Source organism: Schistocerca gregaria, chromosome 4 (genome assembly GCF_023897955.1).
Source record: "Schistocerca gregaria isolate iqSchGreg1 chromosome 4, iqSchGreg1.2, whole genome shotgun sequence".
Classification (NCBI taxonomy): Eukaryota; Metazoa; Arthropoda; class Insecta; order Orthoptera; family Acrididae; genus Schistocerca; species Schistocerca gregaria.
Window position 1 is genome coordinate 461,029,454 of NC_064923.1, and position 144,179 is coordinate 461,173,632.

The 144,179-nt window shown below is 42.1% G+C and overlaps 1 protein-coding gene across 1 annotated transcript; it reads left to right on the forward strand.

Moving 5' to 3' along the window:
- Positions 1-4,819: 4,819 nt before the first annotated feature.
- Positions 4,820-82,450, forward strand: LOC126267200 (facilitated trehalose transporter Tret1-like). Its single transcript, XM_049972169.1, has 5 exons — positions 4,820-4,870; positions 40,793-41,109; positions 50,136-50,537; positions 63,832-64,158; positions 81,901-82,450. The coding sequence occupies exons 1-5, from the start codon at positions 4,825-4,827 to the stop codon at positions 82,225-82,227; spliced, it is 1,419 nt and encodes a 472-aa protein (XP_049828126.1). The 5' UTR covers positions 4,820-4,824; the 3' UTR covers positions 82,228-82,450.
- Positions 82,451-144,179: the final 61,729 nt, after the last annotated feature.

Sequence of the window (144,179 nt, forward strand, 5' to 3'; positions counted from 1 at the left end):
CCCTGTGGTTGCCTCGGTTGCTGCCCACAGTGGGGCTGTGCCCTCGCCTGTGGTTGATTGGAAGGTCGTTCCAAGGCGTGGCAGGAAGCGAAAGACGTCCCCGGAGGATGATCAGAAAGCCTCCCCGGTGCGTCTGGCAAACAGGTATCAGGTACTGTCTTTGGTTGAGCCAGATGCAGCTGCCTGCCCTGTTTCAGAGGATCATTCTCAGCCTTCAAGGTCCGGACAGTCGCAGAGGGTGGGCTTACTGGTAGTTGGGAGCTCCAATGTTAGGCGCGTAATGGGGCCCCTTAGGGATACGGCGGCTAAGGAGGGGAAGAAATCCAGTGTGCACTGCATATGCATTCCGGCTGGAGTCATTCCTGATGTGGAAAGGGTCCTTCCGGATGCCATGAAGAGCACAGGGTGCAGCCAGCTGCAGGTGATGGCACACGTCGGCACTAATGACGTGTGTCCCTTTAGATCTGAGGAAATTCACTCTGGATTCCCGAGGCTATCTGATTTGGTGAAGGCTGGTTACGAGGTGAAGGCAGAGCTCACCATCTGCAGCATCTTTGACAGAACCGGCTGCGGACCTTTGGTGCAGAGCCGGGTGGGGCGGGGGGGGGGGGGGGGGGGTTGCGACAGTGTTCCGTGTTGGCTGCAGATTCATTGACTTGCGCCATAGGGTGGTGGGGTTTCGGGTTCCGCTGAATAGGTCAGGAGTTTACTAAACTCAGCTGGCGGCTACACGGGTAGCGGAGGCTGTGAGGCGTGGACTAGGCGGTTTTTTACGTTAGAAGGCCTCGGGAAAGTATGGGGTGGGTTGCAATCTCAAAGGGTGCACGCCAAATACATGACGTGCTTGGATCAAGGAACAGTCGGAATTGTAGTTGTAAATTGTTGTAATTGTGCTGGGAAAGTCCCAGACCTTCAAGCGCTAATAGAAAGTACAGAAGCTGAAATCGTTATAGATACAGAAAGCTGGCTAAAGCCTGAAATAAGTTCCTCATAATTTTTTACGAAGTGTCAGACGGTGTTCAGGAAAGATAGATTAGGCAGAATTGGTGGTGGAGTGTTTGTGTCTGTCAGTAGTGGTTTATCTTATAGTGAAGTCGAAGTAGATACTGCGTGCGAATTGGTATGGGTGGAGGTTATACTTAATAGCCGAACTAAGTTAATAATTGGCTCCTTCTACCAACCCCCAGACTCCGATGATATAGTTGCTGAACAGTTCAGAGAAAATTTGAGTCTCGTAACAAATAAATACCCCACTCATACGGTTAATGTTGGTGGGGACTTCAACCTTCCCTCGATATGTTGGCAAAAGTACTTGTTCAAAACCAGTGGTAGGCAGAAAACGTCCTCCGAGATTGTCCTAAATGTCATCTCTGAACATTATTTCGAGCAGTTACTCCACGAACCCACGTGAATTGTAAATGGTTGCAAAATCACACTTGACCTCTTAGCCACAAACAATCCAGAGCTAATAGAGAGCATCATGACTGATACAGGGATTAGTGATCACAAGGTCGTTGTAGGTAGGCTCCATACCGTTTCTTCCAAATCCACCAGAAACAAACGAAAAATAATTGTATTTAAAAAAGCGGATAAAGTGTCACTAGAAGCCTTCCTAAGTGACAATCTCCATTCCTTCCGAACTCACTATGCAAATGTAAGCAGATTGGAAAATTGAGCAGGTCGCACCAGTTTTTAAGAAGGGTAGTAGGAGTAATCCATCGAACTAAAGACCTATATCATTGAGGCCGGTTTGCAGTAGGGTTTTGGAGCATATACTGTATTCAAACATTATGAATCACCTCGAAGGGAACAATCTATTGATACGTAATCAGCATGGTTTCAGAAAACATCGTTCTTGTGCAACGCAGCTAGCTCTTTATTTGCACGAAGTAATGGCCGCTATCGACAGGGGATCTCAAGTTGATTCCGTATTTCTAGATTTCCAGAAAGCTTTTGACACCGTTCCTCACAAGCGACTTCTAATCAAGCTGCGGGCCTATGGGGTATCGTCTCAGTTGTGCGACTGGATTCGTGATTTCCTGTCTGGAAGGTCGCAGTTCGTAGTAATAGACGGCAAATCATCGAGTAAAACTGAAGTGATATCATGTGTTCCCCAGCGAAGCGTCCTGGGACCTCTGCTGTTCCTGATATATATATATATATATATATATATATATATATATATATATATATATATATATATATATATATAAAAAGGACATGGGTGACAATCTGAGCAGATCTCTTAGATTGCTGGCAAATGATGCTGTAATTTACCGTCTAGTAAGGTCATCCGAAGACCAGTATCAGCTGCAAAGCGATTTAGAAAAGATTGCTGTATGGTGTGTCAGGTGGCAGTTGGCGCTAAATAACGAAAAATGTGAGATGATCCACAAGAGTTCCAAAAGAAATCCGTTGGAATTCGATTACTCGATAAATAGTACAATTCTCGAGGCTGTCAATTCAACTAAGTACCTGGGTGTAAAAATTACGAACAACTTCAGTTGTAAAGACAACATAGATAATATTGTGGGGAAGGTGAGCCAAAGGTTGCGTTTCATTGACAGGACACTTAGAAGATGCAACAAGTCCACTAAAGAGACAGCTTACAGTACACTCGTTCGTCCTCTGTTAGAATACTGCTGCGCGGTGTGGGGTCCTTACCAGGTGGGATTGACGGAGGACATCGAAAGGGTTTGGATGGAAGTCATTAGAGCAAAGACGTTTTTCGTCGCGGTGACATCTGTTTACGAAACTTTCTATTTCGAATGCGAAAATATTTTGTTGAGCGCAACCTACATAGATATGAATGATCATCAAAATAAAATAGGAGAAATCAGAGCTCGAACAGAAAGGTTTAGGTGTTCGTTTTTCCCGAGCGCTGTTCGGGAGTGGAATGGTAGAGAGATAGTATGATTGTGGTTCGATGAACCCTCTGCCAAGCACTTAAATGTGAATTGTAGAGTAATCATGTTGATGTAGATGTAGATGTGAACAGCGATTTCATCAACCACCTGTGTTGCAAGCGGTCGTCGTCCTCTTCCCAGAGCGATGCCCAGTTTTCCAGTGAATTTGAACTTCTTGATCATACTCTGCACAGCAGGTCGGTGGAGAAAGAGGACCCTTCCGTAATCCTTTCAGCCTGCGATATTTCCGTAGCTGCAGCATTACTGTTGTTTTGATAGTGGAGCTTCACGAATAATGCCCAAATCTTTTTTCCAACCTTATGTTGACACGTCAACAAATGCACAGCGACTGGGCAGGTGTGTGAGGTTATCAGTCACGATGACTGATCACGGCACCTGGTGGCCATAGTTGGAACTGGACAGTGGTGGTGAGATTCACGGACAAAATGCACCCCACACCCTTGACATTAATGCTACCAAGTATGGTACTCGTAAGTTAATTTGTTTCCATGTTATCACGTGTTAAATATGAAACGTTTATTTATAATCACCCGGTACAACAGTGACATTTTCGAACTCTCCTAGTTATGGATCTTAAAATACCTTTCGCCGTTTTCAGTCTTTTGCATGAAAGTGATGTATTTCCTCGAGGTTGCATTTCATTTAAATAATCGAATTTTTTATCAGCATCAATATCCGTTCGATGCATAAAACTTGTTACCACTGACATGTGATATGTACGACGCCTTCACATCGGGGACAATGCAATACACCTTCAGTTAAGCCAGTTAACTACTTATCAGTATTGATCTGATCCTAAAATAGCAGTTATTGACAATGTCATGGCCACGTTAAGCTGAATCATCTACCAGAGACTAGTAAGTGCAAGTTGACAGAAAAGTCGTAAGTTGTGATAGAAGCAAGGAGTTTCTGATGATGAGAACTGAGACATTTGTTATATCCCCACGCATTGCGCTGCTCAAAGTAACCGTAGGTATTTTCGTTATTTCTTAGTTCACTGATAAAAGCGTACAGTATATTGTTCGAATAATTAACAGAAGTGATGATTTGGTGGAAAAGGATCAATCCAGTAATTTATGTAGTACAAATTACACACCACACACCTGTTTCCACGTCATACAAAAAACGTGTAAGATTTCAGTTTGACTTTGTGCATGGTTCTCTAGACAGATGCTAGTTACAAACCAGTCTGACGTGCTAAATGGCTCAAAGATTTTCTCGTGCTTTCTTTCAAGGCCGCTCTTAATTCTCCTAGTTCGGCTACAACCAATACACCAGCTGCAGTAGTCCATGGAACGGCCGGAGTGCATGCGGCGATCGGAGGCTGCCACTCCTTTGTTTTTTTCCTTCACATTTCTCTGAATAACGGTAAGGTTTAACTCTATGATGAATATTACAGTGTCTTAAATACTAGACGTTGTGTGGCAGTTTAATTTTAGGCAAGGAAGCGTAATTAATTTGTATTTAACTGGACAACAATTCTTGAGTACCGTGTTGAGAAGCACGCACATTTTATTGAAAGATTCCTGTTCTTGTCTGAGTTAACAGGAGTGTATATTCCAGATCTTTAGACCGTCACAACTTTCATTTCACAGCTTCTAGTACTCAGGAAAAATTCCTAGACGCAGAAAGTTTCTTCTATTACGTCAAGTTCGTAGGTCCGAATCTATCTAACGAGCCTCTACCAAGGTAAGTACAGCGCTCTCATTCCATGCGAGGTACAAACAAAAATGAGAAAACATTTGTGATGCAGGGTAAGACTTGTGATCCTCGCACAACAGGCAGATAAAAGTTTTGTGTTTCATTCTTATCGCGTTAGGTAAACAAAGCACTGCTTGCTAACTGCACACAGGGTGAAGTCGGCGCAACAGCGAATCGGATACGTGAATAGTCCGAGATGCTACGTCGCCGTCTACCTTTGCAGCTGCCCGCGGCGCTAGCAGGTAGGAACAGATGTCCTGTCATATAGTCCCTCCTTTTTGCCAGTGTTTTCCATATATTACTTTCTTCGTCGATTCTACGGGGAACCTCTTCATTCCTCACCTGACCAGACCACCTAACTTTCATCATTATTCGGTAACACCACATCTCAAATGCTTATATACTTTTCTGTTACGGGTTTCCCACAGTTCATGTCTCACTGCCGTATAATACTGTGCTTCAAACGTACCTTCTCAGAAATTTATACCTCAAAATAAGAAGTACGTTTGATACAAGAAGGCTTCTCTTAACCAGGAGTGCTCTTTTTGACAGTCCTAGTCTGTTTTTATGTCGTCCTTACTCGGCCCGTGATGGTTTATATTCCTACCTAGGTAGCAGATTTCCTTAATTTCATCTGCTTCGTGATCACCAATTATGATGTTCAGTTTATTGATAATTTAATTTCTGCTACTTTCATTACTTTCGCCTTGACTCTTAATACAAATTCTGTACTAATTACACTGTTCATTCACTTCAGCAGGTCCTGACAATAGCAATGTCATCAGTGAATCTTACAATTCACCTTGAACTTTAATGCCACCCTTGAACCTATCTTTTATTTCTATCATTGCTTCTTGGGCGTATAGGTAGGACAGCAGAGGCGAAAGTCTAAATCCTTGTCTTACTCTCTTCTTAATCCGTGCACTTCGTTCTTGGCCTTCCACGCTCATAGTTCCGTTTTGGTTCTTCTACACACTGTATATCATTCGTTTTTCATTATAGCTTGCCCCTATTTTTCTCTGGATTTCGAAAATCTTGCACAGTTTTATAATGCTGAACTCTTTTTCCAGGTTGACAAATCCTATGAATGTGTCTTGATTTTGCTTCAACCACAACGCCAGAATTACCTTTACTAAAGCCAAACTGATCTTCATCTAATATATTCTCAATTATCTTTTCCATCCTGCCATATAAGCGATTTATATACGTCTGCTGGCGTCCCTTGGCGTTTTCACTGAAGGTGAAATCCTCTCGGAGGATCAGACCGCTTCATTCTCGTCTCCAAACTCCTCCTTCAACTGTCAAACTTTGGTCGCATCTGCTGGGATCTCCTCTCTGCTTAACATTACCAAATTCCAGTGTAACGTCCCAATATGGAAGGACGTTTTTCCTCGCTTTTTCCGACGAAGTGAAGTCACTGGATAAAAAAAAAGCAATTCAGCCTGTTATATCTTCATTGCAGAGATCGATACCGTATATAGAAGGGGAATATTTGCAGCAATATTATTGTCGTGTCGTTGAGAAGGCTTCCTTATAGTTATTTGTACTCCTCTCGCACCGTGGCTTGGTACTTAACTTTCTCGATGAAGGAAGATGGAAGCCTATATGCGTTATCTCTGCAGAAATTATTTTCATTCTAACGTATCTACAATGACACGACATCCTTTTGTTAGTGGTAACTGATTTTGTATCTCCAACAACCCAACATCCTTTTATAAGTGAAGTGGTAACTAATTTTCGTGAGTGTAAAGCCAACAGGAGACATCAGAACAGTCCTGAAGAAGATCTCATCAGTTGGACGAAATGTCGAATGTATTCGTAGGAGGGAGAGTTCGAAGTGGAAAATAACTCAGCCTTATCACCTACAAAATGTTATCTTCACCGCTATAACCTACCACTTGTATTTAGGCTGCATTCTATACTGTCAGCTAAAAATATGGACTTCATCCCAGCTTAAATTTACTGCTGCCGTCTCGTCAGAGTATAAAAGACAGTTAAAGTTGCATGTGTTGAGATGAGTACCTCATAAGCCCTAACAGACTCACAGGCGCTAAACGGTGGGTATGAAGAATCTTCTACGTGAAGTAAAATGCTATGGGTCAGAGAACAATGATCTATTTGGAGACCTGTCAAAGTCACGTCACCCCGTCTCTGTAACTGAAAGGAGGAACCCAGTGCCCGGACAGTTGATTCACAAACTGCAGGTGATCACCTGCGACTCCTGGCACCGCTATTCCCATTAGCTTAGGAGTTCGTGGTCAACACCTAAGAAAGGCTTCACAAAGTCTCAACACGTTTTTCTGTAGTGTTTTCCTCAGAGGCTTCCATGAAGGCTACGACAGCTTCCTTACACTCCGGCTTCTCGACCTGCCGTGGCGTGAAATACTCCTCCATTTTTCGTTACTAATTGAAGAAGGAAGTTAGGTACATGTGTGGAATGGTTCAGAGAACACTGCGGGGAATAGAAGTAGATGAGAGAATGTTTTCCCTTATCGCACCTTCTCTGCTTCAAAGCCTTCAGGGTCGTACGCATTTCTGTACCGTGAACTGTGAATTCGTCTGGGAGATGAATCCTAAACACACGTTCAGGAGAAACGACTGAGCAACCATTCAGTCATTACTCTTCCACCGCTTGGACCCGAGAGTGCGTTGTTTGAGTAGAATATTGCTGAAACGATTTGAAAACAGGATTAGTGGTGCTCTTTTTCTTTTTTCTTAAAAAAATCTAGTCTAAAATAGCTCTATGTACTTAATAAGCCAGTGAGGTAATTTCCTTAAACCTTGCCGTAAGACATTAATATTTGCTGCATAAGTTTTTAAAGATAACGGTTTCAACACTTCCAAAGAACCACGATTCTCATTGATGATTATTGAAAGTTGCGCCACGAGTGGACGAGCAACAGCAGGGTTGGAAAGGTGATTGTGGTAGGGGATACCTCTTACACGCTTGTTATGCCATGAGGCTTTACAGAAGCTGGTTCAAGCTGTGTCTCCTTCACGGAATACTACTAGAGTTAGTCCAATGAATACCTTAAATTTGTAATAATAAATCGAAATTTCGAGCCGTTATCCTGTACGTTAGTAAGCGTGCTACAAACAGCGTGCAAAATGGCCTGTAGGTGGCAGCATAGTGCAGATGCAGACATATCATCGCAGTATCAGTAGGCCGCGGCCTTGCAATTTGTGCCAGGGTTCTGTTATTCCGTTTTTGTGTAGTGAAGGTGTGAAACCTACTGAAATTCATCGACGAATGAAGGTTCAGTACGCTGATGCATGTTTGTCACAGCAGGAAGTTCGCAAATGATGTGACTTCAGTGGAAGATGCTCTTCGTCCAGCTCAGGCACAACGAGTTGTGACTCCACGGAAAATTGCAGCAGTTGAGGCCATAGTGAAGGAAAACCGCCGATTCACACTGAATGACATTGCAGAATGCTTACAGATTAGCCATGGGTCAGCACACCACATTGTGCATGATGTGCTCCAGTTTCACAAAGTGTCTGCAAGATGGGTGCTACGGCAGCTGACTCCTGAAATGAGACAACGACGTGTTGATGCTTGTGAACAATTTCTTCAGCGCTTTGAACGAGAAGGTGATGGCTTCCTTGCAAGAATCGTTACCGGGCACGAAACCTGGGTTCACTTCCACCAACCGGAAACGAAGAAAGCGAGCAAGGAATGGCGACATTCCTCATCAGCAAAACGTTCAAAACGTTCAAACGTGTGTGAAATCTTGTGGAACTTAACTGCTAAGGTCACCAGTCCCTAAGCTTACACACTACTTAACCTAAATTATCCTAAGGACAAACGCACACACCCATGCCCGAGAGAGGACTCGAACGTCCACTCGGATCAGCCGGGCAGTCCATGACAGCAGCGCCTTAGACCATCACCAAAACTAAAGAAGTTTTGAACAGAACCATAAGCAGGGAAGGTTATGTTGACTCTCTTTTGGGACGAAAATAGAGTCATTTTGGAGTATTACATGCCTAGAGGGACCACTTTCACCAGTCCATTGTACACATATCTCCTAAAAATCATCTGCAGCCTGCAATCAAATCAAAGAGACGTGGATTGCTGTCAGCAGGCGTGCTTTTGTAACATGACAATACAAGGCACCATACTGCCCGTACAACGTTTGCAACAATAACAGACCTGCATTTTGGGTGTCTTCCTCATCCACCATACTCACGAGACCTTGCCCCAAGTGATTTCCATATGTTTGGACCACTCAAAGACGCAATGGGAGGAAATGAGTTCCGTTCTGATGAAGAAGTACGCCGCGCGGTGCATGAGTGGTTACGCGGACTACCAAAAGAATTTTTTTCTAAAGGGATTTACGCACTTTGTAAGCGCTGGAGGACTTGCATTCAGCGTGGGGGAGATTATGTTGAAAAAGTGGTACAGTTTTGTACCACTTCTGCACAATAAATAATATTCAAAAATATTTAAAGTTTTCATTTGACTCACCCTCGTAGATCGGAAATTTTCAGATAAACGGATCTAGTAGATCCCTACACTGAACAATGATAAGTGAACTAGTATCGAACAAAAACTAGGTAAAATCTGAGCACACATGTTTTGTCCACACACATGCTTTTAGATACATCCTAATTTTGAGCCCTTAAAACTAACTGCATCCTTAAAAATTGACACCATTTGCCTTATTTTAATGTCTGAATGTTTATAACACGAGAACAGTTAAAAAGGGTACTCACAAACATTTTTGCAGAAAATTTGAAAACGATGTGTGCCATTCATTTCTAATAGCAGATTCAGAAGGATGTAGGTTGCAGTGGGTACTGGGAGATGAAGCAGCTTGCACAGGATAGAGTAGCATGGAGAGCTGCATCAAACCAGTCTCAGGACTGAAGACAACAACAACAACAACTAGACAGGTGTCTGCAACTGCCACGTGATTAGTTGGAGGGTGCAACATGATCCGACAGTTGTAAAGTCGTCTACGAAAATAAAGCGCTAACCACGATTGTATGGTATTCTACTCATGACTACCAAAAGAAAAAAAGAGGGTCACATTTATCCTAAACGACAGAATTCTCATATATATTACATAGTCCTTACCGACTCCATATGTACGATGACATTCGGTTAGGAAAGGCAAAACCAAAACTGGAAGACAGGCACATTCGTACAAATGTTCGAGGATGTCACGTCACCAAGTTGTATCACAGGCTTCCTTGAGATCGAAGAATTATATATTTCCTAGTGGCTGAGAAAGAAGCCTTTTATATAGCCGCATCTAGCAGTGTCAGATTGTCAATGATAGAGTGATCTCTCCTGAATATTCACTTCAGTTCTAAGATCCAGATAAGGCAGTGGTTGATGATGAGTTGCAACATCTTTATCGTACAGGTGGTGAGTAGATCACCATGATAATTACTCGAGGTTGTACAGTGTTTCCTGAGTATGAGGAAAATAATTAAAATACTTTCTTTTCCCAATTGTCAGTTTTGTCAGTCTCATACACGAAATTAAACAGATCGTGAATGACTATTTTCGCTTTTACATTGCCCTCTGTAACATGCTATAATGAATGTTGTCGTGGGCGTGTGACTTAACAGATCTACACCTATATCCACAGGACTATTCTGAAAATCACTGTGAAGTGCATGGCAGAGTCTATTATGAGACGGAGTCCCCTTCCATTCACGTATGGAGCGCGGGAACTGTGATGGTTTAAAAGCCTCTTGTGTGCTGTAATTAGTTTGATCTTGTCCGCGCGATCCCTACGAGAGCTATACGTAGCGGGTTGTAGTGTAGTCTCTATTCTAGGCAATATTATTGCCTATTCCGTACAAAGAAATCCTCCGTCTTCTCACAAATATTACCATCGATGTTTTTGGAACCTCCCCTATAATGATCTCTGGAAGTTGTTGTAAATCTTGATCCTTTGGGTGAGAAATGCTCCGCCATAATCTGGAAAAGTCTCTTTTGTTTTCCTGGGATCTACTAACGTCCTCTGTAATAACAACAAAACATCTTGTACATTTGTTAACACTCGTACATACAAGGAAATGATGTCAGGAATTCCAGTCACTGTCTCTTCTTCATCTAGTTAATAATATGGTGTTTGCCTTCGATATCCCAAAGTTTGTTTAGAAATCAGGACATCTGTGGTACATTGAGGGAAGTTTTGATGGTGAAAACTATGGAGGGAGACAGGGACTGGAACACATCCAACAAATACCGTGAAAGTGCTTGTCTGGGATGAATAAATTAGAAGCAACCATTCGTAGCAGGTGGCATCAAACTGGTCAGAAGATTGACGATTAAATAAATAATCCAGAAGTGTACACAGTTCCCTGCTGATGATGTGGAACTTCACAGAGCCACATACTTGCGACAGATTATTGAGCAGCGTATCTCTGTTCTACGTTATCAAGACTTTGGTATGGATGCTTCAGCAGCTTGATGAGTAGTGATGATACGTCATCCACTAATTCTTTCAAGAACTGCACTGTCTATCTGATGAGTTCATATCGCTAAATAGTCAGTGCCAGTAAAACACTACCATCTGAGCAATACTTACGAAGGAGGGAGAACTTATAGAACAGTCGAGCGGAAAACGAAGCAGTACTGAAGTGTGGACTTTGACCCATTTTTAGAAGATACAGATTTTCTTCCAGCAAAAAGATTTCAAGAGCTCTATCTCAGGGGGAAGGTGATGAGAGTCTGATGGCACATGGGGTGTATTAAATTGCACCCAGAGGAGAAAAAGGCGGAGGAATTGCATGGTAAGGTTAGTGAGAGCCTCTCGCTCACTTGGTTCATGGGAAGGAAAGATGAGAAACATGTAATGACGCGTACACAGTAATAACCTCGACTTGTAGGTTGATACTGACAGGGAAAAAGGAGCAGTTGTGCGCATCTTCTCCGATGGTTACCTGACCTCCTCCAGCTGACTTCTCACTGAGATAGTCTTTTCTGTGAATAGTACTACTCCTCAACCCAAGGAGTGTCAAACGACTTAAAATATGGTTTCTTTAAACACCAGTACAAAGTAAACTTCTATGCCAGCAGACATTTCCTCCACATTTACCGTGACACCTTTTACATTCTCTTATAAATGTTTGTGACTGTATTAAAATATTACAGTGTTCACGCGAAGATTTCTGTCACAGAGAAAGTTTGTGACAGAAAGGAGCTGTAGAAGTCGTTGTCCGGTTCCTTCAGACCAGCCTGAACTGTCACAGTGTTTGTGCTTACTTCTTGAAGGGATTCGAGGCACAAGATTAATGCAGCATATTCTGATGGTTTTATAGCATTTCTATTTATTATCGATGATATCACCACCTCATGTGGGAATGATGATGATCTGGTCATTGTAAACGCTCTGTTTAACTCTTCTACAGAACGAGGCAGCCACGACGGGTCACGCAAAATACATAAGGGTCGAGTAAATATATAGAGGAATGTTTTCCTCTAAGCTATAGTGGAGAGTGTGTTGAAATTTTGACTAGTGTAAGTAATTCTTAAGGGCTATAGCTGCCTTATCATAGGAATAACATTGTTTATTTTTACGGAACTATATGTATTTTCCTGTGGCACTGAAATGGGCCTTCGAAGATGACTGCAACAGCGTAGCAAGGATGGAACTTAGTCAAACAGTAACAAAACCAGTAAACTACCGATTCTTTAAAGAATCGAACTAGCGTGTATAAAACAGCTGTAGACGTCCGATTACTTTACAAATGAATTAATGTGTTAACTGTATGGCGTCAATCATTTAACCTTTGTGGTTGATGATGCAAAAGATGTAAAATTATGTGTAATGTAAATCTGGATAGCTCCCGCCACGAGCAATACAAAGTTTTCTTCGTTTTACTCAGACATGTTTCGATCAAGCTTTTAATGAACTGCTACTCATAAAGAAAAATTAATTAATTAACTTGCTTTACCATTTACTTTGACACAGATAATACTTGTACTGCATTTAAACTCTCTCTTCATTTTTTTTGCCTAGATCCTTATATTCTAAAATTTTTTACCTGTAAAAATATGTGAAAAAATTGACTGTAGGTGATTATGTTACCTTCGTAGCTGCTGTAGGTACAGGACCAGTTGGCGGTCGGAGGTTTCCATTTCTCTGGTTCTCAGAGAACGCCAGGCAAAGTCGGATAAAGCTGCTGGAGCTCGTGATGAAGACTCCGTCTCTCTTGGCAGCTAAAGTATTACAGTCGCCGTACGATTTTCTGGAAACACTCTCAGGATAAGGAAGTTGAACAACAGTGGCAGTATGATATCTTCTGACTAAAAAACTGGTCGCCTAGGGAACGTCTTCACCACACAGACTGACGGCGAAACATTGCGCGTCGTTCGGACCGTGATAGCAGCAGATTCGACAAGTATTGTTAATTCACGAAGAAACAAACTAATAGTTTTTATGAAGATCCGGAGATTAAACATCGAAAAAAGTTATTACACGATATTTACCTTCTTTTTCGTAAGAGAAAGTTTTTTTTATTCTTGATAATTACAGTTACAAGTTGACCTCTGCACTTCAAATTACGTCTATATACAAACTTATCTGACCTAAAAAAAAAAAGCCACGTCCAACCGGCATTCCTTATTTCAACAACTGCAAAACTCATAAATGTTCATTTTTCAGTGCAAAGAGCATTGTCGTCACAGCAAAGAGCGTTGTCGTCTCAATTACGGTAGCTCACCATCACTAATACTCGCAGTAATATTACAATATTACTTTATTTAAGGACATTACAAACTACTGCAGTATGAGAGTATTAGAGATAGGCAAACTGGAACACGTAACTGCTTCGAAACAAATGAAGCAGTACAATGTAATGTTACAAACAGTTTGTGTTTTGTAAGGTAATATCCCTACACATTTTATCATCTTGAATGTCTACTGTATAAGTATGTCCATATAAACACAAATGAAGTGCGAGAGCGCTAATCATATCGCAGAAAGTATGAAACTATCACTTAGGTGTCTTGGCAGTTTCGTATTTCCTGCAGCAAATGCGCTGCTTTCGTGTCGTCGGACTTTCATACTTTTCATTTGGCTGAGGACAGCCGTAGCCGAAGATAGAAGAACCACCACGAACGGAACTGGAGGTGGGAGCAAACTGCAGAAACAACGGATATACTACCGAGATTCCCACATTCCGTTAGTATGGGTAATATACCCATACTGCTAATTTCCATGCACACAAAGGGAATCATTGTGGATAATAGGCACAGTGCCTATAGACTCACAAATAACGCCAAATAATTCGAATAAATAATAAAACATAACAGAAAAAAATTTTGTGTTTCAAAGTGTTTCGAACTGTTACTATAAATTCACCATGCTTCCCAGCCCTTCCTGTTCACCATTACACTATCAGTGATATGTCAAACAGATTGCTTGCAATTATACCTACATCAAATTTATGTATATGTCTAATAACTGTCACTCTACCCCTTTTTTTGTTCAAAATATTGTAGGCTTTCTTGCGTTTCTTAATATGATTATTGCAGATGAACAGACGAGCGTATGTTATAAAAAAAGTGTAATTTAACTAAATGATTTTCACATATTTATTATTTTGAATGTGAATAGTATGCGTTGTTTTATTGTTTTGTTAGTGTTTATAAAGCAAATGTTACGCCATTTCGGAATACGACAGTCAGTTAGAAACGAAACTTTATTTTCGGATATCTTAAGCTTCATGCTATTTTTTGTCAAAAAGATTTCATGAAGTGGTATGTTGTGTTTCAGTACCTGTACCGAGCCCGAATCGCATCCGACACAGAGCGGAATGAAACATCCCTGTTTCTATACAATTAGTCCGTTCCGAGCACAGGTGGACTGAAACAGCCTTATTTTGAAACAACGATCCAGTTTATGTGTCTGGCTCGAAATCGAATCTGGTCCGGTTATCCGAGACAGGGGCAGAATGAAACACCACTGTTTCGAAACAGTGAACCACAGCCGTCCGAAACACTGAAACAGTTCCACGTATCGATACACTGTGTCGAAACATAGAAACAGTGGCCAAGTCTAGAGAATATTAGTTTCTTCCAGTTTTAGTAGGGTAGTTTGTGCTGGGATAACTCGTAACAAAAAGTTCCGTGCGTTGCGTTGTTTCCGAGTTAAGTAACACTCAAGTTAGCCAATGAGACCGCTGCGCGCGTAGAATCAAACAGCCCAACAGATATTATTTTTATTACTTGTTGTTGTGTAGATGATAGCGCAACAAAGTGCTCAGCCTTTGTCTCGGGTTCGATGCTTAGTAGCATCTCATGTCCAGCTTGTGTAACGCTCCTTGTTCGATTTTAGGGAACCAAATGATGTACACGTTTGTTAACAAAGTCTCGGCAGCCGCTTGAATCTCCGCTCGCTCGGAAACGGCACAAGGTATTGAATTTTTTTAACAATTATTTCTCCGCACAACCTACCCTACAACTCCCTTACAATGTTTTCAAACTGTTTCCGACTACTCTGTGTATATCTTGTTACCGATATCACTTGCTATGATTTTTGTGGTTTTCTGTCATACCTGTTATTCTTCCACATTTTTCCATGTTCAACCATACAGAACTTACTGTAGAAACTTATTTATATCGAAAATTCGTGACTGGGAATGTTACGATGAATATTATTTTATTCCATGTGGAAGATTGGGTGCCTCTGTGTGTTCGTGTATGTGTTCATGTATGCAGTGTGTTTACTTTTTCTTTTTCCCGTTATTTTCACAGAGAAAACTCCACTTTTAATCTTACACTGTGTCCCTGTTTACCAGATGCGAAGGTACACACCTTGTGCCAAATGCATCTGGAAACCTACCAGGGGCTGGCCCAATCCAGGCACCCAGACACTACGTTCCATATTTCGATAAATCCGCTACTAACCAGTTGGCATTAAATGTTTGTCTCGTCAGTATTTTTTTAACTCCCAAACACGGTATCTCCTTGCAAATTTTATGTGATGAATTCCTTTATCAATAAATGTCTGATAATGTCGACCATACAGCACCGTTGACTTTGGAGTTGACAGAGACCAGTAGAGACGGGAAATATTTTTCACTTTACATCTCAGCTCAACCACATGTCACAGAAGGTGAACACCAACTGCCTAGCGAGGTTCTAGATTCAGGGCACGAACACGTGAGACAAATCATTGTGTTTGGTGCGTATGTTACCGTTTTCAGCCGATCGATACTACCTGTTACATACAGGCAACGACGGATAATCAGCATAAACGTCGCTAGCTAGTTCATTTCATGTTTTTTACTTCTATCACGATAAAGTGTTAGCGCTCTTCAAGATTCTCACACCTGTTGTTGTTGTTGTTGTTGTCTTCAGTCCTGAGACTGGTTTGATGCAGCTCCCAGTACCTACTGCAACCTACATCCTTCTGAATCTGCTTAGTGTATTCATCTCTTGGTCTCCCTCTACGATTTTTACCCTCCACGCTGCCCTCCAGTGCTAAATTTGCGATCCCCTGATGCCTCAAACCATGTCCTACCAACCGATCCCTTCTTCTAGTCAAGTTGTGCCACAAACTTCTCTTCTCCCCAATCCTATTCAATACCTCCTCATTAGTTACGTGATGTATCCACCTCATCTTCAGCATTCTTCTGTAGCACCACATTTCGAAAGCTTATATTCTCTTCTTGTCCAAACTAGTTATCGTCCATGTTCCACTTCCATACATGGCTACACTCCATACAAATACTTTCAGAAACGACTTCCTGATACATAAATCTATATTCGATATTAACAAATTTCTCTTCTTCAGAAACGCTTTCCTTGCCATTGCCAGTCTACATTTTATATCCTCTCTACTTCGACCATCATCAGTTATTTTACTTCCTAAATAGCAAAACTCTTTTACTCCTTTAAGTTCTCACACCTATAACCATTTAATTAAAGAATTAAATGGTTATAGGTTCTCACACCTGTGTGTCTGAAAAGCAAGGGCTACTCCCACAGGAGATAAGTAAGCCTTAATAGTTCAATGATATGTAGAATAGTAATGTCTCATGCCCGAAGGAACAATGTTAATAACGGTGTCCTATTTGAATATACGTGGAAAATAGTCACACATAAATGCAAAGACTGTGCCTCCATATAGAAATATCGTATGATACTATTGCAAGAATAAATATTTTCATGAAAGCAATAGAATACTTTCAACATGTGTGATATATTTCCGCATGTAGCGTGCAACAGTGCTGTGTGGCAAACTATCCTGTTGTATAGACGTAGATTCCGAATGTAAAATTAGTTAACCAGCTAAAGGCTCATTTAATAAACGGCTGTTTCCATCCAGACCGATTGTCGTAATAGATCAGCTCCAGAATTCTACCTAGCATGCGCACAGCTTCTACTGATTATTGTTTATAATTCTCAATGCCTACACTGGAGTTGTGTGGTCATTTATTAAGGTGATAGTGAAAGGTATATTTGAGTTTCGTAGTAAAACAAGGTTGTTGTTCACTAGCGTGGCACATCTGAATAAACTAAGTATGCTGGGGAATATATTTCTGGTAATTAAACTCGAAACTTGTGGTTTCAGTGGTTTTTATATTGACCTTTAAGGACAACTAACACAGTTTACAGTCTCATGGTGATCATCCGACAAACAATTCTCCTTACAAACCAAGACGACCTTATCGAAAATGTTTCGCAGAATCATCAGTATCAAAAATAACCGTAGGCTTCATGAGTATTTAACATCGAAGAATTTAAAATAGCACAGGAATAAATGAGGCTCAAAATGCTACAGTACCCAGTGACCAAGCAATTACTAAGTCACAAACTCGTCGGCCTATTGCACTGCGCGAAAACTAGCGTCGGAATGCTACCATGCGATCAGTGCCCTCAAAGTCAACGAAACTCAGATGGAAAACTATAGTTCAGCACTCGTTATAAGTTTGATTACTCTTGCCAGGTATATTTTGAGTTGTGGCTCACCATCGAACAAAGCTGATCTCTAAAGTAGCTTTCCAAGTCACTACTGAAACCAGACTAGTCGTATCGCTACCAATTACAATAATGGCGAAGTCCTTCCAACCAATGAAACCACATGGCTTACAAATCTTCAATTTCCAACCGACTCACCAAAAACTTATACTGACGCAAAGAGTTTGAGAAAATGTTTGTGTCGATATCTTTTGGAAATGATTAGTATAAAATCTCATAGATAGTAATAAAGTAAACATTATAATTCACGAAACGTAGAATACTCTCTGATGAAATGACATGGTCAACTATCACACACCTTTCAACGTTACGTCTCTGTTTATTTATTTGTCCATATACATCTCATTTTCGGTACATACATCGCATACAAGATATTTGATAGAAAACCTATTTAGCTGTGGGTTTTACAACCATCAAACATATATATTTTAAGTTTTTATAACAAATACGATCCATGCAGTTAACAGTTAGGAATATCATTAAGTACTCTATATTTATAACTTATTTCCACAATTAAATGTATGAATTGTATTATTCTGCATAAGATACTATGAGACTAAACAACAGCAGTTTTGCTGTAGGTAGGCTGTCATAAACTATTTAAAGTTTTGTAGTTCGGGAAGATATTTTATATGTCTTGGAAATCTGTTGTATATTTTTGTTCCTCCTCGATATACACCTTTTTATCCTAATGTGGAGCGTCTGGAGTGGCTGAGGGCTCATTGTAAAGGGGCCATCAAAAAGATTGGTACGCCACACTAACCGTTTACGTATTTGTTGATGCTCGTACAGGGCGATTAGTAACAGTGTGAGAAATTTGTAAGAGTGTTTCAGGGTAGGCTCTGCTGAGAAATAATTGTTAAGAAAAAAATCGATATCTTGCGCGGTTTCCGAGTTATTTAGCGCTGACGTTACCCAATGAGGCCGTAGCGGGCAAAAGATGAAGCTGCCCACCAGACATGGTGTCGCCAAAGGTGTCCTTCGCGTGGTTTTCTACAACGGAACAAGAGAGCTATACAAAATGTTAATCAACTCGGAAACGACGCATCGTGTCGAATTTTTTTTTAACAATCATTTCTCAGCACGACATACCCTGCAAAATCCCTTCGAGCTTTTCAGACTGTTTCTGACTACCGTTTACACCCGCATCGGGATCAAGTTCGGTTGTATACGAATATAAGCTGCATCAACGTCTCAAACGGAAAGTTTATGATCGTCCATTATAAATCTACATCTACACCCGCACTCCGCAAGCCACATTATCATGTATGGCAGAGGGCATTTCTGGCATCTCTATCATAAATTTTCTTCCTAGCCAGTTCAATTCGCAAGTCGCCCGTGGACATAACGGCTGTCGGTATGCCTCCACATGGGGTCTAAACTCTCTGATTGTGTCGTCGTGGTCACTTTACAAGGAGTACGGGGAAGAAAGTAATATGTCTGTCACCTTTTACGAGAACGCACCCTCTTGGAACTACAACTGTAAACTTGTCCATGATGTATAACGCCCCTTTTGTAGCATGTACCATAGACGTTTGTTGAGTATCGACTCTTCCCTATCTATTGTACTAACACAACGTATTAAGGACTCAAGACTCACAGTAAATACTGAGTAATTGATCGAAACAGCGTTTAGAAAGGCACTTGTTTCATCGATTAATTAACTTTTCTTAAGATTCATCCAGTCACTCTTAGCCTCGTATCTTCTTTTCTAACATATACTTTTAAGTTGTCATTCCACTTCAGAGCTCTTCGGATGATTACTTCTTGGTATTTTACATTGTTGCTGTTTCCGCTGATTTATCGCACACAATATAATCTAACAGTGATAGATCTCTTCGCCTATTTATGCGGAATGCGTTACAGTTATTCACTTTCACGGTCAGTTCTAAGGCTATAGTCGACCCTCCGCAAGTGTGCCTTTGTTTTGCTACCGTCTTCTCTCGTCGCAAACTTCATACTGATAACTGTATCGTCTTTTAATATATCACGGAGCTTTCGACGTTACTGTCTAGATAATTTGCATTTTTATGAGCAGTAACGACGTCCTAAATCTCCTTTGGAGTTTTCTCAAAATTATTTGAACATCTGTCGATTGAGTTCTCCAAAGAATGGCGTTATGAGTTCTAGCTGATTTGAAGTCGGGAATCCTATCTGATTTGAAGTTCCAAATCCAATCACGAATCTGGTCCGATACACGTTAAGTTTGTGTTTTGTTCACAACACGACACCGCTTAGACCTTTCCAGACGACCAGGACTTACGGTATTAATTTCGGAGCCGCTGTCCGTGAGAAACTCAGTGTCACGGGATCTCTGTTTGAGAAATATATTTTGATTTCTGTAAATAAGATCCTCTTCCTGCCAATTGGCCATACTGTGTGAGCATAAAGTGTTTTTCATAATTCTAAAACAGAGCGGCGATATCTATATAGGCCTTATCGATGTCAGTCTGTCTAACGACCCTTTTTCAAACTGTAATGAGCTCCGTACTTTTGAATTACTGGGTATCTGTTGCTCCAGGGACATACAATTAACTGCTGCTAGAAGCGCAGTAAACTCTTTATCTTATTTCGCGTACACCATTAGACATATCAAATCCAGAAGTCTTTCAGATGTTGAGTACTCTTAGTTGATTGTCCATTCCGCGATCACCGAACTCAATGTATGCCATTTCGGGGTTCTCGCCACGATTGAAAGGAGGAACCGTTTTATGACATTTTACTTTTATTTCGATCTTGTATATATTTCGATTACTGTATATTACCTGAGCAACTGGATTACTGGCCTTTAGTCTCTGAGAAACTGAGTAACTGGTGTTGTTCTGTTTGTTGACTACATATAAGACGAAAGACTATTAAGATTTTTGGTCAAACCGCTTGGAAAACTTTTACTTTCTCCGTAAGCTGGTTTTGACGCTGGTTTTGACTTTGCTCAACCTTTGTTTGTCAACTTCGTTTACATCTGTTACGAAGTTCTCTTTGCGTCCATAGCAAATGTCTCTTGATCCGTGGTGAATCTTCCCCAACCTTCACAACCTTCGTAGGTTCATTATCCATGTCAGTGAAATATTAGACAGTATTCTTGAATTTTATTCAACACAATCGCCCCCTTAACTGCTTATTTTAGTTGACTGCTCAGATACTCTGTAATTTAATGCCTGTCAGTTTTCTTAAGGAAGTATATTTTCCTGTCTTTGTTGACGTTTCTTTTAAAACATGTTGTAACTAGCGATGTAACGGTCTTACGTCCCTGGTTCCTCCGTCTACGTTATGCCACTGGTGCGTTCATCTGTATCCACTAAGTTAAGGAGAAGTCACATTGCTACATTCCAGAATACCAACTACAGACTGATCCGAGATGGCTATCGTTAGTGATTTCCTCTATCTCATGATGATTATCTGTGAGGCATTGTCGCTCAACTGCTGCAGTAGTCGCGGAGGCTGTTGTAGAGTCTATCATGTCCCGAAATCTCTCTGTTCACGTGATTATCGGAGGGCATCATGAACTGGCGCCAGCACCAGTGATATCTATCATTACTGATACAAACATTATCGGCGGATTTTTATCTACTTCATGCATCGCTTGCCCACCAGTGTTATCATTTTATTTGCCTCGACTGATGTAAAACTGTAACAGATAAGCCCGTAAAGCCGTCAGCGCAACGGAAGGTGGTTGATCAGATGTTCATGCGATTCAGTCAGCGTATAGATTAGCCAAATAGACTCACATACCTTAACATCCACGTGACATTGCCTAGAGACTTTCTGGCAATCTGGAAGCTATACAAATCTCAGAGCGTAATTTAATACTTCACTCCCGTATGGCAGATGTCACAGTACAACAAATTAAATAGACAGGATGTAGCGTAGGATATGGTGTGGGGCAAAGGGATGGCTTGTGAGACTTTGAGTTACTTTGACAAATAATATTCATTAACTATCTGTCACTACACTAAACAACAGCTGCTTAACAAACTGGCCTATTTATAGTTCCTGAAGCAATGGACATTAGAATGAACACAATAAATGAATCATAATTTCTTCAGAAAAATGATAAAGTAATTTGAAATTAACACCACCCCAGTAACACTAAAATTGCGGCCAATAACAAAAACACGAACATTTCTCAAAGTTCTGGCTACTGGCCAGAAGAAACAATAAGCACACAATGAAACGTAGCCATCGGTCTGAAGGCATTTAATGCGAACAATAAAATTTACAACGAAACACTACTGCCGACGACTAGAATACTACCGATGGAAAATCAGCAATTACGGTTCTCTGTACACATGTATATAAATCTCGGCTAAACTCATAGATTAGTGATTCCACCCGGGGTTTACAGAGCTCTTGTTTCGAGAAAACAAACGCACGGCAAGCGGACAGACAATCAAATTAAACGACAACACACCACATTGTCCACATGGTCGTTCTGTGTGGAACACGACTGGCAAAACCGTTACACTCAGTACACATGCATTCACTCTTCACTGTGTACTGTACACAGCTCTGAATCAAGTTACTCGACCAAATTCCAAAGGTTGGTCACGTACGCACACTGTTAAAGCTCTTCTAGTAATAGAGAAGTTCCTCTCGAAGTATCTACTAGATTCTCCCTTCTATTGTCCGAGAAGGATCCCAATAGTCCTCTTGGCTTGATGTGCGTACACTCTGCGGCCGTTCCCCTCGGCGACAATTAGTGAATTCAAAGCCCGGTTCTGGACATTAACTCTACAGTGGAGATTATACCTTTCTCCTCGGCGGTCCACCACCCGACTCTCGTTCCGTCCCTGCAGCTCCCACTGCGGGCAACCGAGACGCCTCCGGCCCGCTTTGCCGTTTCAGATGAGTCGGGCCAATGGCCTAATTCAGGCCCGGCGCCACCCCTCTACTCGTCAGTCAACTGCGTCCGGAACCGCGCGACTGCTACGGTCGCAGGTTCGAATCCTGCCTCGGGCATGGATGTGTGTGATGTCCTTAGGTTAGTTAGGTTTAAGTAGTTCTAAGTTCTAGGGGACTAATGACCACAGCAGTTGAGTCCCATAGTGCTCAGAGCCATTTGAACCAGTCAACTGCCCCACGGCTAACGGGGGGGCTTTCCTTGACGTCACGGCATCTCCTGCTTCTCTGTCGTCACCTTGAAACGCAGCTCGTTACCTCAGCCTCGGCCTCCGACACTCAGCAGTCATGCCCTGGGGTGACAGCTGCTGACGCGCCGCAGGCTTCCCGATCGGTCCCTGAGGTCACAGCAATGGCTTCCGAGAGACGTTGCCTCATTGGGAGCGGAGCAGGTCGCTGACCTGCAATATTTTGCGCCGAGCCAGCTCACCTCGGCACATCGACAGATGCTGCCGAGGCTTCCCCCTGACCATAGACATGCGTCACTGCGATGGCCTAGGCCACTGAATTCAAATTCAAGGCACACAAGAAATTTTCTTTTCCTTTTTTCTTTAGCTTGGATTCTTACGCATACGGGTACACAACTGAAATTGCAGAGAAATTCAGTTTTAATTATACCATAGCAAAAACTAAACTCCGAGCGAACAGATCTGAGAAGACCGAACGGTACTGGTCTACCTCCGTGGCATCATCAACCTATAGGCGTCACTGGATGCTGGTAAGGAGAGAGGTGAGGTCAGCACACCGCTCTTCCAGCCGTTGGCAGTCTTTGTGACCGGAGTCTCTACTTTTTAGTCAAGTAGTTCCTCAATTTACCTCACAAGGGCTGAGTGAGCCCCACTTGTCAACAGCGCTCAGCAGACCGGACGGTCACCCCTCCAGTTGCTAGCCCAGCCCGACACCGCTTAACTTAGGTGATCTGAGGGGAAGCGGTGTTACCACTATGGCAAGTCCGTTGCCTCAGTTGCACCAGAATGTGTGTAAAATATCAAACAAAACAGGACGTCTCCTTCAGAGAGGAGTCCATACACCACAGGTTTTCAGTTGCTTTGGACATAAATGAGAACTGCGATTTCTCGAAGGGAATTGAACTACAGGCACTGAAGCGTGAAACGTACTACCTCATAATGTGTGACCAATGTGTCTGAATTAACAGGCACAGAGCAACAATGGAAAGAGCAGCTTGTCGTAGTCTGGCAGAATGGCACGTAATGAAGAACTTAAGAGGACAGTGGATGGGATATCGATGACGTGACGCCTACGCAGGTTTTGCTCCGCCAGTCGTGTGATTTTTCTTTCTCACGACTGGAAAGCACAAGCACCTAATACATGTTTGCTGTTTGTTCCCATTCATTTAATCGTCATCTAGCCGCAGAATGTACAATACCATTTGGGTTCTCAGACACAGAAACTACTGGTGCACACAGATATTGTTTTGGTTGTGGTCTTCTGTCCAAAGATTGGTTTGATGTACTCTCCTTTCCAATCTGTCCACCGGAACCTGCTCACTATATTGAAGCCTTGCTCTCGCACTTCAACTTCCCCTCCCCTCCTGCCCCCTACTTTCTGACATTAACAAATTAACAATTCCTTGATGACTCACTGTGTGTCCTATAAACTGATCCCTTCCTTTAGCCAAGTTGTGCTACATGTTTCTTCTTTTCCTAATCCGATTCAGGAATTCCTCGTTGTTGTTGTTGTTGTTTCTGTTTTTGTTCTGCTCTTCAGTCCGAAGACTGGTTTAATGTAGCTCTCCACGCTCTTGTATCTTGTGCACGCCTCTTCCTTTCTGTTCTACCCACCTAGTGTTCAGCTTCCGTTCATTGCACCACGTTTCGACAGTATCTGTCCTCTTCTTGTCTCAATTTTCGATCGTCCACTTCTCATTTCTGTAGAAACCCGCCCGACTTACACAGGATGGGGAAAAATTGTGTCACGAAATTTTAAATCTGGATAGCTAATGTCAATAGCAACCAAAATTACTGATGTTGGGTAGGTCGACACGCACAATTTTTAAACTACGAAAACTTCGCGCTACGCTCCGATTCGCCGCGGGATTGCCCTGATGCCGTTCGTCGGTTGACGGGCAGCGCTATTCTTGTCGGTTCACACATAAAGAAAGGGACGTCAACCGACGAACGGCAACAGCGCAATCCCACAGCCAATAGGAGCATGTGGCCCCAAGTTTCCGTAGTTCAAAAATGGTATGTGTCGACCTACAGAACATTAATAATTTTAATTGCTACTCGCATCAGCTATCCGGACTTAAAGTTTCGTGACACAATTTTTCTCCACACTGTATATTCCTACAGAAAATACATACTAACAATTTATATGATAAGTTAGATAATTCCACTTTCAGAATCTCTTTTCTTATTGTTGCCGTTGTTACTTCAGCCATCATAAGTTATTTTGCTGCCCAAGTAGTAAAACTCATCTGTTGTTTATAGCGTCTCATTTTTAATCTCATTCTCTCGGCACTACATGATGTAATTCGACCCATTTCGTTACCGTTGTTTTGGTATTGTTGCTATGCATCTTATAATCTCTTTTTAGGCACTGCCTATTTCGTTCAACTACTCTTTGAATTCTTTTGCAACAAAGTTTTTATTTCTTCTCCCCTAACTCTAATTTCATTTCCAACTTTCTTATATGTTTCTTTCAAAGCTTGCTCAACGTGCAGATTGAATAACATCGTATTTCACTTCATTCTCAATTATGTCTTCCCTGTCACATCCTTCGACACTTAAACAAGTTGTAAATAACATTTCAGTCCCTGCATTGTATCCCTGCAACCTAAAAAATATCAAAGAATGTAGTCCAGCCACACTGTCAAAAGCTTTCTTTAAATTTATAAATGCTATAAACGTTTATTTGCCCTTCTTCAGATTATCTATCATGGTAAGTCACTGGGTCAGTGTTGCCTGGAGCAGTTAAAAACTTACGCAACGATGATCACAATCACACAACGCATTTCGAGAGCAGGCTGTCATCTTAAGGTAAAATACACAAAAAGTTTTTTAAGAAAGGCTAACACTTTTACATTGAAAGAGCATTAAAGCAGACGAATGAAACAGTCTCTGTTTTACTTTACATTTAGTCCTTTTCACATTATGCACTAACCGTTGACCTAACACACTTGTTTCCTTTCGTACAGCAACTGGTGCTGTCGCCCTGGAGTCACGTGGCTTATCCGCGTGGCCAGCACGTGCCTGGCTGTGTGAATGAGTGCGCGAATACGCTTCACGAACATTGACGGAAGTTGCCGAAGACTGGCGACGCTAATGACAGCGCAGGTATACTGGCCACGCGGCTGACAAAGCCGCATGATGGCTTGTCCACAGCCATGTGGATTTCACGCGCCCGTACTCACTTGCATACGGGTTGCATATTTCCATTGTGCACCTGTGCGATACGTTTCACTTAGCGCTAGACTTAGGCGAAATTTATGCGAATTATAAATAACGAATACAGATATAAATTGTTATTTGTTATGCATAAACAACAAATATTATTTGAAACATTATTCACTTACACGATTAAAAACACTTACTCGTCATCTCTGAAAAAAAAGTGTTAAGAGTAATAGCTAAATTTCAGAACTAATTGAATTTATTGAACCAGTCCCTTGTCATTTATTCAACGAATCTACCTTTTGTTTCTTTTAAATTAGGTTTCAGAACAACCCTTGTTTTAAGCGACTCGTCGGAAACTTCATTTGTTTTACGGAGATTGACCGTTGTGACATTAAAGAAAACACGATCTATACAAGCAGTGCACTCCTGAATTCGTGTATATCGTAGCTTCGATGGATGACTTTAGACTTCTTAAGTAAAACTTGAGCAATCATCCATTCTGCTGTAGATTTTGGCAAATAGTTCATAGTAATTCCACTATAACTTTTCAAATCACGTTCCAAACAAAATCCTCTTTTCACACTATACTGTCATTCTAAAGTCATTACCACTGACAAGCCTTTGGCTATTATATGTCTGACGTTCGTTGATGTCTCTCTTGATCAAGGACAGAAATAGAAGTGAACTACTTGCTTTTAACTTGTGCGTAAGACTTTGCTGTAATACATGCAGCTGGTATGTTACTATCATCTCCTGACGCTTTCACAATACACAAGTTGCAAATATACTGCAATATTACATATTCCTTTATGTACTCAAACCTAGTGTCTCTTGTAAAATTTTTCTATGTCAAAGATATATGTAGTTGTAGAGACGGATGTTGAATCAGAAAACGATTCCATTTTTAAAGGCAAGTTTACTCAGAGTTAATCTTAAAACAGTTTGGATGACTTTTGATATGCAGGGACATTCTATAAACGTTTTAGGAGACCTTAGATTAAAATTCTGGTGATTTTGGTCGTTAGAAACCACTAAGCTCTTGCTTGGTCCACTCATTTTGTAGCTCTACAACGACGAATTGTAAAATTACATCAAGGAAACTTGCACATTCAATAGTGTTACTAATCTAAGAGAGATGTTGAAAACTGAGAGTTTCTGACGGCTGTGTTCTCGTCGCTGGTTGCATACGTGGAGTTACTGAGCCATATTAGCACTGGGAGCGCTAGACGTACTGGCACGCGCAGAGACAGTTGAAGTGGGCCGAGTTTCTAGTGTAAGGCTGTATGAGACTAGACTGGCTGTCCGGGGCAGCCAACTAGAAAATGACGTGCATTGTAGACTGCGCTGTGATTCCGTGGCTCCGCGGTGCCAGCCGTGTGCAGACTGTCCCGCGGAGAACTCGTGTGGCTGCCTTCAGTATCCGTGCACTTGTCGAAGCCCCCAGACCTTTCTTACATCCTGAACCAATTTCATGATGTCTTTTGACAACTCGCAATACCTGAGTGAATTTCAAATTCTGGAGAGACGTATTACGTCCTCAAATTGTAGCCATCTCTTAGTGGCACATAGTTTTGTAAAATATTGCTTGCATTTATTAAGGCAATTGCAGATCTTCTTCAGCGTCCATTAGGCGATAAAAATTGGTTCCTTCTCCCTTTATTTGCCAGAATGCCGGAAGTGCATTCTATAAACAGCCTAGTCCCAGACAAAAGCTTTAAAAGTTCCTCGCTCGATAAGGACGCATTAAATTTTCAGATACACCAGATGCTTCTTCTCCGCCAGTGACACACAGAATTGGCCCTCCCTTGTTTGATATGCGACTATTCTCCGACATTCGTAAATTTTTACTACGAGATTCGGGTGTAAAATTGACTGCATAGAAATAGATGAGTCACTATACTTTCTGTATGCTACCTCATCTATGTAAGTGAACTTATAATCCACAACGCATACAACAAGCAAAACGACATTAAAATATTTTTATAACTATACTAAAGTATATTTGTTATGATAAAGATGCATAGCATATTCCACGTCCGCCGGCCAGGATGGTCGAGCGGTTCTAGGCGCTATAGTCTGGAACCGCGCGACCGCTACAGTCGCAGGTTCGAATCCTGCCTCGGGCATGGATGTGTGTGATGTCCTTAGATTAGTTAGGTTTAAGTAGTTCTAAGTTCTAGGGGACTGATGACCTCAGAAGTAAGGTCCCATAGTGCTCAGAGCCATTTGAACCATATTCCGTCCATCTCGCTCAACTGATTGGCCATGACCAATCATCAGCTTCCTGTCTAAATTGGCTGCTTCACATTGTCGCCTTGGGCGTTACAACCCAAACTGCTGAGGTCGTCCGCCTATGAGCATTTTTATGTTTCACTTGTTACACTGTAAATCAAGTAAATCTTTGCTCAACTTGAAGGATGGTTTCGGCACCACAGTGCCATACTAGCCCTGGTGGTGTGCCCTTGACTTCCTCCCAGCTATGTACAGAGTTATGTTGTCAATTAGAGGGGGATCTACATTTCAAAAGGTAGTCCAAAGTACGGACCAACTAGACATTATTTTCATTATTATAGGCGAAAGACGTTGTAAGAACAATGAATGTCGTAGGGCCAACCAGGATCGAACCCTAAGCCTACGTTTTCTAATCTGGAACTTAAAGCTTCGAGTCAGAAAGGCACATTTCGGGATAAACCATCAGAATGTTATTTATCAAAGAGAAACTGCACTGAGCCACGGGAACAAATAATAATTCTGTTTTAGAATTAAACAAAGAAAATTGTTTGTTCTATATGTTACTCGTTATTTAATTTATATAATTTTAATTTATATAATAATTATAATTTATATTTATTTACTTCCCACGAAAGCTTACGTTGTAGCTGGACTGAATTTTTTTTAAAATTATATACGAGGTTGACAATTACAGTTGTCATAAATCTTTTTATTTTGGTCTGTTCACAATACGTCTACATGTCGGTGCAATTTTAGTAACTGACTGAAACCAAGCATTAATTTTTCAGCTATTATTTCACGGAAATACACAGTTCAACATGTGAAACAATGACCCTCAATAATGTTCAACATTCGGTTATCACTTTAATTTTCGTTATACCGTGCTAATAGTAAAATCGATCATTTTAGAAACAACATAACTTCACATTATATGAAAAATGAGTTATCTATGTCCAGGGCTTCTTTAAGGGTAGCCGCATCGTACTGTATAGAAACGAAATAATTTCCATTTACCTGTTTATGTTTTTTGTGTGCGGTATGTTTGTGTTAGATTTAGAAAAAGCTTAGCTTCTAGAGTTCTGTTGTTTCTAATCTTAAAGTGATTCTGTTGTCAGTGCTGTGTTATCTGTTTATTCTAGTCATTGTCGAAGTACTCTACAGATTTTTCTTTCAGATAGCAGAACGTTCTTGGTCTTGGTTATCTTATTTGATTACACCGTGCAGGCTGATAGCAGTTTTATCTTAAAATTGTGCGATAGTGAAAAACTACACAAAACTACACAGGTGGGTGAAGAATGAAGCTGAGTACAAGGGCGAGGTGATTAAAACAGCATGTGTTGAAGGAAGTGAAAACATAAAATATGCAGCGTAAACAATTTCGCAAAGAAAAACAGCTGGGAAATACAGTTCCAAGAAATCATGTTTTGATAATGTTGATACGTTTCGTCGGACATCTTTGTAGACACATTTAATAATTTCAAGAGCAAAGAATATCAGGGTATATACTTACAAGATCTCATCGCCTGTTACACCGTGAAAAGACCTCCTCTGCGACATCCATTAGGTGTAGTCACAGTTTTAGTACTTCGTCATACTCAACGATGAAAGAAAGAGGAATTCCGAAAAGCATTTTTAGCTTTCCGTGATCATAAGAATGGCAGTAGACTCCGTTGTCTAAGAAAATTGTTGATAACTGGTAAGGCTCCATTTGCTTTAAGAGGAATAATCCCTCACACTAAATTCAAAACTGCTCGAAATTAAGATGCTCGTTCATCAACATATTCAGCCTTTTCCAAGAAAACAGACTCATTTTTTCCTCTTAGGTTAAAAATTACCTTATGCGAAGTTATATGTGAAAATCGTGTTACAGATGTTTAAGAAAAAGCATACTGTCATGACATTGCAAAATCCAGCATTGAGCTGTTGTCAAAGCATTATGGAATTTATCTTCCAAAAGAAGGCTGTGAAAGAATAGTAAAGTCCCAGGGAAGCTCACGGTTACTATGGCAGACGTTGATACGTAAGAAGATAATAAATTCACTAGAGAACGAACGTCTTCCAAGAGACAAGCATCCATCACTGTCAAACACTATGTATTGAGTCGTCACTTTCACTGTTTCACTGGTTCTTTTTATTTTATTTATTTTTTAATTTTTTTTTCATCAGTCTTCTGACTGGTATGATGCGGCCCTCCACGAATTCCTTTCCTGTGCTAACCTCTTCATCTCAGAGTAGCACTTGCAACCTACGTCCTCAATTACTTGCTTGACGTATTCCAATCTCTGTCTTCCTCTACAGTTTTTGCCCTCTACAGCTCCCTCTAGTACCATGGAAGTCATTCCCTCATGTCTTAGCAGATGTCCTATCATCCTGTCCCTTCACCTTATCAGATCCGAATGGGGGACTATTCCGGAATCTTTTGCCAATGGAGAGATCATCATGACACTTCTTCAACTACAGGCCACATGTCCTGTGGATACACGTTACGTGTCTTTAATGCAGTGGTTTCCATTGCCTTCTGCATCCTCATGTCGTTGATCATTGCTGATTCTTCCGCCTTTAGGGGCAATTTCCCACCCCTAGGACAAGAAAGTGACCTGAACCTCTATCTGCTCCTCCGCCCTCCTTGAAAAGGCCGTTGGCAGATTGAGGCTGACTTCTTACGACGGAAGTCTTCGGCCGCCAATGCTGATTATTTATCAAAATTTAGACAGTTGTGGAGATTGAACCCGGGACCGACGACGTTTTGATTATGAATCAAAGACGGTACCCCTAGCCCACGGGTACAACACAAGCATACTGCATTCAAAATATGAACATTAATGTATTTCAAATACTCACCTTGACTTTCAGGGGCTGTAGTTGCATCACCGTTCATCAACACAGCAGTGGAACATAATTCATCCTGCGGCGTACTGGGAAGTGAAATGTGTGTTTACCGCAATCAAGAGCGGCTGTCAAACACTGGAGCTAACACATGCTCACAAGAAGAACATCTTGCAGTAAAATATCAGAAATTTTACTTGAAAATTTTGCACAATCATTGATAATTTGATTTATTTGTTTTTAATTTTGCATTTGTATTGCCGTTTGTAACATCATAAGATTATTTTTGTTGCGTAATTTGAAAAAAAGTTAGATGCCTCAAATTAGTGTTAATTTTAAGGTCAATATGTTACTTAAGTCATACATTTGTGTAAGTTTGTAATATCAATCAGTTCTTACATCTTTCATAGCTGTTGAAAGTAAAATTATTATAAAATTGTGTACAATAGCACGTTGCAGTGGTAAATTTTCGCATATATTCTTGTTAATTTTAGAAAAAACGTAGGCCTCATCACTTTTATCACTGTTGTAGATGGATCTACTGCGGGTTGGTGATAATACTATATGTTGAATTACTCACCTAAGTATACTTTTTAAAATATAATAATCAAATTTTGACATGTGTTAAACTTTTTATAAAACTAGTTTATCATATTTCCTGAAAATATGCGTTTATGGAGTTATGCTCTTTCTAAAATGACTGATTTACATAGTGAATCTCAAGTATAAGCATGGCAGACGTCTTCTGCATACAGCGAAACAGAAATTCGAATTCAAAATGCGTTTGAACGCTTGCCAGGAACATTATTGGCGCTACGTTGTGTCGAAGCTGCATAGACTGATAAGAGAGTACGTTATGACCGCCGCCCTACTACCAGTATAAACTCAATGGCAGCGTCATCTGCCGAAGAATGACTGCTAGTCAAACACAGGCATGAGGCATGAAGTACTATTGAGCGAGCTGTCCGTGTGCAGAATGCGGAAGGAATGTGATCTGTCTGACTGATGGCCCGGAGACGCAGCACGAGCATTACGGAAACTGCACGATTTGTCAGGTGATCGAGGAGTGCTGTGGTGGGCGTCTTGGAAACGTGCGAAACCGAGGTGAAATTATACCCAGGTGTCATTACATATGTCGAACGTCGTAGGTGGGGGGGGGGGGGGGAGGGGGGGCAGACTGGTAAAACGGGACAAGCAGTGAACTGTGGCAAATCTGACATCAGACTTCAACGCTGGGAAGACTACAAGTGTGTCTGACTGAACACGGCATAGGCAACTGCGACTGGAATGGGCTCGCGACCATCGGAACTGAACGCTGGCGCAATTTCAGAGCGTTGCATGGTCTGATGAAGCACGTGGGAGTTCCTGAGTCCAGATGAGTTTGTGCAAGGTACCATGACGGCCAAGGAGTATCATACACTGGTTGCAGACCACGTACACCCTTTCATGACTATCATAATTCCAGATGACAACGTTTTTCAGCAAGATAATGCACCATGTCACAAAATCAGGAGAGTGATTGAATGGTTTGAGGAACACATTGGGTATTTCAGTTCATGTGCTGGCCCCTAACCTCACCAGATCTGAACCTAATCGCAAACAACCTAGCGCACTGATCACTCGTGTCACTGCTCACCCAGAACACTGGTCAGCGTTTTCCAGTAGATACGCAGCAGAATACGCGTCACTCTAGACAGCCGTTAAAAATACATGTTTTGCTTACATTACATCAAACACGGTCTTGCTCGCTTTCATAATCTCTTGTGCTTGATTATTTTTCACACGAATGCCACAACTACTCGTTCCAAAACCGTTAGCGACTCTCCTTCTTTAACTTAGCTTCCATGTTCTGGCACAGTCTGTAAGAGTACCATATGGTGTGTGTATAAAAGACTCGTATTTTTTAGTAGTGTCATTCCAGTGAGGAGCGTGTACAAGGCCAAATGAGGCCCACAAATGGTCTGAGAAAAGCCAAGAACGAGGCGTGGCAGAAATCTGGAGAAGACAAAGAAAGGAAGATGGAGATTGCCTGTGCAAACGACATTGTGAACATAAAATACAGACAATACATAAATTAGTGAGGTAAACACAGAAGAATAAACGACGTATTATCACAGGCTGTTTACAGAAGACTAAGCCCATTCCTTACAGTCGAGACTGTATAAAGACGAGAGAGAATTCCAGATTAAGTACGTGCAAACATAAAATATATAACGAATGGCGTTGGCCTTGCTCCAGGTAACTTAATTATCTGACCTGCAAAGAGAGCATCAAAGGTACTTCGAAAATTTGAGTAAGCTTTCCGTCTTAAATACTTTCTCTGTGGGCTTCTCTGTATAAATGTTGTGACTAACCTATACTGTACTTGCCAACCGTCTCTTCTAATTATAATCGACACGGAGACGGTGCTTTAGAATATGAGACATCAGATGACCTTCCTCTGTGATAAATACCGTCAGCTTTCTCGACGCTCCGAACAGCGATAGAGTGCTTAAAACTATGAATATGAAGTAACGTAAAGTGAATAAGACAACTCTCCCTAACATTAGAAAAGAAACAATGTAAAATAAAATGTAATTTAAGTCTTGTAGCAATATTTTCTTCCTCGAATTATAGTTTAAAAGGTTATAAACACAAATTTTTAATAAAAAATGGAAAATAAACCCCTGCTGTGTAAAGTTCGTTTGTGGAAGTTACAGTACTGTAATTAGCCTACATCGTTTATCCGGTTCTACCTTTTTGATTTATGATGGACATTCTTACAAAACGTATGTAATTTCATAAATTAATATCGAGAGATTCCATACAGGTACGACAAAGTTTGATACAATAAATAGTTACTAAGATTTTTAGAGTACTTTATCGCAAATACAAGGTCTATATTAGCTTCTAGGTACGAAATGTATGAATTTATTTATCGAAATAATACTAATGATATTATGAAATTGTAGCTGTTGAATTATTAATAACTGTGAAAATATGAACATCCTTTCTCTTCGTTACACTGTTGTGGAAACGATTCTCTCTACTCACAGGGTGATACATAACCTTTGACTCTCAATGTTACCGTCGGCACACGACACACCTATTGTTCATCGTCACTGCAGCAATCCTTTAACCCCCTGTCTACGGGTTCCTTCTCAAGTCCGTGGTGGAGGTGGTGGTTAGTGTTTAACGTCCCGTCGACAACGACGTCATTACAGACGTAGCGCAAGCTCGGTGTAGGGAAGGACTGGGAAGGAAATCGACTGTGCTCTTTCAAAGGAACCATCCCGGCATTTGCCTGAAACGATTTAGGGAAATCACGGAAAACCTAAATCAGGATGGCCGGAGACGGGATTGAACCGTCGTCCTCCCGAATGCGAGTCCAGTGTGCTAACCACTGCGCCACCTCGCTCGGTCTTAAGTCCGTCTGTCGCTCCGTGAACAGTACTCTTGCAGTGCCTGGTAAACGGCGGCCTCTAGTAGCGCCTCCAACCCGTTTTCCCATTCTACGCTTTGCCTCATCCACAACTCAGTAGGCTCATTACATCTTACTACGGGGATATGGGTGTTTCATTCAGCTTTCAGTGGCACCTGCGCAATAACTCCCGCGGCTAGACGGCAAGTAGGTTGATAACAGCAGGCACTAGTGAGGTCCCACGTCTAGATTAGATGTCGCACCTGGCAGTCGCAGATACAGCCGAGCACGCAAGCCCTGCCAGCTGGACCGTCCATTGATCTCCCATTGCTGCATCCACGTCAGTGCATATGGCTTTTACCAGCAGGGAAGTTCCGGGTGTGTGAGGGAGCCACTTTATTTTGTATCCCCCTAACAATACAATGGATTAATCTTGCACTCGACACAAACAAAATTACTTATTAATATAGAAAATATTGGTGTAATTTTAGACTAAAATATTGCACGATACAGCTTCTTTCATTACGACTTTTCGAGTCATCCGACCGAAGCCTAGTATTCGTACAACCAAGTTCGTTGTTACTCGCATAAAACCTTTGACAAAACGGTATGTTAAACACCAGTAATCCGTCTGTTAATAGTACTAGCCTGACGATCGTAGTAAAAGAAAAAAACAATGGTTGACCGAAAGACCTGCCCAGGAAAACATAGTTTTGAAATCTGGAACGAGGTAAGATATTGATGAAAACTTGAGATATCTTAAAACTCATTTCTCATTATGGAAACAATATGTTTATAATCATTTCAGAATTGTTGAATTGTGAGTTATTTGCCTTCTTCATGCACTTCTGTCGTACTGTTATTCACTGACGAAAAAAAAAATCGGGACACCGAAAACGAGTTGTACTACATAAACGAAAGTTTGTCGGCGTGTTTCTACATCTGAAACATGATGTATATCGGGATTTCAGTCCAGTCGCATAAGAGGGCTCTAGAAGCACCACTAAGGGAATACAAATGAGGTTAGCATTAAATACAGACCGTGACGGATCGTGAGTGGTAGTTACCTTTGAGATTGGACTTGGTGAGTAATTTTAGTCAGAAAGGCCTTTAAGCCAACAAAGACGCCATTAGCAGCACCTAAATCGGTTTCAGCAAGGTCGTGGAATAGGGCTACGAGAAGCTGGATGTTTCTTCTGCGGTGTTGTAGACAGACTTGGTAGGAAGGTAGCCACTGCACATGGTTGCTGCCAGCGGTGATTAAGAGAATGTACGGTGGCGAGAAGACCAGGCTCCTGACGGCCACGTGGCACTACCAAGAGGGAAGACCATCAAGAGGGAAGACCACAGTGACATAACGAAGTCTTACACTACTGGCCATTAAAATTGCTACACCACGAACATGACGTACTACAGACGCAAATTTTATTGACAGGAAGAAGATGCTGTGATATGCAAATCATTAGCTTTTCAGAGCATTCACACTAACTAGGTTGGCGCCGGTGGTGACACCTACAACGTGCTGACGTGAGAAATGTTTCCAACCGATTTCTCAAACACAAACAGCAGTTGACCGTCGTTGCCTGGTGAAACGTTATTGTGATGCCTCGTGTAAGGGAGACAAATGCGTACCATCACGTTTCCGACTTTGAGAAGGGTCGGATTGTAGCCTACCGTGAATGCGGTTTATCGTATCATGACATTGTTTCTCGCGTTGGTTGAGATCCAATGACGGTTAGCAGAAAATGGAATTGCTGGGTTCACGAGGGTAATACGGCACGCCGTGCTGGATCCCAACGGCCTCGTATCACTAGGAAACGAGATGACAGCCATCTTATCCGCATGGCTGTAACGAATCGTGCAGTCACGTCGCGATCCCTGTGTCAACAGATGGGGACGTTTGCAAGACAACAACTATCTGCACAAACAGTTAAACGACGTTTTGCAGCAGCATGGACTATCAGCTCGGAGACCAGGGCTGCAGTTACCCTTGACGCTGCATCACAGACAGGAGCGCCTGCGATGGTGTACTCAACGACGAACCTGGGTGCACGAATGGCAAAAATTAATTTTTTTCGGATGAATCCATGTTCTCTTTACAGCATCATAATGGTAGCATCTGTGTTTGGCGACATCGCGGTGAACGCACATTGGAAGCGTGTATTCGTCATCGCCATACTGGCATATCACCCAGCATGGTGGTATGGGGTGCCATTGGTTACACATCTCGATCACCTCTTGTTCGCATTGACGGCAGTTCGAACAGTGGACGACTCATTTCAGATGTATTACGACCCGTGGTTCTACCCTTCATTCGATCCCTGCAAAACCCTACGTTTCAGCAGGATAATGCACGGCCGCATGTTGCACGTCCTGTACGGACCTTTCTGGATACAGAAAATGTTCGACTGCTGCCCTGGCCAGCACATTCTCCAGATCTCTCACCAATTGAAAACGTCTGGTCAATGGTGGCCGAGCAATTGGCTCGTCACAATGCGCCAGTCACTACTCGTGATGAACTGTGGTATCGTGTTGAAGATGCATGGGCAGCTGTACCTGTACACGCTATCCAAGCTCTGTTTGACTCAATGCCCAGGCGTATCAAGGCCATTATTACGGCCAGAGGTGGTTGTTCTGGGTACTGATGTCTCAGGATCTGTGCACCCAAATTGCGTGAAAATTTAATCACATGTCATTTCTAGTATAATATATTTGTCCAATGAATACCCGTTTATCGTCTGCATTTCTTCTTAGTGTAGCTATTTTAATGGCCACTAGAGTACAAATCGGTTACTTCAAGTACAGCTCCGAGACAGACGCGAGCATTCCACTGACCCGAAGCAATGCCCATTTACGACTTCAGTGGTGTCAAGCGAGAGCTCATTGGAGAGCAGTGTGGAGGTTTGTTGTATTTTGTGATGAAAGCTGGTTGTGCCTCGGTGCGAGTGATGGCCGTGTGTTGCTTGAGGGCCTAGACGTATCCTATCAGCCTGATAGGCACATTGGACATAAACCTGGACCTATGGTAAACTCGCTGGACCTATGTCCTGCAGAGCGATTTTGTACGACCGTAGAAGCACTATACTTCATGAAAGCTCACTGCAAATTTCTACGTCAATCTGGCGATTTCACCCGTTGTGCACCCATTCATGAACAACTTTCCAGGAGTTTATTTGCAGCAGGATAACTCCCAAACGAATACAGTTGTTGTAACATAATATGCTCCACAGTGTGTCGACATGTTTACTTCGTCTGCGAGATCACCAGATGTCACAAACTGATATACGGCACGTGTACAGACCAATGCATGCACGTTTGCATGATTGCATTCAACATTCCGTTGGTTACACCGGTTACTGATGTACCATCATTTCACAGTTGCTATGGCTTATCTCGTTCTTACATTAACCTGTTATCTTCCAATGTTAATCAGTTGACTATGTTACCTACAGAAATCTATTATCGAAGATACATTACCTTATGTTATTTACTCTTTTGATTTTGGGATTTTTTTTCCGTCGGTGTATTTGACCCGTAAACCTGTCGCTTGTTCTGGTATAACATATGGCACTCTTGCTCGCCGTGATCAAATCAGCTACTCTTCCTGTAGAGGTTGTCATACGACGGTAAAAGCTTTCGGTGGATATAAAAATTTTACATAAAAATGTGACATAAAACCTTTCTTGCCGAATAACAGCATTTTGAATATTTGCGACAGGAGGACATTCCATTTTTCAAAACACATAGTCCCATAGATATTTATAGTTTTGTTTTAATGAGTGCGCCAGTCAAAGGCTGTATGTGTCAGTTAATACATAACCAGTGGTAATATGCACCCTAATCTCCTGACAACTATGAAACGATACACGAAACACTGTATGGGGGATATGATCTAATTTGATTCATGTACAATGTGCAAAATTCCCAATTTTCCCTTTTATAAGGTGTGATGACATGATGGTGCCACAGTTGCCTATGTCGTGGTACTCCTGCGACATAATCATCTCACTCACTCGACCCTTTGTAATAGGATTCACTTGCTTTTTTCCTCTAGTGCCCAATCGGGTATTCCGTTTACCGCAGTGGAGTTTTCCAATTCGGTTTAGTCATACGTCTGACGGTTTTCTTCTCAGACTGACGTTAGTGGAGTTTGCCACACCAACAAGAATAGTCGAAACCCAACCCAAATTTGATTGTCGTGTTGGGAGACGATACTCGCAAACTCATTCTTCAAAACCTAGAGACGAACTAACTACAGGATGTTGTGCAACAATATCGACAAAGATGCCACCACATAGGGGCCATAGCTTGATATGCGCAAACTCGCTCTTTAAAACCTACAGACGATTAACTACAAGGTGTTGCAGAACAAAATCGACGAATTTCAAGTGGTTGTAGAGGGCGTCGTGAGGAACAAACTGACGATAGGAACCCTTGTCCAAAAAAAGACGCCACATAGCGCAGAAGTTACAGGCGACAGCGCCTGCCACTAGGCTACCTCTTCAGCAGGAAACGTGACCTTGTACTCTGTCGGACCGTAGTAGGAAAGTAATGCAAAGTTGTTTGTTTTCAATGATTGCGACTGATTGTCATGATTACCGGTGGATAAGATGGAGCTAACTGCTGCGGAGAAAGTCCTTGTGCCCTAAGAATGCGATACTCTGTCGACGCGGATGATAACGGTTTTGGACATGGGTTTCCATTCTCTGTTTATTTTTCTCATGGAACCCTCTAAACTCTCCATCGTTTTTCCGAATACGGGAGAAAAAAAAACGCAAGAGGAAATCCTTGTCCAACACAGTCATCCACTGCGGCAACAGAGCATCTGATTCTTAGGAGATGAGTTCTGTCTACACAGCAGCTATCTCCTTATTCTGCAGTGGTGATCTTGGCAATCCGTCACAATCGCTGAATAACAAAACAACATTGCGGGACGTTCCTCCTGTGATACCTTAGCGTACCACGTCACGTTCACTGCCCAAGGGGTGGCCTAGTAGCAAGCACTGGTGTCTATAACTTTCAAGCTCTGTAGCGTCGTTGGATGAAGCTTCTCGACGTGGGTTGAGCTTCCCAATTTGTTCCTCATGACACCCCACTATCCCTTGAAATGTGTCAGTATCGTTCTGTAACATCATGTGTATAAACAACGTAGGTATTGTGGAACTCACAGTGCTCGAGTCCTACTTACACATGCCCTTTTATCTGTATTCATTGGCTTAATCTTGACTGCAGCAGCCAGCCCGTGTGGCCGAGCGGTTCTAGGCGAGTCAGTCTGGAACCGCGCGACCGCTACGGTCGCAGGTTCGAATCCTGCCTCGGGCATGGATGTGTGTGATGTCCCTAGGTTAGTTAGGTTTAAGTAGCTCTATGTTCTAGGGGACTGATGGCCTCGGATGTTAAGTCCCATAGTGCTCAGAGCCATTTGAACTATTTTGAGTGCAGTCCGACATTTGCAATGATGTGAGAGAGATTTAACTGCGCAAGATATTGATCTCTATTGGCCATGTGCATCGCTATGCAGACAAACGGCCATCATTATCATTATCGCCAAATTTGTATACGCGTCTCATTGACCGATTTTTTTATCGGTTTGTCAGCCGCAACCCAGAATCTGCATCTACATCTGTTTTTATACTGCGCAAGCCACCCAACGGTGTGTGGCGGAGGGAACTTCACGTCCCACTGTCATTGCCTCCCTTTCCTGTTCCAGTCGCGTATGGTTCGCGGGAAGAACAACAGCCTGAAAGCCTCCGTGCGCGCTCGGATCTCTCTAATTTTAGATTCGTGATCTCCTCGGGAGGTATAAGTAGGGGGAAGCAAAATGTTCGATACCTCGTCCAGAAACGCACCCTCTTGAAACCTGGACAGCAAACTACACCGAGATGCAGAGCACCTGTCTTGGGGAGTCTGCCACTTGAGTTTGCTAAACATCTCCGTAACGCTATCACGCTTACCAGATGGCTCTGTGACGAAACGCGCCGCTCTTCTTTGGATCTTCTCTATCTCTCTGTCTACCCGACCTGATACGGATCCCACACTGATGAGCAGTACTCAAGTATAAGTTGAAAGATTGTTTTGTACGCCACATACTTTGTTGATGGACTACATTTTCTAAGGACTCTCCCAATGTATCTCAACCTGGCACCCTCCTTACCAACAATTAATTTTATATGATCATTCCACTTCAGATAGTTCCGTATGCATATTCCCAGATATTTTACAGAAGTAACTGCTACCAGTGTTTGTTCCACTGTCATATAATCATACGTAAAGGATCCTTCTTTCTATGTATTCCCTATACATATGTTCCACACCATGTCCTCCTCCAAAGCTGAAAGGCCAGAGTGGCAGAATGCAATGTAAGGAGCCCGGGTTCGAATCCCAGCCCAGTCGGACACAAGTCGATGAATTAGCGTCAACTAAAAAGACTTGCACCGGACGACTGGTCTACCTAACGGGACGCCCTCACCACACTCACATTTCATTTGATTTGCCTATACAGCCTCACTGGCCTGTTTGAACGCGGGGCTGCTGATGGGCTGGAGCTCGCCGGTGCTGCCACGTCTGATGAGCAACGCGTCGCACATCGCTGTCTCGGCGGATGAGAGCTCGTGGCTGGGGTCGGTGGGAATACTTGGCATGGTGGCGCCCTCGCTGCTGGCCGTCGTGCTCGTGGACACCGTGGGCCGCCGAAGGCTGCTGCTGACCACCGCACTGCCCTTCCTGGTGAGCGCCCTCTGGCAGCGGTTCGCCTCCACCTACTGGGAGCTGCTCACCGCCCTCTGCGTAGGCAGCATCGGCACCGGCATCAGCGTCACTGTGAGTGCTGCCCAGCCTTGCGTATGCATGTCATTTGGAATACATCTACATCTACATCTACATCCATACTCCGCAAGCCACCTGACTGTGCCCGGCGGAGGGTACCTTGTGTACCTCTATCGGTTCTCCCTTCTATTCCTGTCTCGTACTGTTCATGGAAAGACAGATTGTCAGTATGCCTCTGTGTGGGCTCTAACCTCTCTGTTTTTATCCTCATGGTCTCTTTGCGTGATATACGTAGGAGGGATCAATATACTGCTTGACTCCTCGGTGAAGGTATGTTCTCGAAACTTCAGAAAAAGCCCGTAACGAGCTACTGAGCGTCTCTCTCGCAGAGTCTTCCACTGGAGTTTATCTATCATCTCCGTAACGCTTTCGCGATTCTCTACCCGATAGTGGTGGTCGAGGAATTTGCACCCCCAGACCTCCGCAGAATCGTCTGAGCCTCTGTTTTAAGCCTTCCACTCGGCTTCATACCAGAGGACCGCGATCGGTTCTAGGAACGATACTACTAATAGTTAGCTCAGATTCCACCCCACGAGCGAGACTTTCCGCCTTCACCAACTCCGCCAACAGCCTGTACGAACTGAGGATGACGCCCGAACCCAGACGACAGGAGTTCTGATGCCGACATGAGCAACAATTTGCAGTCGGGTGCACCCAGTGCTCTCTATCGCCTCCGGCAGGGCCTCCTCTACATCTTGGATGAGACCCCCCAGCAAGCAGACAGAGTGAACACTGGCCTTCTTCTCCGACCCTTCCGTTATTTCTGTAAGGGGCTCCATCACCCGCCTAACATTGGAGCTGCCAATCACTAATAAACCCCTCCCCCTGTGTGCTTGCTCGGACCTTGCTGAAGGAGCGGCCAACTGTCCACTTACAGGCAGAGCGGGCGACGCCACACAGCAAGCCTCCACATTGACCCTTCGCCTCTTGCGAAGCGAACGCCGCTGAACCCGGCACTTCCCTTGGGGAGGGGGTGGCCCAACCGCACCCGGTACCCTCTAAGATGTCTCGAGAGCAGGGACCGTGGGTGAAGCATGTAACATCTGGGGTGTACCATGCAAAACACCAGGCTCTCCATGGCCACCACTCTCCGAGGCAACAGCCTTAAGACGGCATTGCAGAACACAGTACGTAGATAGTTCAATAAGTAATGCGATGCATTTTTTTTCTAGCCTAGTTGTGACTGGAAAAAAAGAGCAAAATTTGTTGTGAGACATCATCGAATATTCTAGTTTCAGCCCCTTCAATATCATACGCTATACATAGCCACCAAAATGGAGTGTGTAACAGTGTGAATACCAGGCAGTGAGGTGTCTTTCAGTTTCGTTTGGCGGAAGATCAGAGCATCGAAGATATTCATAGGCACTTGCAGAATGTATACGGAGACCTAGTAGTAAACAAATGTACGGAGAGTTGTTGTGCGAGGCCTCTTTCACCAACAGAAACCTCTGTGACTCCTCCAACGTTGTAACGCGTGCGGACACTTGAAACCTTTCCGTATCCTCTATCTCTCTTTTTTTTTTTTTTTTAAGCAACCTTCCCTTCTACAACAACCTATGAAACCTTTCCTTAGGATTTCTATCTCTTGCTTAATAATAACAAATGAAATCTTCCCTTTGAAATTTATTCTCTTTCTCGACCTTTGCATACAAATTTAATTGCTGCTTATTAAAAGTGATTTTCTGATTATTTCGACGAAACATAGAATGTGTAGTCGTCGTGGCCCTCAGTCTGCAATAACCCAAAACTGTTCCTTACCTTTCTTACTGTTACTGGATCGCCATCTGACTGCTACATCGACATGAATATACTTACTCTGGTTTATTATACTCTATTAAATGCTGGTGGGCTGTCATAATAAGTGGCTGTATTTATTACCAAAGCTGACGTTATTCTTTAATAGCAAAGCTGACGTTATTCTTTAATTAATTTGACTGAAGTTACGTAATTCATAGTTACAGTTTTTCTTGACAACAATAAAATTTTTGCAAAGTTTTACGTTGATGGTTTTTGGGATGGCTTATAATCAGTAATGCAACATCGCTGGCAAAAATTAATTATATTCTGAAAACGCTTCAAATATTTACTGTTGGTAATGAAATGATTTTACAAACGTTCAAATGGGACTTACTGTTTTACAATAATCTTACAACTAGCATTGCGCAAACATACCTTTAGTAATCTTGAGCTTCGCAAAGAAAATGATTCAATAATATTAGTTTCTCTTACGACAATAGTTAGCTGATGTCTCTGTACATCCGTTTATAATCTCTTGTAAATCATAGCTGGTGGCAGGCAGGCACACTACTCCTCTCAACCTCTCGCTTCAGACCTGCTACCAACTCGCGTCACATCTCGCTTACTACTGACTTCCTACGAACGCTAAGTGCGGTATCTCCTGCCAACAATGCTTTCTGGTGCAGACAATCCCTGCTACCATTACAAAATGTATCAATGCGCGGTCTTTCCCGCTCTTTTCTTAAAATGTATCCATACGCGGTCTCTCCCGCCCTTTTTAAATTACATCAATTTGCGGTCTCTCTTGCCAACAATACTTTGGCAGACATTCCCTGCTACCACAATTATTTCCAACATTACAAATATTAATTATTCCTGCTTAATCCTATTAATAAAATATAAACATCTTTCATAAATTGTGGGTTGACAATATACAATAGAAATATTCACGTCTTACACACTCATTCGAGGTGATCGACAGATCACAACCAAGCATCTCGCTGCTCAGCTGGACATCTCTGTTGGTAGTGGTGACACACCCGCCTACCAATTGGGGCACTCATAAATATGTGCTCGCTGAGTTCCTAGCCAACTAACAAAAGACCATAAAGAGCAAAGAGTAAACGCTTGCGTGTTGCAAGGCGTATCGTGACAATTTATTGTCAAACGTAGTCACAGGCGCTGAAACAAAAGAGCAATCTAAGGAGTGGCGACACATCACCTCTTCTCCGAAGCGAAGGTTCAAAGCCACACCTCAGCCGGTAAAGTGGTTGTGACGGTCTTCTGGGACTCTGTAGGGTTTATTCTGTTTGATGGTCTCCGTCAAGGTCCAACGGTCAACTATTAAGTGTACCGTGCTACCCTCATGAAATTAAACACTTCAAAGTGTACGTCGTCACAAAAATGCAAACGAACTTCTTCTTCTCCATGATAGTGCAAGGGCTCACACAAGTATGCGCACCCGAGAGGAGCTCACAGAAGTTCATTGGACTGTTCTTCCTCGTCCACCCTACAGCCCGGATCTCACGCCTTCTACCTTAAATTACTTTGGCGCAATGAAGTATGCACTCCGTGGGAAGCACGTGGCAAGTATGATGGGGAGGTTATTGATGCAGCATCGACCCATATACATAAGCGCAGCAACTACTCCCAGTAAGGTAGCTTAAACCCGTCGCAGTGAACAGAGATTATGTTGAAAAATAGAATTTTGTAGCCTAAAGAGTCGGAAATAATTTGATATACAGGATTCCTGAATAAAACCACTCTCCTTTAAGAAAAAAATATTACATTAATTATTGAACGCCCCTCGCAGTTCAATTGAACTCTCCTATGTAAATAATGCCAGTCATATGTTGATAAAGTATTTCCCACGAGATGTAGGGTCATTATATAACAGCCAACATTCATAATTAACACATTAAACGTAATTCCGCCATCAGAGCCAGATGTCTTATTGTCACCCTTTGCCAAATAATGTTGTTTGAACGCGGAGTGGGGTCAACTCACGCATTCTCCCCCGTTTTCAGATTTCCAGACTTTGGAGACGCTAGTTCCCACTCAAATAGCTCCTAAATTCACGTCACGAGGCCGAGTGCATCTCGTCCTATATCGTATATCTCGTTAACGCTACTGGAAATTGAGCGAGGGTCCTTCACATGGAAGTCAGAATAGCTGACTGCGCAGCTGCGGGCAATTTACTAGACAGTCAGTGCCACAATATATGATATGTTTGCGTGCCCTTCAAAAATGGCTCTGAGCACTATGGGACTCAACTTCTGTGGCCACTAGTTCTCCAGAACTTAGAACTAGTTAAACCTAACTAACCTAAGGACATCACACACATCCATGCCGGAGGCAGGATTCGAACCTGCGATTGGATGCCCTTGACAAATCCCTTTTCACAAGAAATACAGGCACTGTAAAGCACTAACAGTCACATGCAAACTGATTTTAAACATTGCGGATTATCTGATGGAAAACAGAAGCATATAAGGATTACTGTACATGTGTCAGGAAATGCAAAGTTCCCACATAACAAGCCATTCTGTTCACAACACACCATTTATCGCCATGTATTGATGAAAATCTGTCATCCCATGTCAGTCAACAAAGGAGATGTTCGCAGTATACTGCTGAGCTTCATATTATAATACTGCACAAGCTGTGTGGAACGAGTACCAATTGATGCTAACAAAGCATACACCGTCAGTTCAGAAAGTTTCTGTACTAGACTAATAAAAAAATAAATAATTGTTAAAACGGTGGTATTAATGATTCAGGTATTCTGCATAGTCTCCTACCACTTGGATACAACGCACAGAATGTTCATACAACCTTGTAAAACAAGAAGAAGAGTCCCTAGAGGGCATGATGTTCAGCTCACGCCTCACACTGCCTTGAATGTCGGTTATGTCGTCATGTGAATATCTGCACTTCGTCATATTGTGGTAGTTTCATTTTGATAACACCAAAGCTCGTCACCCGTGGTGAAGTTTATCAGAAAAGTGTTGTCCGTGTTTTACATTTTAATCAACACACCGCAGGCCTCCACGCGTCTTACCTTTTGTTCGGGAGTCAGTACGTGCGGGACATACTTAGCATACATTTTTCTGTTGTTCAAAACATTCTGGAGAATGTCTAGAGCACCTGATTTACAGATAATACTGCATTCCAATTTGTGACAGAAGAATGATGACACATTGCTTCTGCACGTCCTTTACTTAACACGAATTGCTCGTAACAGACGGATTGTTAATTATGTTCTTCCAAGAATTGTTAACTGGTTCTATGAAAAGGAACTCTCACCTAATGTTGAGAAAACGCACTATATTTAACTGTGTTCAACGAGTAGAGACATACCAACAACTGATGTAGCACATGAACAAGAGTCTATACATCGGGGTCAATGCTCCAAATTTTTGAGTGCTGTTGTTGATGACAACTTGAACGCGAAGGAGCATACTTCTGTGCTTTCCAATCAATTAAGTTCAGTTAATTTTCTTCTTCGTGTAATTGGTAGTCTTCGAAGTCATGAAATCTGTGTTCTGGCGTATTCTGCATATTTCCACTCGATAGTGTCTTAGGGAATAATTTTCTTTGGTATATATAACCTAGAAAGAAAATATTCATTACACATAAACCGATCAGGAAAAATAATAATTGGTGCACCCCCGCGGTCCACATGTAGCTATCTGTTCAAGGAAACGGGCATTTTAAGTGTCCCATCACAATAAGTGTATTCAGCAACGAAAATTTACATCACAATTTGAGAATAATATGCAGCAATAAAATGTTTTGATCAAATGCACAATAACAATAATGTCTGACAGGTAGCAAACCAAGTTTTAAATCTAATGGAAAATTATTTCTCCTGCAGAATCCCTTTCATTCTATGCTCGAATTTGTTACTACTGATAGCCTGAAAGAACTTGCTTCTAATTATAGCTGGATAAGGAGGACTAAAAAATAAAGTGTTAATTAATGTTAACACTGTACATGGGTGCAGAACCTACAAACTTACTCGTTCCACGTCACTTCGAAAATCAACTGTGGATCATGTGACTAACTACCTAATTGACTGGTCGAATTCACATCAGTTGTTTACAGTTGTTAATCCAAGCTGCTGCCGCAGTTATTGTGTCGACGTCGCTCGTGCGGCAGGAATAAAATCAGTCCCTGGGCTTTTTGGACGGAAAGTGTGTAGGTGTACTGAAACACACAAATTTGGCCAGCACTAATTTTCAGAGGTTTATTTGAGTGATGGCATAACACACGGAGAAGCTACAGAAACTGAATTGCCCCACGCTTGAAGATAGACGGCAGCTATCCAAAGAAAGCCTACTTACAAATATTCAAGAACGAGCATTAAAGGAGAAATTTAGGTATTCACTACAATCCTCTCCGTATTGTTCTTGCAGACACCACAAAGACAAGATTATACTAATGATAGCGCGTATAGAGTCGTTTAAGTACTCACTGTTTCTGTGCTCTATACGCGAACGGAACAGAAAGAAACTCTAATACGTGGTAGAAGACGAAGTGCGCATTACGACACACTTCACAGTGGTTTTCAGATTGTAGACACAAAAGTATATGGCAATAGACGAACCGGCCCCGTGACAGCAGCAGTAGACTTCGTAGAACGTATTTCCCTGTTAACCTCGCATGTCGTTGCTTCCAATGCATGCTATTCGTGTGAAACAAACTGAGTTCCCTGTTGGCAGAAATTCTATGGTGGTAATGAGGGTCATTTCTTTGCTACAAGGTGATGATCCTGCATATTTCCGCCCTCTGGCTATCATCCACCCCGTAAAGTGCGCTGCATACTACGCATAAAGCAATCTCTAACATGAAGACTATCCATTGTCTTAAATATAATACTCTCATTAAATCTTCTGTTACCCACACGATCAGGGAATGTCGTAGAGGGTGACAGTCATAAAGCAGCTTCCATTTGGAAGTTTCTTGCCGATAGTAATATCTCTTAAATGGACTGGCCTGCCAACAGTCCGGATCTGAACACAATGAAAACGTTTGAGATGAGTTAGAATGACGGCTTGGCTCTAGACCCCAGCGTCCCACATCTCTACCTGCCTTGGTTTCGGCGTTTTAGGAAGACTGGGCCGCCATTTCTCTACAGACATTCAGGCTTTTATTGAAACTATCACCAGCACACTTCAGGAGGCCATCAAGGCGAAGGCTGGACACACCCCATATTAATGTTCACTAATACACTACTGGCCATTAAAATTGCTACACCAAGAAGAAATGCATATGACAAACGGGTATTCGTTGGACAAATATATTATACTAGAACTAATATGTGATTAAATTTTCAATCAATTTGGCTGCATAGATCCTGAGACATCAGTACCCAGAACAACCACCTCTGGCCGTAATAACGGCCTTGATACGCCTGGGCATTGAGTCAAACAAAGCTTGGATGGCATGTACAGGTACAGCTGCCCATGCAGCTTCAACACGATTCCACAGTTCATCAAGAGCAGTGACTGGGATATTGTGACGAGCCAGTCGCTCGGCCACCATTGACCAGACGTTTTCAATCGGTGAGAGATATGGAGAATGTGCTGGCCAGGGCAGCAGTCGAACATTTTCTGTATCCAGAAAGGCCCGTACAGGACCTGCAACATGCGGTCGTGCATTATCCTGCTGAAACGTAGGGTTTCGCAGGGATCGAATGAAGAGTAGAGCCACGGCTCGTAACACATCTGAAATGTAACGTCCACTGTTCAAAGTACCGTCAATGCGAACAAGAGGTGACCGAGTCGTGTAACCAATGGCACCCCATACTATCACGCCGGGTGATACGCCAGTATGGCGATGACGAATACACGCTTCCAATGTGCGTTCACCGCGATGTCGCCGAACACGGATGCGACCATCATGATGCTGTAAACAGAATCTGGATTCATCCTAAAAGATGACTTTTTGCCATTCGTGCACCAAGGTTCGTCGTTGAGTACACCATTGCAGCGGCCCGTGTCTTTGATGCAGCATCAAGGGTAATCGCAGCCATGGTCTCCGAGCTGATAGTCCATTCTGCTGCAAGCGTCGTGGAACTGTTCGCGCAGATGGTTGCTGTCTTGCAAATGTCCCCATCTGTTGACTCAGGGATCGAAACGTGGCTGCACGATCCGTTACAGCCATGCGGATAAGATGCCTGTCATCTCAACTGCTAGTGATACGAGGCCGTTGGCATCCACCACGGCGTTCCGTATTACCCTCCTGAAACCACGGTTCCGTATTCTGCTATCAGTCATTGGTTCTCGACCAACGCGAGCAGCAATGTCGCGAAACGATAAACCGCAATCGCGATAGACTACAATCCGACCTTTATCAAAGTCGGAAACGTGATGGTACGCATTTCTCCTCCTTACACGAGGCATCACAACAACGTTTGACCAGGCAAAGCCGGTTAACTTCTGTTTGTGTATGAGAAATCGGTTGGAATCTTTCCTTATGTCAGCACGTTGTGGGTGTCGCCACCGGCGCCAACCTTGTGTGAATGCTCTCAAAAGCTAATCATTTGCGTATCACAGCACCTTCTTCCTGTTGGTTACATTTCGCGTCTCTAGCACGTCATCTTCGTGGTGTAGCAATTTTAATGGCCAGTAGTGTAGGTCTCAAGATACTTTTGACCGGATGGTGCACAGCTAAAGCTATGCTGCGGTTAGCAAGACGAAGATCGGAAATAAAGGCAACAGGTGGCACTGTTACTGAAGACACAGTAGCTGCTTCTTTTCCAGGATGTGAAAGGCAGAGTAAGTGAGGAGTACTTTCCCTTCAGATTGTATCCATTTGCTTTGGAGGTCCAGAGAAAGATTCAAGACGTCAAACTATCCTTTAGATCGCCAGTTCGACCACTGAGGTCCTGGGCCTTAATTGCCATATGAGACAATGAAAACTGGTCAGTTAGTACTTGCATGTACCGTTTCTGTTTTGGGCTCTAATGTGGTTTTCTTCACTAGAATACCAGCTAAATTTATGGCAGTCCTCATTTCAATGATCTGTATGGAACTTAAACGCAAATACACATTGATTAAAATACAGTCAAAGACATGTAGGTTAAGCAGGTCTGGTGATGTCTTTCGCTACAGAAGATAAAATGTTCGGTAGAAAATTGTACTTAAGACAATAGACTTAGTTCTGTAAGCTAGATGGATCCTTCCTAAGTTAAGCGTATTATAATAAATATATGCCCACGAACACGTCTTCAGAAAAATTTAAAATAAATCGCTTATCTCGTTTTTTTCTTTCCACAGACAATGCCGATGTACGCAGTTGAAATTGCGCAGGATCACACGAGAGGACGGCTGGTGGCATTCGGTCCACTCATGTTGGGCGTTGGAGCACTTCTAATGACGATCGTTTCACTCAACGTCTCCTTTTTCTCAATGACTGAATTCATGATGGCGTGTAGTATTTTGTTTGTGGCGATTTTCTGGTGGATGCCAGAAAGTCCCTACTTCCTGGTGGCCAAGCACCGCAAAGAAGAAGCCTTGAAAGCACTGATGAAGTTGCGGGGAACGTATTCTGCAGACGATGCTCTGGACGAGGTACAGGCAATCCAGAGGGCTGTAGACGAGCGCACACAGCGCGAGATCAGCGCGGCGGACTCCCTGAGGGAGCTGCGGAAGAACGCCGGCGCTAGAAGGGCTTTTCTGGTGAGTAGCTGCCGTCCCACGTAAGAGCGGCTGCGTAACTACCGTATCCATAGATTTAAATGTCACGTTCAACTTTTTTACGTTTTACAATCAACACCCTCAACCTTCCGTTTGTCCGACTTTTGAAAACTATAGCTCTGCTTCATTATCATCATCATCAACCAATTGGTGATCTGGCCTCTTTAAGTCGGCGTGCAAAGTAGGATCCCTGCAGGCTGCTCCATTTCTGCCGATCTTGACTTTCCCATTACCAGTTCAATCCTACTGTCGTTTTTCAAGTCTCTGGTCTATGTGTCCTGTGGTCCCTCCTCGATCTTTCTTGGTAAACTGTGCTCCACTCTAGTAGTTTTAACTATCTACTGCGTTTTCTTCAAGAGAAATGAGCAGTCCACTGCCAATTCAAGGTATCACTCTTTCGATTATGTCACTGACCTTCGTGGTCTCACTGAAGTCAACTGCTTCCTTTGTGTCTTTCTTTGTGTAATCTAACATTGATTCTTTTCATTTGTCTTTGGGCTACTATTATTTTTCTCTGGCTAACTCATTTAATGTTAATGTCTCACTACCATTAGTTACTAATGGCAAAATACGTTGGTCAAAAACTGTTATCTTCAGCTCGGCCGACGCCTTGGGCTTTAACACAGAGCTTTGCCTTCCATAAGCTTGCTAGCCTGATTTAGTACGACTAAATATTTCTGGTTTTAAGTCTCCTTTCATATTGAGCATTTGACCTTGACAGACACATTCTGTGATCTTTCGAAGTTGCGTACTTCAAACAGATATAGTTTCCTTCCGGTGTCCATTCATTGATCAAGATCTTGGTTTTGTTGTCATTTTTAGCCCAACTTCAGAGCACACTGACGCAAGCTCACTAATCAGAATATGAAGTTCTTCTATACTACTTGCAAACAATATAATGTCATCAGTTAAACTCGAGTTATCTAAAATATTTACCTGAATTGGAATTGCGTTTGCTTTCCAATATAATTCAAACACTGCTTTTTCCAGTACTACAGTAGTTTAAGATTATCTTCCCCTTTTTTCGCCATGTTTGATAGGGAAGCGATTAGTTTCATCAACTAAATTCACAAACGCTGTGGAGGTTTTGCATATGTTATCTAAGACTTTACTACAGATATAGCCTGTTCTATTCCTTGGTCTGTTAGAGCCTCAAAAACAGCTGGGTGACTCATAGAAGCAAATGCCTTTTCAGAATCTATGAAGACAAGGCAAAGAGATACGTAGTTACTCATATGTTTCACGAATTTTTTCACATAGAGTGAGTACATGATCAGTTGTACTAATGCCTGCGCGGAACCCAGTTTGCTCAATGTGTTTGGCCAGGTGAAGTGTAGTGCTCAATCTCCTAGCTAAAATTCTAGTAAAAGCTCTGTACAATATGGTAATTTTCCACTGTACAAACAATTTGAAAATATTTTAGCTAAATGCTTTATAAGTTCGTCATCAAATATCTTCAAAATCTCGACTGGAAGGTCGTCACTACCTGGAACGGGTCCTTTTTTCATCTTTCCTTTATGATGTTCAACTGCTGAGGCCAATATTTCTGGGAGTATGGAAGATGAGACATTCAATTCGCCTAGGATTAATATATCATCATTGACCTTACTGTAAAGTTTACTGTACAGATCCTCATATTATTCGATTATTGCTTTCGTACCTGTAATTCGGTCGTGGTTTGAGCCTAACGCTTTTCAGTCATGCGCTTCCTCTTGGCAATCTTTAAACTAAATTGATTTTCAAGACTGGATATTGGCTGTCTTCTTCATACTTCGTGATGTCAGCTTTCATGCTCTTTCTCAGAGCCTTGCACCGTTCTGTATATTATATCTAATCTTTCTTTGTGTCTACTTTCATTTTTCTTGTATTATCCATCAAATAGTTTTATTGTCAGCTTCTTTAGTAGGTTTTGAGATTTACACAAGCCACCCACATTTTCAGCTGTTGTGATTAGTATCTTTGTTATCGCTTCTGCTTCACATTCTTTTAATTTTCTCTAAATACTTTTTATTCGTCTTTCTGTTCTTCGATAATTTTGAAACTTGAATTTTTTCTCTCTCCTTCAATTAGTTTCAGTCTTTCATTTTTTGTATTCAATTCAAATCTTGCTCTTATTAATTGATGATTACTGTTTCTATTGAACCTGTTCAACACAAAACATCTGTACCGTTTTCAACCCTGTTGCTAAGAATGAGGTCTATTTTATTTTTCACTTTTAAGGTAAGACCCCTCATGTCCATTTACTACTAGGATGCTTCTTGAAAATCGTATTCATAATAGATGTTTTCATGCATTCTGCAAATTCAAGAAGGCTCTCAAATCAGTAATTCCTTTTATCTATTCCAATAATTGAATCATCTTCCTTATACGTTACAACACTGACATTAAATTCATCAATCATAAATTTACAAAAGCAGTCTCTTCTTTTCTCACATGTTTCTTTGAGGCACTTATAAAAGAATTAAATCTCCTTATCCGAATGACCAGAAGCAGGTGGATATGTTTGAACTACACTCCTGGAAACTGAAATAAGAACACCGTGAATTCATTGTCCCAGGAAGGGGAAACTTTATTGACACATTCCTGGGGTCAGATACATTACATGATCACACTGACAGAACCACAGGCACATAGACACAGGCAACAGAGCATGCACAATGTCGGCACTAGTACAGTGAATATTCACCTTTCGCAGCAATGCAGGCTGCTATTCTCCCATGGAGACGATCGTAGAGATGCTGGATGTAGTCCTGTGGAACGGCTTGCCATGCCATTTCCACCTGGCGCCTCAGTTGGACCAGCGGTCGTGCTGGAAGTGCAGACAGCGTGAGACGACGCTTCATCCAGTCCCAAACATGCTCAATGGGGGACAGATCCGGAGATCTTGCTGGCCAGGGTAGTTGACTTACACCTTCTAGAGCACGTTGGGTGGCACGGGATACATGCGGACGTGCATTGTCCTATTGGAACAGCAAGTTCCCTTGCCGGTCTAGGAATGGTAGAACATTGGGTTCGATGACGGTTTGGATGTACTGTGCACTATTCAGTGTCCCCTCGACGATGACCAGAGGTGTACGGCCAGTGTAGGAGATCGCTCCCCACACCATGATGCCGGGTGTTGACCCTGTGTGCCTCGGTCGTATGCAGTCCTGATTGTGGCGCTCACCTGCACGGCGCCAAACACGCATACGACCATCATTGGCACCAAGGCAGAAGCGACTCTCATCGCTGAAGACGACACGTCTCCATTCGTCCCTTCATTCACGCCTGTCGCGACACCACTGGAGGCGGGCTGCACGATGTTGGGGCGTGAGCGGAAGACGGCCTAACGGTGTGCGGGACCGTAGCCCAGCTTCATGGAGACGGTTGCGAATGGTCCTCGCCGATACCCCAGGAGCAACAGTGTCCCTAATTTGCTGGGAAGTGGCGGTGCGGTCCCTTACGGCATTGCGTAGGATCCTACGGTCTTGGCGTGCATCTGTGCGTCGCTGCGGTCCGGTCCCAGGTCGACGGGCACGTGCACCTTCCGCCGACCACTGGCGACAACATCGAAGTACTGTGGAGACCTCACGCCCCACGTGTTGAGCAATTCGGCGATACGTCCACCCGGCCTCCCTCATGCCCACTATACGCCCTCGCTCAAAGTCCGTCAACTGCACATAGGGTTCACGTCCACGCTGTCGCGGCATGCTACCAGTGTTAAAGACTGCGATGGAGCTCCGTTTGCCACTGCAAACTGGCTGACACTGACGGCGGCGGTGCACAAATGCTGCGCTGCTAGCGCCATTCGACTGTCAACACCGCGGTTCCTGGAGTGTCCGCTGTGCCGTGCGTGTGATCATTGCTTGTACAGCCCTCTCGCAGTGTCCGGAGCAAGTATGGTGGGTCTGACACACCGGTGTCAATGTGTTCTTTTTTCCATTTCCAGGAGTGTATGTGCTAATCATTCGCCAAAGTGAGACGTTTAATTTCAGTGTATAGCGTATCGTATATTATACTGCAGTTGTACAAACAGAAAATGAAATAAAAGTGCTCACTAACTTGGTGTTGTCGCATTGTGCCCAAAATGTGGAAAACCGTTATTTTTTGATGAATTCTAGCGCCCTTGGTATTTGGTGCAGAAAAATGTTGTGCTTAGCAAATTTGCAGAGAATCAGATGTTCTCATAAAAAAGAAATAGATGCCAAACTGCCAGGATTTTTTGCCAAGATTTTTTGAATAAATTGAAAAAGGTCTCAAATTTTTTTACGGCTTTTAAAACTACAGAATGTTTAGGCAAAGTAAATTTTGTTATCAAAACTTATTTTTCCAACTTTTCCAACCACGTGAAGGAGTCATAAAATTAAAATCTACTTTCTCACCTTCTGTAAAATAATGGCTTTTCTTCCGACATTTTGACTTTATTATAAACATTTGGGACAAGACTCGACAATTCTCTTTCTATAATAGTTTCCAAGATATGTATTATAATTCTGGCAGACTCTATGGATACCCTATACAATGTCTGATCCAAGTTATTCGGGAACACCTACATGATGTGTATTTGACCGTTATATCTCTAGAGGCGGACCTGCCAGTGTACTACAAGATGGAGAGTATTGCGCTGTAACAGCAGAATGGGTCAGTCAGGAAAGCTCAGTGAGTTTGCAAGTGAAGTAGTCATTGGATTTCACTTGGGCAACAGATCCATCTGAGACATTTCAGTGCTTCTGAAGCAGACCAAGTCAATTGCCGGTGATGTGGCTAGGAAGTGGAAACACAAACGAACAACCACAGATAAACAAAGACCAAGTAGACATCATCTACTTTTCTGTTTTGCAAAAGTGACAAAAAGCAGATTACAGAGTACCTGACGGCTCAACACAAAAGTTTTGTCTCAAGTGCAGATAGTGTTGAGGATCAGTGGACAAAGTTCAAAACCATGGTACAATATGCGTTAGATGAGTATGTGCCAAGCGAGATCGTAAGAGATGGAAAACAGCCACCGTGGTACAACAACCGAGTTAGAAAACTGCTGAAGAAGCAAAGGGAACTTCACAGCAAACATAAACATAGCCAAAGCCTTGCAGACAAACAAAAATTACGCGAAGCGAAATGTAGTGTGAGGAGGGCTATGCGAGAGGCTTTCAATGAATTCGAAAGTAACGTTCTATGTACTGACTTGGCAGAAAATCCTAAGAAATTTTGGTCCTATGTCAAAGCGGTAGGTGGATCAAAACAAAATGTCCAGACACTCTGTGACCAAAATAGTACTGAAACAGAGGATGACAGACTAAAGGCCGAATTACTAAATGTCTTCTTCCAAAGCTGTTTCACAGAGGAAGACTGCACTGTGCTTCCTTCTCTAGATTGTCGCACAGTTGACAAAATGGTAGATATCGAAGTAGACGACAGAGGGATAGAGAAACAATTAAAATCGCTCAAAAGAGGAAAGGCCGCTGGTCCTGATGGGATACCAGTTCGATTTTACACAGAGTACGCGAAGGAACTTGCCCCCCTTCTTGCAGCGGTGTACCGTAGGTCTCTAGAAGAGCGAAGCGTTCCAAAGGATTGGAAAAGGGCACAGGTCATCCCCGTTCTCAAGAAGGGACGTCGAACAGATGTGCAGAACTATAGACCTATATCTCTAACGTCGATCAGTTGTAGAATTTTGGAACACGTATTATGTTCGAGTATAATGTCTTTTCTGGAGACTAGAAATCTACTCTGTAAGAATCAGCATGGGTTTCGAAAAAGACGAACGTGTGAAACCCAGCTCGCGCTATTCGTCCACGAGACTCAGAGGGCCTTAGACACGGGTTCACAGGTAGATGCCGTGTTTCTTGACTTCCGCAAGGCGTTTGACACAGTTCCCCATAGTCGTTTAATGAACAAAGTAAGAGCATACGGACTATCAGATCAATTGTGTGATTGGATTGAGGAGTTCCTAGATAACAGAACGCAGCACGTCATTCTCAATGGAGAGAAGTCTTCCGAAGTAAGAGTGATTTCAGGTGTGCCGCAGGGGAGTGTCATAGGACCGTTGCTATTCACAATATACATAAATGACCTGGTGGATGACATCGGAAGTTCACTGAGGCTTTTTGCAGATGATGCTGTGGTGTATCGAGATGTTGCAACAATGGAAAATTGTACTGAAATGCAGGAGGATCTGCAGCGAATTGACGCATGGTGCACGGAATGGCAATTGAATCTCAATGTAGCGAAGTGTAATTTGATGCGAATACATAGAAAGATAGGTCCCTTATCATTTAGCTACAAAATAGCAGGTCAGAAACTGGAAGCAGTTAATTCCATAAATTATCTGGGAGTACGCATTAGGAGTGATTTAAAATGGAATGATCATATAAAGTTGATCGTCGGTAAAGCAGATGCCAGACTGAGATTCATTGGAAGAATCCTAAGGAAATGCAATCCGACAACAAAGGAAGTAGGTTACAGTACGCTTGTTCGCCCAATGCTTGAATACTGCTCAGCAGTGTGGGATCCGCACCAGGTAGGGTTGATAGAAGAGATAGAGAAGATCCAACGGAGAGCAGCGCTCTTCGTTACAGGTTCATTTAGTAATTGCGAAAGCGTTACGGAGATGATAGATAAACTCCAGTGGAAGACTCTGCAGGAGAGACGCTCAGTAGCTCGGTACGGGCTTTTGTTGAAGTTTCGAGAACATACCTTCACCGAAGAGTCAAGCAGTATATTGCTCCCTCCTACGTATATCTCGCGAAGAGACCATGAGGATAAAATCAGAGAGATTAGAGCCCACACAGAAGCATACCGACAATCCTTCTTTCCACGTACAATACGAGACTGGAATAGAAGGGAGAACCGATAGAGGTACTCAGGGTACCCTCCGCCACACACCGTCAGGTGGCTTGCGGAGTACGGATGTAGATGTAGATGTAGACCAGGAACTGTCGAGCACTGCGGAGGAAGGTTATACAAAAATCGCCTGAAAGGTGTGGAAGGAACCACTCGCGAGTACCGAAGTGTTACCAGTAGTCTAACTAGCGCAGTGACCGTACGTACGGCGTAAAAATGAATGTGGTGCAACAGTCGAACAGCTTCTCACATTGCCACATATTTCCGTGGTCAGTGTTAAGTGGCACTTCAGATGATGTAAGGAGCGATTCCACTGGACAGTGAAGGACTGGAAACGAATGATTTGGAGTGATGAATCACGTTGTACTTTGTGGCAATCAGATGGAAGTGTTTGGTCTTGGCGAATACCTGAAGAATTTTACTTGCCATCATCTGTAGCGCCAACAGTGAAGTACACGCGTGGTGATATTATGCTATGGGGGCTACGTACTATACGGGAACAGTTTGGAGCTGGTGACTGTATCAGCGCGGTAAAGCACTGCCTCTGTCAGGGAATGGTTTGTGGACAGTAACCGTCCTGAAATGATCTCTCAAGAGTCTCGATTTGAACCCTACGAACAAATTTGGGACGGGTTGGAATATCGAGTTCGCTGCAGACACCAGCTTTCAGTATCACTGTCTCCTCTGGTTTCGGCTGTTGAAGAAGAATGGGCCGTCATTCCTCTAAAGACATTCAGACACCTCACTGAACGTAATCCAGAAGAGCTCAAGCTATCATAATAGTGTTCAAATATATGTGTCATTTATGGTTTAGGGGTAACGTCACTAAATAGTAGTCAAAACGTCCTCAGTCCCAGATTTGAAACCCGCACCGTTTTAATTTTGAATAAAATTCATCAGAAATGGCAGATGAAGAATTCCGGCATAAGAAGTCACCCTCATCCAGCTAAAAACTTGTCAAAGAGGGCGGAGGTGTTGACAGGGAGTCAGGGCACTCTCTTGCCCTGGAAGATGGAAACTGCCCTAAAAGGCGGAAGAATCAGCAATGATCAACGGCATGAGAACACTGAAGGCATTGAATACCACTGCACTATAAACCGATAGTGTGTATCCACACAGCATGTGGCCTTTAATTGTAAAATTGTAAAAAGCTCATGATGATCTCTGCACTGACAAAAGATTCCGTACTAGTGTACCATTCGGATCTCTGGGAACGTATGCCAAGTGGGAAGTGACCATTAGTAAAAGATCCAATAACCAGCGAAAGGATAACGTTCTAAGAGTTGAGGTCTGGAATGTCAGAAGTTTGAACGTGGTAGGAAAGCTAGAACATCTGAAAAGGCAAATGATAATGTTCAATCTAGATAAAGTGGGGGGGGGGGGGGATCAGTTAAGTGAAATGGAAAGAAGAAAGGAGACAAGCAGTTCTTGTCAGACAAGTGTATCAACAGCTGCATAAAGCAGCAAACGGGAGTACGATTCGTTATGATTAGGAAGGTACGGCAGGGAGTGAGTTACTGTAAACGGGTCAGTGATGGACTGCTCTCACCAGAATCGACAGCAAACGAACAGCGACAATAATAGTTCAGGTATACATATCGACGTCACAAGCAGAAAATTAAGAGATAAAGGAAATGGAAATTTGGAAATTTGTGGTAAGGTCTTATGGGACGAAACTGCAGAGGTCATCGGTCCCTAAGCTTACACACTACTTAATTTGACTGTAACTTATACTAAGGAAAACACACACACAACCACGCCCGAGGGGGGACTCGAAACTCTGACGGGGAAGCTACTCGAACAGTGACAAGACGCCCCAGACCACGTGGCTGCCCCGCTCGGCTAGATAAAGAAAATATATGAGAATATTGAACGGATAATTCAGTATACAAAGGGACAATATCATCTAATAGCCATTGGGGAATGTAATGTGATTGTAGGAGAATGAGTAGAAAAAAAGGGTTATGGGAGAATGTGGGCTTGGTACGAGAACTGAGAGAGAGAAAACACACACACACCCTAGCGGTCGCTCGGTTCCAGACTGTAGCGCCTAGAACCGCCAGGCCACTCCGGCCGGCTCGCAGATCACAATTTAGTAATGAAGAAGAGTAGGCTGCAGTTTAAGAGACTAGTCAGGAAGAATCCTTGTGCAAAGAAGTGAGATACGGACGCGCTAAGGAATGAAGACAGATGTTTGAAGTTCTATGAGGCTTTAAATACTACGATAAGAAATAGCGCAAAAGGCTCTTTATTTGAAGAGGAATGGACATCTCTAAAAAGGGCGGGAAGGGCACTCACAGAAGTTAGAGAGAGAGAACCACAGGTAACTGCGAAGAAATCATGGGAAATAGGAGAGAAAATACAGTTCATCGATGAAAGAAGGAAGTGCATAAACGTCCAGGGAAATTCAGGCATACAGAAATACACGTCGCACAGGAAATAAATAAATAAATAGGAAGTGCAGGGAAGCTTAGGCGATATGGCTGAATGAAAACTGTGAATAAATCGAAAAAGAAATGATTGCTAAAGGATTGTCTCAGCATATGAAAGAGCCAAAACATCTTCTGGTAAAATTAGAAACGAGGGTGGTACCATTAAAAAAAAGTGGGAATTCCGGTTTTAAATGCAGAGGAGATAGTGGATAGGTAGAATGAGTACATAGTATTAGAATCGAAATATGCAAAAGCTTTGAAAGATTTAAAATCAATTCATCCATCAGGGATAGATATCATTCCATCACAATTTCTAAAATCTTCGGGGAAGTGGCAACAAAAAGACAGTTCACGATGGTATGTTGAACGTACAGCTCTGGCGATGTAACATCTGACTTTCGGAAAAACGCCATCCACACAATTCCGAAGATCGCGAGAGCCAACATGTGCGAGAGTATCGCACAATGAGCATAACAGCTGAGGCATCCAAGTTACTGACGAGAACAGTATAAAGAAGAGTGGAAAAGAAAACTGAGGTTCTGTTCGACTATGATCAGTTTCGTTCTAGGAAGGGTAAAGGCACCAGAGAGGTAGTTGTGACGTTGTAGTTCACATTGGAAGCAACACCGAAGTAAAATCGAAACGTATTCACAGGATTTTTGACCTGTAAAAAGCGTTCCACAGTGACAAATACTGCCAGATATTCGAAATTCTTAGAAAAATAAGCATCAACTACTGGGAAAGACAGGTAATATACAATGTGTACCCATACAAGAACCAAGAGAGAACAATAATCGTGGAATACCAAGAAGGAAGTGGAGGGATTAAAAAGAGTATAAGATAGGTATGCAGTCTTTCTCTCCTTCTGTTCAGCCTGTGCGTTGAAGAAGCAATGACAGAAATGAAAGAAAGGTTAAATGATGGGATTAAAATTCAAAGTGAAGGGATAAAAGTGTTAAGATTCGCAGATGACATTGCTGTCCCTAATGAAAGTGAAGAAGCATTACAGGATCTGCTGAATGGAGTGAAGAGTCTAATGAGTGCAAAATATGGATTGAGAGTAAAACAAGGAAAGACGAAGGTAATGAGAAGCAGCATAAATAAAAACTGCGAGAAATTGACATGGGGTGCGAAACGGAAACCACAGTGAAAATCCGATGGAGCTTTGCTCAGATGTGTTGGGGGGAGACTAGTATTACCGTCGATCACGTCACGTCTCTCTTTCCAGTTATGATCGCACACTGAGCCCGTAAGGATTCTTAGGACAACAGTGTCTGGTGTGATACTTAGCCTAATGCTATGCAGCCCACGTAACATAACTGTCAGACGTTTCCTTTTGCATGGCAATTCTCGGCAGAACTCTGAAGGGGTAATGAAGTTGAACCTGCAACGTTTTCGATGGAAAGTGTTTGATCACCCACAATAGAGCCCGTAACTGACTCTCTCTGAGTGTCATCTCCGTTCACATATACCTCTGGCTATGAATACAGTGTTTTGGCTTAGACTACGAGCTGTGGATCAGCTTAGAGAATTGGCGGGAAGCACAGACAGCTTTCTTCTACGACAAGCGTATCGGGAAGTTGGTACAACGCTACGACAGATGTCTAAATCGGAGCGGCCACTATGTGGAGATGTAGCAGTAAGATGTAGCAAATAACACATTTTGATTTTTACAGTGGTTTCCATTTTCCCACTCATCAGACCGTACTTTCCGAACAGGCCTCGTTGGAGAAAGAAATTTATGAGCATGTATTTTTGGAGTACACCGTTGTGTGGTATAGGAACAAGGACTGTGGGGAAACCGGAAAAGAAGAGAACTGAAGCATTTGAGATGTTTTGCTGCTGAAGAATGTTGAGAATTAGGTGTACTGAAAAGGCAAGGAATGAGGAGGATCTCCGCAGAGTAGATGAGGAAAGAGATATCTGGAGAACACTTACAAATAGAAGGGACGAGGTGACACGAAATCTGTTAAGATATCAGGGAATAGCTTCCGTGACTCTAGAAGGAGCGGTAGAAGATAAAAACTGTAGAGGAAGGCAGAAGTTGGGATACATGCAACAAATAATTGAGGACGTAGGTTGCAAGTACTACTCTGAGACGAAGAGGTTGGCACATGAGAGGAATATTCCAGAATTTGAATCGAGAACAGCTGCCAATATGAGTAACGTAGAAGTAAATATCATCGAAATGGTGAAGCAACTCAAATCACTTAATAGGAGCAAGTCTTCTGGTCCAGACTGTATACCAATTAGGTCCCTTTCGCAGTATGCTGATGCATTAGCTCCTAACCTAACAATCACATACAACCGTTCGCTCGACGAAAGATCCGTACCCAAAGACTGGAAAGTTGCACAGGTCACACCAATATTCAAGAAAAGTAGTAGGAGTAATCCACTAAATTACAGGTCCATATCGTTAACTTCGATACGCAGCCGGATTTTACATGTATTGTGTTCGAACATTATGAATTACCTCGAAGGAAACGGTCTATTGACACACAGTCAACATGGGTTTAGAAAGCATTGTTCCTGTGAAACACCACAAGCTCTTTATTCACATGAAGTGCTGAGTGCTGTTGACAAGGGATTTCAGATCGATTCCGTATTCCTGGATTTCCGGAAGGCTCTTGACACTGTGCCACACAAGAGCCTCATAGCAAAATTGCGTGCTTATAGAATGTCGTCTTAGTTATGTGCCTGGATTTGCGATTTCCTGTCAGAGAGGTCACAGTTGGTAGTAATTGACAGAGAGTCATCGAGTAAAACAGAAGTGATTTCAGGCGTTCCCCAATGTAGTTTCATAGGCCCTTTGCTGTTCCTTAACTATATAAACGATTTGGGAGACAATCTGAGCAGCCGTCTTCGGTTGTTTGCAGATGACGTAGTCTTTTATCGACTAATAAAGTCATCAGAAGGTCAAATCAAACTGTAAAACGATTTAGAAAAAATATCTGAGTGGTGCAAAAAGTGGCAGTTGACACTAAATAACGAAACTGTGAGGTGATGCACATGAGAACTAAAAGGAACTGGTTAAACTTCGGTTAACGATAAATCAGTCTAATCTAAAATCCGTAAATTCAACTAAATACCTACGTATTACAGTTACGAACTACTTAAGTTGGAAATAACACATAGAAAATTTTGTGGGGAAGGCTACCCAAAGGCTGCGTGTTGTTGGGAAGAGGCTTAGAAAAGGTAACAGACCTACTAGAATACTGTTGCGTGGTGTGGGATCCTTACCAGATAGGACTGACGGAGTACATCAAAAACGTTTCTTAGAAAGCAGCACGTTTTGTACTAACGCGAATTATGGGAGAGACTGTCACAGAAATGATACAGGATTTGGGCTGGAAATCATTAAACGAAAGGCGTTTTTCGTTGCGACGGAAGCCAATCACCAACTTTCTCCTCAGAATGCGAAAGTATTTCGCTGACACCGGCCTATATAGGGCGGAACGATCATCACGACAAGAATATGGGAAATCAGAGCTCGTACGGAAAGATATAGGCGTTCATTCTTTCCCCGTGCTATACGAGGTTGGAACAACAGAGAATTGTGAAGGTGGTTCGATGAACCCTCTGCCAGGCACTTGAATGTGATTTGCAGAGTATCCAGGCAGATGTAGATGTAGATATAGATGTAGAATTTGCCGGCCGGGGTGACCAAGCGGTTCTAGGCGCTACAGTCTGGAACCGCCAGACCGCTACAGTCGCAGATTCGAATCCTGCCTCGGGCATGGATGTGTGTGATGTCCTTAGGTTATTTAGCTTTAAGGAGTTCTACATTCTAGGGGACTAATGACCTCAGAAGTTAAGTCCCATAGTGCTCAGCGCCATTTGAACCATTTTTTTTTTGTAGAATTCGAAACGGGCTGCACGAAACGAGTCAGGACAATGATGACTTAAAAAAAAGAAAAGAAAATGTGGCCTGGTACTTGTGATCAGATGTTGTGTAATTTTGGGGAACTATTTTGTGTTTTCGTGCTAAGAACACGGGTGGACCACCACGAAATGCACTGGTGCAGGTGTCGCTGGCTGTGTCTGCGCTGGTGGCGCTGTGCGGCTGCGACGCGCTGCTATCGACCTCGACCAGCGTCCTGGAGGACAGCACCAGCCCGCTGGACCCCGGCCTGTCGGCGACGGCAGTGAGCGCCGTGCGGGCAGCGTCGGCCGGCGCCTGCCTGCTGCTGCTGGAGCGTCTGGGCCGGCGGCCGCTGCTGCTGCTCTGCTTCGGCGGCTGTGCCCTCTCCTCCGCAGCCATTGGCGTCTACTTCTACCTCAAAACGTACAGCAGCCCGCAAGTCGTGGCCAGCATCTACTGGCTGCCTCTGACGAGCCTTCTTCTCTTTTGCGTGAGCTAACTGCTTGGGAATCATTGTTGTTGTTGTTGTGGCCTTCAGTACTGAGACTGGTTTGATGCAGCTCTCCATGCTACTCTATCCTGTGCAAGCTTCTTCATCCCCCAATACCTACTGCAACCTACATCCTTCTGAATCTGCTTAGTGTATTCACCTCTTGGTCTCCCTCTACGATTATTACCGTCCATGCTGCCCTCCAATACTAAATTGGTCATCCCATGATGCATCAGAACATGTCCCAACAACCGGTTCCTTCTTCTTCTCAAGTTGTGTCACCAACTCCTGCTCTCCCCAATTCTATTCAATACCTCCTTATTAGTTATGTGATCTACCAATCTAATCTTCAGCATTCTTCTGTAGCACCGCATTTCGAAAGCTTCTATTCTCTTCTTGTGCAAACTTTTTATCGTCCACGTTTCACTTCCATACATGGCTACACTCCATACAAATACTTTCAGAAACAACTTCCCGACACTTAAGTCTATGCTCGATGTTAACAAACTTCTCTTCTTCAGAAACGCTTTCCTTGCATTGCCAGTCTACATTTCATATCCTCTCTACTTCGACCATCATCTGTTATTTTGCTCCCCAAATAGCAAAACCCCCTTACTATTTTAAGTGTCTCATTTGCTAATCTACATCTACATCCATACTCCGCAAGCCACCTGACGGTGTGTTGCGGAGGGTACCCTGAGTACCTCTCTCGGTTCTCCCTTCTATTCCAGTCTCGTATTGCTCGTGGAAAGAAAGATTGTCGGTATACCTCTGTGTGGGCTCTGATCTCTCTGATTTTATCCTCATGGTCTCTTCGCGAGACATACGTAGGAGGAAGCAACATACTGCTTGACTCTTCGGTGAAGGTATGTTCTCGAAACTTTAACAAAAGCCCGTACCGAGCTACTGAGCGTCTCTCCCGCAGAGTCTTCCACTGGAGTTTATCTATCACCTCCGTAACGCTTTCGCGATTACTAAATGATCCTGTAACGAAGCGCGCTGCTCTCCGTTGGATCTTCTCTCTCTCTTCTATCAACCCTATCTGGTGTGGATCCCACACTCCTGAGCAGTATTCAAGCAGTGGGCGAACAAGCGTACTTTAACCTACTTCCTTTGTTTTCTTCCAATGAATCTCAGTCTGGCATCTGCTTTACCGACAGTCAACTATATATGATCGTTCCATTTTAAATCACTCCTAATGCGTACTCCCAGATAATTTATGGAATTAACTCCTTCCAGTTGCTGACCTGCTATTTTGTAACCAAATGATAAGGGATCTATCTTTCTATGTATTCGCAGCACATTACACTTGTCTACATTGAGATTCAATTGCTATTCAGTGCACCATGAGTCAATTCGCTGCAGATCCTCCTGCATTTCAGTACAATTTTTGATTGTTGCAACATCTCGATACACCACAGCATCATCTGCAAAAAGCCTCAGTGAACTTCCGATGTCATCCACCAGGTCATTTATCTATATTGTGAATAGCAACGGTCCGATGACACTCCCCTGCGGCACACCTGAAATCACTCTTACTTCGGAAGACTTCTCTCCATTGAGGATCACATGCTGCGTTCTGTTATCTAGGAACTCCTCAACCCAATCACACAATTGGTCTGATAGTCCGTATGCTCTTACTTTGTTCATTGAACGACTGTGGGGAACTGTGTCAACCGCCTTGCGGAAGTCAAGAAACATGGCATCTACCTGTGAACCAATGTCTATGGCCCTCTGAGTCTCGTGGACGAATAGCGCGAGCTGGGTTTCACACTACCGTCTTTTTCGAAACCCATCCTGATTCCTACAGAGTAGATTTCTAGTCTCCAGAAAAGACATTGTACTCGAACATAATACGTGTTCCAAAATACTACAACTGATCGACGTTAGAGATATAGGTCTATAGTTCTGCACATCTGTTCGACGTCCCTTCTTGAAAACGGGGATGACCTGTGCCCTTTTCCAATCCTTTGGAACGCTTCGCTCTTCTAGAGACCTACGGTACACCGCTGCAAGAAGGGGGGCAAGTTCCTTCGCGTACTCTGTGTAAAATCGAACTGGTATCCCATCAGGACCAGCGACCTTTCCTGTTTTGAGCGATTTTAATTGTTTCTATATCCCTCTGTCGTTTATTTCGATATCTACCATTTTCTCAACTGTGCGACAATGTAGAGAAGGAAGTACACTGCAGTGTTCCTCTGTGAAACAGCTTTGGAAGAAGACATTTAGTATTTCGGCCTTTAGTCTGTCATCCTCTGTTTCAGTACTATTTTGGTCACAGAGTGTCTGGACATTTTGTTTTGATCCACCTACCACTTTGGAATAGGACCAAAATTTCGTAGGATTTTCTGCCAAGTCAGTACATAGAACTTTCGAATTCATTGAACGTCTCTCTCATAGCCCTCCTCACACTACATTTCGCTTCGCGTAATTTTTGTTTGTCTGTAAGGCTTTGGCTATGTTTATGTTTGCTGTGAAGCTCCCTTTGCTTCCGCAGCAGTTTTCTAACTCGGTTGTTGTACCACGGTGGCTCTTTTCCATCTCTTACGATCTTGCTTGGCACATACTCATCTAACGCATATTGTACGATGGTTTTGATCTTTGTCCACTGATCCTCCCTACTTTAGACAAAACTTTTATATTGAGCCATCAGGTACTTTGTAATCTGCTTTTTGTCACTTTTACTAAACAGAAAAATCTTCCTACCTTTTTTAATATTTCTATTTACGGCTGAAATCATCGATTCATTAACCGCTTTATGACCGCTGATTCCCTGTTCTGGATTAACTGATTCAAATAGTTCGGGTCTGTTTGTCACCAGAAGGTCTAGTATGTTATCGCCACGAGTCGGTTCTCTGTTTAACAGCTCAAGGTAGTTTTCAGATAAAGCACTTAAATATATTTCACTAGATTCTTTGTCCCTGCCACCCGTTATGAACGTTTGAGTCTCCCAGTCTATATCTGGCAAACTAAAATCTCCACCCACAACTATAACATGGTGGGGAAATCTACTCGAAATATTTTGCAATTTATTCTTCAGGTGCTGAACCACAACAACTGCTGAGCCCAGTGGCCTATAGATACATCCAATTACCATGTCTGAGCCTGCTTTAACCGTGACCTTCACCCGAATCATTTCACAATTCGGATCTCCGTCAATTTCCTTCGATACTATTGCACTTCTTATCGCTATAAACACGCCTCCTCCTTCACTGTTCAGCCTGTCTCTGCGGTACACATTCCCATCTGAGTTTAGGATCTGATTACTGTTTACGTCCGGTTTCAGCCAACTTTCTGTCCCTAGTACTATATGGGCGTTGTGACCGTTTATTAATGAGAGCAGTTCTGGGACCTTTCTGTAGACGCTCCTGCTGTTTACTATTAGCACATTAATATTGTTATTCCCTGTTGCATTTTGCCTACTCCTACCTAGCCGCGTCTCAGGAGGTGTCTTGTAGGGCCTAGGTGGGGGGGGGGGGGGGGGGGAATTCCCTAACCTAAAAAAACCCCATGTGCACTCCACACGTACTCTGCTACCCTTGTAGCCGCTTTCGGCGTGTAGTGCACGCCTGACCTTTTCAAGGGGACCCTACACTTCTCCACCCGATAGCGGATAATCTAATTCCCTCAGCATCACACGACTTAATTCGACTACATTCCATTATCCTCGTTTTGGTTTTGTTGATGTTCACCTTATACCCTCCTTTCAAGACACTGTCCATTCCGTTCAACTGCTCTTTCAAATGGTTTGCTGTCTCTGACAGAATTACAATGTCATCGGCGAATCTCAAAAATTTTTGTTTCTTCTCCATGGATTTTAATACCTACTCCGAATTTTTCTTTTGTTTCCTTTACTGCTTGCTCAATATACAGATTGAATAACATCGGGGAGAGGCTACAAGCCTCTCTCACTCCCTTCCCAACCACTGCCTCCCTTTCACGTCCCTCTTATAACTGCATCTGGTTTCTGTATAAATTCTAAATAGCCTTTCGCTCCCTGTATTTTAGCCCTGCCACCTTCAGAATATGAAAGAGAGTATTATAAGCAGCATTGTCAAAAGCCACAAATGCTAGAAACGTAGCTTTGCCTTTCCTTAATCTTTCTGCTAAGATACGTCGTAAGGTCAGTATTGCCTCACATGTTCCAATATTTCGAAGAAATCCAAACTCATCTTCCCCGAGGTCGGCTTCTACGAGTTTTTCCATTCGTCTGTAAAGAATTCGTGTTAGTATTTTGCAGCTGTGACTTATTAAACTGAAGGTTCGGTAATTTCCACGTCTGCTTCTTCCAAAGCTGTTTCACAGAGGAAGACTGCACTGTACTTCCTTCTCTAGATAGTCGCACAGTTGACAAAATGGTAGATATCGAAGTAGACGACAGAGGGATAGAGAAACAATTAAAATCGCTCAAAAGAGGAAAGGCCGCTGGTCCTGATGGAATACCAGTTCGATTTTACACAGAGTACGCGAAGGAACTTGCCCCCCTTCTTGCAGCGGTGTACCGTAGGTCTCTAGAAGAGCGAAGCGTTCCAAAGGATTGGAAAAGGGCACAGGTCATCCCCGTTTTCAAGAAGGGACGCCGAACAGATGTACAGGACTATAGACCTATATCTCTAACGTCGATCAGTTGATGAATTTTGGAACACGTATTATGTTCGACTATAATGTCTTTTCTGGAGACTAGAAATCTACTCTGTAGGAATCAGCATGGGTTTCGTAAAAGACGGTCGTGTGAAACCCAGCTCGCGCTATTCGTCCACGAGACTCAGAGGGCCTTAGACATTGGGTCACAGGTAGATGCCGTGTTTCTTGACTTCCGCAAGGCGTTTGACACAGTTCCCCACAGTCGTTTAATGAACAAAGTAAGAGCATACGGACTATCAGATCAATTGTGTGATTGGATTGAGGAGTTCCTAGATAACAGAACGCAGCATGTCATTCTCAATGGAGAGAAGTCTTCCGAAGTAAGAGTGATTTCAGGTGTGCCGCAGGGGAGTGTCATAGGACCGTTGCTGTTCACAATATACATAAATGACCTGGTGGATGACATCGGAAGTTCACTGAGGCTTTTTGCAGATGATGCTGTGGTGTATCGAGATGTTGCAACAATGGAAAATTGTACTGAAATGCAGGAGGATCTGCAGCGAATTGACGCATGGTGCACGGAATGGCAATTGTTCCCAATGTAGACAAGTGTAATGTGATGCGAATACATATAAAGATAGGTCCCTTATCATTTAGCTACAAAAAGCAGGTCAGCAACTGGAAGCAGTTAATTCCATAAATTATCTGGGAGTACGCATTAGGAGTGATTTAAAATGGAATGATCATATAAAGTTGATCGTCGGTAAAGCAGATGCCAGACAGATTCATTGGAAGAATCCTAAGGAAATGCAATCCGACAACAAAGGAAGTAGGTTACAGTACGCTTGTTCGGCCAATGCTTGAATACTGCTCAGCTATGTGGGATCCGCACCAGGTAGGGTTGATAGAAGAGATAGAGAAGATCCAACGGAGAGCAGCGCGCTTCGTTACAGGATCATTTAGTAATCGCGAAAGCGTTACGGAGATAATAGATAAACTCCAGTGGAAGACTCTGCAGGAGAGACGCTCAGTAGCTCAGTACGGGCTTTTGTTAAAGTTTCGAGAACATACCTTCACCGAAGAGTCAAGCAGTATATTGCTCCCTCCTACGTATATCTAGCGAAGAGACCATGAGGATAAAATCAGAGAGATTAGAGCCCACACAGAAGCATACCGACAATCCTTCATTCGACGTACAATCCGAGACTGGAATAGAAATGATCACCGATAGAGGTATTCAGGGTACCCTCCGCCACACACCGTCAGGTGGCTTGCGGAGTATGGATGTAGATGAAGATGTAGATGTAGATGTCAACACCTGATTTCTTTGGGATTGGAATTATTATATTCTTCTTGAAGTCTGAGGGTATTTCGCCTGTCTTATATATCTTTATCACCAGATGGTAAAATTTTGTCAGGACTGGCTCTCCCAAAGCCGTAAGTAGTTCTAATGGAATGTTGTCTACTCTCGGGGCCTTGTTTGAACTCAGGTCATTCAGTGCTCTGTCAAACTCTTCACGCAATATCGTATCTTCCTTATCATCTTCATATACATCCTCTTCCATTTCTATAATATTGTCCTCAAGTACATCGCCGTAGTATAGACCCTCTATATACTCCTTCCACCTTTCTGCTTTCCGTTCTTTGCTTAGAACTGGGCTTCCATCTGACCTCTTGATATTAATGCAAGTGGTTCTCTTTCCTCCAAAGGTCTTTTTAATTTTCCTGTTGGCAATATGTATCTTACTCCTAGGGAGATAATCCTCTACATTCTACATCCTTACATTTGTCCTCTAGCCATGCCTGCTTAGCCATTTTGCACTTCCTGTCGATCTCATTTTTGAGACGTTTGGATTCCTTTTTGCCTGCTTCATATACTGCATTTTTATATTTTCTCCTTTCATCAATTAAATTCAGTATTTCTTCTGTTACTCAAGGATTTCTTGTGAAATCAGCCTCTGGATATCTATGTACATACGTATATCAGCAGACATATTCGCGCATATCCGAGGTAATACATTGTGGTTCATAAAATAAAGTGAGACATTTGCACTGGGTAGTAGACCTCGAGGAGTGGCAGAAAGAAAGGAGGTCATTCGGCTTGAAATACGCCCTTCGTAGGTCTGCTCCAACTAGTGACTGCGGCACTATCTTTGATTTTGTAAAACTCATCCCAAAGATCTTGTTATGACGCACGATGGGACAAAATATCGAACAAACTAGGCAAAAGCTATTCTATTACCTATCAACTGATCCAAATTGTCCCTTTTCTATTGCCTTCGTACATATCAAGATGACATAACGTACTTAACCCTTTCACTGCCAATATTGTTTTGGAGGGAAAGACAGTTACGTGTGGCTATTTTACACGAAGGTACACTGAGATAGCGATATGCAAGTATACACTACTGGCCATTACAATTGCTACACCAAGAAGAAATGCAGACGATAAACGCGTATTCATTGGACAAATATATTATATTAGAACTGAAATGCCCCCCCCATGAACCATGGACCTTGCGGTTGGTGGGGAGGCTTGCGTGCCTCAGCGATGCAGATGGCCGTACCGTAGGTGCAACCACAACGGAGGGGTATCTGTTGAGAGGCCAGACAAACGTGCGGTTCCTGAAGAGGGGCAGCAGTCTTTTCAGTAGTTGCAGGGGCAACAGTCTGGATGATTGACTGATCTGGCCTTGCAACATTAACCAAACGGCCTTGCTGTGCTGGTACTGCGAACGGCTGAAAGCAAGGGGAAACTACAGCCGTAATTTTTCCCGAGGACATGCAGCTTTACTGTATGATTAAATGATGATGGCATCCTCTTGGGTAAAATATTCCGGAGGTATAATAGTCCCCCATTCGGATCTCCGGGCGGGGACTACTCAGGAGGACGTCGTTATCAGGACAAAGGAAACTGGCGTTCTACGGATCGGAGCGTGGAGTGTCAGATCCCTTAATCGGGCAGGTAGGTTAGAAAATTTAAAAAGGGAAATGGATAGGTTAAAGTTAGATATAGTGGGAATTAGTGAAGTTCGGTGGCAGGAGGAACAAGACTTCTGGTCAGGTGACTACAGGGTTATAAACACAAAATCAAATAGGGGTAATGCAGGAGTAGGTTTTATAATGAATAGGAAAATAGGAATGCGGGTAAGCTACTACAAACAGCATAGTGAACGCATTATTGTGGCCAAGATAGATACGAAGCCCACACCTACTACAGTAGTACAAGTTTATATGCCAACTAGCTCTGCAGATGATGAAGAAATTGAAGAAATGTACGATGAAATAAAAGAAATTATTCAGATAGTGAAGGGAGACGAAAATTTAATAGTAATGGGTGACTGGAATTCGAGTGTAGGAAAAGGGAGAGAAGGAAACATAGTAGGTGAATATGGATTGGGGCTAAGAAATGAAAGAGGAAGCCGCCTAGTAGAATTTTGCACAGAGCACAACTTAATCATAGCTAACACTTGGTTTAAGAATCATGAAAGAAGGTTGTATACGTGGAAGAACCCTGGAGATACTAAAAGGTATCAGATAGATTATATAATGGTAAAACAGAGATTTAGGAACCAGGTTTTAAGTTGTAAGACATTTCCAGGGGCAGATGTGGACTCTGACCACAATCTATTGGTTATGACCTGTAGATTAAAACTAAAGAAACTGCAAAAATGTGGGAAATTAAGGAGATGGGACCTGGATAAACTGAAAGAACCAGAGATTGTACAGAGTTTCAGAGAGAGCATAAGGGAACAATTGACAGGAATAGGGGAAAGAAATACAGTAGAAGAAGAATGGGTAGCTCTGAGGGATGTAGTAGTGAAGGCAGTAGAGGATAAAGTAGGTACAAAGACGAGGGCTGCTAGGAATCCTTGGGTAACAGAAGAAATATTGAATTTAATTGATGAAAGGAGAAAATATAGAAATGCAGTAAATGAAGCAGGCAAAAAGGAATACAAACGTCTCAAAAATGAGATCGACAGGAAGTGCAAAATGGCTAAGCAGGCATGGCTAGAGGACAAATGTAAGGATGTAGAATGTAGAGGATTATCTCCCTAGGAGTAAGATACATATTGCCAACAGGAAAATTAAAAAGACCTTTGGAGGAAAGAGAACCACTTGCATGAATATCAAGAGGTCAGATGGAAGCCCAGTTCTAAGCAAAGAACGGAAAGCAGAAAGGTGGAAGGAGTATATAGAAGGTTTATACAAGGGCGATGTACTTGAGGACAATATTATGGAAATAGAAGAGGATGTAGATGAAGACGAAATGGGAGATATGATACTGCGTGAAGAGTTTGACAGAGCACTGAAAGACCTGAGTCGAAACAAGGCCCCCGGAGTAGACAACATTCCATTAGAACTACTGACGGCCTTGGGAGAGCCAATCATGACAAAACTCTACCAGCTGGTGAGCAAGATGTATGAGACAGGCGAAATACCCTCAGACTTCAAGAAGAATATAATAATTCCAATCCCAAAGAAAGCAGGTGCTGACAGATGTGAAAATTACCGAACTATCAGTTTAATAAGCCACGGCTGCAAAATACTAACGCGAATTCTTTACAGACGAATGGAAAAACTGGTAGATGCAGACCTCGGGGAGGATCAGTTTGGATTCCGTAGAAAAGTTGGAACACGTGAGGCAATACTGACCTTACGACTTATCTTAGAAGAAAGATTAAGAAAAGGCAAACCTACGTTTCTAGCATTTGTAGACTTAGAGAAAGCTTTTGACAATGTTGACTGGAATACTCTTTTTCAAATTCTAAAGGTGGCAGGGGTAAAATACAGGGAGCGAAAGGCTATTTATAATTTGTACAGAAACCAGATGGCAGTAATAAGAGTCGAGGGGCATGAAAGGGAAGCAGTGGTTGGGAAAGGAGTGAGACAGGGTTGTAGCCTCTCCCCGATGTTATTCAATCTGTATATTGAGCAAGCAGTAAAGGAAACAAAAGAAAAATTTGGAGTAGGTATTAAAATTCATGGAGACGAAGTAAAAACTTTGAGGTTCGCCGATGACATTGTAATTCTGTCAGAGACGGCAAAGGACTTGGAAGAGCAGTTGAACGGAATGGACAGTGTCTTGAAAGGAGGATATAAGATGAACATTAACAAAAGCAAAACGAGGATAATGGAATGTAGTCAAATTAAATCGGGTGATGCTGAGGGAATTAGATTAGGAAATGAGACACTTAAAGTAGTAAAGGAGTTTTGCTATTTAGGAAGTAAAATAACTGATGATGGTCGAAGTAGAGAGGATATAAAATGTAGACTGGCAATGGCAAGGAAAGCGTTTCTGAAGAAGAGAAATTTGTTAACATCGAATATAGATTTATGTATCAGGAAGTCGTTTCTGAAAGTATTTGTTTGGAGTGTAGCCATGTATGGAAGTGAAACATGGACGATAACTAGTTTGGACAAGAAGAGAATAGAAGCTTTCGAAATGTGGTGCTACAGAAGAATACTGAAGATAAGGTGGATAGATCATGTAACTAATGAGGAGGTATTGAATAGGATTGGGGAGAAGAGAAGTTTGTGGCACAACTTGACTAGAAGAAGGGATCGGTTGGTAGGACATGTTTTGAGGCATCAAGGGATCACAAATTTAGCATTGGAGGGCAGCGTGGAGGGTAAAAATCGTAGAGGGAGACCGAGAAATGAGTACACTAAGCAGATTCAGAAGGATGTAGGTTGCAGTAGGTACTGGGAGATGAAGCAGCTTGCACAGGATAGAGTAGCGTGGAGAGCTGCATCAAACCAGTCTCAGGACTGAAGACAACAACAACAACAACAACAACAACAACAGAACTGAAATGTGATTACATTTTCATGCAATTAGGGTGCATAGATCCTGAGAAATGAGTACCCAGAACAACCACCTCTGGCCGTAATAACGGCCTTGATACGCCTGGGCATTGAGCCAAACAGAGCTTCGACGGCGTGTACTGGAACAGCTGCCCATGCAGCTTCAACACGATACCACAGTTCATCAAGAGCAGTGGCTGGCGTATTGTAACGAGCCAGTTGCTCGGCCGCCATTGACCAGTCGTGTTCAATTGGTCAGGGATCTGAAGAATGTGCTGGCCAGGACAGCAGTCGAACATTTTCTGTATTTAGAAAGGCCCTAACAGGACCTGCAACATGCGGTCGTGCATTATCCTGCTGAAATTTAGGGTTTCGCAGGGATCGAATGAGGGGTAGAACCACGGATCGTGACACATCTGAAATGTAACGACCAATGTTCAAAGCGCCATCAATGCGAACAAGAGGTGACCGAGACGTGTAACCAATGGCACCCCATACCATCACGCTGGGTGATACGCCTGTATGGGGGTGACGAATACACGCTTCCGATGTGCGTTCACCACGACGTCGCCAAACACGGATGTGACCATCTTCCTGTTGTAAACAGCACCTGGGTTCATCGGGAAAAAAATGACGTTTTGCCATTCGTGCACCCAGGCTCACCGTTGAGTACAACATCGCAGGCGCTCCTGTCTGTAATGCAGCGTCAATGGTTACCGCAGCCATGGTCTCCGAGCTGACAGTCAAAGCTGCTACAAACGTCGTTGAACTGTTCACGCCGATGCTTGTTGTCTTGTAAACGTCCTCATCTGTTGACTCAGGAATCGAGACGTGGCTGCTCGATCCGTTACAGCTATGTGGATAATATGCCTGTCATCCCGACTGCTAGTGATACGAGGCCGTAGGGATCCAGCCCGGCATTACGTGTTACCCTCCTGAACCCACCAATTCCATATTCTACTAACAGTCATTGGATCTCGATCAACGCAAGCGATACGATAAACTGCAACCGCGATAGGCTACAATATGACCTTTATCGAAGTCGGAAACGTGATGGTTCGCATTTCTCCTCCTTACACGAGGCATCACAACAACGTTTCACCAGACAACGCCGGTCAACTGAGAAATCGGTTGGAAACTTTCCTCAGGTCAGCACGTTGTAGGTGTCGCAACTTGCGCCTTCCTTGTGTGAATGCTCTGAAAAGCTAATCATTTCCATATCACAGCATCTTCTTCCTGTTGGTTAAATTTCGCGTCTGTAGCACGTCATCTTCGTGGTGTAGCGATTTTAATGGCCAGTAGTGTACAAATGGCTGTAGTTTCGCGTACGAAAGGTAAAAAGCAAGGTCCATTGACGGAGCTGTCACTTGTCATCGGGTTACTCAAGTGAAACGATTTATGACTTGGTTATAGCCACAAATCGGGAATCAACAGACTTTCAATGCGGAATGGTAGTATGAGCTAGACCAATGGGACATTTTGTTTTGGTAATCGTTAGGGAATCCGATACTCGAAAATCCACAGTGTCAAGATTGTACCGAGAATATCGAGATACAGGCGTTACTTCTCACTACGGACAACACAGTGACCGACACCCTTCACTTAACGACCGAGGGCATCGACTTTTGCGTAGAGTTGTCACTGCTAACAGACAAACAATCCTGCGTCACATAATCGCAGAAATCAATGTGAGGCTTATGACGAACGTATCATTTTTCGACAGTGCGGTGAAATTTAGCTTTACTGGGCTATGGCAGCAGACGGTCGATCTCAGTTTGTTTGCTAATAGGACTACGTCGCCTGCACCGCCTGTCCTTGACTCGTGATCATATCGATTGGACACCAGACTACTGGAAAACTGTGGCCTTGTCATATGAATCCCTCTTTCAGTTGGTATGAGCTGATCCTAGGTTTCGAGTTCCACACAGACTCCACTAAGTCATAGACGCAAGTCATCAAGGCACTGTGCAAGCCGCGCGGTGTAGCCGGGCGGTCTTAGACGCCTTGCCACGGTTTGCGCGGCTTCTCCCGTCAGAAGTTTGAGTCCTCCCTTGAGCATGGCTGTGTGTTGTCCTTAGCGTAAGTTAGTTTAAGTTAGATTAAGTAGTGTGTAAGCCTAGCTACCGATGAGCTCAGCAGATTGGTCTCTCAGAATTTGCCACAAACTTTCATGTCAATATATTTTCGGAGATAAAGATATAAATGTATGGTTATTTTAACTATTGTCATAGTCGGAGGTAACATGAAGAAAATATTTCCTGTCATTTTGTTTTTGTAACACGAGAGAACATGGCCCCCATACATCGTTACTCGTAGGTACCTTCAAGATTTCAAAGGGAAACTGCGTCAGACTACAAGATATGCAGAAAACTTAGTGTATCAGAAGACAGAGCATTTCTCCAAGTTTGTAAGTCACATTATATGTGCTCAATGTGGACATCGCTTGCGCTGAGGCAGATGTGAGTACGTGCATGCAGTCATTGACACCATTTGTCTGGGAAGCCATGATAGCAGCTCACTTCACAAATCTGTTGATGCTGTTGCCTATCAGCAAACGCGAACTAATACGAGGCGACGGTGCAAAGCAGAGTGTTAACAGTGAAACTTGAAGAATGCTGCAAACCATTAGCAGCCTATCGTTTACTAGTGAAACATTGGTACATAACAATAACATGCTATGATTTTCTGATTCACTGTCTTCCGACTCGTACATACCAAAGGCAGTGAAAGGATTAAGGAGTGCAGGGAACGACCATCAACCTGCCACACCCATGAAAACGTGGCTCAAGTGGTTGAACTGTTGATTCTGACCGTCGAATGACTGTTAGGCACTGAACCATTAAAAACCTCTGTGCATACTGCATCTAAACACGAAAAAGGTCCCCAAAGAAGGAGGCAAGGACGAACAAATCAAAAGCCTTGACAATGTTTCTTGTCTTTTCAGACTTGGTTCTGGAAGAGTCCTTTTTGTTTCTGGAGGTTAAGACTGCTTTCATTTACACTGTCGACGGCAGTGAGGTAGTCAAGGCTACCGTGACAACCGCTCTTTACGCGGTTCCCACCGTGGTTTCGAAGACTTCTAAATATTTGTAACTATGTCTCGATTATCTTCTTTGGTTTATTTTATCAACCTTCCCTGTATTCGTTTTGCGGAAAATAGTTTTTTACAAAGCAGTTATGTGTGTCGTATTTACAATACTAATTTTTATTGTCGATATTATGAATTTGTTTATACTTGCACTACAAGAGATCGATAGTAATGACATAGCTATTCGTGACGTAATGCCGCTCTATTGCCTAGAACGCTTCGCGCCTTGGAGATGGTTGTTGTATATGTAAGGGCGAAAGGGAGATCCCCATAGTTACCCACACATCCTGCTTCTGTCGTACCAGCGACTTCTTACGTCTCAGTCATTTCTCTTTCGATTACCTTAACACAGTTCACATAGGTGATTACCGAAAGTTGCCGCAAATTACATGAAGCCTGTTCTATTTCATTCCATCCATCAGAATCTTCGTTTTGTGCCATTTATCTATCATGATAACATACATGATACTCTATATAAAATCAGTGAAGCTACCGACATTTTTCTTAAACTGCTTTCACAAATATAGAATGAAAATCTTATTACGTTGAGAAGGGTAGTGCGTTAGCATTACGGTATATTACAAGAAGGCTATAGCTTATAACGCAACTTAATTTGACTTCCCAGCGCTGTGAAAATATTCTGGAGAAAATTTCAGAAAATTTGTTTCAGTAATTACAACAGAATGTTGTAACTTAAGCAGTAATATGCAACTACAATGTTACAATAGTATGCCTCTGCGTTTTTAGTTATTGTAACATTAAATACGAGTTCCGACTTCAGTAGACAAAAATGTGTGCCAGGCACAAGCGTACCGTCAAGACTCCTGTGTACGGAATCAGTTATTGTAATTTGCAAAGTTTTAAAATCAGTTGTTATTGATAAAACACTTGAGGATGCAGATGCGAGAAAGAGACATGCGGATGCAATAAAGAAGAGGACAGCATTTCTCTTGTCCACGATGTCCTCTGGTCGCCTAATGTTTGGCAGATCAATGTTAGGCAGACTAGGCGCCCTGCCTGAGAGGAAAACTGTGAGAGTCTTGAAACGGACATTTATTTCTCTAACTCTGTAGCCACGGTTGAGCAAATGGTATCACAATCAGTTCAGACGTCTTGGTACGTCATCATAAGAAGAAAGAAAGAAAAAGGTGTACAGTAAAATACAGGGGTCCTTGAAGTAACAAAAAGAAAGTTACCACAGAGGTACGGGTAATAACAGCAAACCTAACATAAGCGACGCAGATTCTTAAGTGTAAGAAAATTACTGAACAGAAATCTCAAAAAAATAAAAAAGTCCAAGAAGACCTTCTAATTTCTCATATAAGCAACAACTTCGTCAAAAACATCAAAAGGAACTTATATAAAACTTCTTAACAAAAAATAATGAAATACACTCTACTGACCCTACATCTCCAGGACAAAAATAAAAATATTGCCCTCAGCAATACGTATGGTTGGAAAATATTGGCGCAATATTTCAGAAACCGCCTCAATAGTGATGAACTTACAGAAAAATGGAATTTAGCCCCTCAGCAACAACAAACCCTAACTCTGAACCTCCCACTACTGAGAAACACAAAAACCGTAAGACTTCAGGAGAAATCATCCTTGAACTTGGACTTGAAATGTCAACAAAAATGCCATATTGTCTGTCAAAAATATTTTTGAAGACCTCTGGGTAAATCAAAGAGTACCAGATGAATGGGAATATCTCCTCAAGCACCCACTCCAGACTCCAAAGCAGAGCGCAAGAACTACAGAGGGATCTCACGCGTACATGCAACATACAAGATATTTTCTAAAGTTTAACTTAACAGATCAGAGCCACAAACAGGCTATCAATTTCAATAATACCCAACGGGATTCAGGAAAGGAAGATCCACTCGAAACAAAAATCCCAAACTTCATAACATCATGGCGTACCAGAAATTAAGAACAAAATTATATGTCGTCACTTCCATTGGCTTTCGAAAAATGCAAAGCCCAATAGGGCGGAAATCCCTCAGTAACAGTCTGAAAGAACTAAATCTATACAAGATAACCACAAACATAATCAGATAAACTGCTTTCAACACATACTTCAAAGTTACATTCATGGAAGTACTCTTTGACTGTTTTGAGATTAAAAAAATGGTGTTCGGCAAGGAGATGGATTCTCCCCTCTGCTATTAAACTGTACCCAAGAAACAGTACTCAGAGAGTGCAACATGAAGATAAATAGTGTAATCGGACTAGGAGCAAAAAAGAAAGGCACCAGAATCAGTTGCCAAGCCTTTGTAAACGATACGGCCCTAGTAGCCGAGACTTGGAAGAAGCCAAAGAACAGACTCTCGTACTACAAAAACAAGCAAAAAAAGGCTCAAAATCTCTTTCGAAAAGACCAAAGTCATAACAAAGATTAAAACCCCCAGAAACGTCTTAAAGTAGGAGAACAAGGAATACAAATGGTAATGTAAATCAAATATCTTGAAGAATGGATTTGTTGGAATGAACTCGAGAAATATGCAATGGAATCTAGAAGATTTAAATTTCATTTGGCATTCCAACTATCCATAAACATGTCCCGCTCATGGACTGCAAAAATAGACACTATAACCCGGTAATCATAACGGAAGGCTTATACGGAGCCGAAACACTGTTGATCACAAACGATGGCCCAGTTGAAAGGCTGGAAATAAAAGAAAGGGAGATATTAAGAAAATTCCTATGTCCAAATTCCATAAGAACAAACTAATCGACATCAGAAGTCAAACACTTTACCAAACAAACGAAAAGCCACAATGAGAAAAATAATAACAGATTTTTATGTACACGTCGTCGGAAATGACCCAAATACACTAATCAAATAACTTTGGCAACATCTGCAAAGAAATTGTATAAGGAAACTGGGAAGGCAAGAAAGATATGTTCCAATTCAATTTCAAAATAAAACCAAAGTTCAAAATCTATAAAAAAAGAAAGGAAAGCAAGATCAGAAAGAATTTAACAACAGTGGGCTAATATATATCAAAGAACATTAAAATTGATCGATGTTACGTACCCCAAAGTCGTATTAAACGAAAGAACGAGAAGACAGTCCAAGGGAAGAAAATAATGAAATGAAAATAACTTCCTTATGGAACTAGACGAACTTGAATATGTGTTATAGTAATTCTCTAAAAGCACAACTCATCTATTTTTAATTTTTTTTTCAGTTTTCCGTCTGGTTTGATGGTGCCCATCACGAATTCCTTTCCTGTGCAAGCCTCTTCATTTCAAAGTAGCACTTGCAACATACATCCTCATTTATTTTCTGGATGGGAGCCTAATCTCTGCAGGCACATAATCCGACCTAAATCTCTAATATTAAACACTAGACGGGTGTCACATGCAGTTATCTTCACGACATTAGAGGATAAACACGCTGTTTCTGGACAACGCATCCGTAGATGGCGATTGTAGCTCTCATTCGTATTTTGTAGTCCCGCACGTACACATTTTTTTCATCAGTTCAGGTCTGGCTAGGTATCTGGAAGTTGGACTTATAAAATGTGAAATAGCAGGCGGCGGCCATTCTTATGACTTCACGGCTTTCCAATAGCTTCCGCCAAACATGATATTTATACCATGATATGACACACTGGAAGTGCTGAGGATATTCATCTGCAGAACTGCTGTCAAACAGTATTTCCTACACTGCTTGCACAATATGTACATTCTACCTGATGGCTTTTTAACTTGTGAAATTCTTTCTCTGCCAATAAATAAGCACCTCTCAGTGGTTTTCGACATTCTAACATTTTGCTGTTCATTTCTTTCTTCAATCTTCTAAATACATCTGCATTTGGTGTCAATAGTTTGTCCAAAACATCAACATAAGATAAGGCTAGCTTAGAGGAAGTGTGGGTTACAGCTTCGAAATGCGGGGCATAGCAGACGCAGACGGCCGTAGAAGATTTCTTAAAACAACTTTCTATGCAGAGTTATGTTATGAAACTTATAGATGTCTTTGTAGAGGCCTCAATCCAATAAATTAATAAATAAAAACAAATCTATTTTTTCCGCTGTTTTACCCTACATTTGCTCCTAATGCGATGACCAGTATTTGTCTGGGAAGCATACGCCCTCAGTGTTTACCGTGACCATAGTCAAGGTTCGTTCCGATAAGAACCAAATGTGGTAACTGTTTATTTCTGGATTCCTATGGTGGCAGGTTTAGCCAGCGAGAGCACCTGTGTGTACCAGCAAAATTAAGAAGAGCTGTCTGTATTACCTTGCTGCAGGTGTCCTTCGACATGGGAGGCTACCCGCTGGTGTGGGTGCTGCCGAACGACGTGATGCCGGCGTCAATGCGGGGTCTGTGCAACTCGTGCGTCTCCGTCGTGAGCTCAGCGCTGGCCTTCACCCTCACTAAGCTGGCTCAAGGCGTCTCAGGTGCTGGAGCGCCTTTCGCGCCCTTCTGGGTCTTTGCTGCATGCGCCTTGGCTGGGTTGTCCTTCACTTTGTATTTTATTCCCGAAACCAAAGGTCGCTCACTGATGGATATCTCCTCCGAGATGAACGTCAAAGCGCTTGGACGCCCGCCTGACAAACGTTATCACTGTCTCTAGGAACTGCTGAGGCAAATTTGGCTTTTCTTGTACCGAGAGATAGAGAGTGACTGCTTCAGAGAAATTAATCCAAGTCAGTGAAGGGAATGACACTACTTTACCTAAAACGGAACCGTTCAACTTTCAGCTACTTTAATAACTTATCCCTGCTAAGATGTTATGGACCCAGGTCACTGCGGAAAATTACGTATGACTGCCTCATAGCTGCTCACTTAAAAAAAAATCATACACACTTGTATACTGATTCTTCTTTGCATTGAAAGTGATGACGGCGGGTAATGTGCAGCAGGTATTTTTCTAATGTCTTGAATAGCAGTCAGTTGTCCACAGTGGGCTGGATATGGTTCCCACTGCATCATGAGAGAATATATTTACAATAACCTATGTAACCTTCCCTTAGGATTTCTATCTCTTGCTTAATAATAACAAATGAAATATTCCCTTTGAAATTTATTCTCTTTCTCTTTCTTCGCATACAAATTTAATTGTTGCTTAGTAAAAGTGATTTTCTGATTATTTCGACGGAACATAGAATGTGTCGTCGTCGTGGCCCTCAGTCGTTATCTCCAAGAACCCAAAACTGTTCCTTACCATTTTTACTGTTACTGGATCGCCATCTGACTGCTACATCGAACTGCGACGTGAATATACTTACTCTGTTTTACTATACTCTATTACCTGCTGGTGGCCTTTCATAATAAGTGGCTATATTTATTACCAAAGTTGACGTTATTCTTTATTAGCAAAGCTGACGTTATTCTTTAATAAATTTGACTGAAGTTACGTAATTCATAGTTAAATTTTTTCTTGACAACAATAACATTTTGCAAAGTTTTACGTTGATGGTGTTTTGAACGGATTATAATTAGAAATGCAATATTGCTGGCAAAAGTTAACTATATTCTGAATGAAATAATTTTACAAACGTTCAAATGGGACTTACTTTTTACAATTATCTTACAACTAGCAATGCGCAAACATACCTTCAGTAGTCTTGAGTTTCTCAAAATAATTCATTCAGTAATATTAGTTCCTCTTATTATAATAGTTAGCTGATGTCTCTGTACATCCGATTATAATCTCTTGTGAATTATAGCTGTTGGCTGGCAGGCACACCGCTCCTGTCAACCTCTCGCTTCAGACCTGCTACCGATTCGCATCACTTCTCGCTTACTACTGGCATCCTATGAACGCTAAGTGCGGTTTCTCCTGCCAACAATGCTTTCTGGTGCAGACAATCCCTGCTACCGTTACAAAATGTATCAATGCGCGTTATTTCCCGCTCTTTTCTTAAAATGTATCCGTACGCGGTTTCTCCCGCCTTTTTAAAATTATATCAACAATACATTGGTGCAGATATTCCCTGCTACCATAATCATTTCCAACATGACAAATATTAATTATTCCTACTTAATCCTATTAATAAAATATAAAAATCTTTCATAAATTGTGGTTTGACAATAGACAATCGAAATACACACGTCTTACAACGTTGTTTGAGATTCCTTCCTGGGTCCAATGAAATCGATGTGTAACTACCTCAAAAAGTTAGATTGAACTAAATGCCAGAAGTTTACAGCAAAGGATTTACTGCTCCTCTAAGCAGTTTCAAACTGCAATAGTGGAAGACCTAACGGTGTCGTTTAGTTTTGTGTAATTCATACAAATCTACATATTTGATTATTTCAAGTTTTCTTCGTCAATTATAATGTAAGGTAAATGGTTTACCCGTTTTCGAATGACAAAATAGTGTCATAATAGAAAGTTTCATATTTTTCTCTCTTTGTATTTATTCACTGTTCAAGAGTAAATAAAACACAAATATCAATGGCGACCAGGTGTCGTCTAGTATGATATCATGTGATACACTTCAAGCTGCATATTTTTTTCTATTACCAAAGTTACAAGAATTGATAATATAAGATATGTATATTTGCCACTGACTTTGTTTTGCAAAAAACTGTAACCACATTTCAGAATTTCATGTGTTTATTAAAATTTCATGTCATTTTACAGTTCATAAGTGCTGCATTTTCTTATTTATCTCAAACTTTTACGGCAAAATATTTGGATTCAGATCCATCCATAGCTTAAATTCATATCAATTTACCACTGAAAGAACAGAACACAAATTAAAAAATAATTTTTTTAAGAAATCAGTGGGAGACAAATCTTCATAACTAACATTTTCAAATCCCCTCCACGAAATTGTTCTATACTGAAAATTTTCTAACCAATCCCACGAGTTTCATTCGTAATGTTGAAATAAAGATGATTACAACACAAACTGGCTATTTTCTGTTATTTTTAGATGTCAACCCCTTTCCTGCCCAATTATACTAGAGACAAAATTTTATCAGTACTGCTACCAACAAGACTGCTGACGGAAACAGTGCATTATGCTCTTATATCGTTCATTTTTTGTTTATACATCAGTGGAATTTTTGAGAAAAGAACTTTACGGTACAACTTGACTGAAAGAAGGGATAGGGTGATAGGACACTGCCTGAGGCATAAATGAATTATTAATTGATATTGACTAGAAATGTGAGAAGTAAAAATTATAGAGACGATCAAGGCTTCAATACAGATAGCAGCAGTTTAGAAGGATACAGAATGCAGCAGTTATGAATAAATGGAAACATTTGCACACAATAAACTAATAAAACCTGCAGCCTGTTTTCTAAGTTAGACTACAGGCTACAGCTCTCATCCACATTGACGTCTTCATATATTTTGGTCCTAAGTTGTTCACACCCATATTGGTGATGTACGTTTCTCTACGTCATACACCCACCTTTTTATGTCGTTATTTTTGTCTTTTCTTCTCTCACGGAATCCAGCAAAGTACTTCTAGGTCCATCTAGCACCTATTAGCGAGGCCACCTAAATTTCATTTTCATTAAGATCATAATTAAAACAAGGAAGGGACTGGAATGAAAGAAGTAGTTCTCCCGTCTCCAGTACTAATTCTTACTGTAATCACTGTTTTTCGAATGGAAGGACTCTGTTTTTGTGTGACTTTCATCACTAAAGGCTTTGCAACACTTCCACAAGTTAATACTGTTCACACGGCAGGTCCCATTTGTAGTCCGTATGTGCTCTTTACACAAAAAATCACAAATAGATTCTACGATGTCACTCCCAGTTTGTTCAATTCTGCTGTCGTTGTGTAATTTCGTAGACTTACACAGCAAGGATGGCCAGTGTCATCATGAATAAAATCATTTAGGATTCTTGGTCGTGTTAATACGAAACACCAAAGGACATAAAATGCTGACGAGTCGATCATCTTTGTAGCGTTCAGTTGTTTTAGTGTTTCATAACGATGCGATTGATTACCTAAAAGGGTTTTATTCCGTTGTTGACGTGTCTATAAAACATTATTTTAGTGTTGTTGGTGTTGACGTTCAGAACTACCTTTCTGAAACTTAACAAAATGGCTATTTCAGTAGATATGTCTACTGTCAGATGTTAGAGGCTTTTTAAGCTAAATATAAAACGATTGAAGCATGTCTAAATAATTAAGAGGTAATAACTGCAAAATATGCTACTACTCGAGAAAAATCAGTACCGTCTTTAAACTCTATCCGCTACGGGATTATACTGGCAGATTAAGTGATTATAAGGAAAGTGATACAGATTTCTACGATCTCTGCTACAACTAAGTTTCTCTGGTAAGTTCATGAGGGAATGTACTGAAATCTTACCGTTTGTTGCAATAGAGAATAGCAAAATTTGTTACCTTTAATTTTGTCTGCGGAAAGATTCGTATAACTATAGTTTATATAGGACTAGTGATCATCGATAACAAAAGATTTATCAGATATTTATTAAAGACTGTGACGGACATTCGACAAGAGATAACTGTCGTAAAAGAACTCAATAACGTGCCTGGTCAATGAGTTATCGTTGCTGGCAAGCTGAGTGGTTGGTAATATAACATCACAACCTGCGCGGTATACATACACGGTGCTTCAGTAAGACCGTGCAAAATGTAACAGGACGTAGAGAACGCTCCATTGAACAATATGAGGTAGGGGACCCGGAATCAGAGACGCCAGCTTAACGAAACATGGAAATAAAATTGTCTAGCATTACTGTTCTCCAGCTTATTTACAACTAACATGCGTACACGTTTACACATACTGTGCTCTTTATTTACAAGTACATTCCTTATTTTCTGCAAGGAAACAAGGAGGACGAGGAAAACCCTCACGGTCTAGTAGAATCACACCATCAAGTACGTTTTTCTGCGAATATCTGGGCCGGTAGTGTAGACAACAGTCTCACTGGACTATATCTTCTACCTGGCCCTTTCTGCCACCAGACACGTGCGCTTAAGACCTGTTAAACTGCATAACGAAAATACTCTCCATGCTGCTGACCGACAAGTACAAATGTTAACCAGGGTACAGTCTAGGAGGCTAATGTTAAATGACGAATCGAATGCGAGTGTTAAGTTCACTAAATTTCACAAAGTTTTATTCATAATTAAACACAGTTCATTGGTCATATTTTCCAAACAGTTACGTATGGTTTTAACTATTGCTCGAGTCCTCAATAGCCATACCGAACACGCTATAAATTTTAATGAAAATTGCTGAATACTGAAGGACATCGATTACTATTAAGCAGATCGATCAGTTCGCCGAAACACGGCCTAATCACGATGATCTGAAGTTCACTCGATACTAGCGGGAATTCCTAAGTGTCGGATACCACAAAAATACGAAGTCCCGACCGGTTTAAACACAGTTAAAGTGCAGTGGCACTGTTTCACAACCACACCTAAATGCGGTGAAAACAATTAGAGCCCAACGTGACCATATCAGGAACTAAGCCCCGTTGGTAATCCAAAATACAGTTAGGACTGCTCAGATATAAACAGAGTCCCGCAGTAGCGCTTCAGAGGCTAAGTGTGACAGCACTCGAATGGAAACAGTCCCACAGCTGCGATTTTGCCGCAAAGTACGGTTTGCCTACAAAAACAATCTACCCCCCCCAAAAAAAAACACAACGCGTGGAAAAAACACTAGTCCCTACTGTGTTCCACACCTAAATTATACCAATTCCAGATTTTTCGCGAAAAAGGCTATCTTCCGTTTGCGCGCATAATTCTGCTAAGTTCAACACTTCTTGGACCGCAAAACTATCACCAAAGTGTCGCGTCGAACAACACAGATCTGGCGTCGGTAAAGACGAGCGGAACTTTCACGTGGGGCTTTGTGTCAGTTGTTCTTAAATACCTTCGATCCGAAATTCCCCAAGCCGCATCACGTAACGGCTTCCTATTGATCACCACTATTTGTATAACTTTTTACACAAAAGAGAAATCTTAATTCTAATTGCACCACTGTATGCGCGCTCAAATTCTCGTCAAAAAACGTACCTTGCACAGGTCTATAAAGTCAATAGTGTGCCCATAGTAAATGTTTTGGTATTTTCCGATTTCGTTGTAGAGTACGGAAATAGTTTTTGTCCATGTGTGCCACTAAATAACATTACAGTTCCTATTAGGCATCACTTCCTATACGGATTTGAAGTGCTCTTTCTGATGAGCGGATTAGAATTTATGTATATGCATAAGTTAAACAAATATAGGAAAAACTATCCAAAATTACTAACGAACAAGGACAACGTATTCTAATAGCTACAAATATCACAAACTAATCATGTTGAAATGTGTGTGAGGACACCACTATTATACACTGCCTTGCTGTTCATATATGCTTCTTGTATTACTTCTTTAATTAATCATTAGGAACAAATTAATAAAATCGGTGTTTTATCAGTGAAATATTAATACTGAAAATTATACAAGTGTGTCAGTCGTTGCGTTTCGACGACAAGTCGTGTCCGGAGAGGGAGCGAAAAGAACACGTTGTAATTGCAAGGGCTTACCTCGAGCTATGTAATCGATGGCTGAATTTTCGCGTAGACATCTTGCAGAACTTCACCCTGTAAAGAATCTACAAGATAAAGAGGGTGTTCAGGGAAACAGAACTTGGTGTACAGCGCAAGGAAGCGCAAGGAAACTCAGGGCTGAATTTTCGCGTAGACATCTTGCAGAACTTCACCCTGTAAAGAATCTACAAGATAAAGAGGGTGTTCAGGGAAACAGAACTTGGTGTACAGCGCAAGGAAGCGCAAGGAAACTCAGGTCTAATTTCATTGGAAGTTTACTTGTGGCACTACTAGCTTTAGTTTCTTTATTCAGTGCACAATGTTACGATATACGGCTTCACGTAGCTCTGTCAGCTGACTTCCATCTCGCGGTTCTGAGACTATCTTAAAAGCATTATCTCGATCCCGACGTGACCCTAACTATTCTAAGGCCTCACCGAGGCGATGCCCGCCACGTGGGGAGCGTCCCAGACGACGATAAACTGTGCTCTCTTTTGGGTTGGAGAGGGTCTCCTTATCGCAACGCTCGTCAAGTTTCTAGAACAATCCTTCTGACGCACATCGCCAACGAGAGTGTGCATTACCATACATGGGGAAGTCACGGGGCAGTTGTGTCACTGTCACGAGCTGCTATGCGGGACCTTGCTCACGCGCTGGCTGGCCAGACGCTGTTTCCATGTGTACTTAGCCTGTGTACCGACCGTCGCCAGTCTGTCGCTGCTTGAATACGCGATTGCGGCAACACCTCCGTCGTCTTCACAAGGCCCCTCGCTTACAACTTTGAATTTAATGCCGCATTAGATCCCTGAATAGTGGATCTCGTGACAGAGACCTTTAAAATGAGAACTCGCTCTGCTCTGTATCTGCACTGGTTCACAAGTTATAAATTGCCAGTAACTTGCAGATTTGTTTATTTAATATATTTTGGTGTAAAATTCGTATAAATCGTACCAGCATCGCGGATGATTCGTCTCAACTCCTGTTTCATTTCTCATATCGTACTTTGTAGAACTAATGTCTGCGTGCAATCAACACAAACGTGGAAAAAGCATTGTCTTAAAGCCTTTAGCTGGAACGAAACCCACCTGCCGCTTGAAACTGACAGGTCCGCTCGGAGCGATCTTCCGTCTCAGCCCCCGCTCTTGCCTGCTGCCTGCTTGACCCGGCCTTTAGGCGCGACGCGCTATCAAACTTATCTCTCCAAATGATAACAAATGACTGTTGTGTCAAGTATTCAATTTCGCAATGAAATTCCAGACACATATTGTAAAGGAGACTGCTACCGTTATTTGACCTGCATAACGCATTCTCGATGTGTAGGAGCAGGACTTCACAATTTTCATTGTTAGTATGTGGCCGCGGGAGATATTATCGTTTCGGATAATTCCGGGCACGTATGATAAAGAAGCTTTGTTCGTGCACCGAGAATCATGACAATGGAATAACTTCAGCGCCATCTCATGTCTAATTGATAACTTTTAGTTTACATTGTGCTTCGATGGCGATTAATTGACTCTACAAACGTACACGGTTTGAAAGATTTCCTTTCGGAGCAACACTAATAATGTATAATGACTGGCCAATGAAAAGGAACTACGAAGCTGCACGTTGGTGCTTCTGATGTAGTACAGTTCACTGGAGTGGCAACCAGTATTCGAAATGCTACTAATTTGTAATGGAATTGCAAACACCTTCTCCTTTCTAGCGAAAATGCTATGTCCAGAGATTGTTTCATAATACTCATCATGAGGTCAAGATCAAAGAGATCTTTTGTGACGGAACTGTATTGTGAGGTGTGTCACGTATATAAAGGGTGTTTCGGAAGTGATGGTCAATGTTCAGGCATATGACGGGAATGATCATCCGAAACAAAAAAGCCAAATAAACAGGGCATCTAAAACGCATTCCTTAAGAGCTATCAGGAATTCTTGATCTTCAATACTGTGAAACAAATCTCTTTTGCTGCAAGCTCTTTGCTTTCCATGTATTGGGAAGTGGTAGTATGGACCAAATCAAGGAAAAAATGTCCAGTAAACATGTGCTACCTTAAGGGCTTCTTCACTACTTTGAAATACAACTCTTCTAATGAACCTGTGCTGGTAACTTTTAAGGTATGCATTTTAGAGCAGATGTTTGCTGGACTTTTTTTCTTGTTTTGGTCCATAGTGCCACTTCCCAAAATATGGGATACAAAGAGCTTCCAATAGAAGGGATTTGATTCACAGTATTCAAGATCAAGAATTGCTCATAGCTCTTAAGGTATGCATTTTAGAGGCCATGTGTACTTGACTCTTTTGTTTCCAATGATCATTCCAGTCATGACAACACTTCTGAAACAACATGTACAGAACAATAACGAGAAGACTAAACATTTGCCTTTCAGTTTTGTGAAAAGATATTATGCCAACGCCCCAAATCATGAGTTGCAATTGATAGGCACCAGGAACGACAATTAGAATCCAAATATATCAGGCATAGGAAGCAGTAAGGGGCACAAAATTTTTCAGTTATTTTCTTTCTTTACATCACAGATATTTCTATGGTAACTGCCGTCTTCTTTCAGTGAAGAAGAAAAGAATTAAACAGGATACTCTGTACCCACAAACCTCTTCTGTCAAACCTTATGTTAAGAAAAAAGTCATGAACGATACAGAGAATACTCTGACAACAGTTATGTTAAATTCAAGTATTGAGCACCAGATTACAAAAAAAGTCTGAAAAGTATAAAAATGAAATATGAAGCAGTGAGGTTAGGACTGAGCCTTCTACATAGCCCCGTGGATATTAGAAATACCTTCTGTTTCTATGCTATTCATTTTTGGAACACAACCTACAACCAACTTGGAGACAGAAGTGATGACACTTTATGCAGGACATGACCATCATTTTGCAGGACAATGCTCAAGCACGTACAGTGCAAGATCTTACAGATTTTTTGACAGATGTGGCTGCTAAGTGTTATACCACCTACTGCACGCCTCTGACTTAAGCCCTCGATTTCTAAACTGCAGGAAACGCTTCACGGCATTCGCTTCAAAACTGCTATAAATTCGTCGGGCAGTGGAGCGCGCCGCTCGAACTGTCAACACAACTGCCACTGCCTACGGCTTCCACATCGCTGGCAACGGGTTATAGACAATGCTGGTGACTGCTTTAAGGTCAGTAAAAAATTGAAACCTATATCTATTTTGTACGAGGTGTAAAGAAATAGTTGCCACTATTATCGTTCCAACTCTCGTACAACGAACAAAATTAGATCAAATAAAAAAAAACTGTTAAGGAGACGCTCGTGCAATGCGGGAAATTCGTATTCGAGTCCCAGCCCGGCACAAATTTTCACTTGTCAGCACTGAATTATTACAGTGTCATAGTTCGGCTGACATCGATAATTCTCTATGAATATGTGTACATGCGACCCCAGAACCATAACAGTTCTGTGTATGTTCACTCGGACATGTGCGAATGAACAGAGATCACAAATACAGTAATAATGTTAAGTCATTTGATCTGTATCGGAGGCTGCTCTCCTTCAGAGCATGGAGTTAAAGTCTCACTCTCTCACATTACGGCATCAAAGGTGTTCTATTCAAAGCGTTCTTGCGACAGTAATATTTAGATTGTATTCTTGTTGTGCCTCTGTGAGAGATTAACTTGTGCATGACTTTGATCGCCAATGCCACAGACTCTTCCGAGTACTGAACAAACATATCCATTGCAATAAAGCAACAGTCTTCCTACCATACTCAGTTTTAATACAATTAACAAATGGTTGGGGTTTTTAGTGCTGCAGTTGAGATACTGGCCACCTATGACTGCCACTAACGGTCTTATTTCGTATTTCAGGCAATAAGGGCTTCTACATGTACACATAAGCCAGGTACGTCCTCCATAAATTACGTATATTGGCTAATAGTAGCTGCTTCCATTGTTTATTGTTAGACTCAACAACTGTTCAATTATCTGGGCGCCAGCCTGACAGCTGTGGATGCCGTGCTCCCAAACACAAAAGAGCCGGATGGCCTTTTCTTACAGCCCTTCGAAGAGCTTATTTCAGAACAGTCCTGTGTTCCGAGATTCTCGGATTACCGTCTTTCTGCATAATACAGTGTATTCCGATACTGTTTTTGTTGTTGACTCGCACCGCACCTCCCTGGCGCCAGAGGGCACTCTGCGTTAAAAAATCCTTTTATTTCTCAATAGCTTTCGATGCTTTCCATCAGTTATGACGCAAACGCAGACGCAGCCTTTCCGGCGTGAAATTGCAGCATACGAGGCCCAGTGGCTTCTCCTCCCACCCTCGAAGTGATAGCGCTTGTCTTTTAAAGGACAGCGACTCCATAATGGCCTGACACTTTCCCTCTCCCCCTGTTCTGCTAGTTTCCGAGATTCAATAGGATTCCCAACTACTCACTAAAAAAAATCTCCTTTATAGCAAATTAACGTGGAATTTTAGTAGTTGGATACGGCAGTCACTGAAGCTAATCAACCATACTTATACTCTCACGTTTAGTTGATAATTCATTATATTAGAAGGGATTATCAATTTAAGAGAGTTTGATTATGAAATCTGACAGTTGTGACAAAAAATTTCGATTTACAAAAGTGTGGAATCACCAGCAGAAAGTGGGTATTACGTCACACAGATCTGTATTCCTCTGACACATTGGTGACTACATCAGAAAATTGTCGATGTGGTAACTTTATTCCTGTTAAACGACAGCAATAGAACTTAGAACGACTTAGACCTAACTAACCGAAGAACATCACACACATCCATGCCCGAGGCAAGATTCGAACCTGCGACCGTAGCGCTCGCGCGGTTCCAGACTGTAGCGCCTAGTATCACTCGGTCACTCCGGCCGGCTTTCCAGCTTGCAATTTTCTGACTGTGGATCAGTAATTACTAAGAGAAAACATAAGGCTTTCAAGACTTGTTCTATCATGCTGTATGTATGTGGGAGAGACAGTTATCTTCGGATATACCTAAGTATGGCATTTATTCTGATGTTTCATGGGAAACGTTAACTCCATGTCCGAAAGAGCATACGAAAATGTTATCCAGTAGTGAGAATTGTTATTAATATCATGCTTAATATTCTTTGCATGATGTTTTAATTTCCTCATTTACCATAATCACACTGTTCTAGGCTCGTAGTCAACAAACTGCGTCACGAATAATAAGTGTTTCGAAGGAAGCGACCAGAATCAATTACTACCCACTGCCGGAGGATTCTGTAACGATTATCTAAGTAGGATCATCTCGTAGTGGAAGTCATGTCGCTACTGTTGTCTTCAGTCAAAAAACTCGTTTCATACATTTATCCACATTACTCTACTACTCTATCCTGTTCAAGTCTCTTCATCCGCGAGGAAGTACTGCAACATCCATCCGTCTGAATCAGCCTATTGTACTCCAGACTTATTACTTCTCTTTAGTTATAACCTTCGCCCCTGCATTCCCACACTTTCCTCCATTATGAAACCCACCATTCCTAGAGGCATCAGGATGCATCTGTCAAATGATCCCTTCCTTCAGTCCCGCTATGCCACAATTTTTTTTCTTTTCATTTCAGTTCAGTATCTCTTTACTAATCTCCTCCAGTATTTACTAGCATCACATTTCAAAAACTTCTAGTCTCTTCTTCTCTGAAATGTTGATCCCACACGTTTCATTCCAACATAAGGCTACACTCCGGACAAATAACTTCACAAAAGACTTCCTAACATTTAAATTTATGTTCGATGTTAGCAAAGTGAACTCGTTCAGTCGGTACTCTATATCATTTGTACTATTACCGTAATCAGTTATTGCGTTGCACAAACAACAAAACTCGTTTATTATTTTTAGTGTCTCTTTTCCTACTCTCATTTGTTCAACAGCGCTTGATTTAATTCGACTGTGTTACTTTATTTGCTACTGTTTCTGTTTTGCTGGTGTTCATCTTACGATTTCTTTCCAAGACGTCATCCATTCCTTTCAACAGCCCACTTCTCTAATCTCTTAAAACAGTTACACGTTAACTTGTCAGACTACACACGTGATCATCTATGCACACAAATACACATACAAAAATCTAGTTTACCAAACTGTACCAGGAGTGGTTTTGGTGTATTACCGAACGACTAAAGTGGCGCACGGTTCTAGTTGCAGATGGCATACCTAAAGGGCTTCCAGAGAGAACTAAAATTTGACCTTCGGCATTTCATATGATTGTTGACCAAATTTATAATTGTTAAAAGCTCTCGTAGTCTACACATTAACACACACAATATGTTAAGCATTAAAGTTAGAAACAACGTAGGTGTCTTGAGGCAGCATAGCTCACAGCGAGCATATAACGCGCACTATATTCATCCAGTATCAGACAATGATAGCGCTTAGCGACTCTCAAGAAACCTCCGCACAAAATTTCAGACGTAATTAAGAAAACACTCGTATGATGCTATGAACACTGAGATGTGTGAAAAACTATGTTTTCTTCCACCATGAACTTTTTATATGTTTAATGTCAAATATTTATAAACATTAAACCATTAGCAAAGTAATCATACATTTGGAGCCGTTTTATACATGGGAGTTCGATTTCTTAAAACATCAGCGATAGAGGGTTATTGGTTTGATCTAGCATTTATTGAGTATAATTTTTTTTCCTTGTTGTTGTTAAACGTGTTGTCAAGAAACTTGATTAAGAGCAAACTGCTAACAGCCGAATAAATATATTACATTCAGTGTTTTAATTCAATGCCAGTATTTACATACAATGTGCATTAACATAGGAAATAATATCATAGTATCATCATATGGCATTATTGGCAAACGCTTGGCCTCTAGAACTGCTTGGTATGAAATGGGGTTTTATTATAACCAAAAAAATACAAAAGTTAAAAAAAAATCCGACAGATGGTGCTTCATCTGATCAGAATAGCAATAATTAGCATAACAAAGTAAGACAATGAAAGATAATGTTCTTTACAGGAAATGCTCAACATGCCCACCATCATTCCTCGACAATAACTGTAGTTGAGGAATAATGTTGTGAACAGCACTGTAAAGCATTTCCTGCATTATGGTGCGGCATTGACGTCGGATGTTGTCTTTCAGCATTCCTAGAGATGTCGATCGATCAACTTACACTTGCGACTTCAGGTAACCCCAAAGCCAATAATCGCACGGACTGAGGTCTGGGGACCTGGGAGGCCAGGCATGACGAAAGTGGCGGCTGAGCACACGATCATCACCAAACGACGCGCGCAAGAGATCTTTCACGCATCGAACAATACTTTGTCTGTTTTTGGTTCTAATAAAACCCCTTTTTATTCCAAGCATGTGTGTCTGTTTTTACCTCTCTATCTACGTTATTCCGTGGTTTATTAAGCTTTCAAATGTATACTGACTTTTTGATCACCCGGTATTTCCTCACTGCGTACCTCAGCATTTTGTTGGACAGGATAATTACAGGTGACAGGTATTTTTTCTGCTGACTAAGATTCTGTGATCCGTTTGTGCTACCGCTGTGTAGGGAGACACATGCTGCTCGGAGTGTTACCGGAGAACCACCTTAATGGGGCGGAATTTGGCAAGACTGAAGCGGCCAACGGCAGGTAGAATGGCAGGTGCCGTGTGGTAGCTAGAGGGAAGAATCAGGCACAGCACGAGGCATGCACAAAAGCCGAGACGACGGGGAGTCACCAGGTGACCAAGGGTGTCCCGCTGCTCCCGTCGATTGCGTATTGTTCCTAATGCTGCCCGGAGTGCTTTTTAAAACTTTCAGGCCCTCTCGCACAACACGCTGGCACCCTTGAAATTGTTCCTTGTTGAGAGAGAAACTTTTTCTGCAGGCATTTGCGGGCTGGATGGCGGAGAACCTTTTTGAGAGAACCATATCCGCTGGCACTGCAAAGTTTTTCTCCTCAGAGTCAGTTATAGTTCCGCTCTGCTGGGTGCCTGACATTTTGTCGTGATAGCAGCCGGTGTATTTTTGTTAGATATTTTTGGTTCCCACGCCAGGTGTTTTTCCGTGAGTGCTGAAAATAAATATCATGACTGCAAATCGATGGGTTGCACCAGAAAACTTTTCGACGGTGCCATTAATTTTTGGCAGCAAGGGATTCCAATTGTGGAAAGACTTTTACTTGTCTTGTGGAGGGAGACTGTACAGACTTTTTACTATGCAATTGGCAAGAAGAAAATCCTGCACTGTGCAATCGGTAATTTCAGTTTTTTCAGGTATTCCACGTTTAGTTCATGCGTGGGCACTAAGCTAATGGAGTTCGGTCGGGTACGGCGTTCTGTACGCCTCACAGAGTTCGCTCGGTGGCGGATATATAGATGGAGTTCAACGTCAGAGTCTGAGGGCAGGCGCCGTGGTCTCGCACTTGCACATTTTTGCAGCGTCGAGCACGAGGCCCACTCACGATGACACCGTGGTGAGGATATTTGCAGCTTCAGTATGTAAGGGATTTTCCGAGTTGCTTTACACACTTAGTGGAGTGCTCTTTTGACTTGTAGCAGCAGTTATCCACTTTATGCATACAGTTTAACCCTATGTAATGTGGTTGACAATCATTGTCATTAAGAATAGAGTCAGTTAGATTGCGTTAATGTTCACACTCACAGTGAGAGGCGTCACAAAGAGAATTTCAATCCTTCATGCCAACATTGCCAACCAATCATTACTATTCGTATGTGTTCTTCTTAGGTATTTTATCGGATCAGTGTTTATTTTGTTTCGTTGTACTTGAATATCATACTCTGTGCATGTGTCTATTGCAGTATATCTGTTGTTTCAATAAACAAACTTTTTTTCATTTCAATAGAGAGGTTCCTTATTCATTTAACAATTCTGGTTCTGTTTGCATTTATTGGTTTATCACAAGCAGCCAAATCGAGATTTACCATTAGTGCCACATAATATTAACGCCTATTCAGATATTCCGTTGCACATAGAATTCAGTAGCGTATCTTAAGTGTGGTTCTCTGTGAGGCGTCATTCCGGCAAACACATTAATCACAGGTACTTCCCGCATTACCATACCACCGGGGCTTCTTGTTTTGTAACCCCCCGTAACAAGATCCTTGACAGAAACTAAGAGTCCATACGAAGTGTAAAATGGCAGGACATCACTGACAGGATTAAATTCCTCATTTGTCTTTCACAGTTGTTTAGTGAACCCTCCACCAGGAGCCCGACAAACAAGCAGGAGGTAGCCAAACTCATCCCATGCATTTTCTAGCATGTCTACAGTAGTGTCATGCACTGTGGTTGCAAAGCGACGGCACTGTTCACACAGACAGTGTTTTATATACCCACATACATACAAGGAATGTTTTAAAAATCATTACAAAAGTCATATATCGTGAAATGAAGCAAATTTTTGGGTAACTGGTGCAATGCGAGATCAGTTCACTCATTATCGCCGGTTCATCCTTCATCCAGCCCATTACGAAGGGACGACTATCCATGCAGGTACCATTGTAATAGCTCTTCGTCCTGTTGAAAAATGGAACATTCGGCGTGATCTCGATGTTGTGGAGGAAGTCAGACAATTGACTTTGCGGGAGATCCCAATCGGGAAGCACATGAAGAGTAGCATAAAACTGGTACCGATGTATGCTTTTAATTTCGACCTGTAAGTTAAAATTCACCCCAAGTTTCTGCCATCATTCATCTAGTATTTTGAAATCGGGTGCATCTATTTGGAACACTGCGCATTTATTATTTAATATTTGAAAATAATGCCTTAATTTCTTCTCTTCGCACTGCACAAAATCGTAAGAGTCGCGTCACAGACTTGACATCAAGCAGCGATTATCCTTTAAAAGAAATCCATGACCCCGCGGTAAAAGAGTGCCTGGCAAATCAACTTCTATTGCTGTTCATTCCGTGATCTCTGACGCCGAGACGGTGCTTTGTGTCTCTGCCCATCCTTCTGTATTCCTTGTAAAGAGGTAACATGAGCAGACTGGTAATTCACATAGTCTTTCGTTTCCACAGAAAAGATCTCTGCAGCGATTGGGAAGAATACTATTAACCTATGGGTTGGTGGTTAACGGTGCGACGTATTAGGTCGTACAGAATTACCTTCTCTGGACTACGAAATTGTTGTTTGTATTGCCAAGGCATTTATCTTAATCGTTACATTACTTGGGATACAGCTGGTAGTGTGAGATAAGAAAACTTTTTAAAGATAAACTCTGTGCTTCGTTTCTAGCTGTACTGCCCGTAAGTCAGTTTAATTATGCTATAAACCACACTGCAAACATAGTTTACACTCAACTGAACCACAAAGCTGAAAGTAGCACCCTTCGAAAATGTACAAACTGTTCATCGTATCAGGAATGTCAAGAATAACATATATTTTTTCGCTGACTCAGTCGTCCTCTTGTCGAATCATGTATTACGGTTTCACTTCATCAGATAGGAAAACTGTAGGCAACAATCGAGTGACTTTATGCAGTGGTGAGGCATTTTACACAATACTAGTGCAAGGTAGGATACAAAATCTCTGATGACACACGTCTGGAATTTATAACCAGTTACATAAGGTCATGGTCGGTTGTGAAATTGCAGACAGATGCGGGTGGACGCGCGCTGGTTTGGCAGGAGGCACACAACGCCACGTGCGAGTATACCTCACGAGGAAATAGCTTGGGGAGCTGTCTATTTGAACAGCAGGTGACACCTCGGCTTCCACTACAGGCGAAATATACGGCCCATAAAGTAAGCCGGCTCTAAGATGGGCAGCAGGTAGTCTGAAGGTTTACTGCGAGTCGTTTCCTCCAGGAGGATGCTGTTGCTGTTCCACATGCTCTGTGAGGATGCCACCGAGGGGAAAACACAGAGGACGCAAATTATTTCACGGCCCCCGCATAAGTAAATTTCATGATAATATATAAACAGATAAGGCAATGGCATGTAATAGAGGAACGGGTTGAGGAAGTACTTCTTAACACTCACTGTGTAATGACAATGGTACTTTCGACACGGACAATAGAAGATGTGAACGTACTAAATTCTTTTGAAAACTAATACCTTCTAAACGTCTTAAGTTATCTTAAACAACAAAATGTCCACAGACATCTATTTCAAAACAGCTTTAGAATTTCCGTTAACGTAGTAACATTAGAGGTATGAGATGGTTCTTTGATATCTAGGCTAAAAAACTCATTTTAGTAACACAAACTGCAAAATAATAAGTATGATGGTAGTTTTAGGTCTAGGAGTAGCCACTTTAATTACTGATGAAACACCCTCCGTCCCAGGTACGAACCCCGCCACAGCTTAAATTCTGAATAAAAATCATCGACAATAGCGGCCGAAGAATTCTGGCAAACAAGGCATCTGATTCAGCCAACGGCCCTCTCAAAGAGGAAGGAGAAGCGGATGGCTCAAATGGCTCTGAGCACTATGGGACTCAACAGCTATGGTCATCAGTCCCCTAGAACTTAGAACTATTTAAACCTAACTAACCTAAGGACAGCACACAACACCCAGTCATCACGAGGCAGAGAAAATCCCTGACCCCGCCGGGAGTCGAACCCGGGACCCCAGGCGTAGGAAGCGAGAACGCTACCGCACGACGAGGAGCTGCCGACAAAAGCGGATGGAGGCTCAGGACCGTCTCCTACCTTTGGGGTGGGAAACTGCCACTAAAAGGCGAAAGAATCAACAATGGTCAACGTCATGAGGACGCAGAAGGTAATAGAAATAACAGCATTAAAGGCACATAATTTGTATCCAGAGGACATTTGGCCTGCATTGAAAAAATATCATGATGGTCTCTCCATTGGCAAAAGATTCTGGACTAGTCTCCTATTTCTCCGGGAGGGGACTTTTAGGGGGAGGCGGCCATGACAAAAAGATTCAGTAACCTAGAAGCGATAGTGTTCTACGAGTTGAGGCGTAGAATGTCAGAAATTTGAATGTGACAGGGAAGCTGGAAAATCTTAAAAAGGTAATGCTAAGGTTCAATCTAGGTATTATGGGAGTCAATGAAGTGAAATTGAGAGAAGATAAAGATTTCTGGTCCGGTGAGTATAGTGTTGTATCAACAGCAGCAGAAAATGGTATAATGGGATTAGGATTCTTTATGAATAGGAAGACAGAGCAGAGAGTTAGTTATTTTGAACATTTCAGTGAAAGGGTTTTTTCTCACCGGAATCAATAGCAAACCAACACCAACAGCGATAGCTCAGGTACACATACGGAAATCGCAAGCCGAAGATGATCAGAAAGAGGAATTGTATGAGGATATGGAATGACTAATTCGGTACTTACAGGGAAATGAAAATGTAATAGTCATGGGGGTTAGAATGCGGTTGTGTGAAAGGAGTAGAGGAAAGCGTTACAGCAGAATATGGGCTTGGTACTAAGAATGCGAGAGGAGAAAGACTGAGTTCTGTAAAAAATTTCGGATAGTAACAGGGAATACTTTGCTCAAGAATCACAAGAGGCCGGGAGATAAAGTATGATCTCATTTAGATTACATCATGGTCATGCAGAAATTCCGAAACCTGATACTAGATTGTAAGATTTACCCAGGAGCAGATATACAGCAGATCACAGTTTAGTAGTGATTAAGAGCAGGCTGATGTTCAAGAGACTCATCAGGAAGAATCAATACGCAAGAAAGTGAGATACGGATTTACTGAGAAACGAAGAAACACGCTTGAAGCTGTCTAAGACTACAGCTATCGTGAGTAGCAGAGTAGGCACCTCAGTTCAAGAGGAACGAACATCTCTAAAATAGGAAATCACAGAATTTGGGATGAAAAACATATGAAGAACCCATGGATAACAGTTGATCGGTGAAAAAAGGAAGTACAAAAATATTCCTGGAAATTCAGAAAGACAGGAATACAAGTCACTTAGGTATTAAACAAATAGGAAACCAGGAAAGCTTAGGAGAAATGGCTGAATCGAAAAATAACTGATTGTCGGAATGACTGACTCAGCTTACAGAAAAGTTGAAACAGTCATCTGTGAAATTAAAAGCAACGGTGATAACATGAAGAGTGCAATGAGCATTCCACTGTTAAACGCAATGGAGAGGGCGGAGAGGTGGAAATAGTGCACGTAGGGCCTGTATGAGGGGGAATACGTGTCTGGAGAAGAGCTAGTAGGAGACAAGAGTCGATGTAGAAAAGATAGCTGATCCAGCATTAGAATCAGAGCTTTCGACGGCTTAAAATCAAATAAGGCAGCAGACAACATTCCATCAAAACTTCTAAAACCATTAGAGGACGTGGAAACACAACGACTATTGGCGTTGATCTGGAGAATGTATGAGCAGCTATATACCATCTGACATTCGGAGTAATACCATACAGGCAATTCAGAAGATTCCAAGAGCCATCAAGTACGAGAATTAGCGCACAATCAACTTAAAAAGCTTATGCATCCAAGTTACTGTCGAGAATAACGTACAGAAGTTCGGAAAAGAAAACTGAAGATCTGTTAAATGACGATCTTTTTGCCTTTATGAAAGGGAGAGGCAGCAGAGTGGCTGTTATGATGTTGCGTTTGACAATGGAATCAAGACTTAAAAAATCAAAACATTTTTATAGGATTTGTCAACCTGGAAAGAGCGTTCGAAAATGTAAAACGGAGCAAGATGTTCGAAATTCTAAGAAAACAGTAGGTAAGCTATAGGGAAAGACGTGTAATATGTACAAGAGCCAAGAGGGATTAATAAGAATGGATGACCAAGAACGATGTGCTAGGATTGAAAAGGGTGTAAGACAGGGATATATTCTTTCAGCCACTACTGTTCAGTCTATACATATGGAAAACACTGACAAGTAGAAGGGACAGGATGGTAGGTCGTCTGTTACAGCAACAGGGAGTAGCATTCATGGTACTAGAGGGAGCTGCAGAGAGTAAACAGTGTAGACAAAGACAGAGATTGCAATACATCCAGCAATGGCACACGACAGGAATTCGTGGCGGGCGGCATCAAACCAGTCGGTAGACTGGAGACTCAAAGAACCATCCCTGCAAGCCTTCCATTCTTGCGAAGCATATCTTCAAACCACTCACAGTACCCCATCCTTCCATCAGGGTTGTATTCGTTCATAGTGTACAACGACTTTGGAATGTACACGTTCCGCTTCGCAGCCGTCAGAATTCGCCGTACGCTTGCTCGGCTTTGTCCGCTTTCACGTGCACTCTGCTTCAATTATTTCTGTGGTGACCTAGTAAAATGTTCCAGCACAGCAGCGCTGGAAGCTGGACTTCTTAATGTTTTTGGGTGACTAAACCTTTCGTTATGCACATCCTAAACAGTACCGTCGTTTTAAAATTTTTTCCGAATACGATAAATTGTTGTCATGTTAATGGTTGACTTCTGTACACATTGAGCCACCGCTGTTGCACTTCCACCTGTTTTCGTACTTCCAGTACTACTACAGTAAGGGTTTGCGCTGCTCAAACGACAATCTTACTTCATTCGTTGCTGCACTATAATCTGCTGGAAAACGAACGTTCAGATGTGTTGGGAAGACAGTGGATCATGCTACCGCGCAACACTGCTACGATTGACTATGAAAAAGTGTCTAAATTTTTCTACTCCCCTCTGTAAACATAGTGTAGTCACATTAATGAGACCACCGCCTATGTTCGAGGTCAACGTGCAATAACCACACAAAGACGGCCGCAGGCAGCAGCAGCAGCAGCAGTAGAGGGTGTATAAAGCGTTTCTTGAGGACGCGGAAAACAGTACATTCATTGTGTTAATGTGGAAACAGAGCGATTAATCAGGCGTCCAGAAGGGTATGATGATTAGTTTTCGGACAAGGGTGGAAATATTACCGAAACGGCTACGGATGTAGGCTGTTCGCATGCTGCTGTGCTTAAAGTACGCCGTGCAAGGCAAAATGCTTCCGTCCAACACTGACCCCGAGACAATGACAGGCGAACGATGACTGCGCAGATGTGTACGGACAAACAGTCGTGTAACTGTTGTGCAACAGACCGTCCAGATTAACCAAGAGGTTATCAACAGTGTCTCCTCAGCGACCGCTCAGCGAACGTTGCTGCGTATGGGCATTTGAAGCAGGTGTCTGGTTCATGCCTCCTTGCTGAGTGCTGTTCATTCGCAACTACAGCATGAATTTGTACGACAGCACTGAATCTCGATGTCCACTGAGAGACAATAGGTAGCTTTTTCATATCAATCACGCTTTATTCTCCACACGACAAATGGCCGTTGGAATGTATGGCTCGAATGTCTAAAAACAAACAAACTGCAACAATCATCGGAAGTTTCAGGCCGGAGGAGGGAACGTTGTGGCCTGGGGAAGTTTTTAGTGGCATTCGCTCGGTGATCTCGGTGTTCTGGAAGAGATAGTGTTTCAGCGCAAGTATGCACCTAGCCTTGGGTACCATGTACCTCCTACATGCAGTTTTGTTTTCCTCGGCACAATGGCATCTACGAGCACGACAGTGCAATGTATCTCACAGCTCGCAGTGTACGTGAATGGTTTGGAGAGCAGCAGGATGAGTTTACGGTACTCCTCTGACCACCAGACGCCCCTGATTTCAACCCAATTCAGAATCTTTTGGAGCACTTCGATCGGGCGGTACGAGCCACATGGATTCTCAACCGAGAAACCTAGCGCAGCTGTCTACGACACTGGAGTGAGCGTGGCTACACAGTCACTTCAGTACCTCCCAGAACCTCACTGTCCCTTTCTGCACGTCTCGCAACGGTCCGCACTACAAAAAGTGGACATACAGGCTTTTGACAGGTGGCCATATGAATCTGAGTGGACAGTGAAGATTACACGCACATCCAAAAATAATTTTCATCATCTCGGTTCCCAAAGTACCGGAACCTCTACAGAAAATTGGAGTAGATATCAACATGAACATCATTCCCGCCCTTTCTACTGCTGATGAAAACCACACATTGCATGTTTTACCATCAACAGCGAGACCTTAAGAGGTGGTGGTCTAGACTGCTGTACACGCCGGTACCTCTAATACACAGTAGCACGTCCTCTTGCATTGATGAATGCCTGTGTTCATCGTGGCATACTATCCACAAGTTCATCAAGGCGCTGTTGTTCCAGATTAGATTGTCCCACTCTTCAACGGCTTCTATGTCCTCCTCCAATCCGACCTGATAGGGATCCCAAACGCTCGAACAGTACTCAATAATAGGTCGTATTAGTGTTTTATAAGCGGTCTCCTTTACAGATGAACCATATCTTCCCAAAATTCTACCAATGAACCGAAGACGACTATCCGCCTTCCCCACAACTGCCATTACATACTTGTCCCTCTGCATATCGCTCATATCGCTTCATATCGCTCGCTTTGGTTCACTCCAAGACGCCTGGTCACTTCCCTTGTTGATAGCCCTTCCTGCACGAAGTAACAATGCGGACGCAATCGAACCGCGGTATTAACCCTCTGGGCATGGTTGAACGACGGACAACACGAGCCGTGTACCTCCTTCCTTGTCGAATGACTGGAAGTGATCGGCTGTCAGACCCCTTCCGTCTAAAAGGCGCTGCTCATGCACGTTTGTTTAGACTTTTGGGCGGGTTTAGTGACATCTCTGAACAGTCAGAGGAACTGTGTCTGTGGTACAATATTCACTGTCAACGTCCATCTTCAGGAGTTCAGTGATGCAAATTTGTTTATGCGTGTAATCACCAGTAGCATATTTTCAATGTGGGCAATGTCGCACAGAGGAGCTAAAACTCTCTTACTGATGCAATTCCCAGGGATACCCCAGATTAGGATATACACTCCTGGAAATTGAAATAAGAACACCGTGAATTCATTGTCCCAGGAAGGGGAAACTTTATTGACACATTCCTGGGGTCAGATACATCACATGATCACACTGACAGAAGCACAGGCACATAGACACAGGCAACAGAGCATGCACAATGTCGGCACTAGTACAGTGTATATCCACCTTTCGCAGCAATGCAGGCTGCTATTCTTCCATGGAGACGATCGTACAGATGCTGGATGTAGTCCTGTGGAACGGCTTGCCATGCCACTTCCACATGGCGCCTCAGTAGGACCAGCGTTCGTGCTAGACCTGCAGACCGCGTGAGACGACGTTTCATCCAGTCCCAAACAAGCTCAATGGGGGACAGATCCGGAGATCTTGCTGGCCAGGGTAGTTGACTTACACCTTCTAGAGCACGTTGGGTGGCACGGGATACATGCGGACGTGCATTGTCCTCTTGGAACAGCAAGTTCCCTTGCCGGTCTAGGAATGGTAGAACGATGGGTTCGATGACGGTTTGGATGTACCGTGCACTATTCAGTGTCCCCTCGACGATCACCAGAGGTGTACGGCCAGTGTAGGAGATCGCTCCCCACACCATGATGCCGGGTGTTGGCCCTGTGTGCCTCGGTCGTATGCAGTCCTGATTGTGGCGCTCACCTTCACGGCGCCAAACACGCATACAACCATCATTGGCACCAAGGCAGAAGCGACTCTCATCGCTGAAGACGACACGTCCCCATTCGTCCCTCCATTCACGCCTGTCGCGACACCACTGGAGGCGGGCTGCACGATGTTGGGGCGTGAGCGGAAGACGGCCTAACGGTGTGCGGGACCGAAGCCCAGCTTCATGGAGACGGTTGCGAATGGTCCTCGGCGATACCCCAGGAGCAACAGTGTCCATAATTTGCTGGGAAGTGGCGGTGCGGTCCCCTACGGCACTGCGTAGGATCCTACAGTCTTGGCGTGCATCCGTGCGTAGCTGCGGTCCGGTCCCAGGTCGACGGGCACGTGCACCTTCCGCCGACCACTGGCGACAACATCGATGTACTGTGGAGACCTCACGCCCCACGTGTTGAGCAATTCGGCGGTACGTCCACCAGGCCTGCCGCATGCCCACTATACGCCCTCGCACAAAGTCCGTCAACTGCACATACGGTTCACGTCCACGCTGTCGCGGCATGCTACCAGTGTTAAAGAGTGCGATGGAGCTCCGTATGCCACGGCAAACTGGCTGACACTGACGGCGGCGGTGCACAAATGCTGCGCAGCTAGCGCCATTCGACGGCCAACACCGCGGTTCCTGGTGTGTCCGCTGTGCCGTGCGTGTGATAGTTGCTTGTACAGCCCTCTCGCAGTTTCCGGAGCAAGTATGGTGGGTCTGACACACCGGTGTCAATGTGTTCTTTCTTCCATTTCCAGGAGTGTATATCAAATTCCCATTTAGTAGTTGCGAAGCATTGCCGGGTTCGCTGGTTAATTTATAAATCTTTGAGTTGTATTGTTCATATACACAGCCGACGTAACTTCTATAGCTTTTGCAATAAAATTGTTACTAAAACAAAAACTTGTTTTCGTAACACGACAATATTTTCGTCGACTCTCCGCCGCTAACAGTTCACAAGCGTAGGCGTTAATTCACAGGGTTAAATGGCAAATATTAGCGAACAGTAGTGTGTAATAAAAAGTAAGCTAGTTTGAAAACATTTGTACATTTCCACTTGTCATACTTTCCAGTCTACGTTATATTAACTTCGTGGCTATCAGACTATCGGTCTTAAATATCGTAGCTTTGTATAGTGAACACACTTCATCACGAAATAAATCTGACTGCGTCCAGAACGAAGATGTGTCTTTTATACTTTAAAAGTATTGAAGTCATCCAATCTCCATTAATAGTTATGCTTCTTTCTCTTTCACATTGAAGTAACTATTGCCAAATTGCATTTCCACGTTAATTAAACAGATAATTAATGATGTCGGAATCCTTTTCACTTATATTCTAGTTGCAATACGTTATTACACGAGAATTATTTATTCACAAACACGACACCGTTTCAACCACAGTTCTCACAGTCAATTCCGTGTACCATTCCGCGAAACAACTGAATTAATCAACGACGCGTCATAACGCTTTTGACTCCCTATTATCTTTCTACCAAATTTATCATACTGTTTATCCACGACGACGTAGTGCGCGATCGCTCCGTGCCTTAGGTCCACACCGACTCTCCTACACACACGAATACGTCGCCTGGCCGCTAGCATAGCGATACTGTTGTCATCATAGAGCTGGACAGAGCCCCCTCAGGGGAGAGGCGCGCTCGGCTTCGAATTCCAGAAGCTGGTGGTGATGAGGAGCACAATATCGATACGTTACACCAAAAACAGCAATACTTCTTATGCACTCACGTAGAAATGCACAACATGGCTTACAAATAAAGGAAGTAGAAGTGGACGACTGATTACTTGACAAATGAGTTACGTATTGTGTTATATATTTGACATACAAAGTGTAAAATCTTTGCTGTTGAAGACGCAACGCCTTATTGTGTTGGCTATATTGGTTTCAGATTATTCACCAATACATTAATGAAAAACGGAAACCCAAAACAGGTAAACCAAAAAGTAAGATAGCTGGTACATTCAGTGGTATATTTGGATACTCTCAGTAGAAAGTGTTGCCACTAGCGTCAATAGTAAAGAAGTAATAACATAAAACTTTGTCCATGATGCGGAAGTTTTGATCCATCGACAGGGAAAATTTGGCAAGCGTTAAACTGTTTTCCTTTTATTGTGTTGTAGACGGCGTCACCCAGAAAAAACTTAGAAAATTTTTTAAGTTACGTGTAGAGTTTGTTGGAAGCTGCTGTGCACTCTCATTCTCAAATACTGAATGAATGTGGTCTGGCTAATTTGTATACCATGAATTAAACTGCTTATAGTCATACACACAGTTTCGAACTTTAGTATCTGAATTATTGTGCTATGCCTTTAACACAGAATTGTATCTCTTAATTAGTAGATTATGATAGCATTTAAATCTGTAAATTCATTCAATAATTACATGCAATACTCAAAAAAAAATTCTTGGTCCTGGAAGTCATTAGATACTCAATCTCAAAATGAGTTACAGCGACCACTTTAGCTCTTTAGTAACATAGATCAGGAAAACTGCTAGCTTTTATCAGAACATAATTAAGAAGGACATTATACACAACATTATGTAACTTCAAAAAATTGTACTATATATGTATAAAATATTGTAATTCATCTATCACAGAAAATAGATTAGACTAGCTCCTAATACTGCCGATGAGCATCTAATAAATATTGTCACAAGGAGTATACAAGAAAGCATTAAAAGTTATGATCAAGAATAAGAAAGAGGTACATAACTTTCCAAACCGTATAGGAAATCACATTATTACAAGAACATATTATTAAAGAAGCCACCTAGCTAACACAGAAGACGACGCACTCAGTTACAAGCAAAAGATGTGTGTACAGAATATCCAATTTACTCAGAAAGCTCTTAATAGTTGTTTCTCTACAAAGCTATGTGGACTAAACACCACCATTTTCATTCAGACCGAATTATTTTCACATTATCAATAGAAAGAAAAATAGAAGACATCATTTATAAAAAGAAACTGACACTAAAAACAAATCAAGTAACCAAACTTTTCCTCCTCAATCTATTCTCTTGACAGTTAAGTTTGTGAAGAGATAACGTAATAAATAGGTTTACTACATTTTTCAAATTTTCTGCTTTCTATGATTCCATCATCTGACCTCATTTACTATTTTTATCAGTTGATGGATGGCTCTCAGTATAATTAACAGAGGATAACTATTCTGAAAACTAGCCTGTACACCTTCAATATTTTCTCTTGGTAGCTGACAACAGGAATATATAATGAATATTGGGCACCCTTGTATTTTTTGTGTTTCCTGATTTATCTGTCTGTCACCGTTTGAACAAAAATTCAAAGGTTATTTTCATAGTAGAATACCTCCTAATAATAAAATTTTATCTATCCAGGCAATCATCCATGGGTGTATGATCAAAATTTGATGACAACACATCATCATGTGTAACTCAATCCTACATCCAAGTTCATAAGCAATTTAAGAGATTGCACATACACTGCATCCTTGTCAAAAACTAAATTGTTGTTTCATACATCATATTCAATGTTAAGGCTATTGTATCTGAGCAGTAGCCATCGAGGTTTGTGAATACCTACAACTCAGTGCAAAAGAACAAAGAGTCAGATAGGGAGAGAGAAGCCTATATGGGAAAATATTGTGACTTTTATGCTATGTATTTATTTAATGGCTCTGTCATATTAATTTGTCTTCGATTGGCGCATTAATTCCAAATATTAAGGAAAACCTAAACGTCAGACCTTTCCCATATCAAAAATTTGTGCAATTGTTATGAGCTAAGATTCTGTACTTCCCAAATCGCTCTTCAACTATATCAGATCAAAAATTTCCTGACAAAAAGGGTATCAAAGACTGTGTACAGTAACTTGTAATCTCAACAAGAAAGTGTACATAATCAAAAAGCAGATAATGTTTGTTACACCTAACGATTCTCACACCTTTAGCCAATAGCTCCCACTAATAGAGCAAGCACAAATATTTCTCAAGAAAATGAGTTGTTTATCATTTTCTCAGTTAATTGGATGTTCTCATATTTTATCCATCTTAAAAAAAAGCCTCTTTTTGGAGTCCTTAAATTTAATGTTTTGTACCACCAAGTTATAACTGTGATAAAATCTGGTCCTGTCACTTATTTATTCATTGCCAAAACCCTATCATATTTCATTTTGCCATAGAACAGTCACTAAGTATATGGGCCACTAGCATGAAGTTCTTCTTTTTCGAAAGTAGGAGATACAATATTTTCATAGACCATTCATAACAGTATGCCAATCGCAATTACATGTTTTTCCTGCTCTACGTGTTATCTGTCACGTAAGGCTATGTAATACCTACCTTAAGTTTATCTGAGAAAAAACATAATTAATTTTTCATCAAATAGAGCTATTATCGATTACTATTTCAAGATATTTCAATCTTATTTATGATCCACACCAAAGATTATATTCTTCGAGAGAATGAGCAACACATCAGTTGCATAGCACACAAACAAAATGTGCACTTCGTTTTACAAGAAAGTACTTGTGCCGCTTCTCATTAATGTCTATGCACTACTAGCTAATTATGGAGGATCAACCATAATTTCAACAAATAACCCACCCAAAAAAAGGAAATATTTTATTGTTTGTTGCTCATTCCTTTTGTTCCTTTTGTCACCTATCAAGGCCATGACATTTCAATAACGAAATTAATAGGAAAGATTCGAACTTTAGAATTCTTTCATTAGTGTTACAGACATTACACTTTATAACTGTTTTATCACTAAACGCCCTGCAAGTAGTCAAGAGTAATCCCAGTACACTGTGCACTACGAGATGCCACTGAGACTTCTCTCATTAAAGTTCTATATTGCATGTTTGTTTCTAATGCCGATGCATAATTCTATTTTGCAAACTATTTTTCTGAGTCTCTCTTCAGATATTAAATGAATAATCAGAAATGTATGATAGCCCTTTTTTGTAGTTATGTCACCATACATCGCAATGAAGTACTACGAATGCTGACAGATTTAACACTGCTTTACTATGGACAAGTTTGCCACACAGAGATGTCCTGATGTAGTTGTTTCAAGACCTCAATATTAATTACCCTTCTACAGAGTACATGTTACAGACAGCCAAACAGACGGCCTGTGAGAGAACAAGTATTAATAAAATGCAAAAATGAGTGATATAACACATAAATATTGCGTCTAAGTGTATACAGCTTTCACACAACCCCAGCTGTCCACATTAAAATCTAAGTTGGAATTCTGTGGCTGAGCTAGTATTTCAGCGTGGAATAAAACAATGCTCATCAAAGAAGAAGAAGAAACAGAATCCTAAGCCTGAATAACACGAAATTAGAATCAAATACTCTAATGTAAACATGGGGAACACGTATGAAAAGTATTGTCTCTCTGCTTAGTTGAAAAACAGAAAACTGTGAAAAATACAAATGACTTTAAAGTATCTTACATGCCTGGCTCATCATTTAGAAAAAAATGATTAATGATTAGAACTCTCTGAAAAATACAAATAATTTTAAAGTATCATATATGCCTGGTTCATCATTTAGAAAAAATGATTAATGATTGGAACTAGCAAAATCCACAATATGACCAAAGTTCTTCAGAAACGCAAACAGACAGTAAGTTGTCGAGCATGGAAGGGGAACAGCTCTAAACAAATATGACTGATTCGTCGAATGACATGAAATTAAGAGCGTTAAATATCTTATAGTATTTTTATAAGTTGATATCTACATGAAGTGCCACATTCAAAACAGTTTATGGAAACACATGTTTCCACAACTTCCAAAATTTTGATTTAGACTAGTCCTTGGATAAAAAAAGCTTTAATGGTGAAATAGGTAACATTTAAGTTTCACTTCTTTTTCATCATTACATTTAGTTTCCACCAGTTTTAAATCTAGTTGTAATCTTTTTCTAACATTACCATGAAGAAATGCGTATCTCCCATACTCAGCTTCAACAACTCGGATAAAATGATCTTCATTTCCCGGAACCTGGAACTTTCTGTGCAAACACTGATCCAGTCAGAACATTACGCCCCACCTTTGACACGGGTAACAGTGACAAAGCGTCGCCACATGGAAGTAATGGGGTCGCTCGAAGCCGTCGAAGCCGTTGGTACCCCGTCTGCACACACAAGTCACATAATTTTCGTAAATTTCGGGGAGGGAGGCGATGAGCTCTGAGCCCCGTTCGGTGACATCCCAGATAATTAGATCGGGTTCAGGTCTGGCGAGTACATGGATTAGAACTCGCCACTGTGTTCCTCGAACCACTCCATCACACTCCTGGTCTCATCAAGGGGTGGACATGGTATGCAAACAGTGTATGACACTCCTTAGCCGTCGTAATGCCTTGCATGAGCTCTACTAGTCATATGGATGGCCACCTGAATGTTCCCCAGAGCATAATGGAGCCGCCTCCATCTTGTCTCCGTCCCGCAGTACAGGTGTCAAAGAGCTGATCCCCTGGAAGACGATGGAAAGCTCTGCCACTGCATCAGTGTCCAATGCCGATGGTTACATGATCATTTCAGTCGCAGTTGCCGATGACTTGATGTTAACATTAGCACATGCATGGGTCGACGGTTGCGGAGGTACATCGTCAGGAATGTTCAGTGCACTTTGTGTTCAGATACACTTGTACTCCGCTAAGCATAAAGTCTTTTGTCAGTTTGGCCACAGTTCGCCATCTGTCCTGTTTTACAAGTCTTTTCAGCGTACGGCGTCCCATATCTGTTATGGGGGTAGCCAGCCAACCCAATGTTGCCTGAACGTGGTTTCACCTTGGTTTAGCCAAGTGTTGAACACACTCATCACAGTTCTCCTCGAATATCCGACAAATAGTGCAGTTTCTGAAATAATCGTTCCGAGCCTCCGAGCCATCAAAATCTGCTCTCGGTCAAACTCAGGTAGATCGCGCGCCTTGCTCATTCTACACACGGATAGCACGCTCTCTGATACTGCATGCACAGTGCGTGTGTTTGACTAGCAATCATTCCTTACCAGGCGACCCTACAGTGGCCTGAATAAGTTTATATCGATAGTAGGTCGGGGTAGTAATGCTCTGGCCGATCAGTATATTAATAAAAATTGGACTAATACTGATGAAAAATATTACAGACAGGTCATTAGATAATATGTGCAGAAGAGAAAGGACCTGAAACTCTGGATGCCACTCGCAAGAATCTCTACTTCTTTCATTAACCAGCTAACTAAAATAATAAGAATTGAAGTGACTAAGCTATGGACACTTACGGAGTGATTTATCAATGTGAACAAAGCCAATTGTACAGCTAAGTCGTTCACTAACATATTTACAGAATGGGTTTATGTTAGCGCAAAATGTCACAATACTTGTGATTCTACAACTAAACTAGTTACTACTACTAATACTGCACGATAGGTACTTAATTACACAGTATTCTATTTTTATTATTGTCATTTGTGAAACTGTATCATACAACTTTGTATTACAACGTAGGTTTTTAAAAGTTTTCAATGACATTGGTCACATTTGGGAATTGGAATGTATCAGTGGTTACAGGCAAAAATTTTTGCCAGACCGCGTTTGGATCCCAATTAACACGTGCAGAAATTTTCACCCGTTACCACTGATCCATTTCAGTGCCCAAATGTTGCTTGTGCCATCGAATCCCTTTCGTAGCATTTGTTTGACCGCTCCATCACTTGATTTGTCTTGCGCATTTGAACATATACGAATGAACAGAACGTTTCTTCTCCTCTTCTTCTTTTTCCTGTCTTTATACCGCATATACACAGAGTCGGCTGTTCATCTGCATTTGGCAATGTAAGTGGTAAAGTGTCGGTGGATGCTGTAGTGTAACGACGTAAGTTATGTATAAATGATTTTCTTTTGACATATGACCACGGGCAGACTTCGTCACCAACGTCAGTTACAAAACACTTCAAAATTATTTAAACTCTTTTTATAAGTGGTCGCTGAATGGTTCTTGAACGAAACTGTAATTAAAACATCATCATTTGAGTCGTATGCGCAGAATTACGTCACTCAGTCCAATTGGTTTGCGCAAACTTTTTTCAATTTAGATGTCGTTTGTTTCTTCTCAGAAATTATATTAATGCAAGTTATCTGCTTTAATCAATATTAGAACCACATTGAATAAACGTTCAAGACTCAAACTCGCAATGAACGTTCTCAAAAATTAATAATCTTGTAAAATAAATTAGTAATACCTCTTCCTTAACATAATTCTTCACAAATAAATTCTCGGAACACGTATTTAAACTTTTGTAGTATACACTAGTTTATTATCTTCCTATATATTACATATAGACGTGAACCTGAGCCTTGACAAGATAGGACTGAACATTTACAACATGATTAAACTTTCTATGACGTCATTGTTGTAGAAACATCACAAATTCTTATTTTTTCAGGTTTTAGAAGCACGACACAACAACTCGGTTTCAGGATCTTATGTTGCTGTATGGCTGTCGACCCGCGACGTATTGTGGCCAGCAATTTTCTCTCCGGTCCGGCAGCAAAGATGCTGTCTCCGTTCGTTGCGCCACCCCCTCCGTACATGAAACATAAAAATAAATACAAAAACTTTTCATGATTCACAACAATTATAAATATTACAAAATACCTAAACAAAACACTAAATCAAACTTACATTTACCTGCAAACTGGGCTGACACTGATGGATGGGTGATGCTTCAATTTCACGTCCCACCACAATGCCCTTTCTGTAACCATACCTTCCCTCCTGGGAGGCGGTTTGTGTACCCCATCTGTGTGGGTCTCTTGTTACATCATGGTCAAGAAGAATCGGTCAAATGGCCCTAAGCACAATGAGACTTAACATCTGAGGTCATCAGTCCCCTGGACTAACTAATCTAAGGACATCACTCACATCCATGCAGGATTCGAACCTGCGACCGTAGCAGCAGTGCGGTTCCGGACTGAAGTGCCTCGAACCGCTCAGCCACAACAGCCGGCCATGTTCAAGAAAGGGACGCTTTTAGAAATGTTTGCGGATAGCGTAGCTGAGGCAGAATGTGTGTACCACTCCGGTATTCACCAAGCCGTATGTGGGGAACAGTCTAAAAACCACATCCTAGCTGGCCAGCACACCGGAAATCGTCGTTACCGCAACAGTCCGATTCGACCTGGGACCGCAATGCCTCCCTGAATCCCTGAAACAGCGTGATAAGTGCGCGGCTATCTGGGCAGCTTACGATGTTTCGCTTCTGAATGCGGGGTGCATCTTCTGGGATAAAACGGTAACTTCGTCAAGGGCTCGAGCGGTCCCCGAATTCATAGAGCGGCATGGACAGTATCACCATTCGTCATATGTTCCCGAATTGTGGTTGGCGTTACAGTTAGCGGTTAAAAGTATCCGACCGTCATTTTCTTGGCACGAAGTCGAATTCCATATTCCACAAAATTCAGTGAAACTAGTGTGATACCAACGTTAACGCATCAACATTCATGCATATGCAGTGAGGTCACAGTGATTTAGAAACAACGTAATAATATTACACTCGGACAGTGTCTGTATTTTGCAGTGTACAGTTCGGTGCAATGTTCCTTTGGACATTCGTGAATGTCCGAAGAAACATCGTCTCAAACTATACAGTCACTGTAACATAGACACTGCTCAACTGTATTTCATGGCAAAGTATGAGAATCTGTGCATGTCCGAAGGAACATTGCATCCAACACTATGGCGATGATGTTTGGCATGTGGGGCGTTCAACTGCGCGGTAATCAGCGCCTGTTAGAAGTCCCAATTATTACACAGTCCCAGAGTTTTTACACGGAAAATCTGGCCACTATCACGAATGATGATGATGATGATGATGAAATGACGAAGACAACAGAAACACCCAGTACCCAGGCAGAGAAATGCCCCTACCCTGCGGGGAATCAAACCCGGGACCCAGTGTTCCAGAGGCAGCAACGATAGTCACTAGACCACGAGCTGCGGACGTATACAGACAGTATCAAACAGACACACTGCCCTAGCATATTTTACGTAAAAGCTAAGCAGTCTGACAAACAAAGATAATGCCTCTCCCTCTGCGGGTATCATATGATTTCTATGCTAGCACTGTGGGACGTACACACATGGACATATATAAGATTTGGTCTGGCCGTGAGATTTGCATTGACAGCCAAACCGGTTAAGGCTAGCTCTGGTGAGCTCCTGTGGTGCATGTACATCTACATCTACATCCATATTCCGCAAGCCACCTGACGGTGTGTGGCGGAGGGTACTTTGAGTACCTCTATCGGTTCTCCCTTCTATTCCAGACTCGTATTGTTCATGGAAAGAAAGATTGTCGGTATGCCCTGCACCATCTCTCTGATTTTATCCTCACGGTCTCTTCGCGAGATATACGTAGGAGGGAGCAATATACTGCTTGACTCCTCCGTGAAGGTATTTTCTCGAAAATTCAACAAAAGCTTCTAAGCGTCTCTCCTGCAGAGTCTTTCACTGGGGTTTATCTATCATCTCCATAACGCTTTCGCTATTACTAAATGATCCTGTACGAAGCGCGCTGCTCTCCGTTGGATCTTCTCTCTCTCTCTTCCATCCACCCTATCTGGCGCGGATCCCACACTGTTGAGAAATATTCCAGCAGTTGGCGTAGAAGTGTACTGTAACCTACTTCCTTTCTTTTCGGATTGCATTACCTAAGGATTCTTCCAATGAATCTCAGTCTGTCATCTGCTTTACCGACGATCAACTTTATATGATCATTCCATTTTAAATCACTCCTAATGCCTACTCCCAGATAATTTATGGAATTAACTGCGTCCAGACGCTGACCTGCAATATTGTAGCTAAATGATAAGGGATCTTTCTTTCTATGTATTCGCAGCACATTACACTTGTCTACATTGAGATTCAATTGCCATTCCCTGCACCATGCGTCAATTCGGTGCAGATCCTCCTGCGTTTCAATACAGTTTCCATCGTTACAACCTCTCGATATACCACTATGTATAATGAATATCTGTTGTTAATTTACTACTGTGATTTCAAACCCTTTTACCATTCCAGTGCCTTCATCTATCCATATGATTAGGTTTTTTCTCCTATTTCATCTTTATTCTGCGCATGGTATGCACACTCTCTGGAGTGGAGAGTGGGGGGCTCCTACAAGCCAGCTGCGTAGTGTTTGTGAATGAATTGTCCTCCACGTACATACTTAGCGCCTTTGCACACAGAGAGGTCCTTACGTGTGCTCATTCTGAGAGCTATTATGTGATGTAACACAGGCCATTGCGCAAAGGCATGAAGGAAAGGGAATATTCTGTTTGCAATGTACGTTCAAACAGCCATGCATGATGTGTATAGCCTGCAAGAAAAACACTGAGACATGTAGCTCAAAATATATCTGGCAAGTGTGTTGTTACATTATCATAACACATTGATTACACATTTTCTACATCTAAAACTACAACATTACAATAAAATTTTCGTAATAATTTACACTACATAGTACATAATTCTTTACATTATATTCACGTTACTTTAGATCACATTTTCAGTTTACATCTTTTGTATGTAGACAACACATATGTGATAATTTCAGTACATCACATTTAGAACTAGCAGACTAACATTTCGTCTTCACATAATTTACGGCTAAATCAGTTTTAAATCTCCTCTTGCTATGCACACAGCTGATGATTAGTCATTTCTTCTCGAGAACGACAAGATGCTACATTTTCAACATTTATCGCCAAGTATGAAGTGTTTTTAATCTTTAACTGAGGGAGAGCATAAGAGAACAATTGCTGGAATGGTGGAAAGAAATACAGTAGAAGAAGAATGGGTAGCTCTGAGGGATGAAGTAGTGAAGGCAGCAGAGAATCAAGTAGGTAAAAAGACGAGGGCTAGTAGAAATCCTTAGGTAACAGAAGAAATATTGAATTTAATTGATACAAGGAGAAAACATAAAAACGCAGTAAATGAAGCAGGCAAAAACCAATACAAACGTCTCGAAAATGAGGTCGACAGGAAGTGCAAAATCGCTAAGCAGGGATGGCTAGAGGACGAATGTAAGGATGTAGAGGCTTATCTCACTAGGGGTAAGATAGATACTGTCTACAGGAAAATTAAAGAGATATTTGGAGAAAAGAGAACCACTTGGATGAATATCAAGAGCTCAGATGGAAACCCAGTTCTAAGCAAAGAAGGGAAATCTTAAAGGTGGAAGGAGTATACAGAGGGTCTATACAAGCGCGATGTACTTGAGGACAATATTATGGAAATGGAAGAGGATGTAGATGAAGATGAAATGGGAGATACGATACTGCGTGAAGAGTTTGACAGAGCACTGAAAGACCTGAGTCGAAAGAAGGGCTCGGGAGTAGACAACATTCCATTGGAACTACTGATGGCCTTGGGAGCCAGTCCTGACAAAAATCTACCATCTGGTAAGCAAAATGTATGAGACAGGTGAAATACCCTCAGACTTCAAGAAGAATATAATAATTCCAATCCCAAAGAAAGCAGGTGTTTGACAGATGTGAAAATTACCGAACTATCAGTTTAATAAGTCACAGCTGCAAAATACTAACGCGAATTCTTTACAGACGAATGGAAAATCTAGTAGAAGCCGATCTCGGCGAAAACAGTTTAGATTCCGAAGAAACGTTGGAACACGTGAGGCAATACTGACCCTACGACTTATCTTAGAAAATAGATTAAGAAAAGGCAAACCTACATTTCTAGCATTTGTAGACCTAGAGAAAGCTTTTGACAATGTTGACTGGAATACTCTGTTTCAAATTCTGAAGGTGGCATTGGTAAAATACAGGGAGCGAAAGTCTATTTACAATTTGTACAGAAATCAGATGGCAGTTATAAGAGTTGAGGGACATGAAAGGGAAACAGTGGTTGGGAAGGGAGTAAGGCAGGGTTGTAGCCTCTCCCCGATTTTATTCAATCTGTATATTGAGCAAGCAGTAAAGGAAACAAAAGAAGAATTCGGAGTAGGTATTAAAATCCATGGAGAAGAAATAAAAACTTTGAGGTTCGCCGATGACATTGTAATTCTGTCAGAGACGGCAAATGACTTGGAAGAGCAGTTGAATGGAAAGGACTGTGTCTTGAAAGGAGAGTATAAGATGAAAATCAACAAAAGCTAAACGAGGATAATGGAATGTAGTCGAATTAAGTCGGGTGATGCTGAGGGAATTAGATTAGGAAATGAGACACTTAAAGTAGTAAATGAGTTTTGCTATTTGGGGAGCAAAATAACTGATGATGGTCGAAGTAGAGAGGATATAAAATGTAGACTGGCAATGGCAAGGAAAGCGTTTCTGAAGAAGAGAAATTTGTTAACATGGAGTATAGATTTAGGTGTCAGGAAGTCATTTCTGAAAGTATTTGTATGGAGTGTAGTCATGTATGGAAGTGAAACATGGACGATAAACAGTTTAGACAAGAAGAGAATAGAAGCTTACGAAATGTGGTGCTACAGAAGAATGCTGAAGATTAGATGGATAGTTCACATAACTAATGAGGAGGTATTGAATAGGACTGGGGAGAAGAGAAGTTTGTGGCACAACTTGACCAGAAGAAGGAATCGGTTGGTAGGACATGTTCTGAGGCATCAAGGGATCACCAGTTTAGTATTGGAGGGCAGTGTGGAGGGTAAAAATCGTAGAGGGAGACCAAGAGATGAATACACTAAGCAGATTCAGAAGGATGTAGGTTGCAGTAGGTACTGGGAGATGAAGAAGCTTGCACAAGATAGAGTAGCATGGAGAGCTGCATCAAACCATTCTCAGGACTGAAAACAACAACAAGAACTGCTATTGCCTATGGTTTATGGTGGAATCTGTTGTAGATGTATTATGGAATCGAGATTCTAGCCACTTGGTTATCAAAACTTTAATTGCAACTGACAGATTGTAGAAGTGAGCATGTATTGTGATACTGAATGAATTATGGCTGTAATATACACTCTAAGAAAGAAAGAAATATAAAAGGAGGAGCAAAGAAGGAATTGTCCAATGGATCGGAATTCAGCAGTGTGATGTACACAGACTGGCAAACAAATGATCACAATTTCAGAAAAATTGGTTGATTTATTCAAGAGAAAGTGTTTCGAGAAATGATCAAGTCAGCAACGTGTTGGCCAATCTTTGGCCATTATGCAAGAAGTTATTTAGTTTTGCATAGAGCTGTTGGATGTCCAACTGGCGTGTTCCATCGTGAAAATCCCTAGCTGAGTGGAGGCCCCTACCCATAATGCTCCAACCTTTCTCAACTGGGGAGAGATCCGGAGACCTCACTGGTCAAGGTAAGGTTTGGCGATCATGAAGGCAAGCAGTATGAAATCTCGCCTTGTGCGAGCGAACATTAGTTCGCTGAAATAAAAGCCCGAGATGGAATGCCATGAATAACAATAAAATGGAGAGTAAAATATTGTCGACACACCGCTGTTCTGTAAGTATGCCAATGACTACAAGCAAAAGGGTGCTGCTATGAATAGAAATGGCAGCCCTGATCATCACTACTGGTTGTTGGGCCGTACAGAGAATAACAGTCAGAATCCCACCACAGTCTGGGGCTTCTCCATACTCGTCTTCATTGGTCATTGGGCTAAGTTCAAAGTGGGACTCATCACTGCTCGTAATTCTACTCCAGTCAATGCATTCCAGGCCGAAGACGTAGCTGGAAACGCAGCAGACAGCGGCAGGATTCCATCGACCAGCAGTAACGGCCTGGGACGCCATTTTATTTCAAACCACGATCCATTTGGTTGTCATCTGCGAGAACCTTATACCACAGTGGTATGTTGACAATATTCTACGCCCCATTTTGTTGCCCTTCGTCGCAAGCCATCCAGGGATTCCACAAGTCATCCTGGGCTTACAACAACCCTGCGCTTGCGTTTCAGCAAGGCAATTCTCTCCCGCACGTGACGGGAATTCTTACTGCTTGTGTTCAATCTTGCCATACCCTATCTTGTCCAGCAAGGTCGCCGAATCTCTCACCAAACTAAAACGTTATGGGCAGGGTCCTCTATCCAACGCCAAATTTTGGCGATCTAACTCGCCAGTTGGTCAGACTTTGGGAGGCATATACCTATATAATCTCAGGAGGACATCCAAAAATTCTGTCAACAAATGCCAAGTAGAATAACTGCTTCCATAATGGGCATTATTAACTTACTCGGTTTCTGAAACTCTTTCTCTTTGAATAAGTCTCTCAATATTTCTGAAATTGTAATAATTTGTTTGAATCTAAATGTACATCACATCTACCGACTTCCGTCTCATTAGGGTAATTCCTTCGTGATACGTCTTTTCTTTTTTGTCGTGGAGCATATTTTGAGCTACGTAGATCTCTGATTTTGTTGTGATCTATGCGTATCATGACTCTTTTGACCTGAAATGTAGACAGAGTATTCCATATTCTTGATACCTTTGCACAGTTACCTAGATTGTATTACGTGCTATCTTTCAGGTAATTCATGACTAAGGTCCTGACGGTGTGCAGACAAGCAAAGTATAGGCCTGGAGGACAATTCATTCCCAGATATCACGGAATTATCTAGTAAGGGTCATTATAGAGCATGGGGAACAGGCCGGTAAGGGGCATGATGACGTTATGCATTTGCACCCGCCCGTAGGTGAACCAACGGACAAATTTAATCCAGTATCTTCTACGATCCAGCATGCCCATTTCTCGTCTACCAATAGTTTAACTAGTGGTTTCCTTGTATTTGAATATTCTCCTAAATACTTTCTCATGTCTGTGTCTTCAATGCGTGAAATCTCGTGTCTGTCAGATTGGACTGTGTGTAAGCAGTTCATTAAGGATGTATTTAAGTACATTCCTTGATTCTTCACCAGGAAAGAACACGTGTCACTGCAAGGTCTCTTGTAGACACCTCTGCCTATATTTTTAGTAACCTCTAAATTTATAGCTCTGTATAGCTGCCGCTACAAAATTCTTCTATTTCACTCTGATCTCTTATTTCGTTTTACCAGTTGCTGCATACATTGGTATATCCCAACGTTCCAACGTTGTTAGAATGCAGGGGTTTGTTTTGCATGGTAGTAGCTTATCTAAGCAAACTGCCCAGAGAAAAAATTTATCTCACGTTCTTTATAGCGCAGTACATCAGGCGGCGCTCACGTGACAGTCTACCGATAATGGATGTAATGGCAGTAACTGCTGTGAATACGCCTATCAGTTATATAGAATCTATGAATTACGTCAGCTGAACGTGAGGAAATGACAGCGTAAAAGAAAGAAGCTGTGCTGCTTGGACGTACTGCAAATTCTGCTAAGGAATGGAATATATAAATCGCCAGCCTATAACGCAGCTACCGCTACTTCTCACAAAATTATATTTTCGTTCATCTGCACGGACACAAGATGTTATTGACAGTAGGTATACGAGCTGTACTTAGTCAGCTGGTACTATCTGTTTGTACTACGCCAGTATCGCAGACTTCCGTACAATAACTCGCCCTTCCTGGCTACAGGCTGAGCCCCAACAACCTCCATCACTCTCCCTGGTCGTACCCACTCTTCCTCAGATTTAGACGTAGTGGATGAAACCGACTCCCAGTATAACATGCTACATTAGAGGTGCGAAAATAAAGTAATGAGACTGGCTTTCTTTGTAAGATGTGGCAACCCTGCAGGATTTCGTAGGCACAATATCTTCGACCTTGGTCTATAAGCTGCTTCTGATTCAAGTGGCACATCGATGCAACTGGTTAGTTATGAGTGGTGCTGTAATTAGTTAACTCGTGTTTGTATCTCTCGTCATAGAAATGGAACCGCATAAAACTGCTCAACGGTATGCCATTTCTTTTTGCGTTAAATTGTGTGAAAACGTGACGACAACTTACAGTAAGCTTCAGAAGGCTTTTGAAGAGGAGGTTATGTCAAGAGCTCAAATTTTTCTTTGGCATAAAATGTTTAGCGAAAGCAGAACGAACGTTGAATTTGAAGACCGCATTGGACGACGACGACGGATGTCAACTTTGACAGGGTGTGTGAACTCGTACGATCCGATCAAAGATTACCAGTGATTAATGATTGCAGAAGAACTGAATATCAACCGAGAAACGGTTCGTATAATAATAACTGAATATCTTGGTATGAGAAAGATTTGTGCAAAAATGGTCCCCAAAAATCTCACTCCACGACAGCGAGAAACACTGAAAAATGTGGCTGCCGATCTGTTAGAGCAAACAGAAATCAATTCAGAATTGCTGAGCCGTGTTATCACTGGTGATGAAAGTTACTTTTTTCAGTTCGATCCAGAGACAAAACGCCAAATTTCGCAATGGTGCTCAAAGGGATCACCCAGACCAAAAAAGGCTCGCATGTCGAAGTGAAAAGTGAAATGCATGCTTGTGTGCTTCTTTGATTCCAAGGGAATTGCTCATAAACAGTGGGTGTCTCTTGGAGAAACAGTTATATTACTACAAATAAATTTTAGAAAGACTTCGTAAAAGAGTTATTCGTGTCCGTGCAAACATTGCTGATAATTGGACTCTGCATCATGATAAAGCGCCATCCCATACTGCAGCGTCAGTACAGCAATTTGTAACCTCAAAACAAAACATTATCGAACCCTTGTGGACGGTATTGGAGCGAAGACTCCAGAGCAGATTATATGCCATTATTCCAATAAAAATCGCAGCAGTATTACGGGAAAACGGCGGTCCAACCCCTTATTAATAAACCATTCCCAAGTAAGTACAGGTGTTCACGTTATTTTTCCAATACTCTGTGGCTGTAAATACAATACAAAGTCATTGATAACCGTTAAATGAATTTCGTTAGACGTTTGGGCATAGTGTAGATGGACAACGAATTCTTCAAACAAGAAAATAATTAATTTTAAAGCTGAAATACACTCGACGACAAAGACATTAGATACGATGCACTCTCCCCGTTGGACATGGATGTTGGTATTGTTCAGCGAGCATGAGAGTGAGCTTAAGTAAGAATGCAATATTTAAATCATTACGAAATATGAAATTTCTGTCTTAATCATTCTTCACCATCGCTCTGTCACACATCGAAAACTTTTTATTTCCGTGAGTGCCCCAGTTCTTTTTGCTGACTTAAAATTATTTCTATGAAATATCTTCGTTTCCGACTTTCTGTCAGCTTGTTAGTCCAAGAATATTTCTTAGGAGACAAACCTGTTAACTTGCGTTCTTGAATGAGCTGAACTCTTTTTTAGAGGAGCACTCATATATTCAAGTTTTTAGTAAATAATGGCATCCAAAAAGTCACGTTTCCTAAATGAAATGTAAATATAATAATAATAAACAATAATAAAAGATTATTCACTGAGGATTGGGAAACACCATCTGGTCACTAGAACGCAGATAAACTTACTCTGAGGGACTGAAGAAGTATTGAGCTAATCGGTAGGAGAACAGTAACGGTAAAATAATGATACTTGGGAAGGCCAGTAGATTCAAGCGCCAACAAAGTCAGAAGGAAAGGCTACTAAAACACCTTTTATGGTTATAAAACGAAACCCTATCAGGATTGTTTTTGCTCACAAAAGACTGAAAGACAGGGAAAGGAGGAACTGAGAGACAGAGAAAGAGACACAATGAGAGAGAGAGAGACGGAAAGAGTAACAAGGGAGTCTCGATTCGTTTGTTACCACAGTGCTATGGTAAATTACTTGAATGTTGTCAGTGCTTACACTGGTCATCAGCGTGACTGTCAAACGTAGCCGATTCAAGACAGGTGATATCAGCCCATTTCATCGCGTCCATGCCGTGGGTACAAAGTACACTCCACCAACAACATCGTAAGATGGGTTACTGGGTATAGATAGAAATGTAGACTGAGAATGTAATTGTGGGTAACAACAACGAGTCAATAGTCGTACTAACCATAACCACATTACGTCAGTGATATTCATAAAACCCTATATATGTACCTCTGAAAACTACACGTAAGTAGGAGAATTTAACACTATCATAGGTACAGCGACAAGGAACCCTTGAAATATGGAGCATGATCCTGGTTCACGCAGGTTGCCGGATACGAGTACATCGAAAACCCTACTGAGTGTCTCCAGTGCTTAAACATCTAGCTCTAAGTCATAGGTTCAGATTTTAAAGAGTGCGTTTCCATTCAATTAGGCACCTGGACCTAGGTACTTTTGTCCTGATAATTATCTCCTACCCCCCCCCCCCCCCACCCACCCATGCCGCCCCATCTATTCCCTTAACGCCGGCCTTGTTTCAGAAAACTAGTTCATGATTTTTCCACACAGCGTTCGAAAAGCGAAAAGTATTGTATATTCTGGACTGTCGTAATTGTACTGTGAAAAAAAAATAAATAAAACACCTGAAAACGACAAAAACTAAAAGCTAAACAATGAAGTGATTTACTAGCGAAACTGGCAATGCCTTGCAAATGCTAAATGTACATGGGAACTGGATATAGGCGCTAATCACATTGTCCTCCCTCTCCCTCTCCCTGTCCATCTCAATTTCCACTTTCTGTCTGCGCATCACGTCCTTCTTCATCCCTCTCTATCCAACACCTCATCCCCCTCTCTCACTCCATTGCTCTGTCTCCTCTTCCGCCCTCTCTATGTCAAATTCCTCCCTCCCCCCTCTCTGTACACCAGCTCTTTCCTCCTCTCCTGACATTGAGTTTTGTTTGTTGCGACTGCAAACGAAAGCTTGATTGAGAACTGACCGGGTAAATCTGTTGAGATCTTGACTACAAGGTAGAGACAGACACCTCTCCGGCTGCTGGGGTGTGTGGATACTGGCTTCAACGACGATACTGAACAGTGTTTTAATCTGTGAACGATCAACATATGGCCCTCCAGTAGGAATATAAAAACATGCTATTATTCGAATGCAGTGTGGTGTCTACGAGAAACCATCGAGGCGTCCTATACGGCTCTCACACCAGTAACACGGAGACAGTCGTAGGTCGGTCAACAGTTCAGCATTGTCGACATTTTTGGCTGATAATGGAGGTCACTTTGAACACATAAAATAAACTTCCCGTCTTGCAGGGATTGTAATGGTACGCCATTTTGTTCCATTGATACTATAAACGAGCGTCTACGTTTTTCTGGATCCCTCTGTGTACGTAAAATAGAGTCCATAGGATACACTACATAGTGTTCCACCTCCCTCGTCTCTCCTTCAACCAAAGCCTAGAACGGAAATGATAGAGGCAGTTACAATCTAGCCCCATCTGGGCAATGCTCACAAGTATGAATTACTTACCAAAGAATCCATAGCACACTTCCCTCTTCTCTCCACTAATCATAGCGTAGTGTTTTAGTCATCATTAAAATGAAAGAGCCAATTATAGTGTAGCTCATTCGGCTGTTTTCAAAAGTTTCTGATCGACTTGAATTATATATCAAACAAGTGCGTGACCAAACTTGTCTCTTCTCAAATCAAAGCCTGGGATTAAAATTTAAAAGCTCTATCAGGGGCTACCCTCAAAAGTATCCAAAATATTTATCACAAAATACGGAAAAATTGAATGAATTGCGTAAAGTGCCGAAAAATGTTGCCAACTATGTTTCTATTACTGCCTTCAGAAACGTTTGCTTGTAGCATGTTACTGATGTGTTAGTAATACGTAGATATCAAACATGAGTTTTCCTTGAAATACTGTTCTTCAAACCCTGAAAAATACCTAATAAAATCAAGTGCTGTTTAACATCTCAGTTTCCTGCTCTGATAAATAAGTCAAAAGTTCGATTCTTGTATCATGCGTTTGTTATTGTCACCAGCACAAATCTGTGCTGTTTAAAGCGTTAAGCGTTCGCTGTTTCTGCTACACTTGGTGTAAGACTTAAAATAAATGTTTTCCATCTCTATGATTTTGTAAAAAGTGGTACAATATTCTTCCCGAGTCTGAAATGCTCGAAAAATATGTGTGCAACACGAAAAAAAGGAATGTTTACGGCCGGCCGTTGTGGCCGAGCCGCTCTAGGCGCTTCAGTCCGGAACCGTGCGACCACTACGGCCGCAGGTTCGAATCCTGCCTCGGGCATGGATGTGTGATGTCCTTAGGTTAGTTAGGTTTAAGTAGTTCTATGTTCTAGGGGACTGATGACCTCAGATGTTAAGTCCCATAGTGCTCAGAGCCATTTTGTAATGTTTACATTAAGTACTGTAGTGTTAATTTTTACATACACATACAGGGTTGTGAAATTAGTGCCTAAAATTTGGCTGTCAACACTACAGTAAGTACTGCTATGCTGTTTCCATCCCTAAATAGTAGCAGATAACAGTTGGTTTTAGAAGTTTGGCGAAAGTGTGATCGATATTGTAACACTAACCCGACCAGGCTTACAACAGAAGAAAATACGTGATAGTTAGAATACTACGCTAAGCAGGCAAGCACACAAGGGGAATACCAGTCTTTATTCTAACATATAGGCGTAAATTATGTAGATAAAGCAATATGGCATCCGCCCACTGGTCACTTGACAAGAGGGCAACAAATTAAAACAGCTACAAGGAAAATGGCTAACTAGAAGGTTCTACAGTCCACTAGCACCAACACCTTCCTGCGTCCAGGGCAACAGACAGGATGACATAGTCTACACAGGTAAGCAATCTACTATAGCATCTACAAGCAAAATACATAAACAAGCAAAGGGTTCAGTGACTTATCAGAAATAGTTTCTCAGTGTTTTCAGTTCCAAACAATAATGGTACACATATATAACAGCATGGTCACACCACGGAAACACACTTAAATGCACTTACGGTAGAATCAAATTCCTTTCTGCCTTGACTTGTTTCTTCACAGCAACAAACAATTCAAAAACCAACTTCGCTGATCCCAGTACACACCACCACCACTTCTGATGACTCTCAATGCCCACCATCTGCATCTATGGCATGGGAAGCACCATCTGTTACCGCAGCTCCACGATGTCTATGTTACAACTGGCCTTGCAACGCATTGGCCATTTCATTCTAATTCTGCTGCTCCCATGCTGTTCTTGGCTCCAGACACTCTGTTTTCTCAGGGTCCGGCAGGCCTCAAGGTGACCATTCAGTTCATTCTTGCTCCGCAGGCTCTGCTTCCCCGAGGTTTGTTCTCTCTGGTGTCTGTGAACGAACTGTAGAGGGTTACTACACTGAATACCGTCCTGTGCCAGCTCCTTGGTCCAGCCACACCAAAGCAAAACCAATCTGGCGAGTGCACCATAGAAGCTGCCATCCGATGACTTGTCAGCAGCTTCGCACAGCAGGCTCTGGCATTGGCTCGAACGAATGTGTCCGTATCAGCTCTGAATATCCGACTCACTAATTCCTGGTATAACCTGGACCACCCCGCCAGTTTCAAACGACCTTAGCTATCACGCCAACGCGACGCCCGTAGCGACACACCATAGACTTGTCAGCCACTGCCACGCTTTGGGCGCAGCGCTGCCTTCTAGACTATGTGTCTGCTGGCTCCGCGATTCCAACTGGTAACTGCGGTGCCTCGCTGCCCAATTAAGTTTCGGTGAGGCATTGTCCCTGTGCCCTCACCGGTAAATGCAACATCTGGCTATAAGTGGTCCCCTTATTTATGCGTCTCAGCTCGTGGTCTAGTGGCTAGCGTTGCTGCCTCTGGATCACGGGGTCCCATGTTCAACTTTCGGCCGTGTTGGGGATTTTCTCTGCCTGGGGACTGGGTGTTTGTGTGTCCTCACGATTTCATCGTCATTCGAGACAGAAGCTAGATTTTTTGGTGTGGTGAATGGCAGATTTCTAAAAATGTACAAAATATCAGTGATACTAGGAAGACTATTCAATATATGCATTGAAGAAACAATGACGAACGTAAAAGAAAGGTTGGCGGGCAAGATACAACTTCAGGGTGAAAGGGAATCAGTTATAAGACTTTCGTGACATACAATATCGCTGTTTTTGATGTGTGAAGTGCTGCCTTGTCTGTTGTCTTCGGTTTTCTTGTGCTCCACTTTCGCAGCAACTAACACGTATTAAACATACCATAGATTCTTCTGTGCACATTACGCAACACAAATAAATGAAATTTTCGAATATGTAAGGGTGTGGCCAGCATAATTTAAAACAATAGACTTTACTGCCTAAACTACCTTTTCTTACATTAACTTTGTCCCTGTTGTAACTGTTGCTGGAATGCATACTTAAGTGCTTTTTACATCAATAGCTCAGTAACAAAATACATAAGTTACATGCAATTTTCATCTTCCTCGGTTATATGTAGCATCTCGGATTCTTCTATGAAACTGAGTCTCATTTCAGACTCGGTTAAGGCTGTATTCTCAGAGCTGAAGTTAATGTCGAGTAGTGATACTTACGAGGTGCGACAATTAAGTAATGAGACTGATGTGAAAAAAAATCCTTTTCGTTGTAGTCACGTGTAGTGTTGTCTCCTTTAAAGTAGTTCTCTTCTCATTGCACACACTTTTTCCAGCGCTTCTGCCATTGATAGAAACATTTTTGTAACTCATCTTCTGTAATATCCTCCAAGACCTTCGTCAGAGCTTTTTGGACATCTTGTGTTGTTTGAAAATGGTGTCCCTTGACCACCGTTTTGACTCTTGGAAATAGAAAAAAGTCGCACAGTGCGACATCTGACGAATAAGGTGGCTGTGGTAGTACTCAAATTTGTAAATCACTCTTGAGTCGCAGCTAGCTGCCCGGAGGAAGCACACGTGTAGTGACAGCTTTAAGGTAGGTCGCACTCGGTGCCACTGACCAAACTTTAGCACGTAAATGAGAGAATATATATAATGGTTTCCAAATGGTTTTTGTTAGATAATGTTCAGAGCTAGGATTTGTATGTCCAAGGTTTGACACAGTAAGCGTTTGGTAAAATTTTTTGTAAGAGCGATTCGTGCTACAAAGTTGTTGGAAAAGGTAGGTTTTGTGTATTACTTAAAATGTTTTCAATATATATATATATATATATATATATATATATATATATATATATATATATATATATATATATATATATATGGTCCCGGCCGAGGTTCGAGTCCTCCCTCTGACATGGGTGTGTTTTTTTGTCCTTAGGATAATTTAGGTTAAGTAGTGTGTAAGCTTAGGGACTGATGACCTTAGCAGTTAAGTCCCATAAGATTTCACACACATTTGAACATTATAATCTAACAGCCTGAGTCATAATCCACATCCTTTGCTTATATGGAATATGAGAATGATTAGTGATGTTACCCACCAATGAAAGAACGTAAAAAAATGAGGCCTCTATGCAATGTAAATGTGCAGTTCATGGTTTGGAATCGATTTGGTATTACGAAAGTTATGAGAGCAAAGTTATTTCAAATAACAAATTTTATCCCATTTGCACAACTGGCATTATTCGAGTCAAGATATAATTTCATTAAGTAAGCATCAGAGACAACTGAATACCAAGATCTGGCTAAATTTAAGAGTAAACAAATCACTATTAATGAACAACAGAAACGAGAACTCAACTCAGTTCATAGTAAACTTTCCGATATTCAGCGACAACTACAGGACGAGAGTTCGCCTTGTAGTTTTGTCCCAGAACAACAGGAAAATCCGTTTGCATACTAGCAACAACAGCCCCCATTCTTATCTTCACAGGATCCATGTGCGTAAGATTATCCTGTACAAAGTAATACCTCCCCAGGTAATTTTCCTTTGCCCCATGATTCTCCATGTTTTCCACGTCAAGACAATGTAGATTACAAACACTTCCTGTGAATCAAGAAGTTTAAAACCTTCCGGAATAACCCGAATGATTTACATCCTCTTGATTGGATTGAGCAATTTACATTCGCTTTTCCTCCAAATTTGCCAGTGGCACATTAATGAGAACTTGTCTGCAGTTTCCTGGAGGGCGAACCTGCAACTTGAATGAGTTACATTGCACGGCAATGTTTGTCTTTCCAGTCATTCCAACAACAATTTCTTGATGATAACTGGAATCCCACTCCATAGCGTGCTGTGAAAGATCAGTTGCTAAATATGCCTTTTCATAACTCACAATTTGCAACTTTGACACAGTATTTTCACCACATGATTCAACAGAATCAACATTTAACTGAACGTTACAGCCCATCCGGTCTCACTCAGCTTTGTCTTTCAAAATTACCTAGATCATTGAGAGTTCTGTTGCTGACACGGAATCGCACAGAAAACTTGAACACTTTTCGTGATGTTTTCAGGCTTCTTGAACTGGATGAAACACGCAATCCACGATGTTGTCAACACAACAGCAAAGTTATTTCAAATAACAAATTTTATGCCATCGCACAACTGGCATTATTCAAGTCAAGATATAATTTCATTAAGTAAACATCAGGGCCAAGAGTTAATTATTCAGTACCATATTAATACCTTTGCACAAACGGAATTATTCTCTTAAACTTGTCTGCTGAGTCAAATGCATATTTCATTGCTGGCAAAATGGAGGACTGTAAGAAACAAGTTCGCAGACGTAGTCAGATGTAGGTTTGTTGAATAATCAATTTGAAACAATTTTTTGATACTTTCACAAATAAAAAAGGATACAATTTTGGTTAGATACTTTCAGGTTGTCGTCGCTAATGGCTTCGGGATAGCAGTTCGTCGATGAATATTCGCTTTATGGAGTGCTCGGCAGACAGTGTCGAAAGGTACAGGGTCTCGAAGATGGATTTTGAGCAGTCCCTTTACACGCCTTAGTTTTGTATTGTTTCCACATAATTCGCGTTAGTGTACGAATATCTCTGTCGTTTGGTTTTCATTTGCGCCCAATATTACGTTTACACGATGATGTCTTTCCATGTTTTGTGTCGGTTGTCATGACTGTTGAAACGTTGCTCTTGAGACATTCAATAAGTTGGGTGTCTGATGCTTCAGCTAATCGGGCCTCCATACTCTGCCCTCTTTGGAACTCTGTTAGGTCTCTCATTGCGCTTCGACCTCGGCCACTGAATGGAAATACGAAGTGCGCACCACTCCTAAACAACCTGCACTGATGCCTGTTCCGTACAGAACACGCACAGTTAAACCCGACAGTGCTTTTTTGAAGTAAATTAATATCATATAGAGAGAAAATTTGAAACATTGTTTGAAAAATATACTCCCTGGTAAAATCATATTTCCACTTTACGTGGTCTATTTTATTCTATTAAACGGTAATATTGAATGAGCCTAAGACATATACGCTGAATGTTGATTTGAAATGACACTGAACAAAAAATACATCATATAAAATATGGGAAGCCTTGCGTCAATAGTATTTAAAGAAAGATTATATTTGGAAACGCTGTCAAAGAAATGTCTTCGTTAATACTCGCCTGCATCCTCCTTGATGCAATTGTCAGCTTTAGTTTCATCAGCATATCCCACTTAACGCACCTATTGCGAAATTCTGTACCTTGAAACTACCTCACCACTAACAATAGTTCAGCGACTAATGGCCGATCTTGTATGATTCGTCGCCGTCACCCACTTCAACTTCTGTGATTTTATTTCCTGCTCCACACTCGTGCCGGCCGCGGTGGTCTCGCGGTTCTAGGCGCGCAGTCCGGAACCGTGCGACTGCTACGGTCGCAGGTTCGAATCCTGCCTCGGGCATGGATGTGTGTGATGTCCTTAGGTTAGTTAGGTTTAAGTAGTTCTAAGTTCTAGGGGACTGATGACCACAGCAGTTGAGTCCCATAGTGCTCAGAGCCATTTTTTTTTTCCACACTCGTCGCAGGTGTTGTTATCACATCAATGTAGGACTCAAAAAAGATTAGCAACGTTGTCTCATAGAGTAAATGAACCACCCTTCAAATTAAAAGCTGACAAGAGCATTCCGATTGTCTGTTAACGGTCAGATGGTAGTGACGTTTATGGCAGTTGCAGGTTATGTCTCATTCTTATATCAGTAATAAGGATTTCGACTGCCGCAGAATAGATCCTGTACGATAAGGTGAACACAGCTTTCGTCTCTATCCGCCGACCTATGGAAAAAAGAATTAACAGCTGTCCTACATAGGAAGTTAAAAGCAGCTCGTGCCAAACTTCCTCTCTCTTTTTCTTGTATCCCCAACTCCCCCACTCCCTATTCTTTTCGTCTCTCTCTTACCTTTGTTAATTAATCTCCTTTACGGACGTCATTCTCAATTTTTTATTCTACATCATGAACACTGCAACGTTGTATAGAGATAAAAATGTTCAAAAAGTAATGTTTTTAAAACCGGTCTATATTTGCAGCTGCTGTCAAAAACACTCTGATAGGCCACTTACTCTTTTCCTTACCCTTATGTGACGTAACCTCTAGTTAACTAGAAAGATATCATTGAATGTAAGTGTCCGTACATACAACACTAAGCGAGTTTCCAACACTCTTTATTAACTTTGACTGCATCACATAATGAACCGGCCCGCATCTCGTTGTCGTGAGGTAGCGTTCTCGCTTCCCACGCCCGGGTTCCCGGGTTCGATTCCCGGCGGGGTCAGGGATTTTCTCTGCCTCGTGATGGCTGGGTGTTGTGAGATGTCCTTAGGTTAGTGAGGTTTACGTAGTTCTAAGTTCTAGGGGAATGATGACCACAGATGTTAAATCCCATAGTGCTCAGCGCCATTTGAACCTAATGAACCGGAAATCTGCTTAATTGGTTTACAGAAAATAAATGTTTTATGATTTGTAAATGTAAACAGCTTCAAAGTCAATACGTAATCCAGTGATGGGTTCGGTGGCTTGAATACTTGGATTCTAACCTCATCATGTGGAACATAGCAAACTACATGTTCTACAGTCTATACGTCCGAGACGGGCACTGATCTCACAGGCATAGCGTTGTAATATACTAATTCCTTACTGTCAACTCTATCCGCAACACGTTTTGCAGACAGCATCCAAACCTACAACTGAACATACCTGCAAAATTATATCAATGTACGCCACACAGTTTAGGATCTATGACGTTTATGGCTTTGGGCCAGCGCCCGAGTGAGACTCGGGAAATTAGAAATTTGGGATAAGCTTCTATGGGACCAAACCGCTGAGGTCATCGATCCCTAGACTTACAACTACTTGATCTAACGAAGACTAACTTACGCTACGGACAACACACACACCCATGCCCGAGGTACGACTCGAACCTCCGACGGGGGGAGCCGCACTGAGACTCAAGCACGTCTCTGAAGTGTTAACATAGTCCTAGGAAAGAATATTCCGGACATAAAATATGAAATCCTACTATACAAGTCAAAGTACTTGATAAGCGTACACAGTGTAATGTCAATAGCGTGTAAAACGACTGTAGGCGGTACAAATAAGGTAGTGTGGCGAACTGCCCCTGACCATGGAGATTAAAATGCGGCCCTGTGCCCAGCAGCACGATCCGGGTGAAACACCGCTCGTGATAGTCCTAGGAACGCTGCCTGAAGGCTATGTACCGAACAACTGCCTGATCACAATGATGGTGCGGCGGTGGTGCTGGATGTTGGATAGGTTCTTTAACTTAAACAAAAACGTGTCGAATTTTTCGCTGAGGGACGAACGCCTGTATCAAAAGAATGCAGGGGTTGCTATTTATTTGTTATTATAAATGCCATTTCTTTCTCGGCTTATTTTCAATTCCCCATACGGTTATGAAGAATCCTGCCTAACTCACGACAGAAGAACAAGAAGAAACTGTAAATCGCTATGCCTAGCCAGAACGTCTATGTGTCCATTAACAATGAAAAGAGTACTGATGTACGAGTGCAAACGAGAAATACAGTTTTGATCAAACAGTTCATACATTCTCGTAGAAAGTTCACCAGTTCCTACTTGGAAAAACCAAATATGAAATCTAAAAAAACTTCAACATCCTGTCAATTAAAGATCCGAAAGTAGTCAAACTTCACACAATATTTGCTCTCCTTGAAACAGCAAGTCTCATAAATGTCCGAAATGCATTACGTTTCCTCTTTTACCTTTTTTCGTTTTTTCTTCTCTCTCCGGTAGGGCAAGAATGGCTGTTTTAAGGTATGCATTGTCCTTTCCTCCCAAAAGAATTATATTTATTTATATACAGGGTTTTCTCCAATTCACACTTCACAGTCCTAGGAGTTGTAGAGGGGCTTAGTGGATCAAATTTCACAAAGGACCACGTGTCCGGCAATGCCACCCAACGATGTTACAGTGCGTCAAGTATTTATGTACAGGGTGAATCCGTGATGATGTTGCAAACATTCTAGGCTGATGTATAAGGATGAAAGTATCAATTTGAGGTAAGTGTCCGTATGCCAGGAACAAACCAGTCGAAAGTTGTAAGCGAAAACGGTTCTTATTCCTCTGACAGTGGAGCACTTGTAATGGTATTGTTGTACTTAAGATTCTAGGATAGGAAACATTCGGAGGTGGTAGAATGGACAAAAACAAGGAAAAGATATCTGGTACACATGGGATCTATTATGGATATGTGAGAAACTTTGAGCACTCATTCATCTTCGCCAGTGTAAAAGACATCTCTTCTATAGGAGAAGTGCTAACGGCTCTGAAGGTACTCATTTTAGCGCCCATGTTTACTAGGCATTTTGTCTTGTTGGCGACCGTACTACCACCTCCGAAAGTTGCTATCCTAAAATCTTGCCAACAACAGTTCTTGTAATTGTATTCCACTGTCAGTGGAGTAAGAACGCTTCTCGACTCGTTTCTTTCCGTTACAGTCACTCTTACCTCAAAGTGACACATTTATCTTTCTCCAGCATCCTAGAAAGTGTGTAACATCATCACGGGATCACTCTGTATATACACACATTTAAAGACGCCAGCGCCTATAACTTGACGCTGTGTGGCGTCGTTGGATGACTTTGCCATCCATGGGTTCCCGTGTAAAACTTGATCTATGAAGTCCACTCTACAACCTCGAGAAGTGTGTAAAATAAATTCTGAAACACCTTCTATATACTAGTCTGCAATGGTAGGAAGCAGTATTTGTGGCACTAGGTATACAAACATATTTGGAATAACACGAAATGTCTTTAAAGAAGAAAGTACTAAATGAAATAAGAGAAATTTAATAATTACAGTATTTTAGCGGTTTTAGGCAGTTGTTTACACATACATGTCGTAGAAAAAAGAAAAACCGGATACATAATGTAGAGAACCAGTATTTAAAGGTGAGACGACGTAATTCCAGAATTGGTAGGTCCAATAAAAATCGTATGTTGCCGCTTGGTTTCGATAGCACGCAATGAAATTCCATCGAAAACGATCAAAATGCCACACTTGAACAAAGCTACCAAAATCGTTTAATGTCCTGACTCGAAGCAGCCGTCCAAAGAGAAAGAAAGTTAGTCATCATAGTTCGCATCACAGAATTACTTTAAGTGTCTAACTCAGTGCGACTTGCCAGAGAGACTGTCCAAAACACACTGCAAAATTGTTTGTTGATTTTTAGACCATCACAGACATCAAATGATCAGGCACACTCCTGATGAAGCATTCAGTCGATTCACGGTCACCTACCGACTACATGTGATAGTGGTCGTTTGTACCTTACACTTCCACCGGCGCACTTACTTTAATTAAAACTGTGTACAGTGGATTATAGTAATTAGACAAAGCGGCCTGATGAAACATGATTTCGTGTATCAACAACATAGAAATATAATTAATAAAGATATCAACACCCACCGAAATAAAACAGCATTCCAAATCAATCCAGTTTATTTTAGTAGCTCTGCTGTTTAAACAAATGGACTACGTTTCAGACTGCATCAATTTTGAAAGCTTTTCTATCAAACATCTACATCTACATTTACACTCCGCAAGCCACCCAACGGTGTGTGGCGGAGGGCACTTTACGTGTCACTGTCATTACCTCCCTTTCCTGTTCCAGTCGCGAATGGTTCGCCGGAAGAACGACTGCCGGAAAGTCTCCGTGGGCCCTCGATTCTCTTTGATTTTAAATTCGTGATCTCCTCGGGAGGTATAAGTAGCAGGAAGCAATACATTCGATACCTCATTCAGAAACCTGGACAGCAAGCTACGCCGCGATGCAGAGCGCCGATCTTGCAGAGTCTGCCACTTGAGTTTGCTAAACATCTCTGTAACACTAGCTCGCTTACCAAATAAGCCTATGACGAAACGCGCCGCTCGTCTTTGGATCTTCTCTACCTCCTCTGTCACCCCGACCTGGTACGGATCCCACATTGATGAGCAATTATAATTAGCCTGGAGAACGTTGTATGTCAAAATTTGTTATTATTGCACTAGACATCTGGAAATGCGTAGAACTCTATTCAGACATTATAATTATCATCTATACCTTTTCTATAAAATTGCTGGGCTATCTGTGAAACTTTATTATATTTATCATAAAATCTTATATGTGGCCGTACAGCTTGTATTATGAAATCCTTTATTCCGCCATGTCAATATCCAAAAATTTTCTGGAACTTCCTAAGATTGGACATGTCAGATTCTGATAGAGAACAACAAACAGAAATTAATTTATCTTCCCACAAATCAGGAAAAATCAGGTTCCTTGTAGCTGACTGCGAATTTTAAAATATTCTTGAGCGTCTCCTAAGAATTACATTGTAATGCTCCTGCAACTGTACGACTATTCTACATCCAGCAACGTGCTAAGATAATTAAAAAGAAATACGGCGATCCACGTAGAGAGCAATGCATGGTGACACTACTGATGCAACTATTGCCCTGTTTCATTTTTATAGAAATTAAATGATTAGGAGGGGTTTAGTCAACAAGTCTTAGGTGGTGTAACAAAAATTAAAAAATCAATAAAAACGTTTAAAATGCTATATTCTGAGTATTGGGATTCATCCACTTACGAAATTTACTCAGACTTTTCTTTTCCTTGGACACTTTGATTAGCAACAACTTTAATTATTCCACGATGTTTATAATCAGTAATTACGTATCTGGTCAGAGCAAAGATACGAATATTACTTTCAGTTTATATGACACAGATCTTACAATACCTCTCGAGTGCGCATGCAAGCAACAACTACGTGCGGAAAAAACGCAAATTACCAAAAATCCTCGATTTATACAAAAATCTCCCCTGGCGTCACTAGCAGGGTCAGGGCAGTCTGCGACCTTTTCTGATGCGCGACTTCTAACCACTGCAGGCTGCGTCCGACTATCCTCAACAACAGTTCGCTCGCTGCCATTCACGATAATAATGTCCCCGACTCGGAGTCTATGTATGCACCAACAGCAGAGTCAAGAGCAAACTTTAAATTAAAAAAAAGTAAGTATTAACCCCCAAGTTCCAGTCTTAAGATTAGAAGAATTGAAACATGAACTAATTCAGAGAGAGAATCAAAACATCACACGTAAACGCGTAGTTCACTCACAAAATACATAGTGTCAAAATGCATCTTGCAATTATATCTACGAAACGCAAAAATACATAAAACACACAATTATATCTCACAAAAATCCCGAACGTGCAGATACACTCCTGGAAATTGAAATAAGAACACCGTGAATTCATTGTCCCAGGAAGGGGAAACTTTATTGACACATTCCTGGGGTCAGATACATCACATCATCACACTGACAGAACCACAGGCACATAGACACAGGCAACAGAGCATGCACAGTGTCGGCACTAGTACAGTGTATATCCACCTTTCGCAGCAATGCAAGGCTGCTATTCTCCCATGGAGACGATCGTAGAGATGCTGGATGTAGTCCTGTGGAACGGCTTGCCATGCCATTTCCACCTGGCGCCTCAGTTGGACCACCGTTCGTGCTGGACGTGCAGGCCGCGTGAGATGACGCTTCATCCAGTCCCAAACATGCTCAATGGGGGACAGATCCGGAGATCTTGCTGGCCAGGGTAGTTGACTTTCACCTTCTAGAGCACGTTGGGTGGCACGGGATACATGTGGACGTGCATTGTCCTCTTGGAACAGCAAGTTCCCTTGCCGGTGTAGGAATGGTAGAACGATGGGTTCGATGACGGTTTGGATGTACCGTGCACTATTCAGTGTCCCCTCGACGATCACCAGAGGTGTACGGCCAGTGTAGGAGATCGCTCCCCATACCATGATGCCGGGTGTTGGCCCTGTGTGCCTCGGTCGTATGCAGTCCTGATTGTGGCGCTCACCTGCACGGCGCCAAACACGCATACGACCATCATTGGCACCAAGGCAGAAGCGACTCTCATCGCTGAAGACGACACGTCTCCATTCGTCCCTCCATTCACGCCTGTCGCGACACCACTGGAGGCGGGCTGCACGATGTTGGGGCGTGAGCGGAAGACGGCCTAACGGTGTGCGGGACCGAAGCCCAGCTTCATGGAGACGGTTGCGAATGGTCCTCGCCGATACCGCAGGAGCAACAGTGTCTCTAATTTGCTGGGAAGTGGCGGTGCGGTCCCCTACGGCACTGCGTAGGATCCTACGGTCTTGGCGTGCATCCGTGCGTAGCTGCGGTCCGGTCCCAGGTCGACGGGCACGTGCACCTTCCGCCGACCACTGGCGACAACATCGATGTACTGTGGAGACCTCACACCCCACGTGTTGAGCAATTCGGCGGTACGTCCACCAGGCCTCCCGCATGCCCACTACACGCCCTCGCTCAAAGTCCGTCAACTGCACATACGGTTCACGTCCACGCTGTCGCGGCATGCTACCAGTGTTAAAGAGTGCGATGGAGCTCCGTATGCCATGGCAAACTGGCCGACACTGACGGCGGCGGTGCACAAATGCTGCGCAGCTAGCGCCATTCGACGGCCAACATCGCGGTTCCTGGTGTGTCCGCTGTTCCGTGCGTGTGATCATTGCTTGTACAGCCATCTCGCAGTGTCCGGAGCAAGTATGGTGGGTCTGACACACCGGTGTCAATGTGTTCTTTTTTCCATTTCCAGGAGTGTATAATTGTCTGTGGATAGATATTCTTCGAGAATCCTCGTTAAACCTATATAGAACATTGTGAAATAGTGTCATAAATGATCACATAATTATAAATGTAATAATGTAAATGTAAAATAAATTTAATATAAATTAACCAAGAAAAATCAAATGTGTAAATACACAACAAAAACAGATGTTCCATATTACATAATTGTACCAAAGTAATGGGTCCACTTCTCATAAAAGTCTACTTTTATTCTACATAAATGTTTTTACTAGATTAATAATAGGTTAGTGATGGTTTATTATTTCTCCTACAGATATGTAGGAACAGTTCATAACTTAATTAGGTTTAGTTGAGGCAGAACATTGTTTCAAAGCCATGTAGAACTTTTTAACGAACTAACTTGTTAGTAGTAGTAGTAGTTATATAACCTAACGAACAACAACTCACACAACGCTCTTACAAACAACTTCGACATAAATTAGTTCCACATGGGCTGAACAAATCGCGTTTTCCTGAAGAGAGATGTTCATGTGGATAATACCAAAATGGTTAGCACCAATTGTAGATGCTGGCCTGAAGTTCAACACCAAGTCTCCTTCAGAAGATAGTGTTGGTGAAGGGTTACATATTTCTACTTTTTCCTGACTTCTTATATTTCTTAAATTGTACCATAAATTTGTAATTTCGTACTTCCAAATTCCCGTACATTCATTTAAAAAATAAGTGTAATGACTGTAAGGAAATAAAAGATAACACTATAGTGCAGACAAGAGAACTCCATACAGAGCCATGTCCACCTGCAGCTGCATGGGCAACAGTGCCCATGGTCTCAGCTGCATAACACAGTTTGGCTGTGACCATGGGTACTGGCTAAGATGTCTGTGTGGAGCACTACAGCCTGCATAAAGTAATAAGGTAGCAGAATGCAGCTTAAAAAATACATGTTTATCAGTTTGATAACGAGAACTAACTGAAGTTGACACAATGAGTAATCGCTTAACATGAGAGATTCGAATGTCTTGGCACAGAGCAGAAGGCAATAAAAACATGTGATACGGTAATCTAATAACACGCTGTGAAAGTACATACACTCAGTTCCTACTCAGCGATTTTGTGATTATACCGAAATAATGCTTAATTAAACAACAACAATACGTCAAACAATACATCAAACGATGAATCATGGCTGAGCCATATAACTTACATTGCAATTAAGATGTTAGCAACATTTACATGTCCCTACCATAGTGCCCACAAACAGTTTCTAAGTTTCGTCACCCATTTGCCTAACCTTGCACAGTCCAAGAAACGTCTTCAAGTCTTTGAGGAAAAGACTGCATATGCCACGATCTGCTGCTGATGGAGAAGAAGTCGTTTTGTGTTGCCAGTTGGAAAAAAGTCTTTACTCACTACCTATTGACAGTGAAGTATTTTCCCTCTGACTGCCCAAGAAAAAGTGAATTTTACTTGATCTTCAGACTACAATAAGTCTCACTTCTGAACCGCCACATCTTTCTTTGTGCCAGTGAGATGGCTTTACAACACTCTGACCAATGGTACATGCTAAATAAATCAACAAATTCCCGAGTTAGTATTAACGCTGCAGAAATAACTTATGCGAGGAAGTAGTTCATAACAGTATTGCCTGATGTCCCCTCTTCGCAGAAATCTCCTCAGTCAATGCACAGGCCTCCATGTTTGAATTTTCTGGAAACTAACTAAAAAATAAAAAGTTCCATCGGAAGTTTTCAGAAAGTTGTCTGGATTCCCAGTAAAAGACCAGAACACCTTTTTTTCTCATAGTACCGCAAGGTGACGGCCATCCCACTCCACACTATTGCGAGAAAGACTTTCTGTTGTAAAAACGAAGTTCTTCTAGCAATATCTGTAACAGGCTGCCCTAGCTTACAACATATGCGAGTTGGCTAGACCTCGTTGATAATCCCCCGTGCTATCGAATACTATTAAGAAAGAAGCTGGGCATCACAAAACGTGAAGAATAATTAGTGGACCGCTATATGGCAGGCAGTAGGACGGGAATAAGGCCCAGACTCTGTCACAGCTTGCCCGCTTAGCAGTGAGCCGCATACGGTCTCTGGTCTCCTAAGTGGAAAGGGTTCTTGCCCCTGTGGCCTTTCCAGAATTCTGGCTTTGCTGTTCACAGGCAGAGTTACACTCTGGGACTCACATTCTCCATTTACACAAAGAATACTATGAAACTTCCGCCAAAATATTTGCATCTAGAGAGATGTAAGATGTTAATTGGTGTACTAATTCATGCAATCACTGAGATTCCTGGCTATAAACATGAGTATTCCTGAACAGACATCGTACGAACTCAAACCAAATCAACTTAAATAAAATGTGATAGTGAAATATTATAAGTGTCAGTCCAAGAATAGATTGGTAGGCTTGCAGAAAAATTTGCTTGTCAAATTGTTTCACTGGGAATGATTACAGTGTGACAGTGTGATGCAAATTTTTTCTTGAGCTTTGGACCTCGACTGAAGATGGTTTGTTCTTTTGGCAGGGGAAACGTTCTTTGCTATCGAACTGCACTCCTGGAAATGGAAAAAAGAACACATTGACACCGGTGTGTCAGACCCACCATACTTGCTCCGGACACTGCGAGACGGCTGTACAAGCAATGATCACACGCACGGCACAGCGGACACAACAGGAACCGTGGTGTTGGCCATCGAATGGCGCTAGCTGCGCAGCATTTGTGCACCGCCGCCGTCACTGTCAGCCAGTTTGCCGTGGCATACGGAGCTCCATCGCAGTCTTTAACACTGGTAGCATGCCGCGGCAGCGTGGACGTGAACCGTATGTGCAATTGACGGACATTGAGCGAGGGCGTATAGTGGGCATGCGGGAGGCCGGGTGGACGTACCGCCGAATTGCTCAACACGTGGGGCGTGAGGTCTCCACAGTACATCGATGTTGTCGCCAGTGGTCGGCGGAAGGTGCACGTGCCTGTCGACCTGGGACCGGACCGCAGCGACGCACAGATGCACGCCAAGACCGTAGGATCCTACGCAGTGCTGTAGGGGACCGCACCGCCACTTCCCAGCAAATTAGGGACACTGTTGCTCCTGGGGTATCGGCGAGGAACATTCGCAACCGTCCCCATGAAGCTGGGCTACGGTCCCGCACACCGTTAGGCGGTCTTCCGCTCACGCTCCAACATCGTGCAGCCCGCCTCCAGTGGTGTCGCGACAGGCGTGAATGGAGGGACGAATGGAGACGTGTCGTCTTCAGCGATGAGAGTCGCTTCTGCCTTGGTGCCAATGATGGTCGTATGCGTGTTTGGCGCCGTGCAGGTGAGCGCCACAATCAGGACTGCATACGACCGAGGCACACAGGGCCAACACCCGGCATCATGGTGTGGGGAGCGATCTCCTACACTGGCCGTACACCTCTGGTGATCGTCGAGGGGACACTGAATAGTGCACGGTACATCCAAACCGTCATCGAACCCATCGTTCTACCATTCCTAGACCGGCAAGGGAACTTGCTGGTCCAACAGGACAATGCACGTCCGCATGTATCCCGTGCCACCCAACGTGCTCTAGAAGGTGAAAGTCAATTACCCTGGCCAGCAAGATCTCCGGATCTGTCCCCCATTGAGCATGTTTGGGACTGGATGAAGCGTCGTCTCACGCGGTCTGCACGTCCATCACGAACGCTGGTCCAACTGAGACGCCAGGTGGAAATGGCATGGCAAGCCATTCCACAGGACTACATCCAACATCTCTACGATCGTCTCCATGGGAGAATAGCAGCCTGCATTGCTGCGAAAGGTGGATATACACTGTACTAGTGCCGACATTGTGCATCCTCTGTTGCCTGTGTCTATGTGCCTGTGGTTCTGTCAGTGTGATGATGTGATGTATCTGACCCCAGGAATGTGTCAATAAAGTTTCCCCTTCCTGGGACAATGAATTCACGGTGTTCTTATTTCAATTTCCAGGAGTGTAATTTCACTTTTATTAGAATCTCAAGCACTTAGTCCTGAAGCCATCACTCCATTCACACCAAGTGTTGGTATGGGTATCAAATCACCATTTCAGGGCAAAAACATAATAGAATGGAACACCAGCCTGCAATTCTCCTATCATTCTCATCATGTAAAAGCTTTACAACATTCAAATTTGAAGGCAGTACTCATTTATTCCTCAGGTTTTATAAATTCAATGTCTTGTTAACTATCACTCTTTTCCACTTTTATATCACAGTTGGTCTCATCATACAATTACATTCATTTCAACTAGTTTAATAATTAATAGCAGCTGCATTCAATCATTAGTATGTCAATTCAGTATATTTGACCACATTCACATGTATCATTAGAATACTAGACTAGATATGTACTAACAAGAATACCAACACAGAAATTCAAAATAAAAAAATATTATCTGAGCGTCAATTGCTTTTAAAAAACTCATTGCATATCCTATTTGAATCATAAATAGTATTGAGTAGACGTAGCTCAAAATACAGATAAAAAATAAAACTCTACAAAATTAAGTGCATTTGATCATGAGTAAGAATCTTAAGTTTCAGGCCTTGTCCCAGTGCTCAGTGTGTACAAAAATTAGTGATATACAGTTGGAAATTCACAAGAAAAGTCGTATCATTACATCTGAACATAAAATTTATGTGTTGAAAACATTTTGAAACTGGTTGTATCCTCTATACATGGAAATGAATTATGTATAATCACACTAATATGATTAGAAAATTGTACAAAGGTTTTACAGTATTTAGTTTGAT

What these genes read in the sequence shown, in the direction of transcription:
- LOC126267200 (XM_049972169.1), top strand. Translation starts at nt 4,825, where the DNA reads ATGCTACGTCGCCGTCTACCTTTGCAGCTGCCCGCGGCGCTAGCAG. An exon ending in GCTGCCCGCGGCGCTAGCAG is followed by an intron (nt 4,871 to 40,792) that starts GTAGGAACAGAT and finishes TTGCCTATACAG; the next exon opens with CCTCACTGGCCTGTTTGAAC. An exon ending in CGAGCCTTCTTCTCTTTTGC is followed by an intron (nt 64,159 to 81,900) that starts GTGAGCTAACTG and finishes ACCTTGCTGCAG; the next exon opens with GTGTCCTTCGACATGGGAGG.